This window comes from Trachypithecus francoisi, unplaced genomic scaffold (assembly GCF_009764315.1).
Source record: "Trachypithecus francoisi isolate TF-2019V2 unplaced genomic scaffold, Tfra_2.0 Lachesis_group15, whole genome shotgun sequence".
NCBI classification, from domain to species: Eukaryota; Metazoa; Chordata; class Mammalia; order Primates; family Cercopithecidae; genus Trachypithecus; species Trachypithecus francoisi.
In genome coordinates, this window is record NW_022681460.1 from 43,985,870 (window position 1) to 44,107,765 (window position 121,896).

A 121,896-nucleotide genomic window follows, 5' to 3' on the forward strand; every position below is an offset into this window, starting at 1 on the left:
TTCCCTCGAAGTAACTTCAATTGGTCATTTGGTGTGTGTGTCTTGTGCTTACATATATGTATGTTCACATCACAATTATATTTCATGACTGTTTTGTATACATGCGAATACTACTATTGTTTCATGCATTGTTCACTTAAAAATATGTCTTAGAAATCTTGCCAAGTAAATGTGTGTTAAGTCTACCGCTTTCTTTTCAACCACCAAATAATATTCTTTACTACAGATAGACAATATTGGATTTAGCCCAGGCCTCCACTGATGTATCATGGTACCATTTCTCATTTAGAAGGAATAATACTTTATTGCCAATTTTTTTCTATTTAAAGGAATTTCCATGGAAAAGCTACACCATACATATGATCTCCATTTTCAATATGCTATTCTTTTTCATTTGTAGTGTTTGAAATGTATCAAAGCTCCGTAAGAGAATTCTGGGTCTAATTCTCTCTGGAGTCTTCTCTAAAGTACTCATTGCTTGAAGGCATAAGTTTCAAGTTATATATTTGGTGGCAACAGTAATCTCCAAAGTATTTCACACTTTGCATTTTTTAAGATAATTAACTAGTTTATAGCATTACATACCCAGCATTGAAATTTAAAAACTGTACTTCGGAGCTATAAACCAAGTGACCTGTAAATCTTTATTTAGATGACTTAGAGAAGGTTATGTCTCATAAAATCTGAGCATATTAGTACAATTTGTTATTCACTTGATTGAATTTTGAAAATCTAGCCTCAATAGGAACAGAGGATGGATCAAGATTAAATCTGTGTGCTTTGATTATAACTTTCAGAGACAAGACATACAATTTGTCACTTCAAATTCCTTTTTGGTGAAGATATAAACAAATGTCAATGGAAAAGAATATATTTGTGAGTAGTGATAATGATGTGGTCCAAATAACTCAGAGCAGCAATTTCATCCACACTTCCAGTTACTAGTTGAATTTTGTCCCCTAACAGAGATGGTAAGTCGCTCAAAATCACTATTATTTTGAAATCTCTCTCAGGTTGTAAGCTTTCTGACATTCTATTAATACAAAAATATGTCAGCACACACAGCTGGTGCCATTTCAAAGAATGGACATATTACCAGTTTCTTGAGAATTTCTAAGTTGAATATTGTCATTTTTATTATCTCATGCCTCTCTTTAAAGGATCAACTAATTGAATTTAAGTTCTCCACATATCTCTACACATTTAACCAAGTTCTGCATAAATCAGTATGCTTAATTTCCATAGTATACAGGATTGGTTTTGCAAAGATTTTAGACTAAAGAATAAGCCCCGGACTGTCTATGAAGCACATTTGAGGCCAAGAGCTTTGGGCATAATTATTGCTGACTCAGGAGTATTGGTTTTTTCTTTAACCCCTGTTCAGGTTAGCCAATAGTCTGGCTTTGTCCTTTCTACTCTCACAGACCTAATCCAAATGTTATCCCAGCACACCAAATTCTTAGCAGAAACTGAAGGGGAGATCATTGTCCAACAATGGTAAATATTCAATTCCATCCCCTTTGTTCCTAGGTTTAGGAGGTGAAAGAGTGAGTCAATCGGAGAAGCAGAATTTTGTATTTATTAATGCAACCTCTATCAGCACAGTGAGAAAAGTAATCATTCAGCCTCGGGAATGTTTGCCTGCTTCTGCAGGCTAAATGCTGGCACTCTGCCTGTCTCAGACTTTCTCAAGCTGCTCACAATACTGCTGCTGCCTCTGTGGGCCCATCAAAGGATGTCTAGGAGTCTGTTCATTTCAAACAAATCAAAATATCCATACTTCATGCTATCATCTCATGTGATAAAGTCTAATGTCTTTAGTTCCTCTGTAACGTATAATTTTTCTTTAGTTTCTTTGATTTTCCATTATTTTCACTACAATAGTAGATAATTTTGTGGCCTATTTTTACCCAAAAACTGTATGAAAAGATTGTATCAAAACTAATGGCCAACTAAAATGAGATACCAGTTCACACCCTCAGAATACTTAAAATTAAAAAGACTGACAATACCAAGTGTTGGCAAAGATGTGGAGCCATTGGAACTCTCATCCATGACTGGTAGAAATGTGAATTGGTTCAGCTACTTTGAAAAATAATTTGGCAGTTTTCTACAAAGTTAAGTATGTACTTTTCATATGATCCAACAATCCTCCTCCTTGGTATTTACTCCCAAAAAATGAAAACATATGCCCACAACAAAGACCATATCAAAATGTATAGATCAACTTTATTCAGAATAACCCAAAGCTAGAATCACTCCACTGTTCAACAGTAGGTGAGTCAATGAATAAACAAATTATGGTATAACCATACAATAGAATCCTACTTGGTAATATGAAGAAGCAAACTACTGATACACACAACATGAGAAAATCTCAAAAATATTTTGCTGAACGAAATAAGACAGACGCAAAAAAGTACAGATGGTGTGATTCCACTTACATGAAATTCTGGTAAAAGTGGAAAAACTAATTTACAGAAAGCAGATCAGTTGCTGCATGGGGCCAGGGTAAGGAGTGTATTGACTGCTAAGGAATACAGGAAAATTTAGGGGAGCAATGGAAATGTTTTATAGCTTGATTGTGGTGTAGTTACATGGATATATATAATTGTCAGACTTAATGGAATTGTATATGAGCACATTTTATTGGGTATGTTATACCTCAGTAAAGCTGATTTTTAAAAAATTAAATGGCCAGACATTAAGAAAGAGAATTCCTAAATCTGTAGAGATGAGCCAGAAATGAATAAACAAAGAGCAATTCACACTTCTATAAGGAGCATATTTTAGCAAAATTTGGGGGAAACAATTAGGTTCAGAGATGTTTATATTGTCAAGCCAGTAATCCCACTTCCAGAAACACATCTTAAGAACATTATGCGATCATTAGAAAAAGACATATGTAGGAAAATGTTAACTTTGGTAGCAAAAATAAACGTTATTTACAGTAGCAGGAGTAAAAATTTACAAAGGAATCATCCCAATGCCCAACAATAGGAAAATGATTATGAAAATTTTAGCACAACTCAATAAAAGATTATTCAATGATTAAAAACATTGAAGATCATGTAGCAGTGTGAAAAATGACCATCATATAATGTTAAAGAATACAAAATTGTGTCTGTACAATACATATCTCAGATATTTTGTTCACATATGACATGAATTAAAGGGAAACAGAAAAATAGTTACACTTGTAGAAGTAGAAAGAGAAGCCGTTTACTTTCTTCTGTTAATGTTATCATATTATTCTTAGAACAAATAATGAATAAATGTTAGATGACCCAAAAGTGCATTTTTTGTGTCATAACATCATCATAAGCTACTCTGTGGGCTGCATGCTGCTTAGACACCTGGGAAAGGGACAAATCAATGTGCCCAGTGGAGTTAAGGGGACAGTATTCATCTGTAAACAAGAATGAACATAAGCTATGCTTTTCTCTTGACAAACTTGAAGTCCATACTTATCTCGCTCAAGCTTTTTGTTTCTTTCATTTTCACCTCTGTCGTTTATGATTTAACGGCAATTGCATTAGGTTTTTTAGCTGCATAACAAATTATATCAAATTTACCTGCTTAAAACAACACATACTTATTATCTCAGAGTTTCCATAAGTTAGAAGTCCAGGCATGGCTTAGCTGGTCCTCTGCTCAGAGTCATGCAAGGTGGCAATCTAGATGTAGACCATACTGTGTTTCCCCAAGCTCTCATAGCTGTTGGCGGAATTAATATTTTTTTGATTATAGGACTGATTGTTATACAAGGCTGCTCTCAGCAACTAGAGGCTCCATCAGTTCCCAGCAATGTAGCTCTCTCACAGGCCCTCTCACAACACTGCAGTCGACTTCCTTAATGCTAGCAGAAGCATCTGTCTTTTCAGAAAGGGTTCAATCTTTCTTTTAAGGGCTTTCATTTGAATAAATCGGGCCCACCCAAGATAACCTCCCTTTGAATCAACTGACTTGGGTCCTTAATTACACCTGCAAAATTTGAATGAATTTTATTTAAATAAAGTGGACCCACCCAAGATAATCTCCCATAGTCAACTGATTTGGGTCCATAATTACATTTGCAAAATTTTGTAATCATGAGAGTGGCCTCCATCATAATCATAGGTCCTGTTTATACTCCAGGGGAGGGGATTATACAGGGTGTAGGCGCCAGCAGGCGAAAATCTTGGGTTTCATCTTAGAATTCTGCCTGTCACTGTAATTGATATTTATTATATTTACTTACTTATATTATTACTTTATATTTACATATTACATATATTTGCTATGGTAAAAAGAGGATTCCCACAGAGATTGAACCTAACCTTGTATGTGTCCACTACAATTTCTAAAGATATTGCCTGAAACAGACACACACACAACACACACACACACACACACACACACACACACACAAACCAATAATAATGGAAAATGATGTCCTTGCAAGGCTGTCATCCCCATAAGCAGAGAAGCCACTCACCTTCATATGTAAACATAACTGGCCTCCAGGGAACTCACCATTTCCTTCATTTAAGTGATTTATTATTAGGTTAAGATAAGGATAATTAATACGAGCAGGAATTCCTCCAGTTCCTTTTCCATGTCAGTGACAGACATCACTAGTAGATCACAGCATTTCTTTACACTGTGTCCGGACACAGCTTCAGAATTCTCAGCACAGCTCTTCAGAATCCACAAAAATAAGTAGCAGTTGACACATGAGATTAAGTCTACTTACTATCCCTGGTTTAAAATACTGTTTTCAGAAAGTGCCAATTAAACAACAAATTTGAGTGTCAGCTATCAGTAAGGCATTTCAAAGAACTTACACCCAAATTCAGAAAAAAATAAAGATATTCATAACATATTTCATTTTGTTTTCATTCAAATTAGCACTCACTGAGGTTCTTAAAGAAAAATATATATTCCCTACCATTTAGATCACTAACTTAATTGACAAAAAAAAAAAAAGTGGGAAAAGTTGCATTGTGCTTCTGAAAGCATATTTGTTAGAAGAGCAATGGAAAGACAGCTTTCTTATTTCTTATCGTTTTCCTCCATAGGGCACTTCAGAATTTCCAGAGTGAATTCATGGTATGATATCACTTAATTCTTGAAATAATGTTGCAATACAGGCATTATTATAATCTTCCCTTTAAGTTGGAGAGGTCAATATAGGTCAATTGAGATCATATAGGTGACCACATCACTTGCCGAAAATGAGAGTATTCTCTGCAGATACAACCAGAATCAGTTTATTGTAGTTAAAACCATATTTACTGTCTGCCAAAGAATCAGCCTTGAGAAAAGGCTTTAACAGAATTATTCAGGCTACAAGTAACACCAACTCAAGCTGTGTTAAATAATAAAGTATCTCACATAACAGGAAGTCCAGGCTGTTGTGTCAGTTATGTTAACAAGGACTCAGGTTCTTTCTGCCCATCTGTCCTGCTGTCCTCAGCAACCACTTCTTCCTAAAACTAGTTTCCTTTTCCCACTCTCCATGGCCTCCATACAGAAGCCTCCTACTCTCCCCAAACCCTCTCTGATTCATGCCTAACTGCTATCTGTGCACCTACCCTGAATCATTTTCTGCCTCTTCCTTATCCTCTCCATTTGACTACCTCTTTTATCTTTAATGAGTTCTCACTCTTTCCAGTAGAAACATGATTTACTATTTTTCTCCTCCTGCTCGGATAAGCAATTTCCATTTACAGGAATCAAAACATTATTTATTCTCAGCTACTGAGATGAGCAATATGCTCATGTATTTAAATTCAGGTGCTAGAGCTATGCAAACTATCCAAGTACCTACAGAATAAGCTTTTCAAAACTTAAACACAGTTTCCAAAAACATAGAAACAAATTTTCCAAAGTCCACTTTTTCTTTTTTTACAATCTTTGCTAAATCTGGTTTTGAACATGTATCTAATAATAATTCCTTAGATGTATATAGTAATAGTCGAACCTTTTCAAACCACATAAAATAACTGATTTGAACCTTACAACAATTCTACAGGGCTGGAAAAGTGTGTGCTCTGACCCCATTTATAGCTGAAGCATTTCTTTCCTCTTACAGAGGCATGAGCGCGATAAGCAGAACGTCATAGACTCCTCTGCAAATTATTGCAACACGCATTGAAAGCTTACATTTGCCAGGCATGATTAACTCAGTGATTACATTGAAGAACACAGAGTGGTAATATGCATTGTAGAGGATGCTATAATATACATCTTTATTAACACATATTAATTAATAATATATTCATATCTATTTGTGATTAACATATTAGCTATTATATATTATATAATCAATAACAAGTAGGTATGTATTTCACAATACTTAAAGAGATTTGTAATTTATGATACACTTTCACATCTGCTCTCCCATGGTAGAGGCTGCCATGCTTGCTTTGTTCCCTGTGACCCTGCTAACAGCCAGCCCTGGTTGGATTCAGAGCCCCAGAGCCCACCAAATACTTTGGCAGGAGAAATAAATACCCTCAGCTGTGTACCACACTAGGTGACACCCCACCAACTGATGACGATACCATGAGACATACAGTGAGAGGACTCACTGGTTAAAAATGAAGAGAGAGCAGATAGAAAAGGAAAAGGGAAAGGCTGAGCCGCAGAAATGTGCAACCAGTAGAGCTGCCACGTTATCCTGGAAGATGTTCCAGTCTTCGCTGACACCTGACTCTCCAAACCTGAGGCAGCTTCTCGACTTCCTTACTTTCTCGTGGACCTTAGAAACCCCCCACCATCTGAAGTCCCAGAATTTGTTGTTCCTTGAAACTTGAAAAAGCCAACACACTGATTTTATGAAGTGAAATGTCACTAAACATTCTCTGGATTAATCAACAAAATCAAATCTTTGTTCCCTTCTAAATGAAAAAGACAAAGGAAAAATAATAAAGATCGAATATTTTAGTATTAGGAGGAAATCATTTTATTTTCCTAAACAGAATTATGTTTTCAATTACCAAAGGGTTGAAAAATCTTCAGACTAGAAAAGAAAAAGTACTTTCAGTTTTCCCTCTTTCCCACCCTAATTAAATAAAATATATGTGCAAGGGACAGAGTATCACAATATTTGCCATAAATGAACCAAGCACACGATATCTTTGCAATTTAACAGATTGTTCAGTTCCATTTAGGTCACACTGGACTTTCATTTAAAATGCATCATGTTTTACTTATTATTTATAATTATACCACTAAATGCTGCTAAATGTACTGAGTCTAGATGGTGCTTGTAGCATGCAAGGGTTTGGGCCCAAAAACTAAGGTCACATAGACCTGGAAAGTGAGGCTTAATATCCACTGGCTTACAGAGTGAATGTTACTTTTCCAACACTATCCACCCTCTGAAACTGTGTTAGGATGACAGAGTTAACTCCATTTTGTGAAACCATGTTTGAGGTTAAAGTCACCTTTAACAGTTTGCTGCCCCAGCAGGGGAATAAATAAATATAAGTAAATAAGAAATAGGCATTTTGTAGCTAAAAAAAAAAAAAAAATACACATCCCTCGTGTATGTTTTTCTTCTAGTGAGTTGTATGTGTATTTGAAATGGGTAAAAAATGAATCAGGAAGCAATGATTCTTGCTTTAAAGGAAGAAAAACATCACTTATTATTGTGCCAATTTCCAACAGATAATTAATCTATATATGTTGTTGCCACTTAGTAGTTTGACCCGAGGACAGCAGGCAGAGTCAATCTCTCTGTCTCTGTCTCTCTCTCTCTCTCTCATACACACACACACACACACACACACACACACCCCTCACACAAAACTCTCTCTCTGTGTCACATACACCTGCATGTACTAAGGTCCAAAGTGTCATTAGTAGTAAATACAGTCTCTGTTTAAAGATGATAACTCAGTTATTCCAAGATAGGAAGCTCTTTTACCCTTAACACCTGCATAAAAGTGCCAGGTATTTAAAACAAGTTCCCTGGTATTTATTTCCAAATACCAACAGTATTACTGCTGCAGCTAGATAAATACCACATGACATGAGGGATAACAAACATTCTGCCATGGCCCTAGATAGATCTGAGTTTACAAAGATTAAGGCAGACAACACTGAGAAACTCAGGGCAAGCAAAGAAACTAAAAATATGACTCTCTCAATGGTGTGAAAAGCTATGGGAAATTTAAAAAATAAGCTTCATAGAAAGCTTTGTAAAAATAACCTGGAGAAAACACAAATATGAATATCAGCAATAAATTAAACATACCTGGAAGTGGATGTTGACTCAGACAATGCAAAATTTTGAAACTGGGACTTGAGACCAGTCCTTAGAAGGATATGAAATTGGCAGCAACAGGAATGGGCACATCACTCACAAACTTTGAAAAGTTAAAAATACTCTCCTCAAGTAAAGTGATTTTCATTAAAGTTCAAAAAGCAGGACTTAAAGTTTCTCTTCTCACGCAGTTCTCAAGAGCACTCTTCAGCTTTCACTTCCTTCTTGCCCAAAGGCAAAGACGACATAGCTGTGTCTTTATGAATTTTCATCCACTCTTATAAGAAAACTGAGACACACCAACACTTTCAAAACATTTAAAGATAGTTCTATTTTTGAATCTGTGTGACCAGGAAATCCAAAATAATACATTGACTCAAAGTCTTGCAATGTTTTGATTCATATCCAAGATCTACACAAAGAACGGCTTTCATTCTTTGAACAAATAATTTCTGAATGTCTACCATATGCCAGGCTCAGCACTGGGCACTGGAAACTTAACAATGGTATAAGAGGCTTTCAGTAAGTATTTTTTTTTCACTCATTTGAACCAAAATTAGGATGAAATGGGGCAAAAGATGTGAGTTAGTAATTGTTCATTAAAGACTATTTTTAGAATTGTCTTAATTTTAAAATAATTTTATTTTTTAATTGATGCATAATAGATGTACATATTTTGGTGATACGTGTGACAATTTATACATTCATGTAATGTGTAAAAATCAAATCAGTATAACTGGGATATCTATCACTTTAAATATTTGTCTTTTCTTTATGCTAGAAACATTCAAATTATTCTCTTCTACCTATTTTAAAATATACAGTAGATTATTGTATATAGTCATTCAACTGATCTCTCAAACTCTAGACTTTATTTCTTCCATCTAATTGTACATTTATACCTATTAATCAACTCTCTTCATTTCCCCCCCATCTCCAGTTTTATCATTGCAAAATATGATTACAACTCAAACTGATATAGCAAAATTAACATGACAAAGTAATAAAAAATAAGACAGATTAATATATAATTGGGAACTCAATTTGTACACATAAATAAATACTTCTAAAATATTCAAAAACCATTTTTTCTCTACTAATTTACTACTCCACAATTTTGTGCATACTATTAATTTTAAATTTTAATGTATTGAGATTTTAAGAAAATTTTTAACTCAGTTTTCTCCTAAATAATAAAAACTTCCACATATAAGAGACCAGATCCATAAGGTTTGGGGGGCTTCTATATGCTCTTCTGCATTCTGCTCTTCACACTCACATCCCATTTAGAGCCTTCCTCTTAGGTGTCTTGGTTAATTCTGAAGCTGGCTGGGCACATGAAAGTGTGCAGACATTCAGTGCTCCCATTGGAAGTTTACCTCTCAGCCCAAAATATAAACATTCGCATTCTCACTTAGAAGAGGATGAGAGAAGAGAGCAAATCAAAGTAACTTAAAAGCTGTTACAGCATTTTAAATGTTCAGTCATTTAATCACTACCTTAACATAGATGTGTAAGTTATATTTATTAATACTAAAGAAAATCCTGCCCTGGTTATAACATCATTTTGTTACGTATTATAAATAAACTTTTGTCTGTTGGAATTGTTTTGTGCAAAAGTAACTGAGTCACATGACAGCATTCGTGATTTTAACAGAAACCTTTTTTGCTGGTGGAAGCTTCTGTTAGAATGTTACTCACAGAGAAATCACAAGTGCATTTTTTGTTACTAGGGAAAGTAGAACAGATATGCTGTTAGACTTTACCTTCCTTTAAAGCCCAAAGAAAGAAAAGATTTCTACTGCCTTAACAGTTTGAAAGCAAGTGAAATAAGCTTTACTTCCCAAAGCATTCTTGTTTAGAACACTATGCAATTCAAATTCACTTTGCAGAAAATAAAATCAGAACATTTAAGAGGACGGAAAGGATCCTAGAAGAAAAGACTGAAGGAAGCCATGTGTCATTAATTCAGTTATAAATTATTAGCTGAAAGCAGCCTCTCAGCATTTGTATTTGATGAACAAAAATTGATTGCTTCAAGGGCATTTCAATCCTTTTGATGTTCCCATCTTTTAGCCCACCACAAATCTGAATCCTTAACAGAATGATTATAGCATTATAGTAATCCTGAGAGCCAATACTAAAGGATTTGCAGGAGCAATGGAGATCAATAGTTTGAAAAAAGAATGTCTTTTTGAATTGACAGCGCTGTCTCGCCTGATCGTGAACCTGAACAAAATAAGTGGAGTCTAAATACACAAGCAATCTCACAGGCCAAGCTGAGCTGCTGCGATGAGCCAGTTCTCTGAGAGCTTGAATAGGCCTGAGCGCTGAATATTTCTAAAGGATTAAACCCAAACTAATGGCAACCCAAAGATATTTTGCAAACAATCAGCTTTCCCCCAAAATAGTTAAGATAATACATTATGGGTCTTGGTTTGGTATTCAAAAGACTGAGTTCAGCTACAGGTTCAACATTTGCTTTTGCATAGAGTTTGAGATTATGGGAAATTGGATTAGCAGCCACGCTGTCTTAATGGCCATCTCCTTTGGGCTACTTTGAAATTGAGAATCCCCGCAGTATTTCAGGATGGGCTGGAAAGAACTACATCCTTAACACATAACATGTTAGAAAACCCAACGAGCCAGAATTATTTAAAGACACAATTGCCCGTATCTATGGGATTTTCAAGTTGTAACATTATTTGATACCTCAAAAGACAGAGAAAGACAGCTGACTGTTAAAGGCTTCTTGAACAATTCAAGGATTAGCATAACATTATACATAAAGGAGAGTAAGTACAGCACAGGCACTTGCTCACCACAGTAGGGGCATTGTTAGGAAACGCAAATGGACTCAGTGAAAGTGTGAAGGCATCTTAACGTTGTCTGATGGCCCGCATGTTTTAACATTGATGTATATATTTTCCAGTTCTTTGTTTCCTCAAGAAGAGGCAGCTTAGTCCACAGAGAAAGAAGTCAGAAGACTTCAGATGGCACACATCTGGAGAACATCCCACGGAAAATTGTGAATGGCTAAGTAATCTCTTTCAGAACTAAGACAAGGAGTGGTAATTTATGGTTTAACAGACTACAAAACCTGCCATTAGTTCTAATATACAAACTTTAAACCAATGATTTGGAAGAGTAAAATACACAACAACAATTAACAGAAGGAAAACAGCCATCCCGCATGACACAAGTTCCACACTTTCAAAGATTAAAAAGAAAAGAAATCTTTTCTCTAACCGAGTTTATGTTTTCAGCCACCGGACAAGACAGCCTTGCCGGCCATTGCACTGGTGGGATGGTGCTGATCCTCACATTTCTGGCATCTAAAAGAGTGGCTCAAATTAAAAGCATGTTGAAGTCACAATCCTTGAGAATTGTGCTGGAGCAGGCTTAAACATTTTATTTGGAGGCTATGCATGATAACATGTGATCCTTAAAGTTAACCTTTTTTTTCAAGCTGTTTAAAATGTTTTGTAGCTGTTCTTGTCTAAATGAATCAAAAGAAGGATAAGCAGGAACCAGCATAAATAATAGCTGCCTTAAAAGGGGGCAGCAAAATTGATAGCTCTACAAATGGCAGCCACCTGTACCAGGAAAACTCAAAGAAAGAGAATAAGTATTTGAAAGAAAGAATAATTGGAGATGTGACAGCAAAGAATAGAAATCACTCCCCAGAAGGTGTTTAAAAAGCTCTTCTCTCTCCTACTTAATCACTGTTCCCTTAAGCCCATAAATTAAAATGCAATGTGTATGTTATATGCATTATGAGCATGAATACTCGTGTAATCTAAAGAATCTTTGCTCAGCTTGTTTTCATACTGCCAGACTCAATTCCATAAATAATATAAGAACAACAAACTCTTACAGTGAACCGCTCTGCATTACATTATCTCACAATTTTATTGAATTGTGGTATTGATAGTCTGTTACTTAAGACTCTCATATTAGTGCATAAACAAAGACTTGATTTCTCTAAAAAAAAGTTATCTTTCTTTCCTTTAGAAAAGGTATAACAGATACATCACTAAATGTGAAAGAAATTTATAAAAGAATAAAGAACTTGCTGGCAATATATCCCTGAGAACCTAAATGGTACACGTGATGGATGATGGAGTGAGTCAAATGATAGCTTTGTTGTATTAAAAGAAGTGTTTTAAAGAAGTCCTTTGTTGGAAAAAGAAATGCACAACCTTCTAATTTTTGAAAGAATAAGAAATATTTAACCTTAACTCTTTAGTAAATTAATAATTCAATCCAACCAACTTGACTGGCATCAACTGGTCTTGTAATAGGGATTCAATGATAAATAAGACACTTGAAGGAGCTTGAAATCTAGTAGGGGTGATCGTTGTGCCCTTGAAATGTGCCTGTGCTATAACAGAAAAATGTTGTCATCTTTGTCCTTAGGTTCCTGGCACAGAGTTCCTAAAACCGTTGGAATTTCCTGAGTGATAAGAATGGCTTTTATTATTCATAAGAAGCCCCTTTTGATCCTGTCAGAGTTTATGCTAATGAAGTAACTTGGAATGGGGTCCCTAGGTAGACTCAGGATAGGTCTGGTCATCAGGAAGACCAAGTGATTAGAACTGGAACTTTCACTTCCTCCCACCAACATCCAGGAATAAGAGGGAGATCTAGAGATTAAGATCTGTAAAAACTCTTGACATGTGATGAGCTTTGAGCTTCTGGTTGGCAAGCACATGGAGGTACTGGAAGGGTAGCTCCCTAGAGAGATCATGGAAACTCTGCACGTACACACCCCACCTCCCATACATTGCCCTGTGCGACTCTCCCATTTGGCTGTTCCTGAGTTTTCCTTTATAGTAAACTGGAAAGTACAAATAAAATACTTTCCTGAATTCTGTGAGCCATTCTAACAAATTATCAAATCTGAGAACAGGGGTCATAGAAACCTCAATTTATAGCTGGTCAGTCAAAACACAAGTGGTAACTCAGACTTGAGTTACTGGCATTTGTGACTGGCATTTGAAGTGGGGGGGGTCAGTCTTGCAGAGCTCAGCCCTTTAACTTGTGACATTTGACACTAACTCAGGTAGATAGTGTCAGAACTGAATTGAATTGTAGGACACCCAGTAGAGAAACAGTTTTCTATTAATGTCATTAGTATTATGGTTTTATTATTGCCAATGTCACCTAAAAGTTGATCTGATTTTCTATAAATACCTATAATTTCAAAGGATTTTTAGTATCATTTACAAGTGAAAAAGCTATGTAATCAGTTAAAGAGCAGGTCAAGCCTAGCAACACTATGCAACACAATCTTCCCCAAATACTTCCCTTAGAACAATACACAACGAAGGTTATAGGTTTGTTTGCCTGGTGTGCAGCAAGTCAACATACAAGACATTGGGGATGGCAGCAGAGAAAGAACTGAATGGGGAGATAGAAGGGAATCTCAAATCCACCTCTCCAAGGAGCTGGTTCTAAGGATTTTAAAGGGTTTGCAGGAGGCCGAGGTGTGAGGACTATTAATTAGTTGAAGAGTGTAGAGTGAAGTCATGAGAGAGAGAGAGATGAAAAAACTTCATTATTAAACTGATATGATTCCTCTGTGGGGGTCTATAAATTGGTTGGCATCAGCCATTCCACTGGAATTCAAGATCTGAAGAACATCTTAAGCAATTCTTAAACATAAAGCCTTATAATTCTAACATCAGTGATCCTATCTGTAAGACCAGTGGGAATGCAAATGGTCAGTATTTAGTGCTACATGACTTTTGGTTACAAGGAAATGGGCCAAAGTGCAGTCTGATTAATTCATAATTATAACTGTATTTCTGCCAAGAACCCAGCATGTAATCCCTGTTAACCCTGTGGGGATGGTTTCTATAAGACGTGCCAAGGAACACTAGTCTCAAAAGATGTTCTCTATAGAAAAAAGATTCCATGGCCAATTAGTTTAGTAATTACAAAACTATACATAGATTAGAGAATCACAATATATATCACTATATAAAATCACTCGTGAAAAAAATTATTTAATGAAGAAAAGAGCTTAACTCTCTTTAAATTCAGTATTGCACAGCATGTCTGAACATGCAATGCTTTTATTCATTACACCATTAACATCCTTGAAAACAAGAGTTCTAGCGAACACACGTTGGGAAATTTCTATGGATCATCCTCAAGGACCAGTTTTTGAGCCAGACCAAAGCAGTGATTTCCTTTGCTCTGAAATTCTATCTCAATTGATACCAGAAACATTACATCATTTTGTTCTTTTTTAAACTTTTAAGTTCAGGGGTACATGTGCAGGTTTGTTGTATAGGTAATCTGTGTCATGGTGGTTTGTTGTACAGATTATTTCATCACCCAGGTATTAAGCCCAGTGTCCATTTGTTATTTTTCCTGATCCCCCCCGCCACCTTTCACTCTCTAATAGTCCCTAGTGTGTGTCATTCCCCTCTATATGTCCATGTGTTTTCATAATTTAGCTCCCACTTATAAGTGAGAACATAATGGCATTTGGTTTTCTGTTGCTTTGTTAGTTTGCTAAGGATAATCTTTCCTAAACATGTGTTAGCACAAACCATTTCAAATATTCTTCACAGATTTAGAGACATCCCTCAAAACCTGGGTTAGAAATAAATGAATTAATCAATTATTTCTTAAATGTTCAGCACAACTATAAAATTAGACTAATTCCAAATTTACGTAACTAAAGCAGATGAACCGTTCTGTGTTTCAAATGTTAACAAAATTTAACTGTTTGAAACACACATGGAGATTGAGTTTCACTGCATAAAAATAGAAGAGCAATAGAATAACAGAAGGCCACAAAGGAGTGGCAGGAGCCTGTGGGTGGTGGCAGTGGACTTATGCACTTCATTTGAGATCATCGCTGATGAGAACCAGGAGTCTTTAAGGTATTTGGATGCTACTCTGCTACCTTAAATGAAAACAGAGCATTAGTTATACACATGGAGAGTTCTTCATGAAACTGAAGGCCAAGAATGCAACTGGGACTGCACACCAGGAAGCATCCTGGAGGTCAGCTCTCTTCCAATCTCTCCAAACTGCATCTTGGCTTCTTTCTACTGTCTACTCCCTTCCTCTCTCTCTCTGCAGATAGGCCTTACTCCACTCCTCACTCATGACTCATGGCAGCCTCTGGCCCCCAGGTCTACATGTTCAGCCACATGAAGTAACTAGAGGTCTAGTTTCAAAGCCAAATCATTGAACGAAAAAATGTGACTGGTTTATTGCAGATCAGGTGTCTTCAAAACGCTGCCTAAAGGCACAAATAAAGATGCACATCAAAATGACCTCCAAGAGCCCACCCTGTGAAGCTGAAGTGTAGTTGACCAAAGAACCAGAGATATCCCATGAATGAAGGAGGCTCTCTGATAATGTCCACTGAAGGTACCGAAGCTGTGGTTTAGCAATTTATTACTTCAGAAAACAGACAGGGTTTAGTGTTACACATGTAGGTAGATTGGCAAATGCCATTACTAATACTAATAATGGAAAGGCACGATGAGCAAATTAATAGTAAAAGCAGAATTTCAGCGGTACGTGGAATATTGTTATCTCACTTCAGAGGAGATGCAATGAGAAGCTTTTTCACTTCTTGTCTGATAACACAAACCAAATTTTAATAAGAAAAATGCTTTGTTTGTTTGTTTTGAGATGGAGTCTCACTGTCACCCACGCTGGAGTGCAGTGGTGCAATCTTGGCTCACTGCAACCTCTGCCTCCTAGGTTCAAGTGATTCTCCTGCCTCAGCCTCCTGAGTAGCTGGGACTATAGGTGCATGGCATGCCACCACGTTTTTGGGTTTTCTTTTTTTTTTTTTTGCATGTGTGTTTTTAGTAGAGACAGGGTTTCATCGTGTTAGCCAGGATGGTCTTGACCTCCTGACCTCGTGATCCTCCCACCTTGGTCTCCCAAAGTGCCTGGATTACAGGTGTGAGCCACCGCGCCCAGCTGAAAAATGCTTTTAACATTACCTTTAAGATATGTTTCCACTTCAAAATAATTGCTAACATGTTCTGAGACACTATTCTAAGCTTTTTAGGTGTAGTATCTCAACTAATAATCCAGCAACTCTATCTATGATAAGGTATTAGTTTCATCTCCACTTTACAAATGATGCAACTGAGGCTTAGAGTGGTCAAGAAAATTTTCAAGGGTCACATAGCTAGAAAACAGCAGAGCCAGGGCTTCAACCAAAAAAACCACACTGGAACCCTCCGAATAATAAGTCTGTCCAATCTAGAGTCCAGGAGAGGGAGAAACTGAGGCTGCCTGGAGCTGCATAGTCACATGAATGTTGCTTCAACATTAGTAGGTATCACCTAACTTCCTCATAAAACAAATATACTCAAACTTAAAAATGAAATTTAAATCAGTGCACTAACAAAGGCTCAAAACATACAATTTCACCAACTTCTCAACACTAAGCATTACTGCCTTAGTAGACTGTTAAGCACACATGCTCTGCACCATATGTAGAGAGATACTCATTCCACAGGTCCTGGGAGTTAAATTTTTTCCTCATTTCATATGAATTGAGAAGAATTAAAAGAGTTTGTGTTGGGGTGAAAAGCTTTCCAGGCAGGTTTTGTTCACTGAAGTTAGAGGACAGTTAATTTTAAAATATGTGCACTTAAGAACAGCGTTTGATCTGCCAACAAATAAACCAAGAATTTTCAGTAAAATGGAAAAAGTTTTAAGGTCTGGAAGTGATATAAAATTGTCATGAAAAATAAAATGTTTCAGTTGCTTGATAGCAGCGTGGTGCCAGTTCTGATAGACACTCTAAGATCCAGAGATTTCCCAAACCAGGGGCATATGGCAGAGAATTGTTATGTACAGAGGTTTGATCTAGTACTGTACGACCCTGTTAGCATTCAGCAGTTAGTAGATACTTAAATGTTAGTTTTCATCTAGCCTTAGTTGGAAGGAAGAGAAGATCTTGAAGTTCCAAAGCAAAACTGGTAAAGTTCTCTGTGTCTTTCAAAGCCACTGTTGCTACCTCTGCACATACTTCCCAGTAACCTGGGTGGGCTCTCTCATGGATGGGCTCACATTGCTCTCAAAGAGCACAAATGCTGTCAATTAAAGCAATGACTCTGAATGAAACAAGTCTACTCTTAGCTATACAGTTCTGTGCATGGAACTGCAAAGGCAACAAAAATTCTAATAGCAGGGATGGGAAAATAAAAGTTCAAAGATTAGGAGACCCTAGGGTTAGAAACAAATTCAAGGAGAGTGTTGTAGGGCTGAACAGAAGCATCCACTGAGAGCAGAAACCTGAATATGATTATCACAGGACTTCCTAAGGGGAGAACCTGACTGGAATGTGAGGGAGAAGAAGGCACAGTGGGAATCCCTAAAATACACTTTCCTTCTCTGGTCCTCAACAAATGAGCCTCATCATCATCCCCAGACATCACAGTTAAGTACCCTGAAAAGCTCCACTTCAAAATAAGAAGGAATATGAGTTAGAGAAACTCAGTTTGTTGAATATAAATTATTCACAGCCTTATTAGAAATAAAATGTCCTTATTAATAAAGCACTCTGGTTATCATATAGGCTGTATATAGATTACCATTTTTATCATATATGCTGTATATGGATTACAGATATGAATGCACAAAAGTACATTCACTGCCTTAAATGGAATAAATTTGTTGTTTTTTTTTTTTCCTTAATGGTGTGCAGGCCCTTGAGGATCCCATTCTGTACAGGCACAACATCATTTAGCACCATTTATCATTCAGCTGAAGATGTGTGAAATTGCTAGTTAACACAAATCCCTTTGATGGTCTGTCAGATTAAAACTCAGTTCTCACTGTTCGCAATATGTGTTCTATATATAAATTAATATATTATAACTGAAGTCAAAACCACAGCTAATATTGACATTGCCATATTATTAGGCAAGGGTCCATTACGTGTTCAGGAACTCCAAGTTGCTGCCTTGCACAGATAACACCCACACTAACCAGCTCCTCATTTCCCTCCCTCTGTCTCCTTTCCTCTTCTTGAGTAGCCCTTTGAGTACTTTCCCATCTTACTCCTTTTTAACTTGGACTGCTTTCCTTATTATGCCTTTTTATGTTCCTGTGAGTTAAAGCATATATTCTTCAAATTTGAATGTAAAAATCAGTCCAGAATGAGTCAATCGATAGAATGTGCTAGAATTACTACTGGAAAGATAGAGGAGGGAGGGAAAGGAGAGAAGGATTTAATGCTTTGCAAAAAAAAAACCAACCTTCTCTATCAGCAGAAAGCATAACCCACTAGCATTCCAAACAGGCTGTGCTGAACTGGTCCTGCCCTTCTCCCCATGCACACACATCCCAGGGGTATCTCCATCCTGGAGCCTCCACACACACGGCTGGCACAGCATCTGGAATTTTATCACCATTACAGAGAGAGGATCTGCATGGACCCACTGCTGGTTACTCCAAATTTTTCTCATGACTGAATGGCTTGATATGCATTAACTTGCATGGTATTCTTTGTAGTTGATTTTTGCAGATATTTGCTCTTTCGACACATTTGTATTACAAAGAGGAACATATGGTCCTCAAGAAACCATTTCTATATGTGTACGTTCCAGAGTTTTCAGATCTTTTTTGTTTCTAATTTAGCTTTTAAAAAACTTTTTTTATTTTTACACTTTAAAGATGGTTTTTCTACAAGGACCACATATAATCATACTTAAAATTCCTTAAAGTCAGTGGCATTTTAGTGAGCATACTTTACATAGGAGACAAATATGTAAGACAAATACCTAACACAAATAGGCAAGAGGCTTAAGAAAGAAGAAATACAAATAATATATTCCCATGCAGTAAAAGTATAGAGGGCTGCATTTTTGTCTGTAGAATGGCTATCCCTTAACTGGCATTTCCTCTATTCACACAAATTAACACAGGCCACCTCTAGCATCTCAACCAGGATCTTGGCGTTTTAAAGGCTGTTCTCCTTTTATAGCTGGAGTACAGAGAGAAATATGGAAGATGTGGACTAATGGGAATAAAAAGTAATCCTGCCAAATAAAAAAAAACAACAAAAAAAATGGGTAGACATGATATGACATGTCTCAGTGGAGGTATTGTGGCCTGGCGGAGAAAGAAAACTATAAGGACGATGCATATGTATTTGCATTGCTATAAGTGCTGCAATAATTATTCAATGACCTAAGGACTGAGGTTTTCAGCTATGAAAATTATAGTTACTTGTAGCTACTTATAACAAGATTTTTTTAAATGATTAGAGCAAAAAGTTAGCTGAAGCTCACTTCACTCCATGATTTACTTCTTTAAAGCAAAATTAATGATAACATAATATGTTTTATAAACAAATGCCAAAGTAAAATGGATAAATGCATGAACTTCAAGGCCATTCTTCCTAGCTTTCAATCCTGGTGCTACCACTCATTATCTGGTGGCCTTGGTTAAGTGAGTTAACCTCTCTATGCTTCAGTCTTTGGCATTGAATGAACAGACAATAGGTGTTGCCACTTCTATTATTTTGACTCATTTTTGTATTAGCAAATATATAAACACTTATACTAACTGGTTTAGGTGGGGATAAATAATGTTAGCTAATATAACACACTCCAAAATTTAAATTAGCTTAACACAACGAAAGTATTTCTCACTCATGTCAAAGGACAGAGTGTGGAGATAGTTTTACTCACCAATGTGGGAACTAGGTTCCACCTATTTGGTAGTTGTAGTTTCTTCATATTCTATGGCCTTGGTGTCCATCACTGGATCTCCTGCATCCAGTCTGCAGAAAGAAAGCTCAGGAAAACGCAGGGGATTTAGGAAGGCCTAAAAGAAGCTTGCATCATGTCCACCACATTTTGTTCTCCAACACCTAATTATGGCTGCATCTGGATGCAAGGGGGTTAGAAAATACAGTCTTATAGTATGCCAGAAAGAAGAGGAGAAAATAGATTTTGGAGAGCACTACAGGTTTTGTGACAAGACACTCTCCTTCTTACTAGTCATCTTTGACACAAAGGGCATTGGTAGGAGTTTACTTGGGACTTAAAGATGGAAAAAGGAAGCAATGTCTTGCAGACATACAAGTCTGCAAGCAATGCCTTAATAGACTTATCACAGCAATAGTATGTATATGATGTAATATTTATGACCATTAAGTGAGAGAGTATATGTAAAGAGCCTGGCACCTAGTAGATATTCAATAATTGTCAGCTGTTTCATTAATTATTGTATATGAATTTACAAATCTTAGGCACATCATATACCAATTGCCTTTTTTGAGAATGTAAAATATTCTTCCCACAAACCTTTCCATACCAGTGTATATATTTTCTATTCTCCTTTTACTTGACTCAAAATGAATATCCTTTGTCATAGGAAGGTCAATCCCAAGCCCCAAAGCACACTGAATTCTATATTTTCTAATAATCTTATTACTTATTTCTCCTAGATCTCATCTCAGTTTCTCTTAGTTATTTTTCTGAGAGTCCTGAGAATGGAATAAAGTAATGGTGTTGGGATATTATATGTAACCTGAAAGCACTGTTGTGTTACCAGTCAAGAACATGATCTTCCTCACAATTTCTCTATCTATCTCACAGCTTTCATTTTGAAAGTGATTCTGAGATTCCACATATTTTGCAGAAGATCCTGAGAATCAATTAAATTGAGAGTACCAATGTAAAGAGTAATAAGCTTTATACTAACTCACTACAGGTATTATAAAATGTAGTCCTATTAGAATAGGAGGAAAATGTAATTACGTGATTCAAATCTAGAGGCAACTTGTGTCTGTTAGGTCATGGAAATACACTAGCAAATAATCTCTTCCATGGTACTATCCTGTAAGAGCTAATTCAGGAATTATGTTTCTTCTATAAAAACTATAGTTATCAATGTGGTGGTTGGGGGGCGGGGTGGTGGTAGAATTATCCTCTAACAAAGGAGCAAAATTGCTCTGTTTAGAAATTTTTACTTTACTTTTGTCTAAGACACTTTGTTTCGATCATTTTTCAGCAAGAAGATCAAGCTACCCGTATAAGATTGACAAAAAAAGAACACAAAATAAGACTAAATTAAGCCTTCTTTACTTTATGGTAATGTCAGCCAACATATTCTGAGTCCTTGCTATGTGCCAGATGTTGTTCTAGGTCCTTTGAGGCAGGCTCTATTATTGTCCCCATTTTACAGACAGGAAATGGAGACTGGGAGAAGTAACTTGCCAAAGGCCAGGGGCTGATTTGGGGCAACACTGGAATTTGAATATAGGGAACCTGGCTCCAGGGTCCAAGTTCTTAACCATGACCAGCCCTTAATAACTAGAAGGTGACAAACTACCTGAAACTGATACCCAACGTAATGCGTTAAATACTTCTCATGTCGTTTATGTGTAGAAAAATAACTATTTGTTATTCCAAACCAATAGTTGGCCCCATGCCTGAACATAGGAATTCTTCCCAAGCAGGACCTTGGGCTTAGCACATTGATATGGTTAGGCTTTGTGTTGCCACCAGAATCTCATCTTGAATTGTAAGCCCCATAATCCCCATGTGTCAAGGGAGAGACCAGGTGGAGGGAATTGAATCATGGGGGTGGTTACCTCCATGCTGTTCTCATGATAGTGAATGGGTTCTCATGAGATCTGATGGTTTCATAAAGGGCTCTTCCCCACTTTGCTGGGCACCTCTCCTTCCTGCCACCTTGTGAAGAAGGTGCCTTGCTTCCTCTTTCACCATGATTGTAAGTTTCCTGAGGCTTCCCCAGTCATGCTGAACTGAACTTCCCCAGTCATGAGTCAACTAAAGCTCTTTCCTTTATAAATTACCCAGTCTTGGGCAGTTCTTCATAGCCATATGGAAACGACTAATACGCACATATTGCCCTAAGGGTCTTAGCTCCTATTAGGTGTCTCAAGACATTGTTACTCAAATATGAGTCAAATGATGTAACATAGGAAACAGATGAACTTTATCCCACAGTCCCCATACAGTATCTATGAGCTTCGTCTTTCAACGAACCCATGAAAAGATAGTAAATAGCAAAGAGTAACTCCAGGAGCCTAAGAGCTTGGCCTCAGTAGCAGACAGGAGGCTTTGAGGCCTAACACTCTATTACCACTTGTGTGACCAATTACTTTAATATGATAATAAAAGTACTTTTCCTGTTAGGTTTTCCTTTTTTTTTTTTTTTTTGAGACAGAGTCTCACTTTGTCACCCAGGCTGGGGGGTAGTAGCATGGTCTTAGCTCACTGCAACCTCTGCCTCCCAGCTTCAAACGATTCTCCTGCCTCAGCTCCTGGGTAGCTGGGATTACAGGTGCACACCACCACACCCGGCTAATTTTTGTATTTTTAGTAGAGACGAGGTTTCACCAGGTTGACCAGCCTGGTCTCGAACTACTGACCTTAGGTGATCCACGCACCTAGGCCTCCCAAAATGTTGGGATTACAGGCGTGAGCCACCACGCCTGGCCCTATTAAGTTTTCTAAGGCAATAACATTTCTCAATCTTTCTGTGTGGAAGTACAGAGGAGACTCAAGGTGTGATTTGGTAGATTATAAAAATGGCAGTGTTTTAACCTCCCTGTGACACACAGGCAGAATTCTAAAGATGCTCTTCCTAACCCCAATATTTCTATTCCATGCCCATTCAAACCAACCCTAATCTACATACTGCTGTGAAGGGAATTTGTAGGTGTAAAGTTCCAAGTCAGTTGACCTTAAGGTATGGAGATTTTGGTAGGCCTGACACAATCAAGTGAGACCTTTAAAAGGAGAGAGTTTTCTCTAGCTGGTGGCAGAAGAGGAAGTTAGAGATTCAAAGCATGAGGGAAATTTTATAAGCCATTGCTGGTTTGAATATGTGCCAAGGAGTGAGGGCAGACTTTAGGGCAGAGAGAGGACCCTGTTGAAAACTGACACTAAGAAACAGAACCTCAGTCTTACAACCAGAAGGAGCTGAATTTGACCAATTACCCAAATTACCTTAGCAGAGTTTTCCCTCGAGCTTTCCAGAAAAAAGCCCAGCCTGGCCAATACCTTAATTATAGTTTTGTGAGGCCTTCAGCAGAGAACCCTGTTGTTCCTGCCCAGATTTCTGAACTAGAGACCTGTGAGCTAATGAATGATATTGCAGCCAGGCACAGTGGCTACACCTGCAATCCCACCACTTTGGGAGGATGAGGTGGATGGATCACTTGAGCCCAGGATTTCAAGACGAGCCTGGGCAACATGGCAAAACCTGGTCTCTACAAAAAATACAAAAATTAGCCGAATGTGGTGGTATGCTCCTGTAGTCCTAGCTACTGGCAGGGCTAAGGTGGGAGGATTGCCTGAGCTCAGGGAGGTTGAGGCTCCAGTGAGTCGTGCATGATCAAGCCACCACACTCCAGCTTGGGCAAGAAAGAGCTCAATAATAACAACAAAACTAAGAAATGAGTATTGCAATAAGCTGTTACATTTATGAAAATGTGTTACACAGCAATAGAAAACTAATACATTCCCCAACCCTTTACTACTACACCCTTCATTTAAAAACTCTTAATCTCAGTAATTCTTAATTTGTTCACAATTTCACCAACTTCTGAAAAAAACATATTTTTATTTGAGGTTTTCATGCCACTAAAAAGGCTGCTATAGACTGGATATTTGTGTCTCCCGGCCAAAATTCGTATGTTTGAAACCTAATCCCCCAATGTAAGGGTATTTGGAGATTAAGTCATAAAGGCGGAGCCCTCATGAATGGGACTAGTGCCATTATAAAAGAGGCCCAGAGAGGTCCTTGCTTATTCTGCCATGCTAGGACAGAGGAAGAAGATGGTCTTCTGTGAACCAGGAAGAAGTCCCTTACCAGACACCCAATCCAAGCACCTTGAACTTGGACCTTCCAGCCTCTGGAACTTTGAGAAATAAATCTCTGTGGTTCATAAGCCACCTGGTCCATGGCAATCTGCTATAGTAGCCTTCATAGACTAAGACAGAGGCCTACACTGAGCAACTGTAAGCCCTAGGCAACCATTTTTGTTTAAAGTACGAGGTAAGCTAAGCATGCTGCACTTCAGCCTGTAGAGAAAAGAAACTTCTCAGAGCACACTACAGATTTGCAGCCTCTGCTGTGTGCCATAGAGTTGTGTGCCGAGTGTCACACATCTTAATCTTTGACCAGAAAAATAAAATCTCTGCCTTTCCCTTATTAATCAAACGAGCAGGAACTGGTTTGATTCAGCAATACCTTCATCCATTCTCCTCTTTCTTCCAGGTTACAGTTTACATACACATTTCACTTTTCCTTCAAAAGAGTTATTTATATCATCAATTGACTGTCATCTAGAGATTCTCTTTATCACAAACAAATGTATAAAGAACAGGATACCAAACAGTATATACATACACAGTAGATAGATAGATATAGATAGATAGATAGATAGATAGATAGATAGATAGATAGACAGATAGATGATAGATAGAGATCCAGATAGATAGATCCATAGATCCAGATGGATGGATAAATAAATAGATATATAGATAGGTAGATAGCTAGATCCATAAATTCCAGAAGGAAATATACAAAAATTGTAAGAATTGTTATCTCTGAATGATGGGATTGTGAATATTTCATAATTTCCTCTTTATTTCTAAACTTCTACAATGAAAATGCATTTTTAAGTCTGAAAAAAATATTATTATAAAAGAAAAAATTTCCTGCTAGTGGATAAAGCAACATTATTCATGCACTTGGAACTTTTTCTTGGATCCTAGACAAAGGTTTGAACCACTCACTTGCCATGATAAAATTTGTATCGCATTTGCCCTGCACTAGGACATAGATGATCCATTAACTTGAACTAGAAGATCTAAGTTCAAGTCCTAAACTTGCCACATGTGGCCTCTTTAGAAAATCATCTATTTTTCTCTTATTTTCTTCTTTATAAAATACAGATGGTGACATCTGCTCGGTCTTGAGAGGATCAACAAGATTCATATGAAAGGAGCTTGTAAATTTAAAATCATTATGTACATGTTTAGGTGGTATCATTTTTAGTTTAATTAGTGTTAACAATCCTCTTTCCAGAATTGCCTTGTGAATGCTGATTTTCCTCATCCCGGTCATTAATACAATAACATGTTTTTCCATAATTTGGAAACACTATTTTTAAAAAAACCACTTCTTTCTTTCCTTTTTATGCTGTCCTTATAGAAAAAATATTTGTTTCAAAATATTTATTAAATCAATCAAATCAGTTGGATAAGATTATGGGCAAGTATTTCTCCATTGTTGCAAAAAGAACCCAAAGACTAACTCAGATTCTGTGAAACAGTCTAATTTCACAGACCCAGACCTTTCTCTTTTTAAAAAATTTGTATAAATTTGTGTACAAATGTGATTTTGTTACATGGATAGATTTCAAGGAAACACAAGTTTACAGTAAAGCCTGCCCTGGGCAAACTGAGATCTATCTACATGAATATTACCTTTCCGAATATTTTCCCTCACCCATTTTTTCACTTACTATGTTTCTACCATATTTGCCATTTGCCTACTTCTATAACATGTAACGTCCAGTGAAAAAAACCACGAACTAGTTCCCACTAAGAAACAAATAAATAATGAGGCTATGGTGTCCTATTGTAACAGACTGTCAGGAAGAAATGTTAGAGTTTCAGTCTTCATAAACAGGTTGAAAGTCAGAAGGCCTGTCTAGACCACTGAAATCTTATTGTGTGGCCCAATACTTACTCCTTACCTCCACCAACCTACACAGTGTGCTAACACCCTAAAATTATTTCTTACTGATTTCTCTTCCATCCCACCAGCCTGTATCTTACGCACACCCACACCACACCCACACACATTGTCAGTGTTGATAGTATTAGTTATAAATTTCCAAACAAAGTTTAATGTTTGAGTGACTCATATATTAGGCACATTTAAAAAACAGGAACTTTTCAATTTGAATTATCTTTTTCTTTTGTAAAATATATGACTGACATTGTTTGATATCATCAACAAACTCTCCCAGTTGTCTCATACACCAGAAGTATAAGTGGCAATTTAGTGCGATAGTTTTGCACAGATTAGAATGTGAGCTTAGGAGGCTCTGGACCTTGCTTGGCTTCTATGGTGGTTCAGATCATCAGCTCTGTGTCAGAGCCTGTGTTTAAATCTCAGCCCCAGCACTAATTAGCAGTGAGAACTTAAGCAAATATGTTCCTGTGAATCAAGTACTATTATTATCTACATTGTGCAGACCAAACCTTCAGTTGGTTTGGTCTATACAATTGGATAATAATAGTACTTGATTCACAGGAGCTCAAGTAAAGATCTGAGAATATATTACATATAAAGTCCCCAGCATAGCACAGCGTTGGTCATGTAGTACACATCTGATATTTGTTAATTATTGTTGTTATACAATAGTATAGGGTGAGGCTAAAAGTAGAGGGTGAGGCTAAAAATCTCCTCCTGGACTAGGATTCTATGATATAATTAGGGTGACATGCCACCGTTATTTCTCCCTAAAAATCGTACTTTATTTCAAACATTTTTTATCCAGAATATGCAATGTGAATTTCTTTCTTCTATTCTTCAGAGGGCCTGAAGTTTCCTTCTGAATGGAGCATAGTTCGCTACCTTCATTGAGGCACTAAGCAAGACAAAAGAATTTGTCCCTGATTCCCTCACATCATGTAAAAGCATGTGTGAAACTAAGGAAACTTTTCACTATTTCTCCTTACCCATCTCCTCATCAAAAACCTCTCCCACTGAAAGTGACTGCGTGCTTTTAGCACGGGCAGTGAAGAGCATAGAAAGTTGGTGAAAGCAAAGAGAAATAAAGAGCCCAATGGTGTAACCTTTCGAAAGGGGATAGGGCAGGACAGGATGACAGTGTTGCAAGCACTGCAGAAGTTCATGCTCACATGCATCTTGAAAACAGCATCTCCACTCCCAAACGTCTGGTCCTAATTCCACTTGGAGGCATTGGCTTTGATATGAAGGAGCACAGCCAACACCCAGGAGCTGGATCCCCATGTCACCAGCCTCCTGGGGAGGGCTGGAGGCTGCTTCACTGAGAATCCTATCCCTCCCCAAAAAACTCCAAGTGAAAGCAAAGCTCAAGCTTACAGGAAAGCCACACAGAGGATGGGCTTTTTTTTTTGCAATATGGGATAAACGGATAATGGATGGGTTGCAAAAGAGGATATTCAAATATCCTTGGTTCTTTTTACTTTTCTCAGTTGGTGTTTGCCATGCAAAGGGTGAGAAGCTTGTTCTCTTTTTTGTACGTTGAAGGGTATTAACATTTTATGGAGAGGAGATGGATTGGTCTTTTTGAAGTGCTTGCTTTGCTATTATTGCTCAAAGAAAGAAATCAGTTCCGCATTAAGCTGCGGCTCTCATGGTAGCCTGGGAGGCCAGAGGGACGTTGTTGTCTTTCCACTTTCTGAACTCAACACACACAGCTAAGAGAAAGTCGTGGGATTCCTCGGGTCTGCTTAAGCCACTTGCAAATTATGTGGCTAAACTGGATCCAAACTACTCAGCTGTTGTTTGTTGCTAAATGGGTGCAGCAAGAAGCCCCTTCTGTCCCCAGTGGGACTATCAGAAAGTAGGGGAAATGCCTCAGCCAGATTGCAGATTAGACAACAGTGAGGCGATCTCTCAGGCCTTTGGGAATCTGTATCTCATACTCAAATTTCCCCAATTGTGGTATAATGAGAAAACTTGGAAGCCCACTTCAAAAATGCACCCAGCCACTCAGAGTGAAATGAGGAAAGTGCCATCTTCCATTGGTCTTTCTCATCAACACATCTGAAAACTCTCTGGCCATCCATCCTACACACCCAGTGCCAATATCCTCATCATGGCGGTTTGGCAGCTTCCATTTGCTTTTGGGCACACAGCTCCTGTGGCAGTCCAGGTTTTCCTAATACATTTAAAAAGCAGATGCCCACTACCCTGATATATGACCACAGCTTCATTCACCCATAATCAAATTGTGATATTTTATCTTTATTATAAATGAAAAGTCTGACTCGTGACCTAGAGTAAGTCATTTAAAAATCTCCAAGCCTCAATTTCCTCATCTGTCTAATGAAGATTAAGCATGAAAAGGTATGGTAAGTTTCCAGGCTTATTGCAGGCCCTCTTTCCATTGTCCACTGCCATGGTGATTAACTTTATGTTCTGAGCACAATAAAGTTCTTTGTACATGCTGGCAAAGTTGTCCAAGAAGAAATCTTTATAGCCATTAAGAATACCTCACCAAACCTCAGATATTTATATAAATTTAAATTCTCAATTGTTCAATTACATTCCCTAAAGCTTATGATTTCAGCAAGAGAATAATAAATAACATTAAGATGGAAAATGGGTTGAAGATATCATTACCCCAAACTTCACCTCCTCTAAAGGATTTTATTCATTGTTATAATCTGGACCAAAAAAGAAAGTTTTTTTTAATAAAGGGAGAAGAGGAAGAAATAATAATGTGATCTACCACCATTTTCCCATTTTTCTTTCAAAGTGACTCCCTGTCCATCACTGATAGGAGGCTACCTCTGGGACCCCAAGCCAAATCATATCAGTAGAGTTAGAAAACAGTAAATTTCTTTTTCCTCTCTGGGCATCAGAACAGCATATTTTATAGTGAGCTACAGATGCTAAATTATTTGAATCCTTGTTCAGATGTTCCTAATTTACATTGTCTGTGGCAAATAAAAAGATAAGTATGATCCATATTGCAAATGCATCATACTATGATAAATCTGTAGCCTTCTTTCTCTGAGTCTTCTTCACCTCGTGGAATTTATGTTGCAGTCATAATAATGTCAGACCTACACTATGAATATCTTCCTGCTAATTATGCCACGCTTTTAAACAGTGCCCATTTATGAAGACAGTATTACGATATTCTTGATTATACCCTAAATAATTCTGTAAACATAAAACATGCTTAATAATATTGGAATTCCACTAAAGAACTGCAATAAAAATAAAACTATGACATACATTCCAATGTTTTCTTTTTCCTTTTATAAAGAATGCTTTTGATGAGATGCAACATCCTTTAAAATCTCATGAACTAAAAAATACTCATATATATTCTGACTTCAGGTTATTCCTAGAAATAGAATTGAGGCCAAAGAACAATGTCGGAATAATAATTATAGTTATGATAGTACTGATCATAATAAGTAATATCTATCGAGTGATGAGCTAATTATGTCCTGGGTTAAACTATGCTACCATGCTTTGAAGATATTACTTTAAATCCCCTTATCAATCCTTTAAAGTAAAAACTCTTCCCCATTTTATGGTTGTGGATACTAAGACTTAGAGAGTTCAAGGACTTGTCACATTTAGGCTATATGATCTTATGAGTTTTCAGATTTCAAAATATCCAAAAGCAGAAATGGCAGAAAATTTCCAATTGGACTTCCAGCCTATCCACATAATTTTTGGCAGGCGTGTATATAAGCTATAGAGACCTAGTAGGCAAACTTCCATTTGGGTTTTGTGGGCCGAATCGGATAGTAATCCGATTACTATCCCTATAGTAATCTCACAATGTAAATGCTCAAGAATCGGGCTCTGATTCCAGGTCAGATGTGTTGCCACACAGACACAGTGGACAACTTATGAGACCTCTTTCTGATTGCTTTCCTCCCAAGGCTCCTGACCACCCAGCCCTGCCTTACCTCACACCTGTCTCTATGTTCACAGCGTTTCTACTAGAAGAGTTCTTAGAACAATGGCCACAACAACAGTCTACCCTTTTAAAAACGTGGTCTTATATGACTAAGGCAGCTGATGGGACAACTTCACTTTTTAAACTGTTCTTCTGACATTTTAAAACCTTGATTCCATGTCCAAAGCTTCATTCACATGCAATTTGGCCAAGTTTACAGTTCTGAAGAGCACGTCCAAATCTGCAGCATGTGACACAGTCTGGGTGGGAGTGGGGGGATGGTATTGTTACTCCTCTGTCTGTGATATCATCTGAACCTGTAACATGCATATCAATCTGGGATAGTCCCATGGGTAGTAGGACAGTGGAGAGCTGGGTTCAAAGCACTTGGAATACAAAGAAATTCATTTTCATTCAAATGAACTATCCTAAACATAAAGAACAAAGTTAATAATCAAGATATACCATATATGCTAAAGATGCTAAAATGTGATTGATTTACTTTGACATACAAAAATAGATAAATCAAATTTTTCTATAATTTAAAATTTACAATCTAGTGCTGTAAAAAACTGACAGACTAATAGCTTCATTAAAATCCACACTTCCCCCCACCCAACAAAATAGTCTCAAATCTTACTCAGTATAATTAAGTGATCTGGAAACTTCTATATAAAGCATATTGAAATAGCATGAATAGCTTCTGTGTTACCCCACACCGTAGGATATCACCGCAAACAAAATTTCACACTTAACAAAAAGAAAATGACTCCATGTGCCTTGGAGAAAATTGGAAACATTAGCAGGAATCTGTGCAAATGAATTTTTCCTGATCAATTATAATATATTAAATAGAACTTGGTTTGAGAAGAATATTACAAGGTTTGGGTACACTAATTTTTTAAATATTTAAAACATTTATATTCTTCACATCTTTCACAGATTTTTTTTTCTCCCAAGGATAAATAAAAAAGAAAATCCAGTTCAATTCATTTCCTTCAATATAGCACACTAGGACTTCCTCATTTAAACCGCAGACAACGTCCGCTCTAGTCCCCTCCTCCCCTGAGCCTGAGTCGAGGGAGACTCTCTCAATGTATGCTCAGCCACCAGCTACCACAAGTCACTTAAGTAAACACAGAGGCACCTTGGTGAAAGCAATTGCATGGTCTGAATACCATCAACTGACACTTCTATTCAGTGACCCTCTCAGGTCTCAGAAATAGTCTTTTCAAATTCCGGGTCTTGAGGTATTGATTTCAATCAGCAGCTTTTCCTAAGAGCATCATTTCAAAAATAGCCCTGTCACAATTTCTACTATCTCATCTTAGTTTCATCTGGGCTTTGTATTCCTATTTGAAACCATTCAGTGAGATGACACCAGAGGGTTTTACTGAGACATTGATTCAGCTTCATGCATAGGCAATAGAATGTATTCTCCTGTATATGGGAAAACATTAATATTTAAGTTTGGTGGAGAATGGTTTCAGGTTTAAACAGTCCAGGTATTATTTTGCTCTTCTTGTAAAAATGAAAAGCCCAAATTAGACCACTCTCATCATAAAATTCTCAAGCTTATTGCTGAACTGGTGACTTAATAAGTCAGTAGCAATCCTAGTCTTTCAGGACATGTAAGAGATAGTCTAAAAGCAAAAATGAAAAAGATGTATATGTATTTCTGTTCATATCTGCATACATGTGGTTGAAGTAGGAAATATGAAGGAATGACCTATAATTTCAGTATAAATTTCTTACTAATTGACCATGATATCTATACTATATTAAGGTTTTCTGAAGTTGTAATTATAATCCGCCCAACAAATATTTTTGTTGACAGTGATCAAAAGAAGACTGACATCCACTACTTCATTTTGCAGTGGGGGAGTGAAAGTTTAGAGTCACTCATAATCTTACATGCAAAAAACTTCTTGGATGGCCCCGATAATTCTGCCATGACAGGTAAATCCAGGTTATTTTTCTATCTTAAAAGGAAAAAGAAGGGCGTTAACTTTAATTACTTTCACTGCTCTAAACACTACCATAGATATTTAACATTTAACATAGATATTTAAATGTTTTTCCATTTAATCTTTACACTGGTCCTTTGAGGAGGTAATACCATATTTTACAAATGAAGAAACAGACACAATGTCAAGTGACCTGCTCACATTTTTAGGAAGAGTTAGAATTGCGGGTTGAATCTGGGTCAGCAGAGGACAAACACAAGGCAACATTTTAGCATCTACTATGTGTACCTAGTGTTATATGTGGTGTGGGTATGTATGTATGTGTGCTTACCCTGATGTATGCTGTATGCTGAGTGATGTGTGCTTTCTGCTCTCAAAAGGCCCATATTCAAAAAAGGACAAAAATAAGAAAATGAATTACAATGGAAAATATAGAAGAAAAGACTTGAAGTTGAAGTTAAACATTAGCACACTGAATACAGAAATATATTAAAGGAATAATTTGACCAAGCAGGTTTTGGCTAGGAATTCAAGAATATGTCAACATTAGGAAAGAATATCTCAAATTAAGAAATTAAGGGGGAAAAAAGTACTGTCATCTTGACTACCAAAATTCTGTTGATAACTTCAAGCATGATACTATTTTTTTAAATATACTAATCTAAAACTCAAAAAAGAAATATTTAAGTATTGAAAAATATTGTCTACATAGAAAATCCAGAGGAATCAACTAAAAACTATCAGAAATAATGAGGTCAATAAAAGATTATTTGTATAAGGTGAATATGCAAAAATCAAATGCTTTCCTATATATTATCAATTCCAAATGAGAAAAAAGGTTATAGAAAAAGATCCACATGTTGATATTAATAGTTCAGAAAGTTATTGAATAATCATGAATCAAGTTAAGAAATACATAAAACTTATATGAAACAAACTATGAAACTTATTAAAGGGCAAGAGTATGGTCTCATATCCTGTTGAAGGGAGTGTCTACTTTTAGAATGTCTTTGAAGGGCAATTTGATAATACTTATGAAAATTAAAGATACTCTTTGAATCAGCAGTTTTACTTCTAGGAATCCATTCTACTGAAATTTAGTCACAGATGCAAAAAGATATATTTGCAAAGATGTTTATTGTACATATGTACATGATGTAAAATAACACATAAAAATTGGAAGGAAGTAGATGTCTGTTAAAAAGACAGATTTCTATCATAAGTAGAACTATAGCAAGCCCATACAATAAAATACTATAAAGATAATTGAGAGCTATATGAACTCATATAGAATGATGCCTATGATATATTGTTGAATGAAAAAATTTACAAAATTGTATGTATTCTCTTTATTACTGCACACATTTGTGTATTACATCAATTTTTAACTAGTCCCTTGTTTTTATAATTTTTTAAACCTTATAACTCATAGTACACTCAATAAATATATAACAGAAATATGAGCCATGCACTGTAGGAGCCAAGAAAGGAGTATAAAACTTTCCCAAAGAGAACTAGACATCACACGAGAACTATGTGCCTTGAAGGGTGAAGAGGAATTTCCCCAATAAATAATGGTTGTGGAACATTCCAACCAGAAAACAGCGTGTGCCAAGGCCTGGGATAGTGAAAGGCAAGGCATATTGCAGGAAGAGTGAAAAACTCGGTACAGCAAAAACCTAGGGTACCCAAGGTGACAGATGGAGATAAGGATAATGAGGTAGTTTAGGGCTCAGTTGTAAAGCACCCAATGTGACAGGCTAAGGGATTTAAATTTCGTTCAGCTGCTACAGGGACATAAAAGGGCTTTCTAAGTAGATGAATGACATAAACTATTTGGGAAGAAGACCCTGTCAGCAGTGTGGGAGATGTACAGAACAGGGGAAAGGAAAATTGGGGGAAAATTTGAAGGAAGAATGAGAGGAAGTTGAATTTGTGTTATTATATCAGTAACAGAGTAAGATATGGGAAAAGTGTTTTTTAAAAAGGATTTGTGTCATGGAATACAATTTAAAAATATGGAATATGCATCATAAATGCAGAAAGAGATTTGGGGGCAAATTAGGGGAAAATGTAGATTTGAGAGGGAAGAAGAGGTGGAACACAATTGTGTTCAGTGACCATAAGCCAGAGACTGTGCCAACGTGTCTCATATATAATCTCCTTTAGAATGCAAGTTGTGGGTAAAAATCATTAACATGGATGAGACTCAGAATGATTACTGTTCAGGTTTTAAAATCGGAATGTTGAAAACAACTTGCAATTCTCCCTCTGCCCCCACAACAAAAAGAAAGAAAATATGAAGAAGCTATAATCCTGTTTATACAATCCAGAGATTATCTGGGGTTGCACAAGCCACAGGAGGTTTTATAATGCTGACTGAAGACCAGATGAAATAATCTGAAATACATGACCATTTGCAAGGCACATAATCACTCACCCAGCATATTCATTATGTTTCTCTCCTTTGTCAGGTGCTGTTAGAGGGGCTGGGGCTGAAGGTAACAGAAGGCACAGGGTATAGTCCCTGCATTGAAGGCCTTGCTGCTGATGAAAGAGCCCACACAAACATACTAGAGAGCACAAGAAAACAGCTGGCAAGCTGGCCAGGGACACTTGGAGTTCAGAAATAAAGTGCATATCGAGGCAGTGCACAGGGGTCAGTCAAGGAGGGGGCCACGTCAGGCAGGCTTCACAGGAGGGGTGGCATCTATGCAGGAGGAAAGGACTGAAGGGCATTTGAGATTATCCGTCGCCACCTTCCCCAACTGTGAACCTCGTGTGTCAGGGGCTACACGGATTTTTGTCTGTAGTGGCCTGGGACTAGCTGAATGTCAGTCAGTAGGTGGAGGCACTTCATAAATGTCAATTAAGCACTGACTGAATGATGAATGAAGGGGAGGTGAATTCTTGGAGACCTGTAATACTAATAGCTAACATCTATTGAGCACTTGCTGTATACTGAGGGTGCCACAAGCATTGCTTCATTGAATGTTCATAAAGGTTTTTTGAGATATAAATCTTCTGCATCCCCATTTTACCAAGGAAAGAACCAAGCCAGAGTGTTCAAAGTTGCATCACTGGTAAGTAGCAGGGCTGGGATTCAAATCTAGGTCTGATTTAGCATGTAAGCACGTGCACACTGGCTACACTGCCCGCCTCTCAGAGACAAATGATGTGATATGGGAAAATGAGTACACCTGTGTGTTGGGTGTAGACTAATTATGTAGGAGAGTAGTGGAAGATGATTTTGAAAATGGCAGTAGAGCCACGTGCAATGACTCACACCCGTGATCTTAGCACTTTGGGAGGCCGAGATGGGCAGATTGCTTGAACTCAGGAGTTCGAGACCAGCCTGGGCAACATGGCAAAACCCCGTCTCCAAAAAGTAGAAAAACTAGCCAGGTGTGGTGGCACAGGCCTTGAGCCCAGAAGGTCGGCCAGGCGCGGTGGCTCAAGCCTGTAATCCCAGCACTTTGGGAGGCCGAGACGGGCGGATCACGAGGTCAGGAGATCGAGACCATCCTGGTTAACACGGTGAAACCCCGTCTCTACTAAAAATACAAAAACTAGCCGGGTGAGGTGGCGGGCGCCTGTAGTCCCAGCTACTCGGGAGGCTGAGGCAGGAGAATGGCGTAAACCCGGGAGGCGGAGCTTGCAGTGAGCTGAGATCCGGCCACTGCACTCCAGTCCGGGCGACAGAGCGAGACTCCGCCTCAAAAAAAAAAAAAAAAAAAGGTACAAGTTTCCCCTTTTATCTTATGGTTCCCTCATGCACAAGTCATCATAAGCTCTTCATTGTCTTTCATATAGAATCCTGACCCCTTTCCTTGATATTTAAGATTTCTTCCAAACTAGTTTCTACTGCCATTTTCTTTCTTTCTTTTTCTGAGACAAGATCTCATTCTGTCACCCAGGCTAGAGTGCAGTGGTGTGATCATGGCCCACTGCAGCCTTGACCTTAAGGCTTGGGAGTGTGTGTAAAATAGAAAGTAAGGAGTGTATCATGTCATCTAAATACACAAATAAATGAACTATTTTGTTGGCAATAGGAAGAGAGAGGATAGTATTCAAAGGACTATCCTTATTTTTGTTCTTCATGTTTTGTTTTGTTTTGTTTTAATTGAGAGACTGGGGCATATCTAGAAGCAGAAACAAAGGAGTCAGTGAATAGAGAAAAGAAGGGAACAATTAGCAGTGTAACTGCATCAGTATCACAGGAAGACGAGTTACTCTTGGAAAGGAAAATCACTTGTTTTATGAGATAAACAGGCAGAAAAGAAGGGCAAAGATACACATTTTGAAGTGTTGGAAAGAGATACTGAAACGTTTCAGGAAGGTAGGACTATAAAGCACTCAGTCTTCACCTAAGAATCGGATTTAGGATGCTCTCTGAATGGAAAACAGCTGCTGTGAGGATTGAGCCAGAGTAACTGGGCAGCTATGAGGCCTGTGGCCTGAAGGCTGGGCCCATCTGGGAGCATGTGCGTGTGTGTGTATGCATGTATGTAAGCATATGTTAAAAGAACACTGGCGTACCTAAAAATCCCGGGAAGAAGCTGAGAGGAGTCAAAAATGAGAGAAGAGGGAGAAGTGTGAGTAGATGAAGAGAGCTATGGAAGCATCGAAGACAGAATGTCCAAAGGGAGGCAAGAGGACCTTGAGACAGAAGGAAACAAATTCACGCCTGATCACAGCCTTCTTTCAAAAAGTGCCACATATTGGATGACAATAAGTTATTGTTAAGTTTGGTATGTATGAGAGTGGCATAATGGTTATATATGTATTTTTAAGACCTTATCATTTAGAGATGGTTCCTGAAGTAAAATGACATGATGTCTGCAGGGTAAGGGGAGCCTGGGAAAAAAAGTAAAAATTTGGAGCAATGGAATATGACATAATATCCATAATGAAGGACACTTGACCATAAACCAACTAAAGAGGGCATGAAAGAGTGGCAGAATTCTTAAGCCATTTTATTTCCATTAAGTGAAGGAACAGCAGTGTCATGAAATAAAAATAAATTTCAAAAACAAGACACTCTGTGTCATTCATAACAAGGCATCTCTTATATATTTGAATTTTATATAGGGAAACTAGCAAGGTTAATTAGATAACAGACACGGGTATTTAAACAAGGAACCCGTGAGCCTGGAAGGAGTATTTAACCAGTGTAAAAGCCAGCCCGCTCATCTCTTTTACTCCCCACCCTGAAAAAACTTTTCTTAGCTATCGACAACCCTTAATTATGTAACAGAATTGCAAATGTGAATTAAAAACATGTCTCTGACCTTTTAAATTAAAAAATAGTTTTAGCATGCTACCATGGACAAGCCCTGTCTAGCCTAACTAATGGGGCATGTGACTCACACAACAGCTGAAATTGGAAATTAGAAATGTAGAAATGCACTGAATAATGAACCTCAATTATTGCCTGGATGACGTCTTCTTATGTTAGAACCCAATTACCCATTTCCAAGTGAATCCTAGAGACTTCATCCACAAAAGACTCCTCAGGTTCAGGTGTTTTTTGTTTGGTTGGTTTGGTTTTTTGTTTGAGATATATATATATCTCAAACAGAGTTCTCAGAAAAGCCTCATCAGAAACTGAGAATGATTTCCTTATGACTTGGAAGATACTGCCAAGATTTCCTTTAAGATCTAGTTAGATGACACTCAAGTAAGATTCGCATATGGAATTACTCCCCACACAGGAGCCTGGCCTGGAGGAAGCTGAACAAAGCAGAGATTATTTACAAATTCCCAAAGCGGGGGCTGTTTTACATTTCTCCCACCCTGGATCTAGTTCCATCAGTAACTACAGTACATATTAAGTTATAAAGTATAATTATTAAAAGGCCAAGAAGTACTACAGAGAATCGAACCTCCTGATACTATAAGGCAGAGAGGCCAGTGGCGGTGGATGGCTGGGTGGGCCCGAGAGGCTGCCTCAGTTCCTGATACCTATGGGTTACATAATTACCAAGGCAGCCAGAGACAGACTGATTCCAGCCGGCGCACATCATTGCTTAAAGATATCCTATAGGAATCATCTGCAGTTAGAAGGGCAGTCTTCCTGTCAGATAACTTGCAACAAGTTCCCCCTCAAATAAGGAAAATACATAATGTGGTAGTTGAAATAGCAAAACCAGGCCCTTAAATAATGCAGTCATTGCTGACACATATTGACTCTTGCTTGAGTGAGTTTTGGTTGGTTTTTATTCAAATAGGAAGGAAAATTTTCCACGAAACAAAACAAAGTATTTAATGACTGTGATGAAAAAGTAAAACTTTTGTTTGGGTTCATGTCCTGAAAATGTTAGGTAAAATATGTATACAGTTTATAATTACTAATGAAGCCATTTGCATTTTGTTAATTGAGAAAGTCTCAAAAAAAAAAAGTCAAATATTATGCAGAACCTTTTAGGATAACTTTCCTGTGAGCTTACTGTGCCCTAAACTTTTCTTGGTATCATGGTCATATAAAAGAAACATCAGAATCCTCATTCAGCAGGAAAGAAAAATGTATGTAAGGGGCATATCTATATATATGAAAGAAACAGCCTATAGAAAGAAAACAAAATGAAGTTAGGTAAAAGAAAACTTTATCTAACTTCATTCTGCTTTCTTTATATACATGCACACACACATATGCATATATACATCTATATGTGTATATATATAGATGAAACATGCATTTTGTTAATTGAGAAAGGATGGCTGGGTGGGCCTGGAAGGCTGCCTCAGCTCCTCATACCCATGGGTTGCATGATTACCAAGGCAACCAGCGACAGACTGATCCCAGCAGGCTGATTTATTATATTAAATATTATATTATATTATTATATTATATTATATTATATTATATTATATTATATTACATATACAAAGAGCAGAATGAAGTTAGGTAAAGTTCTAGAGTAAATCATCCTGAGTTCAAATTTCATCTCACCACTTATTAGCTCTGTGACTAAGTTACTCAAGTGAGACCTTGAGCCTCAGTTCCCTCATTAATCAAATGGAGCATATAGGTATCTTCCTCTGTGATGGTCTTCATTCAGACTTCTGTGATGATCTGAGCTTGATTCAGCGTGTAGCACATGATAGTTCAATAAGTGCTTGTCATTTTTACGATTATCTAAAAAATTTATACTTCAAAGCATATAGAGAAAATCAAAGACCCATTGTATGTCCTTTCTTATTACACCCTGCAATGAGAAAGATTTTTGGTGCCTATCCCATTTGGGACACATAATAGGTATTCAATAAAAGTTGTGGATTAAATTGGAAGTGCAGTTCTTTTGGAGAATAAAATAGGTGAAAACAATTTTATTTGCAGAAGCAAAAGCCCAAAAACAAGTATTTCAAAGAATCATATTTGAAAATATCTGATAAATGCTATAATATTAATAACAATGATATCTTGATATTTTGTTCACTTCATAAAAATGCTTCATAAAATACGAACTATATTTCCATTGAATTAGACAGATATTGTGTAGGTTCATTAAATTGGCCAATAGTTGACAATTTCTGAGTACTTTAGGGCAAAACAGAAATTCTCAGAGAAGAAAAAGAAAAGCACGTTGGGCATTATGAAAATGCTCAAAAAGAGGCCGGGCGCGGTGGCTCAAGCCTGTAATCCCAGCACTTTGGGAGGCCGAGACGGGCGGATCACAAGGTCAGGAGATCGAGACCATCCTGGCTAACACGGTGAAACCCCGTCTCTACTAAAAATACAAAAACTATGACCCAGCCATCCCACTACTGGGTATATACCCAAAGGATTATAAATCATGCTGCTATAAAGACACATGCACACGTATGTTTATTGCGGCACTATTCACAATAGCAAAGACTTAGAATCAACCCAAATGTCCATCTGTGACAGACTGGATTAAGAAAATCTGGCACATATACACCATGGAATACTATGCAGCCATAAAAAAGGATGAGTTTGCGTCCTTTGTAGGGACATGGATGCAGCTGGAAACCATCATTCTTAGCAAACTACCACAAGAATAGAAAACCAAACACCGCATGTTCTCACTCATAGGTGGGAACTGAACAATGAGATCACTTGGACTCAGGAAGGGGAACATCACACATCGGGGCCTATCATGGGGAGGGGGGTGGGGGGAGGGATTGCATTGGGAGTTATACCTGATATAAATGATGAATTGATGGGTGCTGACGAGTTGATGGGTGCAGCACAGCAACATGGCACAAGTATACATATGTAACAAACCTGCACGTTATGCACATGTACCCTAGAACTTAAAGTATAATAAATAAAAATAAAAAAATTTAAAAAAAATACAAAAACTAGCCGGGCGAGGTGGCGGGTGCCTGTAGTCCCAGCTACTTGGGAGGCTGAGGCAGGAGAATGGCGTAAACCCGGGAGGCGGAGCTTGCAGTGAGCTGAGATCCGGCCATTGCATTCCAGTCCGGGCGACAAAGCGAGACTCCGCCTCAAAAAAAAAAGAAAAAAGAAAAAAGAAAAAAGAAAATGCTTAAAAGAGAAAAAAATAGATTGCCAGATAGAATAGATTGCTACCTGGCAATCTGTTTTGGTTTGACCTTAATTCTTCATTCTAAATTTTTAAACTACTTTGGATTCCAAAACAAAAATTATTCAGAGAGTATTTTTAAATGACAACAAATTAAATAATCTCAATATTTTAGGTTTTCTTTTCATGTAGGCATTAAAAACGTAATCTTCACTTTCAAATTTTCTGCTTTATTTAACAAAGAAGTCCTGCGTAAGTTGTCCTAATGAAATGTTGAAAAACCATTCTCCAGCGTCTAATAAAAAACAGACCCATTATTTAATAGTTGCTGTGCATATGTATATGCTTCTATTCCCGGGTCTCTTACAGTATGTGTGTGTGTACATATTTTTTTGTGTGTATGTGTGTGTGTGTGTGCGTTTAGTGCTACCCATTCCAATAGAATCTAGAGCTAAAATGGTTCCTGTTTCTTTATAGTACTCCTTTGGTTGACAGTCTTCTTTGTCCTATAGAGATTTTTCTTTCAATGAATAACTCAGACTCAAACTGCATATTGGTAACTATATTTTAAACCAAAAAATTCCTCACATAATAAATACATTTTATGCACATTAACTTTGAATTTACTTCAGAAAACTATTTACAATATAAATAATTATAAATGGGAACACTTTGCAAGATATCATTGACATAGCTAATATTTTCTACTTTACATTCCAAAGTAAAATTTCAAATTACAGCTTTATACTACAATGTCACTAAAAACTATACATTGCAACATGGTGTTTGAAATATTGGCGATCAGTATCTTTTCTCACAAATATAATCCTTTTTATAGCACATTATTTAAAAAACAAATGTAAAATATTTTATCTTTTTTGAAGTGTCTACTCATAATGTTTCATTTTTTGAAATATTTCCCTTTGAAAAAAAGAAAAAAAAATTACAGTACTTCCAAAATTTTTTCCAGGCCAATTTCCTTTCTTTTGAAATGTAAACACATCAGGGTTATTGGGTGTAAATTTAACTGTGATTACATGTGTCCCAGGTCAGCAAATTAGGGTAAATTTCCCCCAACCCCATATAGATTTACGAAAGCAAAGTCCCATGCAGCAAAGTTGCAATAAATAAAACTGTAAATGTTTGGTTTAAAATTAGCAATTAGGATTTCTTATGTGAACCATCATTTATTTATTTTTCTGTGTGGGTGTGTGTGTGTTATAATTGGATATGGCATATTTTCATGAATATGTTATAAAAACCATATTTTTCTGTGTGTGTGTGTGTGTGTGTGTGTGTGTGTGTGTGCTTTCTGCATACAGTCCTAGAGAAGGAACTCTGAACAAACCCCTATTTGGCAATGACTACACTCTCACTTTTTGAGTTAAGCACTATCCATACAACCCTTGCAAGAAATTAGCACCACACAGAAATTTCCCCCAAGAATATTTTCTATGTCTGATACCTTTTGCATGTGTCCATAACTGTTCTGTCATTCATTTAAAATTTAGAATGATAACGAGTGTTTTATCCACAATAAGTTCCACAGTAAGAGCTGGTTCAATAGATTTTTCTGTCTTGGACAGAAATCCCTATTCACAAAAACTTGACATTTACATGAAAGTTGAATCATTTACTTGGAGGACCATAGGATTTACATTCTTTTAAAAATCATTATGAAAACAGGATGTATGTCTACATCTATGATTTGAGTGAACTAGGGAACCAAATCTGGGCATTCAAACATTTTAAATCAGAAAGACTTCATTTGGTTGTATTAAAGGGTAAGCTATTCCACTAGGCCAGGTGAGTAACCCCAAAATGGTCAAATGCTCAATTTTCCAAATATCAGCATTCACTCTGTCACTTCCAAATACTACTAGGACTGATAGATTGCACTGAATATCTTAGTAATATCCTACTCTTGAAAGAAGAGCTATAAAAATCAATGTGTATTCAGAAGGTTTCTTTACCTGTGCTGCCGTCCATCAAACTTACTTGGTTTAGACCTTGAAGGCGGAAGTCTTGTATTTCACTTTAAAATGTCTATGCATATTTTCCAAATGGTCTTGTATTATAATTGATCCTCATCCCCCATAAGAAGAAATAAAAATTGGAGCACATTATCTTTTTTTAGAAGATCCCCTAAAGTTTATTTTAAGTGGGATTCTTTGACCAGAGGCAGCATGTGACAACATGGCATAGAGTGAATTAAAAATAGTACCAATGGAAATAATCTAGCCCTATAAAATATAACCAAGAAAGAGCAAGTGGTTTTTCTGTATAAATGCTGAAGGCAATCATTTATTGCATCTGGTCTCATTTTGAATGACACCTCAGCACTGTCATATTATCTTTTATCAGGCAATTACAGTTTAGTTAAGCGAGCATAATATGACAAAAGACTTGTGGAGCTGAAGCACACCTAAATATCTGGCCTGTAGTGACTGTGACATTAATATTATGCATCCCAAAATAACACATCAAATCTGTATATTCCCAATAACAATTTAAACAGAATTTTCCCAAGAAAGATTGGGGAAACGTTCATTTACTTCTTTGGTCATCCAAATTTTTAAAATAGGTATGGCAGGTGAAATGGGCAGTAAAGATACTTATTATTACTAGAAAGCAGAATTCTACAAAACCATGAGTTATATTTTACCTAATGAACTGATACATATTATACCAGTAATTGGATAGAGCACATTTTTATGTATCCCCAAGGTGATATAAAAATCATACTTCTCCATCTATTTCAATCAAATTTCGTATGTCTCAACATTTGGCAAAGTTATGGAAATTAAGAATTAAAACTAAAGCCACATTAAGTTTAACTGATTAAATTATCAGGAACATATTTATTCTATATACTATTTTTAAAAGACACAGATGACATTTTCATCATGAGGAAGTATGTTCCTGCACAGAACAAAATAATGTAGATTATAAACACATTTTAACACATTCACATGTATATTAAGAAGGTACATTGTCATCAAATGTCTTAACTTACCTTGGGTCATTTTGTGATAATCATGCCATATTGCAAAAAATGTAAGCTATACAATACGGTGAGTTAATATGATATTTTATGTAATGTAATAAAGCTGCTACTATAAAATTATTGACATTCAGTCAATTTTAAAATGGTTATGTGCTTAAAACTGGGTCAATCTACCAAAATTTTGAATCAAGATATAATTTAGTTAATTCTGTATTCCCTTAAAAATATTGGTCATGTCATTTTGAAGACCATTATTCCTTTTGATTACTCTCATCTGTGAAATTCATAATTTCTTCCTTTCACCAGTTAACTATCTTCCATATAAAAATTCCACTGAAATTCCTTTAGTGACAGCCTTTTCTTTAATATCAGTTAATTTTCCCTGGTTCTTAAGTTTCCAGTTCTTTTAGCTTCTGTCCCTGGCACATTTGGTAGAAAGTATAGCCACCAAAAATACCCATCTGTGAAAATTACCTTTCCAAAATACACCACATTCATCAAATATTTTTGTCTTCCAAACACTTATCAATCTACAGAATTCTACAAAACCTTTAGCATTCTTAAGACATTACTTCATGTTGCAAACTGATCAAAACTCCATTTGATGTATTCCAGGATTTCTCATAAATAATTTTCTCAAAATTACTAAATACTCGTTTGTATCATTCAAAATTTAGTTTTTATTGTACAGTCACCCCTTGGTATAAACAGGGAGTTGGTTCCAGGATCACCCCCATATAACCAAATTCTCACATACTCAAGTCCTGCCGTTGACCCTGTGGAGCTCGCTTATACAAAACATCAGCCCTCTGTATACTCGGATTTCACATTTCTCCAAATACTGGGTTTTTGATCTGCATTTCATTGGAAAAAAAAAAAAAAACACATATAAGTGAATCTGCACAGTTCAAACCCATGTTATTCAAGGGTCAGCTGCACTTTGAATTTTTTGAAAATATATATAACCACTAACTTTCTCACTTACTTGCACTTTTTTGCATTTACAGCACAAATGTTAACATTATCTAATTTTATGTAGCCTCTTCTTGCGTATACAAACAACCCAATATTCATCTTTCATATTATCATTCAGATTGTCACCTACCTATGGACTGTCAAAGAACTGTGTGTTAAATGATGAAAACATACTACTAATCCCTGAGTATTCAATTTCATGTTCTGTTTCCAAAATTATAAGTTAAGTTCTTCCAGTACATTCCCCTCCTTAAATATGGCAAGAGTTTTGGGGATGAGACTCCTAGGAAATATTATCTATGAAATTTCTCTTATCACTTATATCATTTTGCTTTAATTACTAAAGAATAGTGCATTAAATAAATCTTGATATTTTTCTTCTTTGTCAAAAATTTCTACCAATTATGTTTTGGCTAAATCTAGAAAGTTAACTATAACCTGCCTAAAGGAGCCCACACACCTGCTTAAGTCACAAAGCATCTAAACTTCTGTGAACAGAAAAACCAGAATGATCAGTCTTGACAACTCATAGCAGAGAGTTAATTAGGTAATAAGTTCAGTTCTGCTCTATCACAGAACATGGAACGTTAGGGCTGCCTTACAAACCAGGAAATTAGAGCCCAGGCATGGTGAATGACACAAATGTGATCGCAAAATTAAGTTATAGGTAGGGCCAAAATTAGAATCCAGAGATCTAGTCAGCTGGCCTTTCTACTATACCACACAGATGTAAGACCAAGTTTGTTGTTTACCAACAATAAGGAAAATAAACATTTTGCCTATTCCTTCAGAGTACCGCTCTTAGCTTTTAACTACTTGTCTATCAGCCTAAGCTTTTATCTTAGATCCTCGCCTGAGGCTTTCCACATGTTGTTACACTGGCACATATGTGTTTTGAAACGTTTTCAAACACTTACACTGCTGTCATGTAGCACTTCACTGGTTTTCCTTTTATTTTTGCATGTATCAGTCTTTTTTCTGGGTGAATTGGTCTGAATTTTTTTATTTAGTTGGTTTTCCAAGCAAACCCCAAATATATCATTTACTTATGCTGAGCCCTTAAATTGTGTCTTTTGAGATATCATTTTATTTCACTCTGCCTCTGGCCTTTCCATATTCATAGAACTTCTTCCAATTGAGCACACCAGGTTTTTGATGTGTGTCCCAACATCTCAGTGTTTTTACTTAGAAAAACCCTTAGCGCCATGTCAGTGCAATCCTCGTCCTTGTCTAACTGAAAAGCAAGGTGAAAAATTACCTCTTCCTGATTGTTTATAATGGATACCAGGTGAAAACTCATTTTTGCACCACATCCAGAACCATTTCTCTAATTTACGCCTGAACCAAATGAGCTGGCTGATTTGAAACCACAAAGAAGTCAGTTTATAAGATATATCTCTCTCTTTCTCAGTTATTTTGGGAATGGAAATTTCTTTAAGAAGTTTAGGCCGGGCGCGGTGGCTCAAGCCTGTAATCCCAGCACTTTGGGAGGCCGAGACGGGCGGATCACGAGGTCAGGAGATCGAGACCATCCTGGTTAACATGGTGAAACCCCGTCTCTACTAAAAAATACAAAAAACTAGCCGGGCGAGGTGGCGGGTGCCTGTAGTCCCAGTTACATGGGAGGCTGAGGCAGGAGAATGGCGTAAACCCAGGAGGCAGAGCTTGCAGTGAGCTGAGATCTGGCCACTGCACTCCAGTCTGGGCGACAGAGTGAGACTCCATCTCAAAAGAAAAAAAAAAAAAAAGAAGTTTAGTGTGATAGAGTCCAAGAAAATTACCCATTTTTTATGTATTTACATTACATAGCCTATATTTCCATATGTAAAATGTACACCGCAGTTTGTAAGTAATAGTTTGTGTGTATGAGGATCACTGGATAGTCACAATGCAATGTTGTCATTCATCAGTCCTCTCACGTGGTATATATGCACACTTGATCTACATGAATATTTTTCTATTCAAAATTTATCTATTCTGGTTCCCATAAAATTAGAGGGGAAATTTGTGTATTCAATTTAGCTCCATTTTCTATGTATAACCCTGAATGCTAGTGCTATGTTTTCTTTGATTTTATAGGAACACATATCAAATACCCAGTAACTTAAGTTACCCTCTCTGACAATCTGTGGCATAGTAAATGCTGGTAATGGGGTATTAAACTATAAATACGTTTCAGAGATCCTTAAAGAACAAAATATTTCAGCAAAACATCAGCTTCCATTGGTTATTATAACAGATGTTCCCTTGTGTCCTTGTGCTGGGTCTGGTTGCATCCTTAGATGGGAAGTTACATCAAAGTGTGAGCCATTACAGCCCAAGGAATAGTTTCTAATGGTTTCGCTGTCATATAAGTGCTCCAGGGCATATCCAGTTAGTGTGTAAGCATGCTTATCAAAATACTGCCGGTGAGAGCCAAAGCAATTTGGAGAGACAGTAGGGTGGTCTCCTGCTGTCTGATGAGGAGATATATCTGAATGCAGATAGTCTTTAGCTAGGATCAAACTGGATTTTGAAATGCGATCTGAATTGGGACTACTTATCCGTGATAGTGCGGTGGGACTGTTGTCATAGTCATTTTCATGGGGGCTCAACATTTTTCCCTCTCTCTGTTGGATGTGGTCACATGGTGAAGTGTTGGCAAGAGCAGAGCTGTGGCAGACTTCACCTGTTGGTGGGGGCTGTTGGTAGTTTGCAAAACAGAGGGAGTGTTTTTTCCCAGCCCCATTAATGGAAGCCAGTTGGTCTGAGGGGGCTTTCCTTAGTTGTAATCTGTTCTCTTCTTCTTTAATCATTTGCTGGGTGGCTCTTATAAGAGTTTCAATTTTGCTGGGTTCATGTGGGCTACTTTGATACTGCTCAGTACGATATCGGTCACCTGATTCACTGGCCGACCCAGGGTCTGGAGAACTGACCACACTATCTTCATCCCAATGACCTCGCCCTAGAAATTAGAAAAAGTCCAAAGTAAGTGATCTCAGAATTCACCCTCAAAAATAAATATATTTCATTTTTCTATTGAAATAAACTTTATATCTTTCATTTTTAATATATGCGCCAATATTTGAAACAGGCACAGGCTCACATGATAGAGTGTCAACTCTCTGTACTGGATTCATATGAAATCAGTGAACTTTAAATGCAGACCAAGTTTATAACAAGTTTCTTAGAAGATAAACCTTGTTCATTGTGAATTACAATTAGCAAAATGGTAAAATGTGTTTATACTTCCCTATGGATATATGTTATTAGACCTGTCTGAGTGGAAATAAGAGGAGGATGCATAGAATTTGGTTTACGTTATTCACTAGAGCACTGTCACATTAAATTGATGCTTGGAAAATGTTTTCAATTGGATTTGAGGGAAATAATTATATAGGCTGAACTATTCTCTCACTTCCAAATAAATAACCTAAAATGTTAATATTGCTAAATATATCTTAAGTAGAGTTAAAATAAAGCTCTAATATATCTTAAGTACAGTTACAATAAAGCTCTAATATTCATTTTTAGAGTATTTGAAAGTTAAAAATATACATCTATTCACACAGATATATATGTAAGCATGGATGGATATAAATGAAGATTATAGATATAGATACAATCTTGCCCAAATAAAAACATAAATATCATCTTATCAAATTTGGTGGTAAACATCTCAGCTTCACAGGTAATCATCTAGTAACTCAGGTACCTTAGATTGTTTTTGAAGTAAGGTAAAGAATAAGGCTGGGCATGGTGGCTCACATCTGTAATCCCAACACTTTGGGAGGCCCAGGTGGGTGGATTACCTGAGGTCAGGAATTCAATACCAGCCTGGCCAACATGGTGAAACCCCATGTCTACTAAAAAATACAAAAACTAGCCAGCCATGGTGACAGGCACCTGTAATCCCAGCTACTAGGGAGGTTGAGACAGGAGAATTGCTTGAACCCAGGAGGCAGAGGTTGCAGTGAGCCGAGATCGCACCACTGCACTCCAGCCTGGGCAACAAGAGCAAAACTCTGTCTCGAAAAAAATTTTTTTCTAAACAATAAGGAAAGAAATAAAATATGGAGGAGTAGTGCATCCAAAGTATATTCCATAAACCAAATTATTCTCAAAACAGTCTGAAGTCAATATAAAAAGAGAGAAGAGAAACAAGTAGGAATATATGAAAGCTGTAAATTGCTTAATGCAGCAGAGAAAGCCTGGATCACACTGTTCATTGCTTTCCTTTTCTCTTTTCTTCTTGTTTTATTTCTAATATTTTCTTCCAGACCCTGTAGGTTAAGCCAGGATTTTCACTTAACTCTGTTCTTTGGCAAGTAATTGCCCTTTCCTCTGGGTTTCCATTACCAGTCAACCAAACTAGGGATACTCAAAGTAAAATCAGGAAAAGAGAAAGCAAGAATAGAAACAGATTAAAATTACTCAGCTTCTGAGTGGTATTTGACAGGAAGGTTTATTAATGGAAAGAATATTGCCTAGCACATTTCTCATTCTAAAGACAAATGTAGTAGTATTGGGGCCTTCAGATCAATCCTAATGTCACTGGCTTTTAATGAAATAGGGAGGATTCCAAAGACGGGTCTGGTCCCAACCTTGGAATGGACGGAATGAACTCTCCTTAACCAGTTTACTTTTGAAATGAACAAAGGGAAGCATTAGCAACAATCAAGGCTTTAGCTATGGTGCCCATTTCAATGTGTTTATAAAGCCGTATAATTATCCCAAGGTGAAAATTGCAGTGCATTCTACATATTGCTTCATCCTTTACTCACAGGATCATCATTGTGGGTTGTCATAATGATGGGGAAAGAAGGGGAAGTTACTGGCATTTAATGCCCAGAAAGGTTAAACATCTGTGATATGTGTGACTGTCCATAAAACAAAGACTGGCCGTCTCCAACACATCAATAGTGCCCTCATTCAGAAACACTGCTATGACCAAATGAGCCTACAGACTGTTCAAGTCCACATTTGAAGCACACAAATACAAGAGAAAATAATGCACAAGGAACGTAAATGCATACACACTACAAATTCAATAGACATATTCAATAGTAAACTACATAATTTCAATACTTTCTGATGTTTAAAATAGGAATCGTTTTTATTCACTTGTCAAAATTAAATGTATTTGGCAAATACTAGCAAAATTCATAACAGAGTGAACTTTTAAAAAAAATCTCATGGGTTCTGATTTGTAAATCAAAGAAGAGAACTATTTGGTCATTCGCTCTAGTGTCACAATATGATGAACCTGCCCAGGGCCTAAAGCTTGGAGTTCGGGAACCCTTTCACCTGCTCTTACCATGGATCCTGTGGACTGAAGCGATGTGAGGCATGCTGTTTTCATAGGCTTCTCTGCTTTCTGGGGAGGCCTTGGTCAGGGGCAAGGCTGCGCGAGAGCCCCACCAGGGCTCCCTCCCGGCCTGCGGCGTTCCCAGGAAGTACCTGCCTGCCTCACACCGGCCTCCTTCACAGGCCTGGGTATGGAAATGCCTCTCTTCCACCAGCCTGGAATGGTCAAGCGCAAAGCCATAGCAGAGAGAGCTGCGGTCCGAGAACTGTCTGTAGGCGCACGATGCGTCGTGCTGGGAGCCCGGCCTGTCGGCGGGGTCCAGAAGCTGCGGAGAGGCCGCGTCGGTCAAGGGACTTCCGCCCCACTGGCTGTCATGATCAGATTCTGATCTTTCCGTGTGAAATCCCGAATACTGAAACCGAGTAGGGGAGAAAAGTTCATTTCAAAAATCGATCAATCAGTAAACGAAAACAAACAAACAAAAAACAGCTTTTATTTACTCTACAAGCACCCTTAAGGTCTAATTGTCCTGAGGTCGTCAAAATAACCGTTGCTTTGGCATCATGGCTTGGTGCAGGTTTGCACACCTAACTGGGAATTACTTAATTCATTATGATGCTTCCAAAGAAAATCCTTTTGGCTGCTGAAAGCAGGAGATAAAAATAATAATGACAACCATCGACTGAAGTACTAGGCCCTGAATGAAGTGCCTCATATGAACTATCCACGTAGCTCCTATAGGAAACCCTTAATGGCGCTATTAGTATCCCCAGTTTATGGATAGAGAAGCTAAGGCTCAGAGAGAGAAAGTGATTTGCCCAAAGCCACAGTGTTAGCAGGTTACAGAACGAAGATTATTGAAACCCAGGTTCTTCATCTACCTTGACAGTATTGTCAAAGAGAGATTCCAGGTAAGTTCCATATTTTATTTCTATTTGCTTTCTACGTTTTTTTTTTTTGTTTGTTTGTTTTTTTGTTTGTTTGTCTTTTTTTGACAGGGTCTGGATCTGTCCCCGACTGGAGTGCAGTGGTGTGATCATGGCTCACTGCAGCCTCCATCTTCTGGGCTCAAGCAACCCTCCCAACTCAGTCTCCTGAGTAGGTGGGATCACAGGTGTGCAAACATGCACAGTTAATTTTTAAATTTTTGGTAGAGACAGGGTCTCACTTTGTTGTCCAAGGTGGTCTTGAACTCTGGAGCTCAAGCAATTCTCCCACCTCAGCCTCCCAAAGGGCTGAGATTACAGATATGAGCCACAACACCCAGCCTACATTTTTTCTTAATTAAAACAAACAGACAAAAACCTAAGGTTTAAGGCACCAATGTCCTGAAACTTAATCTTCATACTTGACTGTTAACTTTCTGAAGGCCCTGCTGGGTAGATGGCAGAATAGTTAATAAGTGCTTACCTAATTCAATTGCAATGTAACTCTTAAGAAGTCTTGTCCCATACAAGAGCTGGGCCTATTCACTAGCATTTGTCTCTTGTTTAGAAGATGAAACTTGAAATATGCATAGGGTCACCAGAAAATAACAAGCCACAGGCATTGCTGTGCCTCGTTGGAATTAAATGGCTTATCTACTTCCAGACTATTTGATCAGATTTTGAAAGAAAATATAAATTGTTTGGTAGATCTCCCTCAGAAGTGTGCTCAGTTTGAAGACCCTCATGAGCCACTAAAATCAGTAATATAATAAAAATTTTTACCAGTTTTGGGTTGCCTAATGCCAAACAATTCTAGGTACTGTAAAGAGATTACCTACTATGATAATGATGGATGCCATTTATTGAGAGCTTACTATGTGTCTGGCAATATGCTAATCATTCCATATACATTTCATCATTTAATCCTCACAACCACCTGAACATAATATAGCTCCATTTAATAGAGGAAGAAAGGACATTACTACAAGTTTTAATAAGATGCTACAGCCACTTCACAGTTTATCTGGTCTCAAAGCCTGCACTTAAAACCATGATTTTACATTTCAGATAAAACACTGTTAAGGAAGAAAGGAGAGAAAAAATGATCCAATGTTAGGGAGATTTGCAAAGAAGGAGCAGGAACTGTTTCATAGTCCCAGGAACCAAAATACAAGTCCATTTTAGACTTTTATCTCTTATCCCAGAATAAACAGGGGTGGGCATGTGCGGTGTTGTGGAGGGAAGAAGAAAAATTCCTAGTCTCCACTGCTGTTCCTTTGTCACCCATGATGAGAACTTCACAGGACAAAACAAACCTTCCCCTTACCAGTAGGCCCACCCTGTGGGAATAAGAATCCTGGCTCTTCCCATTTCAGTACAAAGAGGCATCTCAGCCGAGGGCTCTTGGGGATAGAGAGATGAACTACACAGGTTCCTCTGGGGAACCTCCAAAGTATGACAATATAGCATGCTCAGAACAGAGTCCTGTGCAAATTCCGGGTCGAAATTTTTCCTTTGCCATTTCTAATTATTACTTTAATTATTTTCCACGTGCACATGTGGGTTATCACTATATTCCATCAAGAAAAAAAATTAGAAAATCCACCTTCTCTCCCTGCAGGGTTGTAGGATAGGAGACATCAAGGCATCCTGGGACTCGGATCCTGTATCATGCCTTCCACATGCCATCATCCTCTTCTCCCAGTGAACCCAGACTCTCTTTTCACAAGATACCACCTTCACTTTCACCAAAGCAGGGTTGGCGCTTCCTCACCTTACTGAGTGGGGATCCAAGTGCTATACATGTACATGTGTTCCTTGAGAGTACCATCCATGTGCTTGCCTCAGAGAAACTCAGACCATCAGTGTTATTCGAAGCTAGGAGTTGTCCAGATTCTGCTTGTTTTTATAAAAGTATAAACCAGGTCTATTTCTGAGGTACTCCAGTCAAGACTTTTGAGCCCTGTTAAGAGGGGGAAAAGCTTTCCCTGAGTGTGTATGGGAAAGTGCTATTGTTGCAACAGAGAAGAACATTCTGTCCTTCAATCAAATGAAAATTCAACAAGAGATAACCTGGGCATACAGGAGGTATACATTTCAAGAGTACCCAAAGAAGAATTTGAAGGATAAGCCTCTTGTCAATAGGCAGGAAACTACAACAACACCAAATGCATTGCCCTGAGATATTCAAGGAGGCAGAAGTTGGGTGGTTCAGTTAGTCCAAGACCTCACACTGCTTAGGAGATACAGAGGAAAAAACCTCACAGTAAACTTTTGTTTTCAAGACCTATAAATTTACACCAGTGGGCACCATCAAAACTCTGAGCCACGTTCATCGCTTTAAAATGAACTGCACTTGATGTAAACTCTGTTGAGGACACTACAGCCGCATTACTTGATCCAAAATATTTCAGGTATTCATTATATATTTGAGAAAAGAGAGAAGGCAGAAAGAGAGGAAGGCAGCCAGCCAATATATGTAGTGTGTGTGGTGCAATGAATGAATACTGCATAAAAATGCAGTAGTGGGTTAGATTAGACTTTATCTAACTTGTCTTTCAGCTCTACTACTCTTTACAATATAGTAACTATTTGGTATCCTTTCTAGTGTTGAAATGTTTGAGTCTTGTGCCTGCCCCTACATCTCAGTTATTGGAAGAAAATAATTATTGAGAACAATGATCCAAGTCTACAAATTTTTATTGTCATAATTATAAAAAGAAGTTATTGTGTAAATTATAATTTTACTATAATGCCTATTTTTCCTCCAAGTATCCCGTTATGACACAATTTCATTAGGAATTACATGCTGCTTTTTGGTCAATAAATTATTACATTCTAGAGGCTTCTGAGTTTGAAGAATAATGGCAACCACTGTAATCTGGATCTGTCCACACATTCTGCCCTCAAAACCTATAAAGTCATTAAGAAGCACAAATTAAGTCACACATTACCCATACTATCAGCATTACTTGGAGGTAGAAAATGTGACAAACTTCAAATATGCTCAACTGATTTTTGACAATTCAGTGAAGGAAACATAAACTTCTCAGCAAATGGTGCTAGAGTAATTGGACATTCATAGGCAAAAATCAAATAAATCTCAACCTAAGTGTCACAGCTTATATAAAAAATAACTTAAAAGGTTCACAGACTTAAATGTAAAACATAAAATTATAAAACTTTTAGAAAATAACATAAAAGAAAATCTTCAAGGTCTAGGACTAGATAAGGAGTTTTTAGACTTGACAACAAAAACAGAATCCATAAAAGAAAAAAAAAGATAAATTAAACTAGATCAAAATTAAAAATATTTGCTCCAAAAAAGACCCCATTAAGAGGATGAAAAGACAAGCTATAGGAAGGGATAAAGCATTTACCGACTACATATGTAACAAAGGACTAGCCTCTAGAATATATACCGAACTCCCAAAACTCAACAAGAACAACAAAAAACTGTGAAAGATATGAAGTGGCACTTCACTGGGCAGGATATACAGATGGCAAATAATCATATGAAAAGATGTTCAACATCATTGGTGACTAGGAAGATGCAAATTAAAACCACAATGAAATATCACAATATACCTATCAGGTTGGCTAAAATAAAAAATAATGACAACACCAATTGCTGGCAAAGATGTAGGAAAACTGGATCACTCATTCAATGCTGATGGGAATATAAAATGGTGTACTTACTCTAGAAAATAGTTTGGCAGCTTCTTAAAAACAAAATGTGCAATTACCACATGTAATCCTGGACATTTATCCCAGAGGAATAAAAACTATATTCATATAAAACCTGCACACAAATATTTATAGCAATTACCTCTCTGCACTTCCAAGTCCACTTTGTTTCCTTTCTTTTTCAATGTGGCAAAATACACATAACATAAAATTTACTATCATCCATTTTTAAGTATACAGTTCAGTGTCATTAAGTACATTCATGGTGCCATGCAACCATCACCACCATTCATTTCCAGAACTCTTCATTTTACAAAACTGAACTCTGTACCCATTAAACAATAACTCCCCATTCCCTCTTCCCTTCGGTTTCTAACAACCACCATTCTAACTTCTGTTTCTATTACTTTGACTATTCCAGGTACCTCACATAAGGAAATTTGTAGAGTATTTGTCTCTTTGTGACTGGTTTATTTCGCTTAGCATTATGTTCTCAAGGTTCTTCCATGTTGAAACAGGTGTCAAAATTTCCATCCTTTTTAAAACTGGAGAGTGTTCTATTGTATATACCACAATTTGCTTATCCATTCACCCATTGATGACATTTGGGTTGCTTCTACCTTTCGGCTATGAAGCTACTATGAACATGGATGTACAAATATATCTTTGAGACTCTGTTTTTAATCCTTTAGGGTATATAACCAGAAATGGGATTGCTGCATCATATGATAATTCTATTTTGAATTCTTTGAGGACCTGCCATGCTGTTTTTCATAGAAGCTGCACCATTTTACATTCCCATCAATAGTACAACGGGTTCCAATTTATCTACATCCTCACCAACACTTGTTATTGTGTGTGTGTGTGTGTGTGTGTGTGTAGTAGGAGTAGTGGTAGCCATCCTAATGTGTGTGAGATGGTGTCTCATTGCAGTTTTGATTTGCATTTCTCTAATGATTAGCAATGTTGAACATCATTCCACATGCATGTTGGTCATTTGTAAATCTTTGGAGAAATGTCTATTCAAGTCCTTTTCCCATTTTTTAATTGAGTTGCTTTTGTTGTTATTGAGTTGTTATAGCTTTATTTTTAATAACCAAAAACAACAATAAAAAAATGAACTATTGATACATGCACCAATGTGGATGAATCTCCAGTGAATTATGCTGAGTGAAAAAAGTCAATTCCAAAACACTGTATGATTCCATTCCTACAACATTCTTGTAATGACAAAATTACAGATATGAAGAACAGATTAGTGCTTGCTGAGGCTAATGACAAAAGCAGGAGCCGGAGAGAGGTAGATGTGGTCGTAAAAAGGCAACATGAGGAATCCTTGTGGTAGTGAAATTGTTCTATATGATGATAGTAACAATGCAATATCCTGGTTGTGATACTGTACTACAGCTTTGCAAGGTGTTACCACTGGGGAAACCAGATAATGAGTAAATGGGCACTTTCTGTGATACCTGCATTTTAATTTAGAAATATATCAAAATTACAATTTGATTAAAACAGAAAAACAGACAAATCAAGAAAACACATTAAATATAGCATAATGCATACAGTAAATATTAAATAATATGACAGCATTGAATCAAACATATCAAACCCATCAATAAATGTGAATTGGCTTAAATCACCAATTTTAAAAAAGAATTTTCTGATAATTTATAGAGCAAACCCAATTCTATACTGAACATGTGACATACCTGAAACACAGTTTCAAAAGGCTAAAAATAAAGGAAAAGGCAAACATAAACAAAGCAAATGTAGACAATAAGAAACCAAGAGTTTGGATTGTAAAACCAAGCAAAGTAGAATTTAGCCTTAAAAAAAAAGCATTAAATAAAACAAACAAAACAAAAGACATTTTATGTTGCTAAAAGCCAGAATTCACAATGAAGATAGAAATGTTATGAATATTTATGCATCAAATAACATTGCAATGCCATCTATATGAAGCAAAAGCTATAGGAGATCCAAAGGAGATATAGAAACACTGACAAATAAAAGACTAACATACCACTCTCAGTAACAGAGCAAAGTGAATTTTAAAAATAATAAAGACTACAGAAGACTTAAAAAAAACAAAAACCAATCAGTTAAATTGTATGGCTATGTATCACTTCAAATACTGATAATAAAGAAGAAACTTTCTTGATGTAGATGCCCAATCATCAAAATCAAGCAAATATTAGGTCACAAAGAAAACTTCAGCAAATTTCATGGAATAGAAATATAAACAACACTCTCTGATCACAATGCATAAAAATGGAAATTAAAAACAAAATTAAAAAAAAACCCTTCGACCCGAAAAAAAAAAAAAACTTTTAAATAACCTTTGGGGAAAATAGGTAACCACAAATTATGTAAATTAAATACAGAATTCTGGAGGTAAAAACTACATATCCAGACCTATGGGATCCACGTTTTGAATAGCTTTACATAGGAATGATAGGGACATGTCAAAACGACACAGGAGCCAGCTTGAAGGAAATCCCTCGGCCAAATACAGAAAAACTTAAGCAAAAGTAAATGACAGTAATTAATAAATTGTAACCCACTAAATAAACTCATGGGTCCAAACTGATAAACAAATTAGCTAATAAATAGGGAAACATAAACGAATCTTCCTTACAGGAGAGTGCCAACTGATAAATATGGAGGGAGTAGTTGAGTTAGAAAATAAACATTTTGCAATCACCTCAGTAAAGATTTATTTGGGCACAGATGATCATGGATGATAAATCTCGGGGAAGAACTGTTGAGAAATAGGCTATTTTTATGGTCTTAAAGGGTTACTCCACAGATTGCTTTTTAATTAGAAAGGCAAAAAAAGTTATACAGTAAAGAAACCAAACGATACTTTCACCAGGTGATCAAAATTAACATCACCAGCCAACTCAGAGCAGATGGACATTATGTGCCTCTGGATGTGACAGACACTCTGAAGACACAACCTTACTAATGAAGTATTCCAGTGGATACTGTATAACCAGAATCTAACCATGAAGAAGCAGCACACAAACTCAAATTGAAGAACATTCTGTAAAATAACTGGGCTGTGTTCTTCAAAAATACCAATAACATGAAAGAAAATCCAGGCTAAAGAACTATTCAGATTAAAGGAGATGAAAGAGGCATGAAAATTAAATGTAATATAGATTCCAGGACTGAGTCTTCTACTAGAGAGGAAATAACAAATGCTATTGGGGACATTACTGGAGAAATCTTACATCTTACACCTGTAAGATTAGATAAAAATCATCTTATGAATGTTAAATACTCTGATATTGATAATTGTGCTGTGGTTGTATAAGAGACTATTCTTGTCCTTAGGAAATACACATCGATGTATTAAGGTTTAGGTAGAGGCATGATATATGTAACCTACTCTAAAATGGTTCAAAAAAATAAATAATAATGAGGGCAGAGGGAAGGGAAAGAGAAAAAAATGATAAGGCAAATGTGGCAAAATGCTAAGCACTGGTGAACCTAGTGTACAATTATACTATTCTTGCAACTTTTCTTAAAGTATGTAATCATTTTAAAATAAATATTTGAACATCAGAAAAATCCCATATAGTAAACTTATATCTTATTTTTATAGAATCATTTCGGACAAAGCCTTTTTTTAAACAACATTTTTCTGAAGAAATGGAAACTTGTTTTAATAAAGCTATAATTTAATTATTTAAATACCTTTGTTTTTATTTCTGACTATTAATATTTTGCATATGAAAATATAAAATTATCAACCAGGAATTTCAGTACAAATAAACCTTGGATTCAGATATGGGTACATCCTGATCTACTGCCATTTGATATGACTTGTGCAAAGGATCACTTTTCTTGGGCCTTGGTTTTCCCATTTGTAGAATAGGAACAGACTACCTTATAGGATTGCAGTAAGAATCAAATAAATAATACATATAACAGCACTAAAAAATGCAAATGGTACAGATATGCATGTGTCATGTAAAGGTTGTTGATTAATCACTTTCACTTAGGTAAACAGAAATGGTTACCATCTTGTAAAAATTATTTTCTGCCATAGACTGTATTGTCTAGAAAAACCATGTTTTCAGTACCATCTTATAGGCAGGTAAAAGATAAGATATATATGTTAAAGTGTTAAAAAGAAATCAGTATTCCCAACTGCAGAAAGAAATCAGGCCACTAGCCAGTCATCTAAATACTGGGGCCTCTTCTTCCAAATACTGCAGTTTTTAAAGCTGGAAGGTAGTTTGGTACCAACAGTTTTTATCATTTATACTTTGATTAAGAGCCTAAAGATGTGTCTTGAGAGTGGAGAGGAGGGAGAATCGTGGTCAGTTAGGTTTAATGCAAGCCTGTGGATGGTTCTCCTAGCCTTTCTTGGTATTGACACTATTTTTAAGTAAAACAGTCACACTTTATGAGTTAGAGAGTATTTGCTCTTCTTCTTTTGAAAAGGTAACAATGTTTTCTCCTATATTTGAAGCTGAGAAACTGAATGATTCCTTTATTTTCATTAGATTATGCCAATCAAGTAAGAAAGTTCAGTGAAAATCTAGCTTTAATTTTGCTGAAACCTCTTTCTTCTTAGAAAATTTTTTGTTGTTCTGAATAGTATGCACCTTAATTTACCTCAATTTCATATTTAAGTTTTAATTTTCAAAACAAGCATTCATTTTGCAAATTAAAATATGAGTCAGATGATGGATGCTCTTGTTCTCATGAAACATGCAACCAAATGCCATCCACCAAAGGTGGACTGAGGCTGGCAAGCAAAGAGCTCAAATGACTGCCAAAACTGGATTTCAGATGACATCCACAGTCCCCCAGCTCTCCTCTGGAATTCAGCTTATAACAGAATCCTTCCTTCTAGAAGAGTTAAAGGCCTGAGCCATCCCTCAGGGCTTAATATGCACCCAATGGTATCTATTTACAAAAATTCATTCTAACATTCATTCTAATATTTATTGAGCGACTGCTATTTGCAAGGCAGCATGCCAGGTGATAGGAGAAATACAACCCCACCTTCAAGGTGTTCACATTAAGAGGGATATAAACAATGAACAGAACATAACTTTAATACAATTTAAAAAAGGCAAAGACCTGAATAGAGAGGAAAACAAAATAGTTCAGGAGTTCAAAGAAGGAAAACATTACTGTTTCCTTTAGTAAATGGGTTATTTAGGAAAAAGGAAAAGAATTGTGACTTATTAAGTAGGAACTTACTATATTATTTTCTTATGCTAACTAATACCCATCACAATAGTTACCATTATAAAACACTTGCTATGCAATAGTCACTATGCAGATTCCATAGACATTGTTTTATTAAATGCTAACAACATCTTAAAAGTATTATTAATCCCTTTACAGACATAACAAATAAGGTCCAAAAAATTTTTTTGGCCCAAAGTTGCAGAATTACGAAGTTTAAGAGGGGACATGTAATTCCAGAACTCTTACTCTTTTCACTGTCCCATACTTTGATATACTGTACATAGATAATAAAGACAACAGTGTCCTATCCTCAATGCAGTAATAGATTTCAGGTTCTCAAGCATCTTTTTACAAAGGGGACTTTCTCCAGCCTCTACACACCTTAATCCCCACACACCCTTACGTATGTCCTCTAATCACTCAAACAGTCTCCTACCACAAGTACACCCATAGATATTCTTCTTTTAATTATGGTCATAAGATTCATTCCTGCTTCAACAGCATGTTCCAGACAAGTGCTCTGCATTCATCTGGATGTGACAGCAACCACCCAGCCCAGGAAAAATGCCAGATGTTCCAACAATAGATGTCACAGTTATCTATTTTTATTCTGGCAGCTCATTGAGGTTTTTATCATTTATAGCTGTAAAATATATAAAGAGACCCTCTTCTGGTAAAGTTCTGTTTTTCATGAAAAACTTTCACTCTATCAGGCATGAGCAGCTTTCCTCTTGATTTGTGTCTGAACCATGAGAAAAAAAAAAAATCACAGATGCAGACTGCATTGTACTAAGAACATATGCATGCTTTTAAATCACTTTTATCTTTTTTTCTTTTACTAATGTAACCCTGAAACATAAAATATGCTCTTTTTTTCATTCACTGTTATGAGAAGAACAGATGGTGAAAGGGTTAGATTAAAGTAATACAGCATGTCCATTAAAATAACCCCACTTCTCAGGATGCTTCCCTCAAACAGGAGTCCTGTTTACTATAAAGAATGGCTTTGACTTACACACATTGGAAATTGCCAGGAGTTTTCTCAAGGATAAACACAGGAGTAAGAGAAAAACTAATATCAGAATCAAATGTATTTTTAAATGACAATAATGCAACTTATTTTGCTAATCTGAGAGGCTGATGGAAACCATGTGCCTGTGATAATGTAACTGAACAGCAGTCAAATAATAAAGTTTATTTCTAACTGGAAAAATTTTAGTACCTAGAAAACACAACTAAATAAAACTGCAACGAGAATATCAAGTGGAAATTATTTGCCACATTCCTGCACTCCTACAAATAATAGAAATGTTTGCTGCCATTTCATTTCTAATTTATTACCTTATTAATAAACAGCAAGAATAAATCTAATCTAATATTTTTAATAAAAACTAAGTATAATTTGATTTCTAGACAAGTCTCACAAATTTTTAGCATTGGAAAAGAACCCTCCTGAGATATGTTTGTGAAATTTAATTCAATTACATATAGTTCCTAAAGAATCAAGCTTTAAAAAAACTTCAAGAAAAGTTGGAGAATATATTCTAAAATAAAAATTATATCAATCTTGAGTCACATTCCAGAGTTGAAAATAATTTGGCTAGAGGAACTGAGCAGTAAATATACCCATTTATACTATAAATAATTAGATGGTAAATACTGAATCAAAATTCAGTTAATAGAAGTTTTAAATATTTTGGCCATTTCTTCCTTCATTTTAAAGAATAGTATGAATTATCAGCTTCCCAAAATCAATTTTAAAGTATTTATTCACAAGATTTTCCCCCATTATGTTATAATTTGATTCATTTATAGTTTAATCTATTATTTATTGTGACTTTTTTACCTTTTATCCACATTTTAGTCATATTTAGCTCTAAAGAAATATTCTGGCAAGAAAGCTTTTATACCTGTAAATTCTCTGATATATTTCATGAAGTAGAAACATGGGAAGTTTTAAAAATATGCCTCAAATGTGGTTTGAAATGTCATAGGCCTTCTCTTAATCCACCCCACCCCCCCAAAAAAAGTTACAAAAATGTTCCTGGGATTTCGTTAACTCATTTTTCTCACAGAAAAGTAACCATAGTCGACATCTCATTAGCTGTCAGGGTGATGTGCAGCTGGAAGGGAATCAGCACGCAGGACCCAGGGCTGGGTTTCCTTCACTGTAACTCTATAAGGAATCTCCTATAGGATTCCATATGGAGAGAGTTGTTCCCAAACCATGAAATCTACAATCCATCCCTTTTGTAAATCCAAAGGTGAAGTCTTAAAGACTTACAAACATTTTCATTGCACTGAAAATTTTAATCAGGCAACAACAAATTAGAATAAGTATTTAATTAAGTCCTTTATGTCATGGCATCTACGACTGTAAATGATTAAGTATATCCCAACTGGCATAAATAATATAGGAATAGTACTAGCCTACTGGGTAAAATCCTGGATTTCCAGAACCAATAGTACTAATTTTAATTTAAAGTAGCCCGTCTTCCATGATGGGCTTCAGGCATGTGCCACAATCACTTTGATCCTTTCACTGATGCTCTGACTCACTCTCTGATTTTTCACATGTAAGTGGCAGATTAAATGGGTTTGAATTAGATGGGTACAGGTGGTGCCACCTGCTCCAACCCCTTGTTGCAGCTTTGTTTGGTCTTCCACTGCTTTATTCTGTGTTTGGACAAAGCATGGACTGCCCAAGCTGTTCTTGGGAATGTCCTAGAACTAGGCCAACAGATTGGCAGGCATATTACCAACCTTCTGCACACTGAAAGAGGAGGTCTATCAGATTTGTAATTCTGTAAAAAGAAATTGAAGCTTAAAGGCCCTCCACCAAGTTGAGCAACTGTGAATGGAAGGATAAGTCTACCTTTTCTTCTTCTAAGTCCAGTACAGTAAATATGAAGAAAACTAAAATAATATAAACTATATTAAACAATAGATATCAGAACCTTTTCCTCAAGCCTTACTGCAGTATAATTGACTAATAAAATTGTATACATTTGTGGTATACAGCACCATAAATTTAATGTAACTATGCATCGTGAAATAAATACCACAAACAAGTTTGTTAACACATTTGTCACCTCACATCATTACCTTTTGTGTGTGTGTGGTGTGAAAACTTCAGATTATTCTTAGCAACTTTCAAGTGTACAATACAATATTATTAACTATAGTCACCATGCTCTACATTAGATCCCCAGAACACATCCATCTTATACCTGAAAGTTTGTACCCTTTTGATCAACATCTCCCCGTTTCCCCCATCCTCCAAACCCTGACAACTAGCATTCTCTGTTTCTATGAGTTTGATTTTTTTAGATTCTACATATAAGTGAAATCATGCATATTCTACATATAGAATATTCTACATTTTTTAGATTCTACATATAAGTGTAATCTACATGTAAGTATTCATCTTTCTCTATGTGGTTTATTTCACTTAGCATGATTATCCATTTTGTTGCAAATGGCAGAGTTTCTTTCTTTTGTGGCTGAATAATATTTCATTGTGTATATATATACTTTTTAATCCATTCATACAGTATTCCATACATAAGTGAAATCGTATAGTATTCATCTTTCTTTATCTGGCGCATTTCACTTAGCAGGTTGATTTATTTTGTTGCAAATGGCAGAATTTCCTTCTTTTGTAGATGAATAATATTTCACTGTACATAGATATATTTTTTAATCCACTCATTCATCAATGAACATTTAGGTTGTTTCCATGCCTTCATTTTGAATAACGCTGCAACGAACATGGGAGTGCAGACATCTCCTCAGCATACTGATTTTTTTCCTTCAGGTATGTAAGAAGTGAGGTTGCTGAATCATATCATAGTTCTATTTTTAATTTTTTGAAGACCTTTCATACCATTTTCCATAATGGCTGTACCAATTTACTAACAGTGCCTGGCTTTCCCTTTTCTACACATCTTTGTCAACACTTACCTCTTGTCTTTTTTAATGATAGCCATTCTAACAGGTACAAGGTGATATCTCATTGAGGCTTTGATTTGCATTTCTCTGATGATTAGTGATGTTTAGCACCTTTTCATGTATGTGTTGATCATTTGTATGCCTTCTTCAGGAAAAGGTCTATTCAGGTCCTTTGCTCATTTTTAATCAAATATTTCCTTCTTCTTTTCTTTCTTTTTTCTGCTTCCCTTTTTTGTTTATTTTGCTATTGAGTTGTACATGTTCCTTATATGTTTGTGATATTAACTCTTTACCAGATATATGATTTGCAAATATTTTCTCTCACTCCAAAGGCTGCATTTTCATTATATCATTTCCTTTGCTATGCAGAAGTTTTTAGTTTGATGTACTCCCATTGATTTATTTTTGCTTTTGTTGTCAATGCTTTTGGTGTCATATCTGAAAAATCACTGTGAAGACCTATGTCAAGGACCTTTTTCCCTATGTTTTTTTCTAGAAACTTTATAGCTTCAGGCCTTACATTTAGATTTTTAATCCATTCAAGTTACTTTTTGTGAGTTGTCTAAGATAAGGGCTCAATTTCATTGTTTTTTATGTAGATATCTGGTTTTCCCAGCACAATTTATTGAAAAAACTATCCTTTCCCCATTTTGCATTCTTGGCATCTTTGTCAAATATTAGTTGATCATATATACGTGGGTTTAATTCTGGGCTCTCTATTCTACTCCACTGGGGTATGTGTCTGTTTTAATGCTGGTACTGTTATTGTATGGATTATTATAGCTTTGTATAATAATATTGTTTGAAGTCTGGAAGTGTGATGCACTCATCTTTGTTCTTCTTTCTCAATAGTGCTTTGGATATTTGGGTTCTTTTTTGGTTCTGTATGAATTTGAGAATTTTTTTCTATTTCTCTCTTTTCTTGTTTCTAGTCTTAGAGGGAAAGCTTTCAGCTTTTTACCATTGAGTATAATGTGAGCTGTGGGCCTGCCCTATGTAATCTTTATTATGTTGTGTTATATTTATTCTATACTAATTTGTTGAGAGTTTTTATCATGAAAGGATGTTGAATTTTATCAAATGCTTTTTCTGCATCTATTGAGATGATCACATGATTTTTATCCTTCATTCAGTTAATGTGGTATATAACATTTATTGATTGTGAATGGAACCAACCTTGCATCCCAGGGATAAATCCCACCTGATCATGGTGTATGATCCTTTCAACGTGTTGTTCAATTTTGTTTGCTAGTAATTTGTTGAGAATTTGGGTGTCTGTGTTCACCAGGGATACTGACATGTCATTTTCTTTTCTTGTGGTATCCTTTTTGGCTTCAGTGTCAGGGTATTGTTGGCTTTGTAAAATGAGTTTGGAAATGTTCCTTCTTCTTCAATTTTTTTGGAAGAATTTGAGAAAGATTGGCATTAATTCTTTAAGTGTTTGGTAGAATTCACCAGTGAAGTCATCTGATATCAGACTTTTCTTTGTTAGGAGGGATTTGATGATTGATTTAATTGCCTTACACATTAATGATGTGTTCAGATTTTCTGTGCCTTAATGATTCAGTCTTGGTAGGCTGTACATTCTGGAAATGTATCCAGAAGAGTAAGTTATCCAATTTGTTAGCATATAATTGTTCATAGGGGTCTCTTATAATCCTTGATATTTCTGTAGTATCAGTTATATTTCCTCTTCCATTTATAATTTTTTTATTTGTGTACCTGTCATTTTTTTTTTTTTTTGGTTAGTCTAGCTAAAGATTTGTCAATTATGTTGATCTTCTCAAAAAACTCTTACTTCTGTTGATGTTTTCTATTGTTTTCCATTCTCTATTTCATTTATTCCTGCTCCAATCTTTATTAACTCCTTCCTTCTGCTAAACTTGGGTCTAGTTTGTTCTTTACCTTATAGTTCCTTTAGTTGTAAAGTTGGGTTATATAAGATCTTTTTTATTTCTTAATGTAAGTGTTTACACACTTTCCTATTAAAACTGCTTTTGCTGCAACCCAGACATTTTTATAGGTTGTGTTCTCATTTTCATTCATCTCAAGATATTTTTTATTTCCTTTTTTATTTATTCTCTGACCCATTGGTTGTTCAGCAGTTTGTTAATTTCCATGAAATTGCAATTTTTTCAATATTCCTCCTGTTACTTATTTTTAGTTTCATACCACTGTAGTCAGTGTATATTATACTTGATATAAGGCCAACCTTCTTGAATTTATTAAGACTTGATTTGTGGACTAACATATGACTATCTGGAAAACGTTCTGCATGAGCTTGAGAAAAATGTGTATTCTGCATCAGAACCTTGACCTTACAGAAAAACAAAGCAATTCAATGCCCTGTAATACACTAAGGGGGTTTCCTAAAAATCTGTGAAAGAAGGAGGAATTAAAGGAATCTACATTTCTTAGCTAAAGATACTCAAATTCGACTTCACTAACTCTAGAAGGGTCAAATGCCACCATAAACTGTCAAATGAGGCATTGCTCTCTTTAAATTTACTGTTTAGTTTTAATAATACTTTATTCCATAGATTTTGTTAAAATGAATTTCCCTAGATACATTTTGATAGTAGATTCAGCCATTCTGCTCTTCTCTTCTTTTCAGCTGGGGAGCAGAATCACAAATTGCAGCTCCACTTCCATTAAGCCAGAAGCAGAGGCTTCCGATTTGATTTAGCACAGTTGCTCCACCCACTGCCTGATTTCTTTTTTGAAACTAACTCTTCCTCAGATCCAAACCATGCTACACTATGGAATAGTGACATGTTGAACATAAATTATGACTTATATCCAGGAATCTGTGGGGATGAGAGGCGGAGCTGCAGCTGTGCTTTGATGGGTGGATAGGATTTGAGAAGCAAGTTATCCTCACACAGAGTAAACAGACTCTAGCTAGAGTGGAGTGCTGACATGGGGGTGGGGTTGGCAGGTAGACTGAAGTGGGTAGAGTGAGGCAGGCAATGGGCCAGACTGTCAAGATTGGATGTCATACTATAACCAATGACGTGACTCTGTAGGTATTTAAGCAGATAAGGTAAGGCATAATGAAAATCATATTTCAGGAATCTTACCCTGGCAGGAATGATCAGAGACCAAAAGAACAATAAAGAGGCAGATTAGGTTCTCTAAATGTGATATCCTGTTCCAGAGAGCCTGGAACCAGGCAAAGACAGTGAGGAGGGGACAAGAGTTAAGAAACATTATGAAGGAACATGACCCTCACAAGGCCTTTTGTGTCTATAAGATCAAAAACCAAGCCAAACAAACAGAAAATAGTTTGAGATGTTTTCCCTTTATTATGGAGAAAATCTATGCTTCATAAGCATAACACTATTAAAGATGTAGAACAAAAAGTGTACATAAACTAGTAGAAGAATAATAAGAATGTAATCTAGAAAGAGACTAGTTATCAGGAGAACTGAGCCCTGGAACTAGGGCTGAGCCCATAAACACGGGTAACTGAGATGGAATATAGGGTCAAATGGCATTTCCTACACAGCCACTCAACTGCCAATGCAATTGCAACTGCCAATGCAATTTTATTATCAAAACACACACACAAAGTAAATATCAGCTGTCACATATTTCCATTTTGTACTGGAGATTACAGTGAGGACAAGAAGACTAGAAAGCCCAGCGCAGGACTGGAAATGGATGGTTCTCTGTCCCTGGAGTATGAGACAGAGAGTGCTTGTTCAAAGTTTCACTCTCAAAAGAACCCTTAGATTCCACCATATCTAATTCCTCCTCAGCACTTAGGTGTTTGATTTTTATTACAGGATGTGGCATTTGCAGACCATCCCTAGGTTGTTTTGTCTCTTTACAGAGGTTATAAATTTCTTAGTAGCAGTATGTTCCCTTCCTCTTGGGGTTTTTAATATCTCCACAGACAATTAACAAAGTGCCCCCATACTTTTAAAATTTATTTATTTATTCATTCATTCTATTACCATTTAGTGAGTAAATATGTGGATGCTGGGGAATGGAGGAGAAAGGAGGTGGATATGAAAAGACATGTCATTACTTTCAAAGAGATTATAGTCCAAGAGAGGAGATATGACATGTCTAGAAGGCCGTAGAAGGCAGATTATTCTAAATAGGGGTCCAAAGGAGAAATATAACTCAGCAATATTTTATGAAAGAGGTGGTTCTCAATCTGGACCTTAAGCAGAATTTTGAAAAATAGGGGCAATGCATGCAGAAATAAACGCATAGGCACAAGCATGGGGGCAGAAAAAGACAAGGCATTCATCAAACAGTGAGTAGACCGGTCTACCTAGATCACAAAGTTCAGATAGGGGACCAACAAGAGAGAATGTGAGGAAGGTTATTTAGGGTCCAATTATAAATGACCTTGAGGAACCGCTAGGGCAGTGGCCTCTGATCATGGTCTGGGAGACATGGCAGACTGGGGAGAAAAATTTTCCAAAATAGGGAGAAAATTAAGATGCTGTTACAATCGTCCAGGCTGAGGGACCTCCCAGGACACGGGCAATGAGGGGAAGAAGATCAAATGGGCGAAAGCATAGAAAATCACAGCTTGGGCTGGGTATGGTGGCTTGTGCCTGTTATCCCAGCACTTTGGGAGGCCAAGGTGCGTGGTCACCTGAGGTCAGGAGTTCAAGACCAGCCTGGCTAACAAGGGGAAACACGTCTCTACTAAAAATACAAAAATTAGCCAGCCGTAGTGGTGGGTGCCTGTAATCCCAGCTGCTAGAGAGGCTGAGGCAGGAGAATCGCCGGAACCCGGGAGGTGGAGGTTATAGTGAGCCGAGACAGTGCCACTGCACTCCAGCCTGGGAGACAGAGTGAGACTCTGTCAGAAAGGAAGGAAGGAAGGGAGGGAGGGAGGGAGGGAGGGAGGGAGGGAGGGAAGGAAGGAAGGAAGGAAGGAAGGAAAGAAGGAAGAAAGGGAGAGAGGGAGGAAGGAAGGAAGGAAGGAAAGAAGGAAGGAAGGGAGGGAAGGAAGGAAAAAGCGAGAGAGAAAGAAAGAAAGGAAGAAAGAAAGAAAGAAAGAAAGGAAGAAAGAAAGAAAGAAAGAAAGAGAGAGAGAGAGAAAGAGAGAGAGAGAGAGAGAAAGAAAGGAAGGAAGGAAGGAAGGAAGGAAGGAAGGAAGGAAGGAAGAAAGAAAAAGAAAGAAAGAGAAAATCACAGCAGGGTATTCAGAGTGAGCATGAGTCTGGTCCTTGAAGGGGCACCCAAGTACACCAGGAGTTTATTAACTGTCATCTTGCAGCCCCTCTGCAAATCTTGTAAACAGGGATAAACCCAGTCCTGCTGATAACTCCCCTTAACATGTGAGCTCTCTAAGCCTAGGGGCTATTGGTTCTCTCACTATCTGCTTCCAACTCCTGCCTCCAGATCATTGCTGGAAGGGCAGGTCAACTCCCAACACATACCACCACCACCACACATACCACACTGACATCACCACGTTCCTTTATCTCATTACATATTACATGTGTTTAAACAATGTTTACATTTTAATCTTGCCCATTGAATCTGTAAGCTCTCTGGGGTGAGGATGGTATCCTCAGGACTTAACATGTCTCATCATTCTCCTGCTTCTTTCTCCATCTACCCCATCACCTTGGTAGGAATCATTCATCCATTCACTCATGCACTCACTCAATATCTGCTAAGGACTTCTAGGTGGCCAAGGCAATCTGGTTACCAAGGGCAACATCTTCTGTCCTCATGAACCTTACCTTTACTGCCCCAAAATTTCTTCCTTTTACCATGTCATTATTGCTAGGTCTAATTTCACCTTCCTCATTTATGCCACTTTTTCTCATTGTTTCTTCTTGTTGGTCTTTTCTTATTCAATAACTCCTGCCGCCTTACTTAGAAAACTAATGTGACTAAATCTAGCCATCCATTTACTTAATTTTTGTGAGATGTGTCATCTTTAAATTCTCAGTATTAGGAATGCATTCTAAATGCCATGTATCAGTGTGTATTATGATGTTATGATAGTAAACATCAATAAAATATTATACCTAAGATATATACCCACCTAAGTAAACTAACAAAAAAGGTATACAATCCTATATCTGATTCCATGTACCTACTTTATCTACCATAAATATCTGTTTTATACTGTTGTGCTCCAAAGCAAGGTGAAAGCCAAAGAAGTTCTCTATTAAATAAACTGCATTAGAAACAACCACTTTTGCCTATCTCTACTGTTAGTTCCTTTCCATCTCTTCACCCTTTTGCACCGTCTCCTAAAATGTTCCCTTTCTCTGTGCTCCTTTACCATGCATATTCACTCAGCAAGATTGTGTGTCCTTTATAGCAGACTTCACTATAACCTATTTGAAAAAAAGCACGCTGGTTCCTCCTGAGATCCAGTTTAGAAAAATAGGATAGTGACAAATAAATTTGGGGGTATAAGGAAGTTAATTAATGGGGAATAGTGTGAACAGAATGTGATTTCATAAAGCAATCATGGAGAAACCCTGTTTGGGTAAAGGGATGGATGGGCAGAAGCCAACAGTCCCTGGACACCATCGTCTGCCCCTTGCCTCAGTCATATGCCAAGAGAATAAAAGGGCAGAAATTGTGGCCTTGAGGCCCTATGATCAACGACATCTTGTAATTCCTTTCTAACAGGTTAGCTTTGCCTGCCCAACTAGACCCTAGTCTCTTAAGAGTTCACCTATATTACTTTACTGCACATCATAGTACTTAACTAAATGCAAGAGTTAGTAAAAACCAAACTACAGAGGCTTCACCCCACTGAGTAAAATGTTTTCTAAAATGTGAATCTGAGATTCATTTATGAAAACCATCTAAAAAGATTATAAAGGTCTACTCTAATAATCTCCTAAAATTTCAACAGAAGAGGAAGAATAATCTCAAATTTATCCATGGACAGGAAATACAAATGCACCTATCTAATATAAGACTTTCTATGAAGATAACCTGAATTTTTCTGGCAATATGCATTAAAAATTTTTGTTTTTAGTGGTCCAGGATTACATGTTTGGGTGTTACATATAAAACATGAAATGAAGGAATATCTATACTAATAGTGATCAAAGTGCTATGTATAAAGGGATAACTATGCTTAAGAAATTATTGACCCTTCTGATATCTGTGACTTAAAAAGTCAGTCTCTCAGCATATAGTCACTAGTATATTTTTGAGACCAGAGAAAACCTTTGCAAAAGAAGAGTTTCTACCTTCACCAAAAGGAAGCCAGATTGCTGGCAATGAAAATTAAGAGATTTCTGTGGGATTATTTACGGTAACAGATGTAGAATAAAATCTGCAAGTGTTACAATATATCAGTAGCAAGTGATTAAATACTTTCAGATTTCAGAAGCATACAGTCTTCTGTATGCACTATTATTACTGAATTATATAGTGTATTGGTTATTACTGACTAGGGAAAAGGCAAGAGGAGGGCAGGATGATACAATAAAACAGGATGGCACGCACTGTCTGTAATAAATGTAACTATAAACATGCCAGTGAGAAGTTTAAAAGGAAACTCTGGAATGAGGAGGCAATTTATTCATGATTGACATGACTAAACCATGACAAGATAACCTCCAACTGGTGTTAATGTAGCTATAACTAGTTTTGTTAAAATAGACAGAAAATATTGTAGCAATGTCTAGCAGACAAAGTCTTTGAAATAAATTTATAAACTCAGTATTTCTAATTCAACAGAACTCTGAAAAATACATTGCTATTTTCATAAGCATAACAAATGTCATAACAATAAAATACAACTGTCATAATGGTAAGATTGCCACCATACAGCAGCACAGTAGCTATGGGCAGAATCTTTGGAAATTAACTGTAATATCTCTTACAATTTTTCCAAAACCATTCAAAACAATTTTATTTTGACCTCTCCTGTCCCCAGTAATACCTTGAGGTACAAAGGTAACTGAGTCATTCATTAAGTGGTCATAATATAATCAAGTCTAACATCATTCCTAAGGGTATCTCATACCAGAAAGGGACCTAAAGTTTCATCTATTAATGGAGACAAACTGAATGGTGGTTGACAGAGCAGTAGCACCATCATCTTGGACAAACACCACCACTTTAAGTTCCAGCTCCCTTTCTAGCCTCATGCATTTCAAGGAAATCACTTCTCTTCTAACTACAAGCAGACAGAAAGAACAGACAGTAAAATAAGATAAGACAGCTCGGGCACAGAGGGAAGTGGTGGGGAAGTCTCTTGGGTAACTGCCAAACTTTACCCTCATACAATGGGCCCCAGTAAAATGGTGGGCCTTAAGAAGCACATTCCTTTTCCTTCAGGTTTACTAACATAAGGAAGCTAAAAGCCGACTCCGGAGGATGCCTGCAGCTGCATGAAGATGTATGGGAACAGACACACAACGCTCCCTCCCAGATAAGCACAACAAAGAGACACAGAAGCAGTCCCAGCCTCTAATAAACTCTCCCACCCTGACCCCTTAAAAACTCTTAGTCTGTAAGAGAGTGTGGCTCTGACCTAACTCAGCCAGAAGTCCCTCTCAGGTTCATTTTCTGAAATAAACCTGTCCTTGTTGACTGGCGAGCCACCCTGCATGTTTCTCTCCTCTTTCTTTAATTCTTACAGTGGTAGCAAATTACAATTTGTGCATGTCTTGAATATTTGTATAAGGGTGCCTAAATAATTCCAAAAAGCAGTACTACTGCCATTTGTTAGGCATCTGTTAGAAATCTAGATATGCCTGATACATACTAGTCAGAGCAAAAAGCCTAATGAATAATAGTGATAGAATCATTAAATCACCATTTATGTAAGTAGCTAAAGAGGCACAAGACATTACCCTATGAGTCCAATTTTGCTCTTGCTCTGGAAACTGCCTCTTGAAAATTTTAATGTGAATTTGCATGCCAAAAATATGTAAATATGTAAATAACAAAAAAGACTGTCACCTTATGTTTGAAAAAATGGACAGAAATATTTAAAATTAAATACAATTCAAAGTTTTATCATTCAGTCACTAAAAAAGGAATTTATTTTGCAGCTATTAATACAAAAAGGAGAATCTAATATGTGTGTCAATAACTACTAAAAGTAAGTTTTAAAAGTATAATTTCCAACTAAATCCATAATGAATGATCAGAATATATTTATGACAAGAAAAGTTTTACAAGCAACAAAGGATAAAATATTTTATCCATTCTTCCTCTACAGTCCCTTTTATTTCAGGAGAGAACTTTAGTTTAGATCTTCATAGACTCACGTCAGACTATTAAAATTAGTCCCCTAAATAGTTTTCCTTGCTTCAATCACATTAATCCTCTCATTTCCTGTTCAAAACCTTTACTAGTTCTCCAAAAACAAACTCTAAACTCTTTGGCCTAGCATATAGTTGGTACCAGTCTATATTTCCAAACATATCACTTCTTCTTTGTTCTCATTAAAAGACACCAATCCTCCTCCACTCCACCCCTAGACCCAATCACATTAACAATTTATTCCTGCATTTCCTCATAATCCTAGGCTTCCTGAAGTCCCCTCTCCTTTCCCTTATGCCCATATGTCTGAGTTCTACCCTTGATGCCAGGTCTCCCACAACACCTTCCTCAGCCAAGCTAGAGTCCTTATTGTTCATACCACCTGCAATGTCCTTTGTATATACCATCTCCTAGACAATACTTATTCTAGTATATAATTTATGACTTCATCTGTACTGCAAAACTTAAGGATATTTCTTTTACCATTTCTTTATAGTTTAGCACTTTTTAATCCAACCCCTAACTCCCAACTATCATGATGACCAGAGAAGTATCTTTTTAATGCAGGTATTCAGCTAGCATCTGCTAAGTCAAAGACATGTCATAGCAATGATGCATGAAAATTAAAAGTGAATTATTCCTTAACAATATACAAATAATTTGGACCAGATAAGAGTTTTGAGGAGCTAATTTTTTAAAATTCTGAGAATTTAAAATCCAAGATGGAGGACTTCTAAGTTGCTTCTTCCAACAGAAACGGTGATGAGTTTGCCCTGGACACCATACTTTTCCAGTGTGCCCCAGAGGAAACTCTCAGCCTATGACAATTCACTGTAAATGCCTGCTTTCTCGTCTGTCTGTACCAGCAAGGATAGCATGTTCCAATTCTGATCTCTAGGTTATCAACAACCCACGCAGGAGGAACTCAGTCAATGATTGATTTAGTACCATGATTATCTAAACACAATTAAAGAATAACCTTAACTAGGCACATAAATGTTAAGTAAACTTAATTTATGACTATGCAATTTCAAGTGAGACATATGGTTGAAATTCTAAGGACCAGTTTATATAAGTATTAACCACAATAACAAATACACAAACTTTAAGATAAATCCTATGTGGACATACGTGTGTGCATGTGCATTTCACAGAACATTTCTAGAAGAAAGAACAATTTTTGAGAGAAAAAATGAAAAATGGGCACTTTGGGAGGCCGAGGCAGGAGGATGGCTTGAAGCCAGGAGTTCAAGACCAGCCTGGGCAACAAAGTGAGACTCCCATGTCTACAAAAGACATTTAAAAATTTTAAAATTAATGGGGCACATTGTTGTGTGCCTGTGGTACCAGCTACTTAGAAAGCTGGTACTACAGGGAAGTATTGCTTGAGTTTAGGAGTTCGAGGCTGCAGTGAGCTAGGATCTTGCCACTGCACTCCAGCCTGGGCAAAAGTCTGAGACCCTGTCTCCAAAAATAAATAAATAAATAAATAAGAAAATTTTATACTTTCTACTCATCTGTGTTCCTTTTCTTTAAATCATAGAACAGATATAACTTTCCAGTTAACTCCTTTCCGCCTACCCTCACCCCAGGGAAAGGGTAATCTAATGGTAGTTAAAACATTTAGTATCCTGTTAGAGTGAACTAATAGAAATGTTAGATGTTAAGAGCTGAGCATGAAAGAAAACACAGACTAGACAGTGAGGATTTGGGGGTCCAATAGGGAGATTTTATTTTTGTGGCTTAATTTCTATATAATAATGGACAAACTCCTTCTACTTAGTACCTCCTAATTTAAATTCTTCTTTCATCTATGTGTCCAACACATCTACGTATTAAAGGTGAGAACTACCCAAAGCCATAATCCATCTTTTCAAGCAGTAAAAAGAAACCATAAAACTCTCTTCCCAAGGTACAAGAGAGCAATAAGAAAAGCTTCTCATTAGATGTTCCATAAAAATAAGCAGCTCCTGGCCGAGTATGGTGGCTCACCTCTGTAATCCCAGCACTTTAGGAGTCCTAGGTGAGTAGATTGCCTGAGATCGGGAGTTCGAGACCAGCCTGGCCAGCATGGTGAAACCCCGTCTCTACTAAAAATACAAAAATTAGCCTGGCGTGGTAGCGGGTGCCTGTAATCCCAGCCACTTGGGAAGCTGAGGCAGAAGAATCGCTTGAACCCAGGAGGTGGAGGTTGCAGTGAGCCAAGATCGCACCACTGCACTCCAATCTGGGCAATGGAGCAAGACTCCATCTCACAAAAAAAAAAAAAAAAAAAAGGCAGCTTCTTCTCTGCAGTGACTTTGACTAAAGTGTATATTTTATAAATTAAGTGCCCAGTACTTATAATGGAAGTTGTACACTGAAAAACATCTGGGCATCACACATCTACTCTCCTTTCTTTTGCCAGAGTAAAGAAACTTGATCTTCTGTGGAAGACTCCAAACCATGTGACATAAGTCTCTTAGAGGCAGAGACCATGTTGTGCTCATCTTCATACACCAAGCCACTAAAATAATCTTGCAAATAGCAGCCTCTTAGTGACTACTGGTTCAGTGAACAACATTTTCTCAAATAGTATACACTTATAGATATCAACAGAATAACATAACTCTGACAAATAAGAAAACAATAGTTTCTATACCTACTGGATTGTCATTTTTACTTACAAAATATATGTTAAAATAAATGATGAATGAATCAGAAACGGTGATGAATAAGTGACTCAGAAACCAGTTTGGTTTTGATTTTGTTTTTTTGAGATGGAGTCTCACCATCACCCATCCTGGAGTGCAATGGAGCGATCTTGGTTCACTGCAACCTCTGTCACCCAGATTCAAGCCATTCTCCAATCTCAGCCTCCTGAGTAGCTGGGACTATAGGCACATGCCACCATGCCTGGTTAATTTTTGTATTTTTAGCAGAGTCGGGGTTTCACCATGTTGGCTAGGCTGGTCTTGAACTCCTGACCTCAAGTGATCCCCCACCTCAACCTCCCAAAGTGCTGGGATTATAGGTATAAGCCACCATGCCCAGCCTCCAGTTTGGTTTTATACTAGCCCAGGAAGCATTTCCCGAGCTACTCTAGTGAACTGCAGGTGGTTTGACATGATGCTATTAAAAGAGAAGGATGGAGGTGAGGTGGCCACAGGATATTGGGAATGGGTAATTCTCAGTCCTGTTCTACTTCCTTCAGGCCAGGAGAGCTGTTTACACACCTTGACATAATCTAGTCTCTATGCCTGTGACTGAACAGAAAAAATAATTTTTTTTTCTTCCAAGAACCAGGAATCCTATTTGTACCTTGCAATGTTTCTGGAATACCTCTCAGGGTCTCATCTTCTCTCCACCTTGCAAAGATAAGAAGAATTTGCTTTTCCTACCATTCCAGCCATCTGGAAGACCCTCTTTATTTCATTCCTTCTAGTAAATAGCCAGTCTGTGTTCAAATTGCATGGGAACATGCATCCTTGTTCCTTTGCCTTCCCCTTTTAATTTTCTTCTTCTTTAGTTCCTGTCCCAAGATTCATTTTTCTATATCGAGCTCTTGTTTCCTGTATTTTATTTTGCTGGCTACATCATTCTGGTCACTCACTGGGTGGGAGGGAAATTCAGGATCAATCTCCTCAAAATCACAAAGAAGTTATAGTTCTGACAACAACCAGACTCTGGTGACCTTTATATTAATGCAGTAAACCACAAATTTTCAAATTTTTACTAGCAGTTATTTTAAAAGGAGGCAGATAGTTTAGAGAACCTTCTAGATTTACAGAAGTTTTAGTTATTAACACTAGATAATTCATTCCAAACAGTTTTAATACTTTCTCAACTTCAAGTTCAAAACATATCACCAAAAGAAAGTTGCAAAACAGCAGTGCACTTACCTGAGGGTATGGGGAAGTCCTGGATTTTGACTTTGAGCTGGAGAGCCGCGATTTGGCCCCCTTTCTGTTGTCAGTCATGGTGGGGGTGGAGCTGCTGGTATAGGAGAAGGCTGGTTTGGAGACTGAGATCTGATCCAGGGAGAGCTGCAGCCCTTTGTATTCTGTGTCTCTGCAGGGTGGAAGGACAAAGCCCTTAATCAGCCACCATAGGAAATGGATTCATGCATACTTTCATCAGGAATGATAGTAATCCATATTTGAAAAGAAGGCAAGCAAAAGTTAGCCCTATAACTAACTTCCACAAGCACCTGGATTATTCTAGCAAGGCCTAATATTTAACTAGTGTGCTGATAATAATGTATTTCTCATTATTTTTATTAGTTAAGTGGAAAATAAGCACATAATTCATATTTTCTGAACTTCTGTGAGCTCTTTGATGAGATATGAATTAAACAACCTACTCTACAGGTTTCTTATGTGGGGTGGTCATCTGGTGCTACCAGATTATTGGTAGCATGTCTACCACTAATATAAGGAGAATGTCAACTGTCAGCCGTTCTAAGATCAATCATTCTGGTAAACATTCAAAGCATTCTTAAAGTTAGCTAACTAGTTTAAGCAGGATTATAAATAGTTAAACATTTCTCTCAACAGGTTAATTCAGTTACTTTAGGTACATTATACCACCATTTTTTCCATTCCTTCCTTTATTCAATAAATATTTATTGAGTTCCTAATATACACCAGACTTTGTGCTACATAAGGATGTAAGAATAAATAAGATACCTATAAACCCTGCCCTTGTGTGGATTATAATATATTGGGGAGAAGAGACAGTAAACAAATAAACATACATAATAACTGCAGACTGTGGTATGGAGCTTATCTTAGGAAGCTCATTACAAAGCTATACTTGAGATATCTAGGGGCTGAAGATGACAGCCTTGGCCTGCCCATAGATACAACCTCTGCTGGCTTCTAGACAGCAGTGAATCTCATTGGACTCCTCAGTTTTCATAAGAGGACATTAACCCTTTTCACTGACAGCCAAAATAAAATGTTTTAGAGAGTCTTCTTTATGAAGACTCATGGGAGAATTTTCTCTCAGGTTCCGGAACTTACTGGACTGCCCCTGGGTAGTTTATTTATTTTGATCTCATGAAACTGTGAATCATATAGTTCATCAAGTTTCCCTCTTTGCACTAAAAGTCAAAAGTCCCCAAGCCCTGAGTCTGATTTGTAATCACTTCTAGCAAGTGTACAAAGTCCTCATGCCATGCATTTTGTGCAACACACTCCACTGGCTTCTCTTATTTTTCTTATTTTTCACTTTCTCTAATTCTCTAATGGGTTTGCCTTTTAGAATTTTTTACATGCATTTTTAATTGTCTTTGGATGGAGAAGCATATAAAACCTGATAATTTTTTTTTTTTTTTTTAAGACAGAGTCTCACTCTGTCACCCAGGCTGGAGTGCAGTGGCGCAATCACAGTTCACTGGAGACTCCACCTCTTGGGTTCAAGCGATTTTCTTGCCTCAGCTTCCCAAGTAGCTGAGATTACAGGCAGCCACCACAATGCCTGGCTAATTTTTGTATTTTTAGTAGAGACAAGGTTTTGCCATGTTGGTCAGACTGGTCTGGAACTTCTGACCTCAGGTGATCCACCCACCTTGGCCTCCCAAAGTGCTGGGATCACAGGCGTAGGCCACTGCACTCAGCCTAAAACCCAATAAATTAATAAAATCATATATGTAAAAGTGAGCAGCACATTCCATGGATCAGTAAATATTCAGTTATCTTCTTTTCTTTGTCCCTATTGGTTCTTCTATAGCAAGATCAGGCAAAAGCAAAAGTATAATTCAGTACTTGAAAATTGCTAATAGAGTAGATTTAAAGTATTTTCACCACACAAACACACACACACACACACACACACACACACACACACACAGACATAATGATGAGTATGTGAGGTAATGCACATGTTAAATAGTTTGATTTAGATTTTCCACAATGTATACATACATCAAAGCATCATGTTGTACACCACAGATATACATTTTTTACTTGTCAATTTAAAATGGATAAAATATAATTCAGACAAGGAGTCTCTTAAGTGAGTAAGAAGAGAAACCAGCTAAAACAGTTCCAACAATATCACTGCCACAAAACACAGGAAAGTGATGTATATCAGCAAATTACAATGGCTTCCTATCAAATAATCTATCCACTCAATGCAAGCTTTCTTTTAAAAAAAATGTTCTTCTACATAAACAGTAAAAATTTAGAAAGTGAACCTGCAATTTGTCTTTCAGGCCTGGGAAGTCCTATCCCATCACTGGTCTGCTTTTCAGCTCTAATCAACTTCTTTTAAGGACCATATAGACTCTGAGCACTCTGTCAGAAATGGAGTATCTTTCAAAATGCTGCTCCCACTTGTTTTTTTGAAAATATTTCAAGGCCGGGCGCGGTGGCTCAAGCCTGTAATCCCAGCACTTTGGGAGGCCCAGACGGGCGGATCACAAGGTCAGGAGATCGACACCATCCTGGCTAATACGGTGAAACCCCGTCTCTACTAAAGAATACAAAAAACTAGCCGGGCGACGAGGCGGGCGCCTGTAGTCCCAGCTACTTGGGAGGCGGAGGCAGGAGAATGGCGTGAACCTGGGAGGCGGAGCTTGCAGTGAGCTGAGATCCGGCCACCGCACTCCAGCCTGGGCGACAGAGCCAGACTCCGTCTCAAAAAAAAAAAAAAGAAAGAAAGAAAATATTTCAAAATTTTCCTTCATCTACCCCTTACTTCATTCAAACAGTTGTCCCCGAATTGACTTTAACTCTCTTGGTTCTTCTTAACCTATAAAACTCTTCTTAACTCCCACTTGCCTCTATGAAGCCCTTTGTGACTGCTAAAGCTATTTACTCAATCCATATTTACTGAGTGTCTTTTCTGTATGGGGCCCTGTTCTGGGGACAGGGAGACATCAATGAACACAAGGACTAAGTTCCTACCCCTCATGAAGAAGGTACCAGGGCCAGTTCCTGAGTATTGTGGGGAAGGAAGCAAGAACTATCCTTTTCCACCTCTAGCCTTACTTTTCAAGTGATTATGTCTTGTCTTTCTCAATGGATTCTAAGTCCCTAGAGGACAAGAGTTAAGAGATATTTTATTATATTCCAATGACCATTTGCACAGTATTTCACATAGAAGGAAGAGGAAGATGATAACAAGGATGAAACTAAGAAAGATTGTTTTCCCTGGTGAGCACTAGTAACTTGCAACCCAATATCCTTTCTGCACGAGAAAAATGGTCTATGAGTCCTCTGACCTACCTGCCATTAGACATCAGTGAGCCAAGTTAACTGGACTCTAACAGGAGGTAGAGCCTCCACCCTTGGGCATTTCCTGTGTCAAATGCACTTCCATTCATTGGACAATAGTCCAGTAGACATTTAGTTTCTGCTGGACAGGATCTAGACAGACAATAAGAATTGTGCACCCATGAAAGTTTGGCCAAATAACTTGGTAAACCCATTCCTAATGCTGCATCTCAGCCCAGGGGTTTTATGGCTATAAGCAGGGAATAAGCAAGGATTTATTTTTCTCTTGCACACTTTCAGACCCCGCCCCCACCCAGGGTATGCATCTCACTGTTGAAAAAGTCTTACCAAAGTTTTTGCATGGCTTCTAATAACAGAAATACTTCAAATTAAATAGGTTTAAATAACATTTAAAACCAAGACATAGTTTAAAATTTCACATATTCACATGAAAACTCTAAAAAAATAAGAAGAGTTATACAACTGCTCTTGATAAATTAATACAAATATTAATGCTTTGGCACACATCAAAAATACAAAAATAATCCACCAAAATGTGATGGAAGACCATGATGGCAGGTTGATCAGTGGTTTAAGCTAACCTCTGTCTCTATGTATAGGCCTCAATTTCTTTTTTGTAACTCATATGGATTTGGTGAATTTTTTTATTTTGTTCTGTTTTGTTTTGTTTGAGACAGGGTCTTGCTCTCTCACCCAAGTTGGAGTGCAGTGGTGCAATCTTGGCTCACTGCAGCCTCAACCTCCCTGGCTCAAGGGTTCCTCCCACCTCAGCCTCCCAAGTAGCTGGGACTATAGGCATGCACCACCATGCTCAACTGATTTTTTTATTTTTTTATTTTTGGTAAACACGAGACCTCTCTGTGTTGCCCAGGTTGGTCTCATACTCCCAGGCTCAAGTGATCCTACTTGCCTTGGCCTTCCAAAGTACTGGGATTACAGGTGTGAGCCACCATGACTAGCCTTGGATTTGGTGAAGTTTAGATGAAATATTCTATGAAAAACTCATAGCACAGTGCCTAGAACATAGTAAATGCTCAATAAATAGCATTATATCTTACCTTCCAAACTGTGTGACAAGTTTTGGCACCTGCTATCCCCAGAACAATAGTTTCACTTTGGTAATGATTACAATAAATTTCATTATAAAAACCTTTTGCTGTATTTCATTCCTTTCTATCCCTGATATGGTTTAGCTGTGTCCCCACCCAAATCTCAACTTGAATTGCATATCAGGGACCCAGGGGGAAGTAATTAAATCGTGGGGGCCAGTCTTTCCCATGCTCTTCTTGTGATAGTGAATAAGTCTCACAAGATCTGATGGGTTGATCAGGGGTTTCTGCTTTTGCTTTTTCCTCATTTTCTCTTGCCACTGCCATACAAGAAGTTCCTTTTACCTCCCGCCATGATTCTGAGGCCTCCTCAGGCATATGAAACTGTAAGTCCAATTAAACCTCTTTTTTTTTCCCAGTCTTGGGCATGTCTTTATCAGCAGTGTGAAAACAGACTAATACAATCCTAGACCATTTAAATTTACTCTGTTACTTTTTAGCCTCTAAAATCTATTGCAGTATGGCCAGAATACTTTTTAAGGTAAATTCTTTATTGCTAAGTCAGCAAATGGGGACCTTATGGCAACACAGTCACTCTGAGAGGAATTTGGCCTTCCTGCCTCTCTGTTCAAAACTCCAACAGCTCAAAAGATGTGCTAGGATGGAAAGCACAATAAAAAATACCCACTTAAAGCCATTTCAAGTACGGTTGATGTGCTGCCAAGAGCAGCTCTGAATGGCAGATTCACTAAGAACAAAGCATTTGTTTTACTTTTAGAATTCTATTAAATTGAGCGTTTCACTTGTATAGCTTAAAGGGCTAAATGCTGATGGAAATCACATTATGAGCTCCATCTTCTTCCTCCTAACCCAGACACAAATTGTCTGGCCCTACCCTCTTCCTTTCATTTCATAAGGCACTTTCTGGAATCGCATATGTCCTCAAAGTTACATGCATGCTCAGTAGAATCATACATTTAATGCTTCCTCGTGGTGTGGAAAAAAGTAAAATACTCAGCTGCACAGAACTTAGACTCTTAAATCAGTGTGGTAAGAAATTTGACTTATCCAATTTTCTAAATGAAGGACAGCACTTCTCTCCTAAAGTTTTCTTGGAAAGTGCCACACAGACCCTGTTTGGGGCTCCATGAGGTAACTTTCTCAAGGGCAGTATATGCTGTTCTCTCAGACATGATTGGCATATGGAAAGGAACTGTGGCACATGCACTTGACATATCCTTCAAAAGGCTACTGAGGAAAATTTACACTTTTTTCTCCCTTCAATGATTTCTAGAGAGCTCCAGACATCTTCAGGTGCCTCAGCTCTGAAAGCAATCTGAAATGGGAAATTTGCAATCACTAGGACTTGCAGCTTGTCAATCTCACCCATATTTGCACAGACCAAAGTAATCCTCCTATTCCATTACAGGCAGTCAGAAATCATTCAATTTGCAGAATTAACCATCTGAGTCTACTTTAAACTTTATAATAGTCATGTACATATTTGAAATAACTCAAATTCCAATAGAGAAAATGGGGCCATTTTTGTATCTTTGGGCTTCCTCAGCCTTCCCTTAAGCAATACACCGTGACCACTCATGAAGCAAATGCCAACATGCCATATGGGAAGCTCAGCGTGACACCCTTGGAAAGCCAATAGAAGGTGTCTTTGCCACAAAAAGGCATTGTCAGTTTTAGAGAAATGCATTCACATTATTTCTATCATTTCAACTGGGAGAATAGCCTCCATAATACCAGTAGCCAAACTAATTTATAAATAAATTTGGAGCTATTTACAATTTCAAGTGAGTTTGAATGAGTGTATAGAGAAAGCAATCAACAATATTTCATCAGTTCTTGTTGATTCAAGATTATTTGCAATAACTTTTCTCTTCCACCCCACCATATTCCACTTTCATTTTAGACAACGTTATTTTTGCTTCTGTCACGTCAATTTGGAGTTGGCTGGCCAATCTGGAGCTTCTTTGTTGGCTTTATGTTATGTGGCAATTCTTAAAAGAGGTTGCCAGATTTCCCGATTGAGCTTTTTTTAAACAGCTGAAGGTGATCAAATTACCAAGGAAAACGTGGAAACAAAGACATACAATTGATTTGGCTCCAAAGGCGCTGATTGAAATAAGCAGAGGATTGCATTAAACCGTGATCGGATTAGGTGGGAATGACTGTGCCTTACACTAAACTTTTTAATTGGATTCTAGAGTCACTGTTACACGAAGTGCGTGACCTTCTTTATATTCTGGCAGAGTTACCGCCTGGCCACTGGGTAAACCTCTGCAGCAGAGAGACCTACTTTATGTTTCATTTTCAAGCTCCCATGGAGCCCAGCAGAGAGAGCTGACAAGAAGGAATACTGTGAGGGGCTCACAGACTAAGACAATCCGCTGGGAAATTAGGCTAAGGCACCCTTGGAAATTGTAATAGTCTCATACCAATAAGTGGATTTATGTTTGCTCCTTGTAGTTTTCTCCATTTGATCTGGTGATTTTAATAGTTTCCCCAAAGTCTTTGGTTTTACATAAACATACATTGCCTCTGCCTAGAAACCATCTTTCTTCTCCACTTTGAAGGTTTCATCCAACATGCGATGGCGTGGATGGCATCATAAGGGTAAGGAATGGTTCAGACACAAAGTTTGCTATCACATTGTAATCTCAAGACAGAAAGACATGAGTGTAATCAACAGGCAAACAATAACAACCAAAAAGTAAGGCAAAAAAAATTGTGAAATGTTGATAAGATGTGGCAAAGTCAACCAGCCTCATAACAGAGATTGTTTAATACCTTCATACCAACCCATGGAACAAGTGGAAATATAGCTAAATCCAGACCTGCCATCACACTACATCTAAATTTGTTCCCTCACCCCTCCAGGCCACGGCGATTTCTCCCAGCTCCTTCCTCTGAGTTCCTATACCATTCACTGCCTCAACCACTCCTCTGGCATTTCTAATGTTCTGTGTTACAGTGTGGTGGCTTCATATCTTGATAACCTCCTTCTAAATTCCTTCTTAAAATAGCCTTTATTTACTGTCTAGACAGTATCTCACATAGAACAGATGCTCACTTGCAAGTGATTAACAAAATAATTATCTTTTAATAAACTTCTGCTCATCTCAAATCCAAATGAACAAAAATTCAAATACTGGTAAATATTTTTACATAAATGAGAAAGAGATATCAACTAAGTAAATGAGTTTATGTGAGAGATTCTTAAATTCTCAGATTATAATTAATAATGTCCATTCTGAAGTTCTGTAAGGTCTTAAATTTAAAAAAAGCAAATCATGTTTTACTGTTATGCACATTAATAAAATGTACTTATTTTATGAAATTATAATTCAGGCTCAGCATATGTGATACTTAGCCAAATTGGAATTTTAAATTAATTTCATCCTCAGGCATTTATTTGGACTATTACAATTGTATTGAAGGAGTTAGAAAGATAGTGTTTTAGACGCCCAGAGAAATAACTTCTGCAAATCAACAATAAATACAATATATCTGCAGTAGAAAAATAAGAAAAAATATATGAACAATGCACAAATTGCTGAGAAACATTTTGCAAAGGTTTAACCTCACAAGTAAAATGAATGAAAGCAGCTATATGAATTAAAGCAGCTAATGGGTGCCATTTTTGCTTTCAAATTAGCAAAAAATTTTAAATGACAATAAATCCAAATGAAGATAAGGTGAAATAAATGGACACTCTTATATACTACTAGTAAGAGAGTAAACTGGTAGTGTTTATCAAGAGTTTTAAGAATGTTCATACCTTAAATTCAGCACACTAGTGCCCCCTCATCCAAGGGAGTGCATTCTAAGACCCCTAGAGGGTGCCTGAAATCATGGATAGTGCCAAACCCTATACATACATTATAGGAAATGTATGTATAGGAAAACACACACACTTTGTTATATACCTATAATAAAGTTTAATTTTAAAATAGGGTATAATAAGAGATTAACAATAATAATTGGTAATAAAATAGAACAATTATAACTACATGCCGTAATTGGATGTGAACATGCTCTTTTTCCCTCTCTCTTAAAATATCTGATTGTATTGCACTCACTTATGTTTGGACTATAGTTGACCTCATATTACTGAAACTACAGAAAGCAAAACTGTGGATAAGGGGAGACTATGGTAATTCCACCTCTGGGAATATATCTTATAAAAATAATTAGAGATAAGTATCAAGAATCTGTATACAGGGCGGGGCACGGTAGCTCATGCCTGTAATCCCAGCACTTTGGGAGGCCAAGGCGGGTGGATCATTTGAGGTCAGGAGTTTGAGAACAACTTGGTCAACATGGTGAAACCCCATCTCTACTAAAAATACAAAAAATTAGCCTGGCATGGTGGTACATGCCTGTAGTCCCAGCTACTCGAGAGGCTGAGGCAGGAGAATCGCTTGAACCCAGAGGCAGAGATTGCGGTGAGCCGAGTGCACCACTGCACTGCAGTGAGCGGCGTACACCACTGCACTCCAACCTGAGGGACAGAGTGAGACTCCGTCTCAAAAAAAAAAAAAAAAAACTATATACAAGTGTGTTTATCACAGCATAATCTCTTAATTATAAATAATCAAATAAGAAGAACCAACAATAATAGAATTACTAAATTATGATATATCCTTGTGATAAAATATTATGCAGTTATTAAATATTTTTACTCTAATGACATAAAATATACATAATAAAGTAAAAAATTGTCTCTCTTTGACATGTACTCTATATGCATATTGAGAGATAATAAACTAAAATATTTAGTTGATATTTGAAAATGGATTAAAGATGTCTTTCATCTTCTCTTTAAACATTTCTGCATTACCCTAATTTTTTCTCTTGTATGTATGACTTTTACAATCAGAAAAATATTTCTTTTAAAAAAATACTAATTGAGGCAAATTTCAGGTGCTTTCATTTCATATTAAAACTTTCTTTACATTTCCAGAATTTCTTCTTTGTGTATATTAAATTACAAAAGAGAAAGCATTAGTAAATTCCGTTTCCTCAAGGTTCAGCTCCTCAGGTATGCCATCTGTAATTTTAAAATATCCACATGCTGTCTCAGTGCCTGCATGTTTCACTCACTTTCTGATCTATTTTCCACCCTTCCTACCTTATAGAATTATCTGTCTCTGAAGGCTTTCATGTGAGCTATATGACTTTCTGTTTCCTTCTTAGGATAATATAATCTAAATTATTACCACAATTAAAAAAAATAAAGTATTGTCATGTACTTTCTTAAAACAATTTAGTTTCATGTGGCTTATAAATGGTACATTTGTCATTGTTCAAATGAAGTAAACCCTAATGTGGGGACCACATTTTTTGTTCTAAGGAACTTTATTCTGTTCAGAAATTCATTCCATATTTAGCTCCTAAAGTTTAAATATATTTGTGAATCCTTCAGGTTGAAGTTCTACATTCTATTGACCTTATATTTTTTCTGTTTCTTATTTTCTTGGAGGCTGGAAGAGGGTGTTGGTCTTTAAAAGTTAGATCTGAATAAACACAAAATAAGCTGCCTCTTTCAAATGAGGCATATATTTTAAATTGTCAGTCTCTTCTTCCACAATCTAAACCCCTAATTGTAGCCCACTTCTAGAAAAGAATCAAATATAAAGAAAAAGTAATATTAATATCAATCACATTTGTATTACTTCTTTTATTTTCAAAAACTAGGAAATAAAATACACATATGTTATTCTGGCCCCCTCTTTTCCATTATTTCCCACCTCCTCATCCTCTGTGTCCATCCCCGTCACCAGATCCTTCACTGTCGTTTATTAAGCTAATGTCTTTCAAGTGTACCTTCCCTTTAGAAGTCTTCCAATACCTAAAAATGATAAGTAATGGAAGATCCCATTACTGAACATCTTACATTTGGTTGAGGTTCTATTATCACAGAAACAGCTTTCCTACCTAGTTCTTAGCAAAACTGATTCCTAAACCCTAAACGTATCCTCTGGTGGAGGGGTGAAAAGAGCATACCTCCTGTTTTCAGCTCCACACAAACTCTAGGAACAAAAAAAGTTACCTGTAATCATAAAATAATTTTCCACGACACTGGGAAATTTAGACCCCATACCCAAGGCCACAGAGTCTCCAAATTCCCCACAGGATCTCACGTGGGGAGACCCCATAAAGCCAAACCTCACAGCAGGTTGGAAGCTCTGCCCTTTTCTGTACAACACAAAGACACTGGCATTTCTGTAGATTATAAAAAAGTAGATCCTCAGCTTCTGAACTCCCCAGAAAATGACACCGCAAAAAATGATGGCATGATGCAATGTTTTCAAATGCACAAATCTTCATTTGTTTAACTTAAATATTTTAAAATATGTCCTATAACATTTATTCTTGATTAAACCTCTTCTAGATAGTTAATCATTAATGGTTTCTTTACAGTTGCTGTGCAAACAGTTCATTCATACCTATGACATATCAAATCTCATAGACATGTTCTTTAATTGGATTCATTTATTTCTAATCTCCTTAAAGCCCTTACTACTGTAATGCTTGGCTAAATATACATTAAACTCTATTATTTAAATGACTAAAATAAATTTGAGATTTATTTTATGAATAAAAATCCACAATTCAACAAATGTCCTATCATTATTAGTAGTATTATTCTGTGCTTCAGTATTCAGACATTATTTTAAATTGCCTGGTAGATAAGTTGCGTTTAAACAAAATAAGTTCTGAGTAGTTGCTAGGGATTTCAGATTGCCCACTAAAATGCCAAAATTTTCATTGTCTCTATACCTGAAGTCAGAGAACTTGCATACTACTATACAGAATACATAGTTATCAACAGAGCCCATTATCAAAGACAGAATAGGCAGCAGCAGCCAGTTTTTATGATTTATAGGGCTTGAGAAAGTTCCCTGGCCATGATGAAGATGTCTCAATAGTGGTCTAATAGCTGATGCTTAAAATTCATTTATTCATATTTTAATCTATTTGCCTTAAGCCGATGGCCCAGAAAGAGATAATAGTAGGGCTGAATGAGTGATGACTCATTCATTGGCCAAAGTGGGAGGACTGGTTGAGGCCGGGAGTTCAAGAACAGCCTGGACAACATAGCAAGATCCCATCTCTACAAAAGATAAAAAAAATAATTAGCCAGGCATAGTGGTGCACATCTGTAATCCTAGCTACATGAGAGGTTGAGGCAGGAGGATTGCTTGAGCCCAGCATTTTGAGGCTGCAGTGAGCTATGATCATGCCACTGCACTCCAGCCTGGGTGACAGAGTAACACCCTATCTCTAAAAAAGAGAGAGAGAGAGATAATAGTGTATGCCTCATTTGTTATCATTTATTGTTTAGTTTATCAGCTACTTTCCTGAAAGCAGTAGTTCTAAAATTTCAGCACGCCTCAGAAGCACCTGAAGAGTGTGTTAACACGCCTCAGAAACAGCTTGCTGGGCTGTTTCCCTTAGAGTTTCTCATTTGTAGGTCTGTGGTTGAGCCCAATGATCTGCATTTTTAACAAGCTACTGGATGGTACTGATGCTGCAATCAAGGGCCATACTTTGAGAACTAAAGCAGTTGTTATCTGAGTTGTTGTTTTAAATGAAAGGAATCGGATGAAAGGAGACCACAGAGAAGATAAGAAACCACTGAAAAGGGAGGGTTCCAAGGACAAAATTCAAGCTTCACACTTTCCCCAAGGCATACCTCACTGGATATCTTTCAGTGAAGTACTCTCACCCCTACTCCCAACTGCCTGTTTCTTCTTAACCTCCTTTTGAGTGCCTCTTATTTCTGCAGACCCCAAAACATTTCAGAGCCGCAGGGCTCAGTCTTCAGGATGCTTCTCTTCTCTATTAACACATACTCTCTGGGTATCTCATCTACTCTGCTGACTTTAAATTCCATACACTGTTTACCCCCAATATCTAGCCCAGACCTCCCAACTCCACAGACCCCCAGGTTCAACCGCTTACGTGACATTTCCACTCTGATGAATGATGGGCATCTCAAAGCTGAACATGTTGTCCACACACCACCCTGGTTGCCACCTCTGCCTGCTAAACTGTTCCTTCCCACCATTTACCCAAGTTGCTGAGGCTAAAAATCTAGGTGTTGTTCTTGACCCCTTTCATCTTCTCACATCCCATATCCAATCTATCTGCAAATCCCACTGGGCCTACCTTCAAAACGTATGCCAAATCTGACCCCTCACCACTACCCCATGTTTCAAGCCATCGTCTTCCCTCACCGTGGCAATTACAATCATTTCTCAATGGTATTCTCTGTCTCCACCACCCATACTCCCAAAAGCCTATTCTCCAAACTAGTCAGAATGATCTTTTCACATACAATCAGATCATGTCACGCCCGTGTGCAGAATTCTCCAACAGCTTCCCAAAACCTTCAAGATCCAACACAATCTGGCCCTGCCTATTTTTCTAGCATCACTTCCTTCCATTCTTCCCCCTCTTTTACTTGGTGGCCACCACAGTGACCTTCTCTGTTCCTCAACATGCCAAGCAGGTTTCCACCTCAGGGCCTTTTCATTCACTTCCTTCTGTTGGGAATACTCTCCCTGTAAGACTCCACATCGCTGGCCGCCTTCCTTCATTTATGAGTCTTTAGAGAAGCCTTTCTGACCATTCCCACCTCTTTGTCCTGCTTAATTTTTCTCCTATCACTTTCTGATATTATATGACATTTTTTATTCCTTTATGATTATTTTATAAGCATATTAAAATTTATGCTCAAATTAGCCAGGTGTGGTAGCACATGCATGCCATCCCAGCTACTCCAGAGGCTGAGGCCATGGGAGGATCATTTGAGCCTGGGAGGTCAAGGTGCAGTGAACCATGATCTTGCCACTGCACTGCAGCCTAACCAACAGATCAAGACTCTCTCTCTCTCTCTCTCTCTCTCTGTCTCTCTCTCTCTCTCTCTCTCTCCCTCTCTCTCTCTCTCTCTCCCTCTCTCTCTCTCTCTCTCTCACACACACACACACACACACACACACAAACACACATTTATTTTATATATATAATGTATATTATATATACATATATTTAAAAACTTACATTCCATGAGGGTAGGGAATTTGTCTCTTTCAGCTACACTGTAGCCCTACCAGGGCCTGGCACACAGTAGGCACTGGGGAAATATTTGCTGAGTGAATGCATGAACAATCCCCAGCTTGTCATAGAGAGGACTACACTCTAAAACATTTCTTACCATTATCTTAATTATAGCAACAGAGATTAAGCTGATTCTAATGATAGAAATTTGTTTATAATGAAGGTCCTATTGAGTCAACCAAGAAGAGACACAAATAGAAAAGAGATTAGACTGTAAAGTGCCATGTAACGTCTCTAAATATTTTCTTCCTGGTTTTCAATTAGCCTTCACAATAAAATGCTATCCTGCACATTGCTATTTCTTTAACTGCTCTAATTGGAGGAATGAAATTGACACTCACTCTGCCCTCCCCTTTGTGGGCTTCATTCTTCTAGCATTACTGAGCTGTAACCCTGCAAGGGTCCGTTATCCAAATCCAACACAACAGATACTTCACTATGCCAGGACTGTGGTAAGATTTCAACAGAGAATATAAATGCTGTGCCTTCCAATACTATTAGTCTCTTAATGGCTTATCAAAATTAAAATGAAAAACTCTGTGACGCATTTGGTTTGATCTGATAACAAGCAGCTCTTTGACTGTCACTTGTTTGGACACCAATATCAATTAGTGGGAGGTATTGAAACAAGTGAAGCTCCTGGTTCAGTCACAAGAACACATTATATATAGTCATTACAAGCACGAGAGTAAAATGAATGACTGAAGAGCAGCTGCAAACCCGTAAGAATGCTCAGAACCAAGGATTCTACTTTTGTTAATGGTTTTCAGTAGGAAGAGGTGAGAGACAGCATATTCTAAGATTGCATTTTACCAGAGAATGTTGCTATTCTTGGAGAGATGTAAAAAGTGGCAAGGGACTTGGGTTTAAAAGCACAAACACAGAAAGAATCCCACCTTAATGGGTACCATTATGATATCCAGTTCAATATAATGAGGCTATTTCTACAATCTGGCCGGCAGCCCATATTAGCACGGCTTTACTGATGTGGATACAACAAATTCTGTTTGAACAAGAAATCCCTGGGGCGGAGGGAAAAAAGGATCCATTCACAGGCCCTATCCATTTAGCAATCAAAGAAAAAATATTCTTCTAGTAAAGACAGCAGCTCCCATTTGAATCCTGGTAAAATATTAAATGTTCTAAATAAAATAATGTTCTGTGGGTGATATGTCAATTGTTGTTTTGTGAAAACATCATGACTGTTGATGCTAACATTAGTGAAGAAGCGATGGGCTCAGGATATTGACTGGCAATTGAGTAGGTTCCAAATATACCCAAACTCTGAAGAAACCAAGTCACCTTGTGGAGACCGCATATTAAAAAAGGGGGGTAAACTGTTCATAGACCATGCAAAATATTGGCAAAATGTCATAAATGACTATGTAAGTATTAGATGGAATCATATAAAATTGCCAATATTGAACTGTTTTAATGTATAGAAGTGACAATTTCATATGGTTCACCCTAAAACAGCATTATCCACTTAAAGAAAACATGCCAAAGAGGAAATCAGATGGATGCTGGAGTCCAGGCCCTGGGTTGGTACGCTCGCTGGACCACTCACTAGCTATATTGTATTGGCTGAGTCACTTTACCTCTCTGACCTCTCACGCAAAGCAGCCACCCTTCAAATGTGAGTCTGTCTTACTCCTCAGCCTTCCTAAGCATGTAATGAACAAAACAACGTGCCACCCCTCTTTCAGCTTAGAGCTAACAACCACCTCCCAGTCTCTCCCAGACAGAGCAGCAATGCCTGAGAATTACCTCGTATAAAAGAAAAAAGAAGCAAAAAAATTACAAACATCTAAAATAATTGACAATGTATTTCAAATGTAATAAATCTGCAAAGACTATTTTGAATCTAGAATAATTCGTTAATTGAAAAACTCACTGAGATTCATAATCCTATCAGAACTCAACCCCCACAATTTTGAAAAATCCCATTTAGAGCAGGACAAAATATCATTCCAACAGGACAAAAATCAACACAACTGCTCCCTCTCCCTGAGGCAATGAGATACACAGGGCCCACCCTGGGCAACGTCCTTGATAGAGTTAAAGTTGAACTCCTTAATCTGTAGCCAGTTACTTTGCTGCCAGTCATGAACTCCCTTACCATACACATCACACATACACACACACACACACACACCCCTTCCAAGGTGTCCAGCTCCTCCCATTGTCTCTCCTCCCTTCCTACTATCTAGCCAGAAAGCAGTCTGACTACACCTGTGAGCTCTTTCCTCAGGAGTGACCCAAACAGTGCCAAGATGCTTTGGGCTGTCTTCCTTCTAATTGTGGATGGACACACTTTCCTCCATAAAGGCATCTCAGTTACCAGCAAGCCCACAGGGAAATCAGGCTAGGATACAGCTTGGACATATGCTTATCTCTTTTTCCTGCAAACACTGCCTTACTCATTTTGATGTCCTCTGAACTGTGCACAGTGCTTGATACATAATAGGTGTTCAATAAGCCTTTTATGAATGCTTAAAGGCCACTAGTCCTAACCAGTTGAAGGAGGATCTTTCCATATGCATCAACATAATTACTGATTTCTTGTTCTTGGGCCACTCTCTGCCTTCCTAAGACTCATGCTTTCCCTCCTTCAGTTCAAAGACTCACACACATTTATTTTGTGTTCATTGGCAAGACAAAAATTATTTTATTCAGTTGCACTAAAATAACCACTCTAATAATTCACATGTACTCAGTGTTACTGTGTCAGGCACAGAGCCACCAACCTTACACATGATCTCATTAAATGTTCCAATTGACTCTATGAGGTAGAACCTATTATTACCTGCATCTTACAGGTTTTTGTTGTTGTCGTTGTTTGTTTTTTGTTTTTTTGCGACAGCGTCTTGCTCTGTCACCAGGCTGGAGTGCAGTGGTGCAATCTTGGCTCACTGCAAACTCTGCCTCCCAGGTTCAAGCTATTCCCCTGCCTCAGTCTCCCGAGTAGCTGGGACTACGGGCCCTCACCACCATGCCTGGTTAATTTTTTGTGTTTTTGTAGAGATGGGGTTTCACCGTGTTGGCCAGGATGGTCTCGATCTCCTGACTTCGTGATCCACCCACCTCAGCCTCCCAAAGTGCTGGGATTACAGGTATGAGCCACTACGCCTGGCCCATTTTGCAGATTTTTAAAAAATAGAGAGATAGTGTGGTTAAGCAATTTGTCCATAGTCATTGGGCTAATGAATGGCAGTGCTAGGGAACAGACAATAGACCCTAGATTCTAGAGCCCAATCTCTTAACTAATATGCCATGTCATAGGATAAAATATTATGATATCTCATTTGATAGCATATTTTTCAAATAACTTGTAATGCATTGCTATGTTTTTCAGAGTCTGAAACATCCAACTAAGAAGCCTAAGGTTTAGACTGCATCATATTCTAATAACAACAGGATTATAATATCAAATGAGACCCTCTGACCCTGCAAATCTGGAACAAGCTATATAAGGACTTTGAACCTCCCTTTTCTCCAATCTTCTGGTGTTTGTCATCCTAATATATACCTCATATTTTCTTTCTGAAAATAATTTTTGAAATATACCCATCATATACTTGGTAGCACAGTGTATTCATTTCAATAAGATTTATATTCAGAATATTGATATCCCTAAAATTTTTTTTTTTTTTTTTTGAGTCGGAGTCTAACTCTGTCGCCCAGGCTGGAGTGCAGTGGCCGGATCTCAGCTCACTGCAAGCTCCGCCTCCCGGGTTCAGACCATTCTCCTGCCTCAGCCTCCCAAGTAGCTGGGACTACAGGCGCCCGCCACCTCGCCTGGCTAGTTTTTTTGTATTTTTTAGTAGAGACGGGGTTTCACCGTGTTAGCCAGGATGGTCTCGATCTCCTGACCTTGTGATCCGCCCGTCTCGGCCTCCCAAAGTGCTGGGATCACAGGCTTCAGCCACCGCGCCTGGCCAAAAAAATTTTAAATGGTTTTGTAGTCTAGATGCTAAAAAATAAATAAATAAATAAATAAAACAAAAACCATATTTATTACTAAAGCTGAGTGAACATTTTAATCATATATCAGTACCAATTTGGGAAAGGCAAGAGACTGTGCCTCCCTGGCACAAAGAAAGTGCTCCATAAATGCTGACGTTTCTCCCTCTGCATGGAAATCTCTGCTCCGTTTAGCCTATCAATGACAACAGTGAAAAACAGAGTGAGCCTGACCAAACTGCAGAAATCACCACATACAAAGAGCACAAAGCTTGGAGGTTTGTGTGTTGTGGGACTGGGGAAGGGACAGAAAATAAACACCTAAATTTGTGGGTTTGAGGATATAGAAAAAATAGTTTCCAGTCCTGATGAAATGCTCAATTCTGGAACCCTGTCTCTCACCTTGTACAAAATTCAACTCAAGACAGATCAAATACTTAAATCTAAAACATGAAATCATAAATTCTAGAAGATAACTTTGGAAAAACTCTTCTGAACGTGGATTTAGGCAAATAATTCATGGCTATGACCCCAAAAGCAAACGCAACAAAAATGAAAATAAATGGGACCTGATTAAACTAAAAAGCTTCTGCACTGCAAAAGAAACAATCAGCAGAATAAACAGACAACCCACAGATTGGAAGAAAATATTTGCAAACTATGCATATGACAAAGAACAAGTATTCAAAATCTACAAGGATCATCAACAAATCAACAAGGAAAAACAAATAATACCATCAAAAAGTAGACAAAGGACATAAATAGACATTTTGCAAAAGAAGATATACAAACAGCCAACAAACATATGAAGAAATGCTCGACATTACTGATCATCAGGGAAATACAAACTAAAACCCCAGTGAGATACCACCTTACACCTGCAAGAATGGCCATAATTTAAAACTCAAAAAGCAAAAGATATTGGTATAAATGTGGTAAAAAGGGAACACTTTCACACTACTGGTAGAAGTGTAAATTAGTATAACCACTATAGAAAACAGTATGGGAATTCCTTAAGGAACTAACAGTAGAACTACCATTTGATCCAGCAATCCCACTACTGGGTATCTACCCAAAGGAAAAGAAGGCATTTTATGAAAAACAAACATGCACATGCACATTTATAGCAGCCCAATTTGCAATTGCAAAGGTATGGAACTAATCTAAGTGCCCATCAACCAATAAGTGGATAAAGAAAATGTGGTATATATACACCATGGAATACCACTTAGTCATAAAGAGGAACGAAATAATGTCTTTTGCAGCAACTTGGTTGGAGCTGGAGGCCACTGTTCTAAGTGAAGTAACTCAGAAATGGAAAACCAAAGGTCATATGTTCTCACTTACAGGTAGGAGCTAAGCTATGAAGATGCAAAGGCATAAGAATGGTATAATGGACTTTGGGGCTTCCAGAGGAAAGGTTGTGTGGGGTAAGGAATAAAAGACTACATACATATTGACTACAGTGTACCCTGCTTGGGTGACAGATGCACTAAAATTTCATAAATCACCACTAAGGAATTTATCCATGTAACCAAAAACCACCTGTACCCCCAAAACTATTGAAATTTTAAAAAAGAAACATGCTCAGTTTCAGCAATGAAGTTCAAGGTGAAGAATGTAAAGAAAGAGAGAAAACCCAGCTTAGACAAGAGCACTGAGACCGTCACCGTTTGAATCTAATTTGAAGAGTGAAACTAACGATATTACAAGGAGTACTTACAGGAAAAGAACAACAAGACAAATATATATAGGTCACTGACCCATCTCAAAACACCCTACTTCTGCTTCCAACCCTTAACATTCCATCCTTTCCCTGATAGCTCCACTGTCACTTTGAGCTCCTTTGTATTCTGTGTCCTTAGCAAATGGTGCAAGTATACTATAACTTTGCAAACTGGGCTAATCTGACTTCTCAAAGATTTCAATGAAACCCTGCTATTTCACCAACTAAATTGTCAACTGCTTGAGAAATGCTAAGATTCCTACTTCATGTAATCATGCAACTAATCATTGCAATCTGCTATACTCCATGAAACACTGGTATACAGCCACACTCAGTCCATGCAGAACAATGAGGAATATACAAAAGGCTCCACTGAACACCATCAGAAATGTCAGTGTTTGATGTTTTATGCACATTAAATTATAACTACTAGCATTGGTAAAGTTGACAAAACATTGATTCCAACTAAATTACCCTAGATATTTGATTAGTTTCTTATGATCTCTTTTTCCATAAGAAACTAACCTATGTAAACACCTTCCACCCCCTCTAGCACAAAGAAGGTGCTCAGTAAATGCTGTGTTTTCTCCCTCCACATAGAAATCTCTACTCCCCTTAGAGTATCAAGACTACAGTGAAAAACAGGGTGAGCCTAACCAAACTGCAGAAATCACCACACACAAACAGCACAAAACTTGGAGGTTTGTGTGTTGAGGGACTGGGGAGGGAAGAGAAAATAAACACCTAAATTTTTGGATTTGAGGATATAGAAAGCCAAGTTAAGGAGAAAGCTAGTAATTCTCTTTCAAAGTATTTTAGTTGACATTACATAATTGGCAAGAGCTAATAAAAACAGCTAAGAAATTCTGAGCACCTGCTTTCTGTCAGATACTGTGCTATATTCTCTCTATATATTATCTCATTTAATCCTCCACAAATTCCCAAAAGGTGGGTACAAATGTCCCCATTTCACATAGGGGGCAACAGAGGGTCAAAGGGGTAGAGTGATATGCTCAAGGCCTCACAGCTACTATGTAGCCGAGTCTTCATTCTAACCCAGGCCCATCCGGCACTAAAGCCCATGCCTTTGTTTCACAGATTGCTTGGAAAATGATACTGTGGGTCTTTGTAAAAACAAAATCACAATCCTACTGCAATACCACTTTCTGGAGATGGCCCAGGCTCAGCCAGACCCCAGAACATTGTCAATGCCCTGCAAAGTAACTTCTTCTTTCAGTTTCAGTTCCATGATCACCAAGGAGGAGCCCTCTTCCCCGCCAGCTCCCTGTCCTTGGAATGCCAGAGGCAGGGGAAAGGGAGATGGAGTCGGAGAGTTTACTCCCTCAGGCAAGCCAGAATGTTAAATTCCTCTATTGACAGGCACTCAGGAATTCCAAGTTTCATCTAAACTCCAACCAATCCTTTTTGTGCATGAAGGTTTAATTATAGACACTAGCATTTCAACTCCAGTGAATTTTCTATGATCACCTGCTCATCTAGAAAGACATCATAGGCCAAGAACCGAGAAGGAAGTACTGGTTAAGGTGAAAGCAGTGGCAGCCTTTTACTAAATTATGAAGATGTGTATAATCCACCCCACCCCCTACCACACACACATCTTGTATCAAACATAACAGTGTTTCCCATGTGAGTAGACTAAGTCAGGAAACAAAAACATGTTTTTCTGGAGTTCAAGTAAAGCCTCCCTTGAATTTCTCCATCCATTCACAATCACATGTATGGGTCCCTGCCTTCAAATAAGGCAGTGATCCATGTTTTTCTACAATGTGAGTCAAAGATCAAAACCCTTTTTTCCCAACAGCCAGACTAAGAGAAAGCCAGAGGAAAGTAGACAGGCTGGTCATTTAGTACACACCCAGTGGCCTCGACCCGGGAACTAAAGTGAAACTCCTGTGAATCAGTGCCCTTCAGGTCAGGGCAACAACAGAGGAAGGACTGGAGGCCAGAGAGGCCTGGGGAGGGAGAAGTAGTTGGGTAGTGGCAGTGCGAAGGGGCCAGAGGATGGCACAGCAGCCCGAAGAATACTGGGAAGTTCTCTATCCCAGGCCTCTGAACAGAACCCCCAGGGCGCATCCCCTGCTACCATATATCCCCTCCATTCTCTCTCAAAGGCAGAAAAGGGCCAATTCCTTCCTCCCATCCCATCCCCATGGGGATGTACACACACCATGTAAGAAATACACCCCTGCCACAGCAGGCAATTTGCATCACATATGACTTGGTTTGCAAATCTACTGACATTTGGGTTAACTCTTTTGTTTAGCAAAAACATAAAATGTTAAATCTGGTTGCAGAAATAGAATAATTAGTAATAGCAATAATGTACTTGTGTAATCTAGAACCAAGCAATTCAGTAAAACACTAAAATGTTTGCAGGCTACATTTTCTTCTTACAAAATGAAAATGCCCTTAGTGAAACTTATGGGGGAAAAATGAGACATTCTTAATTGAATGTCATTGAGAAGACAGAACAGCTAAATTTTAGCTAGGAAAATGTCAATATCTGCACACACTTGTGAAGCAACCACAAAGAGGCAGTTTCTTAATCTTCCATCGTGAATTCAGATCAAAGCCTATCTTGAAGTTTTGTGGGCTGAACACTACAGGTCTCATTCATTCAAATCCATCCCTGTCTCTCAGACATCTTTCCTACAACCACCTTCCACTTCCACCCCTATACACAGAGAACAGCAGGATGCAGTAGGAGTGACACACCAGCTTTTAATTCTGGCTTCACTACTTACTCAGCATAACTGAGCCTCAGTTTCCACACCTAAAAATACGAAAAGCAATCTCTGACCCAACCACTGTGCAGAGCCATCAAAGAAGCAAGTCAGGTAACCAATGTGACAGCACGTTGAAACAGATATGCATTCAGTATTTGTTTAAAAAAATGCAAAGTCTCTAAGTTCATAAAAGATGAATTCAAAACCAAATACAGATCCTTTTGATAAAATACTATAATAAGGAAAAAGTGTATGAAGGATAAGATTATTTAAGTGAATATTTAACTGGTATTACGTATTTCAAAAGACACTAAATCTCCCAGCTCTTCCTTTTAACTAAGTGTTTTGGTAGTTATAAAATTAATATTAATACAAGTATGTCTTCAATTTGTTTTTATAATCATTAAGTTACATAAAAGATCATCTGAAAAGAAAATTGTAACTCTGATGTTCAATATTATCTTAGTAAAGACTAAACACAATTAAGGATCAAATCTAATTTATGGGTATACGTTAGTGCATGATTATTATTTTGGAAGATCAAAAGATTAAGTCTATACAAATGCTCCAGAGAGTAAATTATTTTATATTTTCTGTAGCTTGCTAAGTGAAAAGGAAATTTTATATTGTTTGTATTTATATTATTTGTAATATAAAAATGATTTTGCTAACCAGGAAAATAAATAACTATATATGTTAACTATATATGTTATTGGTCAAGTTGTTTTAAAGCATTCTCTAAAAACTCCTATAATAATAATAATGCATCACTGGTCTTTAAATAAGTAATTTTTTAAAATTTGAAAACCCAAATTAGCTCAGCACCAATAATGTACTTAAAAGAGGAAAGCAATATGAACATATTTTAATGTTTGCTACTTTATGACAAGGATATGTCAGGTTTTATACTTACAGAATATGTTAACATTTAAAATCCTTTTTAATTCTAAGAACTACAGTGGTTCTCATAATGGTAAATTGTTGTGGTTAACATACCATGGTATGCAAACAACAACAAAAAGTATGGGATCTGCAGTAATTATAATATAGAGACCCTTTTTATTTTCATTGACATGAAGGAAGTACTGTACCTCACCTTTGGTATTTGGCCTAACTTTTCTATGAATTCAAAAGGGGTATTTAGTAGACAGCAAATGTTACATACACTACTAATATAAATTGTCTCTCTTTGTTTTGCTTTTAGTAACACAGAAATAGAAATTTTCACACAGAAGACTACTTCCTCATATATGTTCAGTGAATCACTCTAAAACACCACGTGAGATTTTCTAGGAAAGCAATGTTCCATCCTAAATGTAGAAAACAAATAAGCAGAGAAGCTGTCTTTGCTAAGAAAAAGAAGTTGAGATGTTAAATCTGTCTGATTCCAAAATTTCCAAATTACTCACTAAATCTATTCTCTCTTTTACTTTCCAGACATAATATCAGAATTGTATTAGCTTGCAAGTTTTATTAGAAAGCTAGTTTAAAATACAGTATCATTTAGAACCTTCTATCCTACTAAAGTCTCCTCACAAAATATTACCTATCAATCAGCCTAATTGAGATCATACACCAATGAGTACTTGATGAACATTAGTGGCAGATTGTTTTTAATGGCACCAGTAAACTAGCTCTCAACTATATTTTTGCAAGCTCTACACACAATAATTTTTAACACTTTAAATGTGTCATCATAAATGGTACAGTGGCTATGTTGGAAAATGCTATTCAAGGATGAAGCACCATGATATCTGTAGCTTACTTTGAAGTGATTTAGCAGGAAAAAAAATACACATTAAAAATAAGCACACATATAGCTAGAGAGAGATGTAAAGCAAATATAGGAAAATAACAGTTGTTGGATGTAGATGAGGTGAATATGGATATTCATTTACTTCTCTTTCAACTTTTATATTTGTAAAGTTTACGTTTTAAAATATTTTTAAATAGGAATTTTATACTCTACTGGGTTATCTTTAGAAGTGGCAGAGTATTTCTTATTTTAAAAATATATGTAATCTAAAAACATAAATAGAACCAAGACTGTTAATTTTCTTAGAAATTGTTTTTCATAGTTTATTAAGTGTTCTATATTTTCAATTTTCTTTACATTAAAAACTAAAGCTTTCCATCTGAGCTGGTGATGAATAATTAATAATAGTAATTAAACTCAAGAAAACATGAATTCAAGAAAACTCACGTAGGTCTTTACATAGTATACTCCACATATTCTGGACTTTGCCCGACATCCTTGTTACTAGACACTAATTCCATTCACCTACCCTCTTGAAAATAACCAGAGAGTAAGGCTTGTCATACTTAACACTTATTTCAAAGCCTGAGGTACTCATAACTTATAAGAAAAATATTTTTTAAATGTGTAAAGTAAAGCTAACAGGGTATGTGTGTCTTACAGAAAATCATGAACTGTTTTGTTTTGTTTTGTTTTGTTTTGTTTTGTTTTGGAGCGAGGGTTTAATAAGAGCTATAGAAGCTTCACTGAACCTCGGAGACCCAGAAAAACTAAGGGAATTTTCAGAATTTAATCACAGTATCTTCTCACTCACCTCTCCAGATTTTCAGAACATATAGTGGGCATACAAAAGTCAGTAAAAAGCACCAAGGCATGTACCACCTGTCTCTAAAATCATCCAGTTTTCCTATATGCCCTGTTGTAACCACTTATTAAAACAAGGTTGTTAAATAAGTCTAATCATTGTTGCTTTTGTTAGATAATAACTTTTTTTCTAGGCATATTTTAACTTCAGCAATAAATCAGGAAATTAGAAAATCAATGAGCTTATGAATGTTGCCTCCACCAAAACATCACAACCTCATTTGACCAAGGCTTATTTAAAATCTCTACTTTCATGACATGAAAATCCCTTTAAAATATATGCTATTAAAGCATTTAAATTTGGAAAACATCTGGCATGTCAAACTATTTGGGAGCTTGTGGTTTTAAGTACTTTGTTTGAGGTGGTGTATTTAGAAAGAATTCACTTGTCATTCTCAGGCTTCATAGGGAAGTAGCCCTAAAAAACAAATGTATGTGGTAGTTCACTACAACCATGGAGAATCAATAGCCATCTATTTAATTTGCTAAGACAATGTAAATTAGTAACTTCCAGCCAGATGTGTGATATGCACATCAAACAAACTGCAACCTGTTCATTATGAAAATCCTGTCAACATACACAGAGCCACTTGATGACATTTCATCTAAAGCAATTTCCACATTTGCAGCCATAAAATTTGTCCTAAGAATTTTTATACAAGAAACTGAAGCTGCGACTCATGAAAGGGTAATCAATTTCAGCTTTTCATCTTGTGTGCTGTGTATATATGCTTCTGTGTGTTTATTTCCATTTTCATTCAGAGGTATAAAATGTTTTAACAATGTGCACCATGTTCTTTTTCCTTCTATTAATCATTTGTTTATCCTCATTACATCTTTTTAAATTTGATGTAAAGTTGATCATCTAATTCCACAGTTCGGAAGGAGTATGTAAAGTCAGGAATGACAGAATCAACAGAAGAAAAAATGTACACTTATCTACTGGAAAACAAAACAGAATATTTCAAAATGACTCCAAACATAAATTAAGTTTACCCATTGGGAGGTCTAACTTGCATTTGGATCATTTATATGGGTCTGTGTGACTATATACCCTGCTGTTTGATAAAAAATGATTACTAACCACAGGCACCCACCAGAGAACAGAGTGTATGTGTAATGCTTGTGATGTCTCAGACATACAAAGTACCTTCTTAAAGAATGTCCGTTTCCTTTCCATGGTAAGCAGATGTAATTTTTCACCCTTTAATACTACTGCTTCACAGAGTGTCCTATTTTATGAATTATGCTGTGCCATCCTCTCTTGCATTTATTTTAATAATATGAACAACTGTATTCATAAAATTGATGGTTTTGTTTCATGAAACCCAAAATATTGGTAAATTTTCTGTTTTGTATTAAAATACACAGCCTTCTTGATATTACAAGAATTGTATAATATTAACACTGTTTACTAAGATGAAAAAATTAAAAGATTATTCTTGTCAGCTACTATTCTTGAATGTTGAATCCTCATCTAAGCCAAATTCATTTTCTAAGTCTATTGAATTAAATTTTCTTATTAAACAAGACACAGAATAAATAGTCTTACTGCCAAGCATAATATTTCCAACTACTACGTTTTTAATTTGGCAATTTAAAACAACGTGAAACGAATCTAGTCCTCATCACCTATAGTATAGTCTGATTCCAAATAGCACCCCTTCACCAACTTCCTAATGTCTAAATAGCATTCTACTAAGTGCCTGGTGTGTCAACACTTCCAACTTCCAAAGTAAACAACCTATGAGATTCCCTAAAATCACAAGAATTTCAACTTCTACCAAAAAAAGCGTGGGGGGAGCGCAACTGCACACACAAAAGAGCTCTTCATAAAGGCTTCAACCCTAAGCAACTGGACTTTCACAAACATTATACAGAACATGCTTTCTTCACCAGCCACACACCAGGCCACGTGATCAACCTGCAGCGCCACAATGGCAACCAGAAACTATTATTGTTTCTAGAAAGAATAAGACTGAAATGCAGGCCTCTGCAGCCTCCCTGTCAGTCGCGCCCGCAGGTGGCACCCAGAGCTCCGCTCCTCACTCCTCACTCAGTGAAGCAATTACACCCCGCGCGGGGCCTGGGCACCGGCCAAGACTTGCAGCGTTCGCTGGGGTCCCTTAGCTTTCTGCGAGTTAAAGTCAGATCCTCCTGGTCACTTAAGCCCCCTTTGTGGTTCAGGGGGAAAACCACTCTCTCAGAACTCTTAACTTTGATTGGAGACTCTGGTTAAAATTAAGAACTTCAAACCCCAGATTTGAAAAAATGAAACAGATGTCCTGTTTGTTAACGATAAATGCCTCCGTACGTCGGATCCTTTCCTCTCTCTCTCTTTTTTCTTTCTGCCGCATTAAGTTTTATTTAATGCAGAGTTCGCTTAAAAGGTTAAGAGAGAAAAAGAATGAGAAGAAAGCAAATATGGACTGTGATGGGAAAACTCCTAAATCTTTCTCTAGAATATGACGAAGAAAGCCTCTTCAAAAAGCTGAAAGTGTTCGACCTGCCTCCTCTTGGCGCAGCCAGCACTCGAGGGTCAAAACGCCATTTCCAGTGGCCCGAGCCCAGTCTAACCCGGCTGTGCCGCCACCCGCACTCTCGCCGAGAGCAGGGTCGCCTGGAGTGGGTGAAGGGGTCTCAGTCTTGCACTCACGTGAGGACATAGTTGACGCTGACGATACAGTGTGGCCTGGAGGAGCGGCTGTTGTGCACGATGGTCGCGTAGCTCTGCACCCACACCCAGCCTCCGTGTTTCGCCAGGAACCTGTAGTACTTGGTGGTCACCTGTCCCTTCACCAGCACTGACGGAGAGACAGGAGGCAGATGGTGGTGAACCAGCCTGGTCGGGACTAGTCCCAAATGCAATCCCTGATGGTGAGAATTGAGGGCCCGCTGTGGGCCGTAATAACCGCACCAGGCAGGAAAGGGAGAGGACAGGCAAATTCCCAAAGAATTGATTGTCCTGTTATATTGCATCGAGCCCTCCGGTCACCCTTATAGGGATGATACCGGGGTGACCAGGTGTCTTCACCATTAGCACAGGGGGGAACACTTATGGTTAGGGGGTTTCCTACAGATTCGCTTTTCTAACTACGAAAGTAAAGCTCTGGGCAGCTGAACTCTGGAGCTCATGTTCCCTGCCCGGGAGATTACGCGCAAAGCAACGCTGTATCAAAAGCCAGGCGAGTCAACGCAAGTGAGTTCCAGCCTTGGTTTTTGTTCATCTTTAGTGTGGTTCGCAGATGGGAAAAAAATACCAATAGGAGAATAATATACCTTCGCGTGGGGGGAGGGGGACGGATTTCTCCCAGAAATGCTTCTTCCGCCTGTATTAGCGGCCCGCGGATGTTAGAGAATTAGATGGGCCCAGTGTCAGAGCAGCCCCTCAGGAGGCCTCACACACCACCACCAACCTCCCTGGGCTCCCACCTGTCCCCTTAAATCGTGGCTCCCCCACCCCCTAACCAGGGGAAGCGCCAAGTTTGCCTGGGTACGGGGCAGGGTGGCGCCTTACGCAAGTGGTGCGCGCAGCGCAGGTGGAAGGTGTCGCAGCCGTGCACATGGTGGTACAGGGTCTTCTCAATCAGGTCCTGAGGTTCGTACCCCGTCAGCTCCGCCACCCTGAGGAGAGCAATCCCTGCAGGATGAGTGCAGGTGGGGGTGCAGGGATACCCCTCAAAACACACCCTCGACAGCCCTCTGAGACCTAGCTGTCCGCCCTCACTTTCCAGGGACGGTTCGGTCGCCTCATCTGCAAAATGGGCTCATAGGATACATGGAAAGCTCTCAGTCACTAAGCAGGGCCGCCCTCAGGCTAAGGGAAGCCCTTTCCGACCCTGCCCACCCACCTGGAGTCCAGAAAGATGAGCTTCATGTCCAGGCTGGCGCGGAACATAAACATATTGCTGTGTAGCTTGATCTCCGTGACCGCGCTGGGAGGCAGCGAGTGGCCCACGGCCACCAGGCCCACGTTTTGGTAGCAGCCATCGAAGGGGGACATGTCCAGGCTGTACTGGCGGATCTTCAAGTAGCCGCTGCAGTGGATGACCTGAGGCAGAGGGAGAGGGAGGGAGACTCAGCCACAGTCAGGAAGAGCCCCCAAAAGGTGGAGAAAGGGTTGAAACATGTTGAAACTCGACTCAGCCACGAACGCTGTGCTGACCACGCCTATGCACTAAGGAATCCAAAGTTATTGGTGCTCTAAGGTGTCTTAAGAAAGTGACTGCACAGCCACACTGAACTCACCTGGGAGCGCATAAAAAATGTAGAGGCTTGGCCCCACCAACCCTAACGCATCTGAATAGCGAAGTAGGGCCCTGAAACCTGCTGACGTTCAAGGACATTCAAAGTGAGACCCATATCTTCGAACTAAAGCTCTGGTTTCTAACCTTTTATGTAATGCTATGCATAAACTCTTAGGGATCCACCAAAGTTACCCGCCCCTTCAGAGGCATTACGAACCCTTAAGGCCCATCTCTACAGGTCACAAGTTCATAGCCACCAAGGCCATCCAGTATTGGCACCCAGTTAGACTTTGTCTTTAAGCATAGTCCCCAGGTGTTCACAAAGTTCCGCGGCCCTCGTGGAGAGTCCTGGCCTGCGGCTCCTCGACTCAAGCTGGGGGCGCCCTCGCGGGTAGTCCTATGGGTGGGGACATTCCTCCCACCCGCACGCGCCTCGCTTCCTGCCGCCTCTGACTCCACCCGGAGCGGATCTTCCAGCTACGCACCTTGTAGCCGCCACAGGTGAGGCCGGCGTTACGCTTGGCCAAGACGCACTTCATCCTCAGGAAGAAGGAGCGCTCGATCTCATACTCTGGGAGAGAGAAACGGAGGGAAGCTCAGGACGTGTGATACCAGCGGCGTGGGACGGCAAGCGTCTCTGCCACGACTAATTGGGGGAAAATCACAAACGGACTGCGATGGGCCTGAGCATCGCAGGCACGTGTCTACCTTACCCTGCACGAAGTGAGAGTGGTAGGGCTGATGGGCGGTGAGCACCGCCGTCATCTCGTCGTGGTCTGCCGGGTGAATGTATTCATAAATGCTGTTTCCGGTCAGCTCTACCTGTAAAGAGGAGGATGTTGCCGCCCCGGTGGCGGTGGAATGCCTGGTGAAGGGACTGAAAGATTAGGCCACCGGAGCTGCAGGACCATGAGGACAGCAGCCAGAATTCTGGATTCGGCCCTGAGTTCTAATGCCAGCTCTGCTTCTTGCTACCTGTTGCAGCCTATCTAAGATTCCACTTCCTTGTCTATATAATAATAAAAATAGCAGTAATAATGATAATAATAATAGCTGTAATAGTAGTAGTAGCAACAGCAGCAGCAGCTCCCTGGCAAAGTTCTGATAAAGATATCATGAAATAAGTATGTAACCTCCTCTCATGTTTTCTGGCTTACCACAGGGACTCAAAAAAGTAGCCATTGCTTGGGCCTAGGGTGGAAGGTAAAGGAGAAGGGAAGTGGAGAAATGGAGAGACTCAGACCCATTTAAGAGTCTTCCTGCCAGCTGTGAGATGTCCAGCTCCAGGTTTAGAGAAGTACACCCAACCCCCAACCCAGCCCTGGCTGTAAACACTGCAGGTGGGACATGTGAACCACTCACCTACCTGAGAAAGACCCAAGTGGACTGAGGCTGTCTCTGAGATGTACATGATCTTCCCATCTGGGGCTACCACGAAGATGAAGCCATCCAGGGTCTAGGGAGGCAGAAACAGAGAGAATAGAGAGCCCTCTGGGCCATCTGGAGAAATGGGAGCAGGAGGACAGAAGTTAGTGACTTTCAGCCAAAAGTGTAGAGAGATGGAGTGGAGCAGATCTGGCAGGAAACAGGGCATAGAAAACTAGCCACATGAGCCCCTTTTGTTCATTCTAAATTTGTAAACATCTGGGGCATGCAGCCCAATGGGAAAGATCCAGAGTAATTGGTGGACAAGGCTAATGCCCTGTAAGACTCAGATCCACTGAAATGAACAAAGAAAATACATCCATAAAACACACACACTCTCTCTCTCTCTCACACACACACACACACACACACACACACACACAGTTCTAGGGCGGAAAATCACAGCCTACGTGTTCTATAATGGAAAGAGTAATAGCAGGGCTTGGGAATAGTCATGTAGTAGGCATTGGTTGGTCAATATGGAAGGGCTGGCAGTCTAAAGTTTGTAGGCAGAAGAAAGCTGGCCAGTGACTCTGGAAAGAGTCCAGGAGAGGCGGCGTTTAGGAGATGAGAGGTTTAACAAGGAGCAAGTCCATAGAGTAGTGCCATAGGATGTATGTGTGTGTAAGTTTACACTGATACATCAAACTGACAGGCTCTCCATGAAGGAAAGTCTTAAGATTTTCACAGTCTCTATCTCTGTGAATAAGGCCTTAGTCCAGGCAGAGACAAGATGAGTCAGACCCTGCTCTCAAGGAGCAGGAAGTCCAGCAGGGGCAACTGGCCTGAAGACAGATATAATGACGACACAGCTGAACAGACAGTGCTGAATAGGCAAGCGGCCCAGAGCCTGAATGACCAGAGGCCTGGGGGACAATCAGGCCTTAGAGGAGCTGATGTTTGAGCAGAACCTTGAACAGAAGCTTGGACTGGAGAAGAGAGAAAGAACATTCTAGGCAGAAGGAATGAAGTGACTAAGTCTGCTGAGTCTGGGGATAGGACCAACCTAGTGTATTCTGAGGTGATGAATTTGGTGAACCAGAGATGGCAAAGGAGCTACACCTGCAATAGATTTTGGAGCTTGAAATGTCAACTTGAGAAACCCGGAGTTGCTCTGTAAGCACTAGAGTTCTAACAGAGGTTTCTAAGCAGAAGAATAGCATGCTTAGATGTGGCATTTGTTTAATTTCATTTTGTTTGGCAGAATGAAGACAGTGATCTGAAGAGGAAGTGGAGGGGAAGAGCAGATCAGAGAAGGCAGCTGCAGCAGAGATGGTCAAGCCTGAAATGGGGCATTCAGAAGGGAAATATACAAAGGCGAGAATCTAATTCAAAGATGTTTCTGGATATGGACTTCATTGGTGGCAGAGAGAGGTTTACTTCAAGGTTTCAGCGAAGGCACTAAGCAGAAGGTGGCATTAATAACCAAGATTTAGTGAGATTTTGTATGAGTAGAATTCTGGGGGAGGGAGATAATGCATCCTTGTTTTGGAGATGCTAAACTTCAAGTGTATGCAGATTTCCATTTAGATGTGTCCAGTTTGCAGTAGGAAACAGAAATCTGGAGTTCAGGAGGAGAGTCTAGACTAGAGAAACCAGTTGGTTTCATATGGAGAAAGGAGTTGAGAGGCTGATGTTGGGTGAGATTACCTGGGTGGCCTTGAAGCTGTGACAGGAGAAATAGAGCTAAACCCTTGGGGAAATTACAGAATTTGCAGGCCGACCAGTGGCGGCAAAATCAAAAGGGAGCAGGCAGAGAGAGAGAGAAGAATCTGGGAAATAGTGCTATTTTAGAAACTGAGGAAAGGAGACAATGTTAAATAATCAGTGTCACCTCCTTCAAGTCTTAGTCCAAATGTCACCTTCTCAGTGAGGCCCTCTACAACCATCTCTTATTTTAAAAGGCACTACTCTTTCTTCCTCTCCTCTTTATTTTTCTCCATGGCACCTATACCACTTGGTACACTACACAGTGTACCTACGTGGGCTTGTAAAACTGCTCTCCTTAGAATGTAAACTCCATGAGAGCAGGGCTTTCCATCTGGCCTGCAATTGTCCCCCCTAAGTTTGCGGAATGAGCAAGCTCTGTTAGGATAAGAGATGAGCATCTAATTCTTGCTGTCAAAATGTGGTGAAGCCAGTGAAGAGCATGATGGGTGGGAGAGATGCCAAACTGCAGGGATGTGGGAATGAATTGGGGGGGGCATTGAATTGGGAATGTAAGTCAGTCCTGCCAGAAATGTGGGGTGAAGAAGAGGAAATAAATTGGCAAGAGCTAGAAAGTGTCAAGGACAGTTTGGATTTTGTTTTCTTGTTTATGTTTCTGAGGAAAATTAGTTGGAAATATGAAAATATTAGGGGAAGGACACAGGGAAATTTGATAGAAGATGCCTTAGAGTTAAGTGCCTTTCTAGATAAATTCAAAGGTGTGAAGGCCAGGTCAGTGAGAGAATGCTTGCCCAAGCCCTTTCTTTGTCCCATGAAACTAAAATCTCCTTGGTGTCTTGGAAGGAGAAAGGTATAGGGTAGTGGTAGGAAAAGGAGCTCCTGTCAAGAGATGCCACTTATGCCAGCCCACAGGGAAAACTTGCTTAAATTCCCCAAATGCTGCTTATGTTCAAGGCCCCCAGGGGAAGTAGCTCCCAGTGGGCTTGAATAATAATAATGATGATGTTGCAGGGTTGGGACAAATGCAAAATCTAAAAATGCCACCAGGGTTTTGCAATTTAAAATATTTGTTCTGTGACTTAAGTAGGCAAAGAGCAATTTAAAACTGTGAGCACTACATACCACAAGGTAATGGGAGCCTAGCATTGGTTAGACTCATTATCTGGGGGTGTGTATGTGCTTAAGCAAAGTCCTGCACTCAGCCTGGGCTGGCTTGGAATGAAGGGGAATAGGAAGAGAAGAGGGAACCTGGGCACTACAGGGAGATAAAACCAGTTGCAGATGTAGCTGAATTGGAAAGGTGTGGGCTTAAAGCACTGAGAGGTATTTTTACCAGATTCCTGTTATTTCCTTTGGAAATTCTTTATTTGGGATGGTTCTGTGGCCTTGCCTCTTCTTCCTGATCTGGGGTGTTCCAATTCTCTCAGCCCGATGGAGACAAATGGTGCCCCCTCCCTCGGTTAGGTCGCTCTGATGGGGCCTCGTTGGGCTACCTTCCAAACCCAGCTTCTCACTTGTCTACCTTGCCTCTCTCTCAACCTCTTGAGGCATCATCTGCAAAAGCTAAAATTTTACTTTGCAGCAGCTATTGGGCTCTGAGAGGGCCCCGTGCAATCCAGATCCCTGTTTTTTGTTTTGTTTTGTTTTTGTTTGTTCGGTTTTGTTTTGTTTCTCTGAGAAACTAAAAGCCCAACTCAGGGCCAGACACTCAGACCCTCAAAGCTTATGTGCCACCGGAAGACCTGCACCTGTACCTGGAGCAGATGGGAGCCCAGTTCTCGGCCAACGTTGTCCAGGGGGCTGGTCCGACTCGAGTGGCCCCACGCCTCGCCGAGCCCTGTGGAGACACAGAAACATCCTGTAGCCACTGAATCCGGACCTGGCAGGCAGTTTGGGACCAAGTCCCGCGACTGTATTACCCGAGCAAGCACCGGCCCTTTGACTGGATACCATAGGGGATCCCTCTCAATGTGGACAGCGGAGGATGGGAGAGTGTACATTTCAGTCCGTCCTCTCAGTTTCTCAGCAGAGGTTAGATTTCCTCTTCTAAACTAGACCTGGTTTCTCAGGGAGGGCTGGGCCCAGGCCAAGGGCCCCCTGGCAGGACTCCAAGTGGCCCAGGCTCGGAAAAAGTCTCCAACATTGCACCCCACCGATAACTTTCGTGTAGGTTCACTAGTGTGTTTACGGGGGTAAGGGCACTCTGCTTCTCGCCTAAAGTTTTCATCGTCATCCTTTTCCCGGGGCCGAGCTTGTCCTGACACCCAGCGAAAGCCACTGCCAGCCCACAGCGACCTGAGACTACCGGCCAGGTCCAACCGGTCCCTGGCGGGCTTTCTGATTGGCTGCGGGGCTTCTAGCCACTCTCCTCCCCTTGGCCTCTGGCTTTAATCCCCTTCGGAAAAATTAGTTCCCTGGCGGATGATTTTCAGCCTGAAGTCTACCAGCATCACTGCTCAATCCATCTTCCTATTCCTTTCCCCTCCTAGCCCTCTGCCTTACACACAACTCATGCCCCCTACCCACCCCCCTACCACTAAAACCCGCATGGGCTTTTTCTGAAGTCAGTTACTTTGGGGTGCTAACAACCTTTTTGTAATGTTTTCGTTCTGTTCTCGAATTGAGACTCATTCAACTTTTCTACGTTCCACATACTGTATTCTATTAACAAAGACCATCTCTTTCTCTCCTTGGTGTTTCCCCGTTAAGATCTTTGGAGGCTTTGCTGCAAACTTTCTCTGGTGATGCCTAAAAAAATAAAACGCTCAGGACTCTTGTGGCCGATTTTTAAAAATTTAATATGGAGTATGCTAGAGTACCCTTTTGTGGAAAAAAAAAAAAAAAGAAGGCAAAAAAATAAAAAACTTTTGAAGGCCTGTGTTAAGCTATTTATGGGTGTTATCTTTTTAATAGTGCTGCTGCTAAAATTATTTTAACTAGGTAGTTAAATCCTTTTATTCTTACACCATTAAACAAAGTTTAACATGATCTCCCAAACCCCACCCCTCAGAAAGGTGATTTACTGCGTTAAGGAGCAAATCACCAAGAAGTACACAATGATGAACACTCGCCTTGTAATATGAGGTTGGGGGCAGATCTTTCAAAATAAAACATGGAGTTGGATTTTTAAAAGGTGTTGACTAGGAGCTGTTTCCTAAGCAAGCGATCAAAGCCTTGGTAATGAGGAACCGTGAGCGCCCCTTAAACTCAAATCCGGTCTTTCTGGGTGTTTGCACATCTAAATAAATCTAACGATTTCCCCACCACTCTGCAAACACTGATGCTCCCCGCCCGCACTCGGGACTCCTCTACCTCTCTGGCTCCCGGTCAACTCCTCCCGACTCTTTAGCCCGGCCCAGCTTTCCTCCCTGGAGTGACTCCACTGCCCTGGTCCCTGGGGTCCTCCTGGACCGTTCTGGGAGGGCCTCCCGCCACAGCCACCTGTACACACCCCTTCGCCTTCTCACATTTTTCGCTCTTCCCGTTTCAGCCAACCTATTCTTCGTTTCTGTCACGACCTACTTTTTTCTTTTTAAATCCCGACTCAGACATACCCACTCAGAAGGAGTGGCAGGAGGGACTGGCTGCGGAGGCCACACGGGGGAAAGGAGAAAGGACCCTGTCGGGAAAGCCGAGGACGCCGGCGACGCTGGCCTTTGGGCGCTCTGGGGCCTACGGAGGCCTTAAACCCCAAAGCTTGGCGGGGACGAAGGGCCGGGGCACTCGGGCTAGCCCAGAGCGGGCGGAGACTGCGTTGCGACTGGGAACAGGTCTCGCGCGGCTCCCGGAAGGGTATGAAGCCTGCGCTGAAGGCCAACAAAACGTCTTCAGACTAACATTTTGAGGGTCTCCCAAAGGGGCTGGAAGACACCCAAAGCGGCCTCCCAACTAGAATGATATGAAAATCCCCCCAGGCTGGGCTCGGGATAAATACTCGTTCTGAACTCCCGGTGCCAGCTTAGGCTGTTTGTTTCGGGTTTCGGCCTCATTAGTATGCGCCTACGAGGGAAAATAAGACTTCCCCACTGGTTAATAAACAACCTGTCCCGCACAGGTTAACAGGAGCCTTCCTCGCCCTCTCCTGCCCCACCCCCGCCACCTTTTAAGGAACCTTTTGCTTTCCCAGAGGCTTGCCTTTTCTTTCTGTTACCCGTAGAAATCTCACGATTGTGTCTGGGTTAATGTTTTATAAAGGACTGGCTACTCTCGTCTACCTGCCGGGCTTTCCCGATCTAATATCGAGGGAACCTCCCCAAGTCCTAGTAAGGGGTCCCCCCTCCCTAAAGTCTCGAAGTGGGGTAGAGACCTCCTCCCTGGACCCCCTCGCCTCCTGCCTTCGTTGACGCGCTCTGGCAAACCCAATTTCAGTTGGCCAGGGGGTAAGCTGAGATTTCGTTTCTGCACTTGACCTACCGCAGAAAATTCGCAAATCCTTTGATTGTCTGTTTAAAATGAGGAGGAAACCAGCTCCCTTTGCGGCGGGATTACAGTGGGAACAAGATCTAAAGATTCTCTTGTAATTCGGTGAGGCCGAGGGAACGGGGTTTTGCAAAGGAGAAAAGGAGCTCTGTGAGGGAGGCGATAACTAAATCGGGTTTTAGACAAAAGGATTTTCCCCAGCTAAAGTGGCCGAAGACAAAGGAAAACAGAATCTATTTTGGAAGATTTCCAAGATATGCCACATTAACCTTAGCTGATAAATTTTGCTTCTCCCAGGCCCCCCTCTTCCCTTAAAGTCTGGTTTATCATATTTACATAAGTAGCATTAGAAGGGATGTATCTATTATGGATCTAAAGGGCTAGCTCACATTTCCTGTGAAACCCAGGCAAGTTTCACTGTTGCTTTACCCTCCATTCTCGGTTGAGCCATTTCCATTTAAATACCCCCTGACCCAAGGATTACCTCAATGGACTGACTGCACGGGTTTTGTAATTTCCTGAAAATGAGATTTCGATTTATAAAACAAGAAACCAATTAGTAACCAAATGAGGCGAAGTAGATCCACTAAAATTGACCTAATCCCACAGGCACCATTTAGGCCCGTTCTTGGCGAATGAATGATGAGCCTCAGTCTAGCGTGAGCTCAAAGCATCATCCAGCTGTGTTATTGCAAGCAGCAAAAATAAATTGATAGAGCTTTTCCTTCGGAATGAATTTCATACCCTTGACAAAATATAGATTACAGACCCGGCATCATCACCGCCTTCACTTAGACAGGAAAAGGAGGAAGAGAAGAGTGTGTTCTGTTCTTTTAAAATTTTTCTTTATTTTAATAAATAAACGCTACATCTCAATAGAAATGTATCCTCCTTGCAGTCCTTCCCAGGAACCTTCACCTCCCCAACTAATTGAGGTGCATTTTAGGCAATGGAGGAGGGTGGACCGAGGCGCTGTTTCATGACCTGACCACGACTTGGTGACTGAGGAGGGGAAAGCCCTCTGAGGTCGAGGCCACTGCGGTTTCTGAACAACTTGTCTCAACCAACTGAGTGTCCCTTGAGAGTGCGTAGGAGAGTCTGGTCCGGGGGTGGGGAGTAATCCTAAAAACCCCAAATCCCATGTATCCTTCCGGGCCTGCGCATCCTCGCTAAATGCGTACTGTCCAAGTCTTCCCCGGGCTGAGGCGTTGAGTGGCCTTTGTGTTCAGCCTCCGGGCGCCTCCGCGGCCGGGCTCTTTAGAGAAAAAAAGTGACTGCAAATGGGTGCTACCAGTCCGAACCAAGCTCCTGGAGCAGTCACTGGCAGGAGGCCGCTTCACGCACCAAGGCGCACCCGACCCCACCTCTGGCGCTGCTGCCCCCCTCTGCCTGCGGCCTTCTACGGCCAAGGGGCCTGTTTGGTTGACCTGAGGGCATAGCCGAGCGCGCCGGGCCAGGTCTTGTTGCACTCAGCAGCCTGGACCCCACACTGTGTGCCTGCACTCGGCAGTGCCCTGATCTCTCCTGCCTGCGGATCCCGGTTCAGAGACACCGCGGCCGCGCCCAGGGAATCCACTAATGTTACTGTAAATGTGGGGTGGAGGCCTAAGGTCACAGCGCTGACTCTCTCTCTCTCTCTCTCTCTCTCTCTCTCTCTCTCTCGCTCTCTCTCCCTCCGCCTTCGCGGAGCTCCAGCCCCGGAATTTGGGTTTCTCATAGGGATAGAGCCTGCGGGCCAACCTGGCTGCCCGAATTGGAGTCAGCCGCCAAAAGACTGCAGAAACCCAAGGAGGGCGGGGTTCGGTCAGACTAAAACTGGGGGCGAAATTAATGCAGCGTTCACGAGACAGTCCTGCGTGACGGCCGAAAAACGTCAACCGATGTCACCCTGCGACTCCGTGTCTTCTAATGCGGCCCAGCTTTGGCGATGCCACCTCCCTAGAGGCCCGCGCTGGCGTGGCCAAGCCCAAAGTCGCAGGCGAATCCACTTCGGTTCTACTTGGCTCAGGGACTCGGACGATGGCACCTAACCCGCCTTCCCGGGAACTGCCCAGACTGGATCTGGACCTAAGATTTAGACGACTGCTTGCCCTTCGGGAGCAGTGGCCGGGACGGTAGGAGGGGCTGCTGGCACACATCTGCTCCAGAGGGACTTCTGATCCGGGCAGGGGGTGGCACCTGGGCCGGCCTGGGGAGTGAGGAGACTCTGTGCTGAGACCATGAGCTAGGCCTTTGGCTGGGGCCATCGCAGACAGAGGATGCGACACATCGCGCAGACCTGGCTGACTGCGTGCTTTGGACGGTGCGGGAGGCGCGACGGGGGCCTGGACATAATTGTCCCCTGTCGGCCCCGAGCCGCCGAGGCCGAGTGACAAGGTGCAGGAACCGCCTATTCAGTGGGGCTGCCTGCGGAAGGAAGTTTACTCTGCTGTGGACACTGTTTTAGCACTTTCAGAGTAGCAGGACCATTTCTAAATAATTGAGGTTCCCCTTCCTCCACACAAAATTTTAAAATTTCACGGCTCAGAGACTAGCAATAGGTGGCCCATTAAAATCATTAGATGTTAGCAAGGTACAAGCCTCATTTTCCTGCGAAATACCTGGTGGTACGGAGAAATGCGGTGAGAATCTATGGGCTCTCATTCTGTGTACACATTTGGGTCTGTAAAAGCTGGAAGCTGCCACGATTTCTTAGAACTGGACAACAACTCCCCTAGAAATTAGATTTGTCCTTTAGAAATTCAGCCTTGTTTTATCATTAGATGAGTGACTGCACCCTGCTTGAAAGCATCCCACAATAGCTTATAATACCTGTTTTTGTTGTTGTTGTTTTTATTAGTGATCTCTCCCTTAAAATAAAAAAGTGTCCTTTTTTATTGATCTGATCTACAATTTCTAGCACATAAATCCGCCTTGCAAATGCTATGCACGGAGTTTAGTTCTGCACTCCACATTTTAAGTCAACATCAAAACTGGAATTAAACACAGAAAACCAGCACGGAGCGTAAACTGTGCTTAAAGGCCTTTAAATGAGAAAAACTTCTGTAAGAAAATAAACATGGAAACCTAATGCTCAATCATTTCCCCAAGAAGCAAGAAAAACAGCCTTAAATCACCGACCCACGTGGGAAATGGGGCCTCCTTTTCTTTTTCAGTTCTCTGCCTCAAAAAAAAAAAAAAAATATTAAAAAAATATATATATATCGCCATTAAGGATTTCAATCTTCAGGTGAATATTATAGAAATTGTCTGCAGAAGTTTGTTTAATCACCCTTGTCTGTTGTAGAGACCATCTTTCCTGAGTAGTTACTAATTTCAACTCTGTGATTATTTTTATTTTTCCAAGACATCTTGTCAATGAAATGGCAATGTGATGTTACCAAGATTTTGAATAGCTATAGATTAGAAAATATATCTGATCCTTTCAAAGTTTATTATGAAAGCCACTACACACCCAGCCAAAATTGCTTTATAGCTGGATAAGAAATATATATTTCTTTGTAATTGAATTTGTCCTATTTTGCACACAAATAAAGTCATGCTATTTTATAGATCCTGTCCCTCTGGCTTTGATAATACCAAAAATTGGTATATTTCCATGTGCCTCGATTTTTTCTTCACAAGGCTACTTTGGAATATAATATGTCACTAATTGGGAGATATGAAGTGTTAGTGATTTCTCAGTTATCTTTCCTAATTTTCTTTTTCTCTGAAATCTCCAACCTAAGGCTTTATTCTTAATTATTTCAGGTACCCATATCCCATTTCTCTGTTCTGCCACTCCCCCATTTTCACCTAAACAGTTTAACTTCATCTACTCAGGCAAATAAAAGCTGAAACTTGCCCCCAGGCACAGAAGCTACTAGATTTGGGAGGAAAACAAAAAAGTGTATTCGGCAAATGAGAAGGGAAGGGAATTAGCTGTATTTAAGGTGTACTTAAGGATATTTATTCTTTCAAATATAATTATGAAACGACTTTTGTTCATTTAACTTACAGACTTTGGCATTACAGTGTATAAGAGATGAAATAGTATATGAACAAAACTGAAGTTTTACAGCATTTTTATACCTACAGCTATGTCACCAGATTAATAATTATTTAGATTATATAACTTACAAAATTCATATATTACCTGTGATAAGACATTTATACCTATCTCAATCTCATCCTTAAAATCGTGTTGAGGACCTACTATGTACTAGGATGGCTTCAAGATAGATGTAAAGATGAATTTCATCTTCCAACAAATTCCGTTTAACACCACTAGAAAAGATTACATCCATATAAAGTGATCAGTTCCCCCAACTGCCTTGGACCCCAATCTTGTCCACTCTCTGCCTTCAGTCAACACTGAACCTAAATTTGGCACCCCCTACAGGTTGTGCCTGGTCTTGCGATTGTGACTATTTTATTGCTTTGAAAGTTGTTGTGGTGGTGGTGTTGTTGTTGTTGTTGTTGTTGTTGTCGTTTAATATTTTCAAGAGCTGTGTTTGGGTTTTGGGTTTTTGAAGCTTGTCCACCGTCAAAATTAAAACCTCATCCCTAGAAGCCAGCTGTTCTGATGACCCTGTCTAGCTCACTGGGTGGAGGCTGAGGGTGAGTTATGAGCTCAACAGTAGCTGGAGAAACAAATGATGTGCCCAGAGTTCACACATCGTCCACCTCCTCCTCCCCATAAACTCACACTCACCCACAGAAGGGAGAGAAAGGAGGGGTACGGGGCTCGGGAGGGGGAAGGTGAGGGGATTGCAGAAAGCACAGTGGCTGTTAAAGTAGCCAGAGGGGACCATCCTGGCCACCAAAAGGACTCCAGCGGAATCCTTCATTGACGCTCTCTTTAAAAATAACGAGAGGTTGGCTGTGAGAGTTTACTTTTTGTTCCTATTTATTTATAACGCGACTTACAATGTGTAGAGTTAGCACTTAATTAAGCAAAAAGGCTTGCTCTTTTAAAAACAAAAACACGAACAACAGCAGAAAACAGCCCGATATCCTCCCAGCTGCGCCTGCCCCAGGTCTGCACCAAGCCGACTAGCGTCCCTGGCCGGGCGACTCCCCGGGCTCTCCCGGCCGGCTCGGTGCCCGCCCCAGAACGCCGCCTTGCTATTCTCCTCCCGCGATTACTCGCAGCCCCACAAGCAACACCATATGCTGCTTCTGATCAAACAGCGAGCGACATCGGCACAGATAATTGACGAGACCGGCTGGAAATCACGCAGAAAGGGAGCCCACTGAGACCGCAGGGGCTGACAAATCACTGCTAATAATCCTGTTAGGAACAGTGCGACCAGCGGAGTTCGCAATAGCTTTATTTTTATAAAGTAGGCGCTGACAGTATAAAAGACAACGAGATCTCTTTTTTAAATAGAAGGCAGTGTGGTATAATGGCAATCATCCCATCAACAATTCATAGCACAGTGTGAATGGGAAATGTGGTTTTTGGTATATAAGTTCCCCTTCTTCTTCTTTTTCTTCTTCTTTTTAAATTATTTATTTATTTATTTATTTATTTATTTATTTACTTTTCAGGTACTTTAGGCTTTCATTTCTTTTTTCCCCGCGGTTTCCAGGGTCAGAGAAGAACTGTTCAAGGAACTGCTTTAGGAGGGAACGACTAAAACATCACTTGTAGTTTGAAGGTAGAACTGAACTATAATTTGAAAGTTTTCCTTTGGCTTGGAGCATGTTTTGCAGGCTTTTTGACTTAGATAATAACTTTAACGTCATGATCAAGCAAAGTGAAACTGCAAACCCAATAATGACTGTTTCCTGCCCATCCATTCATCTAATGGAAAACCACAAACCCGAAACATCTAAAATCAACAACAACAAACACCTCCAGGGGTCAAATCAGAAGTTCTCATTTGTAAATAAACAGAATTCTTTCTTTTGGATTTTTGTTTGTTAGCTTGTTTAGTAATCCCTCTTTTACATTTCTGAATCCCCTTCTGCCAGCAAAGACATATCCAAGATATTTTTTTAAAAAATCTGTTTGTATTATTTGAATGCAAGTGAAGGAAAAGATGGGCAAATGGAAAAGTGTCCTTTTCTAATAAGTATAAATGGTTTTATACAGGACACTGTTCTATGAAAGCTGCACTGTCCTCACACAGTGAACCTTGATCATCTAAATACGAGTTTTAAACCATGTCAACAGCTCAGCTATTCTAACTTCTAGGCCTTATAAGACAATTTTCTCAGAATCCATTTGCCAAGCTGACACCCAGAAGATATCTTCTAAGCGGGCTAGCCATCTTAATTCAATCTTATGTATTTTAGAACTAGCCTATTATCTTACAGATAACACCAAGCCCACAGTTGCAAATCATCAAGCTCCAGAGTTAGTTCCAGAATCTGCAAATGTCTTGAAAACTCAGAATAAATTTGCTTAGAATTTATTTGAGAACCTGAGTAAATTCAGGCATACTTGTTCACAAATATGCATGTTGCCCATTTGCAAAACTTTAGACATATAGAGAAATTATTATCTGGCATATCTAGCTCCAGGTACATGAGTCTACCTACACCTGGCAAAAAATACAGAATTTGGCAGTGCTCCGGCTTTTTACTGGACAAAATTCTAACAAGAGGAGTAAAAAGAAAGTCATGTTTGGATTAGTAGTACTTTCAGTTGAGCCTAGCATCTGAAGTGTTGACAAAAGGACTGTTGGGCTGCTTCCCAATCAAACGTATCTGATGGACTGAAGAGAAAGTATTGATGGGGAAGTAGAGGGAGCCTCGAAAAAGCGACAGAAATTCTGAGTTCAGTGAGGACCTTAGTGAAGTAGCCGAGCTAAACTTCCCTTTGCAGAATATATATGTAAATATGTATGCATTTCTCTGGTCACTGGTGTCGGCTCATTGCCTGGCAAATCCCCTGCCCCTTCTGCATTTGAAATTCCATCTGGCCAAAGTCACTTACCTTCTGGGAACACGACTCTCATTTTGAGATAGCTGGTCGTGAGTCTGATTATGGATGCTTTGTCCAGCTGCGAGGTGATAGCCGAAGGCAAAGGCAGTAATTTAGCCAGTTCGTAGAATTCACTGTTTTCCTTCTCCCTCCTAGTCCGGGCAGCATTTTTGGACTTTTCTTTCATTGTGTCTTGTTCCCCCTTTCTTCTTACAACGTAAACTCCGCAGATTCATCCAAAACAAAAAATAAACTTTCAATTAGAGATCATATTTGGCAAAAACATAAAACATACTTTGAATAAAGAGGCTGAAGTATTTGCACCAAGAACAGTGTATTGATGGCAGTAAAAGACCAGCGGGGGTGAAAGGAAAATATTTTCTTTGAAAATGCGGGATGCAGTATAGGAAAGTTGCCGATCCACGGAATTTGGGCAATCCTGGGGGTCTCTGGGGTATCAAATGCCAGTGGGACCCCTGAGGAGCCAGCCTTTTCTTCTACTCCGGGCTGCGAACGCTGGTCCTCGGAAAATCGACATAATAATCCCCGACGTTTGCTCTTCAGTCTCGCGGCATTTAAGGTATCTCCGAGCCCCTTTGGGAAGAGCAGGAACTCCAGACAACTCTTTCAAGGCCCTGTGAAGACAACAACATCAGAGCATAAGAGGTCCGCGGCTCCTCAACCACTCACACATTCGTCCCAATTCCAAAAACACGGCCGGAAAGGGACTCAGCGTGCCTAGCCAGGCGTTTTGGGTTTGTTTTTAAAGAACGCGATAAATCGGCAGCGAGACGGCCTCCTGCAAATAATGCTGGCATTCCCTCACCCATGCCAGCCACATCCTCCAGACCCCTGGGAAGTTGCCCAAACAACAAAATGCATATTTTTGAAGACCTGCAAGGGACCTTCTGCTGCGGGTCCCCGAGCCCGCGCCCAGGTTGGGCGCATGTCCCACGAAAGCAGGTTTTCACAATTCAGAATTCCTCCACGGCGCAGCGGGGGCCTTTCAGCTCCCGACCTTGGCAGATCTGGACCTTGGCTACCTCTTTAACTTGGGCCTCAAGTCTGAGGGATTCCTCAAAAAGTGACACTTACACACTAAGTCCCTCGGGACTCCCAAGCGACCCAGCGCTCTGGCTGCCCAGCAGGGGCGGCAACAAACGGGGTCCGACAGCGCCAGGTTAACAGGTGGCGCGCTCGCGACAGCCCCTCTCAGGCGCCCCGGGGGTGGGAGGCGCCGCGGCCTCTCCCACACCGCCGCGGAGCTCCGGGGTTGCCGGGAGGGCGCGGGGTGTCTTCTGCTTCACCTACCTTCAGTCCCCACAGGCGGCAGAGGGTTCGGGGGCGCCCATCTCTTAATTGTACTCATGCCTACGGTCCAACCCCAGCGTCTCCGCCGGTCTCTCGGCTTCCCACTAGCAGAGAGGAGCAAAGCATTCCCGGCTCCCTTTTCTGGATCATGAATTGGAGGAGCGGTGCGTGGCAGAAAAAGGAGGATGCAAGCTTTGGAAAGAGTGAGGTGATTTTAGAATCCTGGTCCTCCGTAGTTGCTACGAAGCCAGTTCACTATTATTCCTAATTGGAAGCCGAAAACTGCCCCCCGTAACTTCTTTATAGCTTAAGGGTTTAGCTTCAACTTCACTCCCGGGCCGCCTCTCTCCCGCCCTCCCCCAATGCCACTCACAAGCCTCCTAGCCTCCCATTGGCCTGGCCCGGCCCGGGGCGAGGCGCTCATTGGCCAACAAGGATGAGTGACACGAGTCGGCCCCGTGCCGCCCTCAGCGCGTCCAGGCTCCGGGGTCTGGATCTTACTATCCGCTCCGCCGCTGGGCTCCTAATGAGCCCCGGGTGCGGGGTCGGCGCTGTCCGGTTGCCGCCGCTGCTCGCTGCCTCCTGGGCCTTCCCGACATCGTGCGCGACCCGCGTTCCTCGGGCTCCCTGGGGTCGGGTGGTTAGGCGCTCAGTTCAGCGCGGCGGCCCAGAAGAGCCGGGGACGTCCGGAGGCAGCGGAGGTCGGACCGGCTGGTTAGGTCTACCGGCGGAGGAGGCAGGGTTGGCCCAAAG

General features: G+C 38.9%; 1 protein-coding gene across 1 annotated transcript; it reads right to left on the reverse strand.

Moving 5' to 3' along the window:
* Positions 1-46,108: 46,108 nt before the first annotated feature.
* SIM1 (SIM bHLH transcription factor 1) lies at positions 46,109-121,673 on the reverse strand. The gene is made up of 12 exons (XM_033234692.1): positions 121,144-121,673; positions 119,845-120,467; positions 110,255-110,337; positions 106,774-106,863; positions 106,121-106,229; positions 105,893-105,978; positions 105,012-105,211; positions 104,678-104,784; positions 103,817-103,964; positions 76,576-76,744; positions 49,698-50,100; positions 46,109-47,345 (listed from the first exon to the last, which is right to left on the reverse strand). Exons 2-12 carry the CDS (start codon positions 120,017-120,019, stop codon positions 46,615-46,617), a joined length of 2,301 nt encoding a protein of 766 aa, XP_033090583.1. The 5' UTR covers positions 120,020-120,467; positions 121,144-121,673; the 3' UTR covers positions 46,109-46,614.
* Between the last annotated feature and the right edge of the window lie 223 nt (positions 121,674-121,896).

Coding starts and splice junctions, on each gene's coding strand:
- SIM1 (XM_033234692.1), bottom strand. CDS start 120,019: ATGAAAGAAAAGTCCAAAAATGCTGCCCGGACTAGGAGGGAGAAGGAA. Junction 106,230..106,773: donor TCCACTTGGGTCTTTCTCAG/GTAGGTGAGTGG, acceptor TCCTCTTTACAG/GTAGAGCTGACCGGAAACAG. Junction 47,346..49,697: donor TTCAGTCCACAGGATCCATG/GTAAGAGCAGGT, acceptor TCTAATTTCTAG/GGCGAGGTCATTGGGATGAA.